Consider the following 144,179-nt stretch of genomic DNA (forward strand, 5'->3'; position numbering starts at 1 on the left):
AAGCATTTTCTAATGCCCCATATATAGTGAGCCTTCTTCGATCATGTCAATGAAAATGCCCATGCTCAGAGCTTGCCTATAGAACATCTCTGATATCAGAGTAAGAAAAGGGAATGAGAGCTGTTTCAGGCAAGAATATTGTAGATTAATTGTTATTACCCAAAGTCAAAAACTTTTTTAAGCACAAATGCTTCTCAAAGTGTTGTATGTCTTCTGTTGAATTCCAGAGCACCAATATAGTGGTTTGTCTATATTGTCCATTTTATTATTGGTTTTTGGAAAGAAGGTTTTCTGAAATTCTGTTTTTAACGGAGGAAAAACCCCAAGTCCTAACTATTATGTCTGTGTTAAACTCTTAGTTGCAAAAAGTTGAAAACCCCATAAAAGCAGAGAAATTGATAATCTTAGATATCCAGGTTGAGAAAAAAGGCACAAACTGATCTAGTACATTAACAAGTAACATGAAAAATTGGGGAAAAGGCTTGATTTGAACCCTTGTTCTTTACACTATAGCAGTATGACCAAAGAACCTCCTACAGGGCCCCCATTTAAAAAGTCTCACCACTCCCCAATAGCACCATCCTAGAGATCAAGCCTCCAAACATGAACCTTTGTGAGGGCACACAATTAAACAATATCCAAACCACAGCAAAGCCGATCAAAAAAATTTAAAAAGACAACCCATGTATGAAAAAGGGTTAAAGAACTTTTATAACCTCAATAATAGTGAAAGAAATGCATATTAAACCAGATACCAATTTTTATTTATATTTTTAGTACCCAGGACTTGGCACATAACTTGGCAAGCATTTCACCACTGAGATACACCCCCATCAAGGTGCAAACATTTAAAGGACAGTGGTCAGTGCCAAAATGTTAGAGCCTGTAAACAAGTCAGGATGGCGCCTGGTATTTTGCCAGGGGGAGTGGTTTATGAGGTGGCGCCAGTGAACCATTAAGTGTGGAGATTTCTTATTGATTGACTGCTGTATCTATTTTATGTTAATTAAGATTAGCTGTGTGGAATGTATAAATACCTCTGTTGTCCTACAATAAACGGCTCCCACTCCTGCTGTATCAATGTACACAAGTTGCTCTTCACGCCCCGGTTAGTTTGCTGCAGCCGGACTGCCGCACCAAGATTATTTTCTTGGAGATATGGGCCATCTTATAACTGGTGGTGGAAACATAATGTAGAACAACTGCTAGAGTTTTGTTTGGTAATATGTCTTAAACCTTGAAAACATTATTGGGCAAAGGGGAGGGAGGGGACAGCATGGGGGCAGGAAAGATGGTGGAATGAGATGGATGTCATTACCCTAGGTACATGTATGACTGCACATATGGTGCGACTCTACATCACGTACAGCCAGAGGAATGAAAAGTTGTGCTGTAATTGTGTACTATGAGCCAAAATGCATTCTGCTGTCATATATACCTAATTAAAATAAATAAATAAATAAACGAATAATTTAAAAAAGATATACCGATTCTGATAAGATTGTATTTTTTATTAATATTTTGCAAGTATTTTAGAACTTCATCTTCTCTTTAAGAATTTTATAGGAATCTATTAACTGGGATGAAAAATGCCACAATAGGACAGAGTATTGCTTATAATATTTTTTTACCATGATACTTGAGGGGGGAAACTGCCTGTTTCCTGGACCTACCTGAGTGACTGGCAGCGATTTTAAATAGGTGAGCTGAATGAAGGTTGCAAATTCATGTTTCAGGTCATGCCCACCCAGGAGAAGCCCTGGACCCTGGAGAAGGATGAATTGTTGGGAGGAAATTCTCTCAGAGCTGGGAGGACCCTGCCCCAAACATTGACTGCTTTGTGCAGCAGGAGTGACCTGCTTAGTTCTTGGCCGGAGGACCCTGGCAGGACCTCTCACCTGACATGTGATTGGTGTAAGTTTCAGCCAAGAATGTGCTCAGCTGGGAAGGGCATGACATCACTTGTGCCATTCTACACCAGCATTTAGGACTTTCTGTGCCAGGCAGGCGAAAATGAGCAGATAAACTACTCACATACCATCCTAACTTAAGTTATAGAAGAGAAGCGCAGCACAAGAAATGAATAAATTTGCTCTAAGTGTTCAGATTACACTAAGGGGTTGGGGATATAGCTCACTTGGTAGAGTGCTTGCCTTGCATGTACAAGGCCCTGGTTTCAATCCTCAGTACCAAAAAAAAAAAAAAAAAAAAAAAAAAAAAAAAAATCACAACGAGTCAGGAACTGATTATATTCCTGTCCCCAGCAAGCCTAAGGTGGCTGTGACTACAGTGGCTCCAATTCATTTGGGAACCCCAAAAAATAATAGTGGGAATTTTGGGGAAGCCCAAAAGGAACTCTCAAGAGTTCTAAGGTACTTAGAAGGACAATACCTCTACAAATAGTTCTTTTCCCTTTTTTATAGGTTTAGGAAAATAGATTACTTAAAACATGTTTTTTTTTTTTTTTTTTTAATACTCCATACTGCTTGACTTGGAATTATACTCAAGTTTTTATGTCTTTACATTTAATCACAAACTCATGTATTTTTTGGTGCAATAGAGGTGCACCAACCTAGGACTTCTTTTTTCTCTTCAACATCTTACTCCTTCCATCTCTCCTTTAATAATCACAGAAAATTCAAAGCAAGTGTCCTGAACTAATTGAACTTAATTTCAAGATCTCTGATTTTCTTCTATCCCTGCTCCCTAAAACCTAAGATTGAAATAAAAATTCCATGGCTGCAAGCTAACAAGATAATAATGAAGCAAATATGGTCAAATCAGTCAGTTATTCTATCAATCACCTATTTATTCTTCTTCTGCTCCATTATTTTTTTGTGAGATGAATTCTAGAGATTGAAGGAGTTAGTTTTTCAACTTGTTTGTGAGAAGGAAAATTAAGTTTCACAGTGAAATACATTCTACTGTCACGTATAACTAAAAAAGAACAAATAAAATATTTTTTAAAAAGTTTCAAGGTTTAGATTAAAGTACTCCCAGGTAACTTGTCTTTCATAGCCATATCACATTCTTCTGTTGCTTTGGGGCATGTGTTCACTTTCAGCTTTGTCCTCTCCTGCTGTGTGTGAAGACGTTTGTTTATTATTTACCATTACTCCTCCTCCTCTCTTTATTCCCATTTTCAAGTTATCTCTCTTTGTCCAAAAGCCCCTGTGAAATGTTCAGCTTTACAGAAAACCAAAAAATACCCATAGTCAGTGATCCTTGGTAACTCGTGCATTCTGTTGCATTGCAAAGGTGTGATCTCAGGAGACAGGTGTTATTTTATTTTATTTTTATTTTTTTTATTAGTTGCTCGTGACAATGCAATGATCTTGACATATCATATATTTGAATCAAATGGGGTATAATTTCTCATTTTTCCAAGTGTATAGGTTGCAGAATCATATTGGTTATACGACCACGTATATACATACAGCAATACTAGTGTTTATTTGACAGGTGTTATTTTAGATTCTTAGCGTTCAATGTCTATCTTCCCGTAAGAAGATAATATTCAGAAACAAATTGATTCTACAGTATATTTATTCGTGTTTAACCATTTTAGATAATTGTTTTTGGTCTGCAAAACAACTTTGCTTTTGAGGATTATAGTGCTCATACCAGAGTGAAAATTTATAGTTATGTCCCTTTCAAAGTCACCCACTTGGAGCTGCTAATTTTAGCTGTCTCTGGGTCTCACAAGAGGTTTCTTTCTAAGCTGTCAGTATTCAGGTGCCATGCATTCAAATACTTTTGTCGTGAGACAAAATAGCTACAGAAGTATACATCTGGATTTTGTTTTTTTTCTTGGAATTAGACAAAATTCAACCATAGAAATGCCCACAATACAAGTTGATTTTGTCAACAGGAAGAGTTTCTGGCAATCTGAAGGAATAGAGCTCATGGTATTTCTTCTGTGACTTTCTTCTGATCTTTGTGCATTCTTTTACTTCTTACTAGTATAGTCAAAATAGGAAGAGGGTGTGGATGTGCATGTGGAGGGGGAGGCGGGGTAGGGAGGGCAGGGGAGAATGGGTCCTGCCTTGTTTCTGTGGCTCAGAGAACTTCCGAGGACGACTATAGTGCCATTTCTAAATTAACAACACATGACTCTTATTTTCACCTCTTCTCTGCCCTCCCTTCAGGTTTCCTATGTACTTCAAGTGCCTGCTCCCTGTGGTACAAAACCCTGGTGTGTGTTACTCCAGCCTCCTGGAGTTTTGCTTTCCTAAGAGAGGAGCCATTAACTCCTGCAGGGTCTGTGCAAGGAGCTGTCGGTGTCCCCACAGCAGCAGTCAGTGACAGCTCATCTGGGTTTCATCAGCTCTCTGGGGCAGCGTTTCACCAGGCCCCTTTGCCAGAGCCTCCCCGGCGTCAACAAGTGTCGCACCTACTGCAGAAACAGCCCTCAAGTTTCATCACAGTGATGCTCAAAAATATTCTCCAGCTTCGGCAATGACCTAGTTCATTCAAGGGCAGGGGAAAAAATGCCCTTCTTCCAGAACTTGCCCGGGCACAGAGTTTTCCTCTTAGGAAGACAGGACTCCCAACTGTGCTTTGATCAGTTTTTGGAAAAGACCTTGAATTTGAATCCCTGTCCCAGAAACCGTGTCACCCGATCAATGTCTCAGATACAGCCTGGGGAGCCCACCACGGAGCCAGCCCTCCAATAACATCTCTTGGACAAACAGTACTGAAAAGTAAGTATGGAGACTGGTTCTTACTGAAGGGATGGCTGTGCTTTAAATACATAATCATTTAGCAGACTGCTTCCTTAAGAACTAAAACAAGATGAAGCAAGGGGTATCTGGGTGGGATGCTGGGACATACCACAGTTTTAATGTGGCCAAATTCTCTTGGTCTGGTAGTTTAAGTCCACTCTGACCTTTCTTTTCTTTTTCTTTTTCTTTCTTTTTTTTTGAAAATTATGATTATTTTAAAATGTTTTTTTATTTTGGCTTGACAATAATTAAAATAGTTTCTTTCAAATTGTGTCTGTCTTAACAACTAGAAAAAACAGAGGATAACTCAAAGGAGTGGTCTGCAGGGGCTTTGCAAAGTAACATGAAAAATTGAGACAGTTATCTGGGTAATTCTGGCCCCAGATACTTCTGCCTAATATAAATGAGTATTTTAGTCAAAAGTTATTCCTCTTCCTTGGATTATCTGAACGATTGAAAATTTGAAAATTTGCCCTATCTGGAGGACACAGCAGTAGTTTTTCTGATAACAGGTAATGCAAGTTACTGAAAAGATCTCTGATTATTTCAAAATAGCTCGATGGCTCATGCAGACATTCATCCAGGTGTTAAGTAGGTTTTTTTTTTTTTTTTTTTTTTTTAATGTAAGGCAAAAAGTCAGTAAAAAAAAAAATGCCTGCTGATAAAAAGGCACCACCATCATGTTACATTTTAATCAACACATCTAAACTTTAGAGCCACTGATTAAGGGTGTCAGTTACAGACATCTGACAATCATTTAAAAATAGATAAAAGCAAGAACAGCATTTAGAATTGCTTCTGCTTGAATTATTTCCTTTCCTCAACCTTCCCCTTGTGCAAAGGTAGCCCTCATTTTTGAAGAACAATTAATCAGGAATGGTAGTCATTCTTACTGCTCTGAAGGCATACGGTTTATTTCACAAAGAATGGGCCTGTCTGCTCTGAGCCTTCTCAGTTGGAACCCAGGATGTTGAGAGCTACCTTCTGAATCAGCAACTCTACAAATCCTGTACTAAAAGGTGCTGATGGCCAATAGACATATTCAGATCTTGGAAACCAGGATTTGAAAGCAACTAAATGTCTTCAGGCTCCCAAATAACATTCCTCTTTTAAAGTTTATATAAAACACTTGATCAAAATTTGAGGATGCTTTTAGGTAGGGCAGAATTCCTGTTTTTATCACCTGATACTCCCACCCCCCAAAAAAAGAAATATTAGTTTTTTACAGCTCCATGCACACTTACATGTAGCTCTCAGCCTATGTGCAAGGGGAGGGCCATTGTGAGTAGTCTCATTTGGATGGAGCTGGGAACGAAGGGAGCCCAGGCATCACAGTCAACTTCTGACTCCAACACAGTTTTTCCAAATGTCTGAACCCCAGTTTTTTTCATCTGTAAAATGAAGAAAATGACATCCACTTTACCAGAATTGATGTGTGATTAGATGAGTAAATATATCTAACATATCCGCCACATCTGAGTTTCTCAACAAAAGTTAGTTCATCACCTTTGTTCATTTAAAGCTTCTTTCTTTCTCTTTCTTGTTGCTAAGACTTCAGGATATGATCATAATATTAACTCTATGAAGTAATAGAAACTATACCCTAGAGATATTGGTATAGGGTGATTAAACAAACAACATGGAAAATTAGACTGAGGAAAATTCTGTATTTGGAAATAGTGCATTTGGAAATAAAATTAATTTTAAAAAAGAACTATGTTTTGGAATGCATCTAATAAATAAAAACATTTTACAGAAAATCATTGGTCATATGTTTACTATCTAAAAAGAGAGGTAGAGATTTATCAACTTCATCTTAGACTAATTTTATCTAGCAATACCATATTTAGATACGAGTGTTTGGGAATGGATAGGAATGGAAGATGGAGTGAATCTATATATAAGGTGATGTCCATGATTATTATGGAAACTATGAAAACTGAGGCCCAAGTCCAGATTTTCCTCAAAGATGATAGTTGAGACCTGCATTGATTAGATGTAGGTGCTGTGGAGTGGAGTGGATAGAAGTGGAGGTGATGACTCTGAAAAGGATTGTCAGTATGTGGGGGGCTGAGCAGAGATAGTACCTGGATGGGCTGTCTCAGGAGCAGTGCAGTTTTCAGTGCTAGGGACCACCCTGCGGGCTGAAATCGCAAGGTCCATGGTGAAAGTTCACAGTGAGCAAGGCGCTCTCTTGTTCTGAAGACAGGGTGAGTCAGGCACAGGAAAGGCAGGCGAGAATCACCAGCAGGACTTGTGAGATAGCTCCAGAGAACTTTACAGATGTCATTCTTATTAGCCATTGTTTTTACCATCTAAGTCAAAAGTATCACTCCACAGCTTTCTCCAGACACATCAGGGTGATTTTGATGGATTTTCTGTTTGAGCTACTGACTGGTTCACATGGAAATGCCAAAAAGAAAAACTGGGATTGGAGAAATGTAAAAAACTTGGGAGAAAATGGTGTCATCTAGGGGCTAGAAAAAATGAGGGCATAAATACCCAGCCTACACAAGAGAAAAGAACATTTAAAAAAGTTTAGAGACTTTATTAGGATTTCTGCAGATGTTTATCCTCCTGGCATGGTCTAAAAGCGCACAACCAATCAGGGCATTGGACCTCAGATTGAAGAGACAGACAGCAGGTTAAAGAGAGGCTCAGTCCTGGAAAGCTCAGGTCTGGACACCCTGCACCTATTTCTCAAGGGCCAAACTCTGCATGGCTCCTAATGACACATCTGGGGTGGCACCAGTCACCTCGATCTTCAGTTGATCCTCACTCAGCTCTTAGATAACCAGGCTCATTTTCCCCCTCATTCCTGGTCTAAGACATTTTCCTGAGTCCAGTTATTCTCACACTTTCAAGTGCATTCATTTAAAGTGAATGTTGTTAAAATTCCAGTTGCTGGGCTCCACCCATCAGAGTCTCTGATTCTGAGGACCCCAAGAATTTGCATTGATACAATGTGCTATTGCTGTAGTGAACACAAAAGAAAAGTCAATTGGTATCCTGCAGGCAAACCCATTACAGTATGGCTGTGTATGAGGGATGCTTGGCCATACACCCTGATAAGCAGTCCATTACTTGAAGGAGGCTACTTTTTCCAACTGAAGATATCAGGGAAATCTTTAAAGGAAGCGAGCATTTGAACTTGGGCATTTATTTGAAAACAGGTGGGATTTGAACAGATGGAGGAGATCCTTTTATGTAAAGGAAACAAGAAAATATAGACAAAAACATGAAGGACAGAAAGATAATGAGTGTGGAGATGGGAGATAAGTTTGGTGGGTCCTGGCCTTTCACAGCTCTCAGCACTTTCTTGGGGGAAGCATTCTTTAATTAAGCCATCTAATCTTAAATCTGTTATTTGTCTGTAACATGTTATAATTGTTTTAATTGGAGATCTGAAACGGAGAGCCAATGGTAGGATTTCAGGGCTCAGGTCAGAGGAGGGAGAGGGCATAGGCCCTTCACTGTGCCCTCCAGAAGTAACCGAAAAATCAACTCTAGCTTAAATAACATGGAGAATTACTGCTCACTCAATGGAAAAGTCCAGGAATTTGGTCAGAACCCCAGTTCTGTTTCCCTGCGTTTTGGGGTCTCGGCCTTTTCCCATTTTGGTTTCAACCTCAAGCCAGCTTTCGCACAGTCTCGAGACTGTCGTCGCTCCAGAGAGGTACCCAGCCTTCTGCTGGCTTTCTTTTTCCTGTCGAGGACCAAGGGAAAGACGTAAGCTTTGCACTAATTGGATCACTGCCACCACTGTCTGAGAGTGCCTCGTGATGATTGGCTTAGACTTTGGTTAGTGAACCAATCAGTGGGCAAGAGTGCTTATCAGTTTAGACCAATCAGAGTCCACGGAGCTGGAAGGGCGCGGTCCCTCCTGCTCTAGTCTCCAGGCGGCCAAGGGATGGAAGACCTTGGAACTGTCAGGAGGATGCTTTAGAGTTTTAGGATTTTTTTTTTTTTTTTGAGAAAGGTCTCCAAAACTCATACCGTCACTTCCTTTAGTCATAAGGTTAGCTATGGGCAGTGGCCATGCTTTAAAGATTTAGATGAACCTGCTTTCAAGTTTAGCCCCGACAAATTAAAATATTCTTCCACAAAATAGGCTTACCTGTCAACGGAATGAACCTTGGTTTCTAAGATGCTGTAACTGGCTGAGTTGAAGGGTGATAGTAAAAGATGTGCAGAGGTGACTGTCACCCACCACTACCATATCCCCACACAGGTGATGTGCTTTGAGTCAGTGTACTGAGAGGTGGTTAGTTCAGCATAATAAATTCAGGCTCAGTACATTACTCCCAGAGTGGATCTTATTCTTGTGTGCAGGCAGGGAGTGGGTTAGATAGAAGAGAACCGAAGATTTCCTAGGTTCTCTTCTATATTGCCTGGTTCCTGAAATTCCACATCATTTCATCTCTTGGACCCATTTAAAATAAATGCTCTCTACCGAGTTGCCCTGGGAGTTCTGTTACAGGGGAAAGGAGCTGGAGGACTCTGGGAGTCTGGGCAAATGTGGAGGATGAGAGGAGGAGCCAGAGGAGGATGTCTTTACTATGTAGTGTTCTTATTGATGGCCCTGCTGGCACATTACCAGATTGCTCACTAGAATCAGCCTGCAACATTTAACCTCAAACCAGAATGATATTAATCAATTAATTCATGAAAGTTGGTCTCATTACACCTCCACAACCTGTGCATTTTTTAGCCTTATAAGCTCTCCTCTCATCCCTGTCTTTACTCTGAGAGAGATCAAGGATGAGATGAGCAGGGGACTGTATCCTTTGAATACAACACACTGAGAATCAGAATCAAGAAACCTAGATTCTGCTACTAACAAGCTGTGTGACCTGGGAAAATTCACTTAACCTGTCTGTGTTTCAGATGTGTTTTCAAACTGTAAAATCAGGGAAGGGACTAAGCTCTTGCACAGGTTTCATTTAATATCTAACAATTTGTTTTAGCCTTCCCTTAAGGAATTGGAAATTGGCACAGGTTTTAAAGAGAGGAGAAGAGAATCAGTGGGAAGACCCTCCATCCACTTAAAAAATTTTAAAAAGAAAATTCAAAACAAATCGAGAGAAAGCAGCAGCTACAGCTCAGCCTTTCTCATGTCTCTGTGAGTGTCTGTATCAGACACACTTGCACATGCAGAGGTGTTCGCTATTAATAATGAAAAATTAAATTTCATTTCTTTATTAGCTAACATATATAAAGTTACTATCTTAAGTAATATTACCTCCCCCCCTCAGACACTGGGGCCCTCTTCCAAGGGCAACCAGATTACAAATTTCTTGTATATTTCTAAAGTCATTATATGTCTAAATAAACATATTAGGATATTCTTTTTGTCTTTTTCCTTTTTTTTTTTTTTTTTTTTTTGGTTTTGGGGATTGAACCCAGGGGTACTTTCTCACTAAGCTACATTCCCAGTGTTTTTTTTATTTTTTGAGACAGGTTCTTGCTCAATTGCTGAGGCTGGCCTTGAACTTGCTATCCTCCTGCCTCAGCCTCTCAAGTCACTGGGATTATAGTCGTGCAACTACCTTGCCTGGCAGGAAATTCTTCTTTTCTAATACACGGATAGCATAGTCTGCACTTCTATACTCCATTTCACTTAACAATAATATATCTTGGAGATTATTCCATGTCCGTGTGTATAGAACTGCCTTGTTCTTTTTAAATGTCCTCTTCTATTAAAAAATTCCATTGTTTAGACATACCATAACCATATTCCTAAGAATGAATATTTAATTTTGTTATTACAGGAAATGCTGCAATGAATATTGTAGGTGCTCATTAAGAACTTGTCTCCTGTGCTAATACAAAATTTAATGTGAGACGTATTTTACGTATCATGTCATTTGCCCTTTCTAACTGTTCATTTCAACAACTTTTTAGTTAATTTACCAAATTACATGACCATTGCTATAGATAACTTTTAGAACAGTTTTGTCCCCTGAAAAAGATACTTATCCTTCATGTGGATTTATTAGTGTTTTCTCCACTGTTCATACCTCCAGCAGTCGCTAACTTACTTTCTGTCTCTGTTGCTTCTTTTGGTTATTTTGTATAAACAGAATCATACCACATGTGATCACTTGGCTCTGGCCCTTTTACTCAGTGTAATAAAAGCATTATCGGAGGTTCATCCATGTCATATCATGTACATTTCCTTTGGCCCTTTTCATCCATCAGTTGTATAGCCATGCCATATTTTGCTTATCTACTCACTAGCTGGAGATTTGAGTTGTTTTCAATTTGGGGCTATTCTGAATAATACTGCAAAGAATGTTTGTGTACAAGTCTTAGTGCAGAAACCTGCTTTTATTTCTCTTGGTAAGATACCTAGGTGTGGAATGGTTGGGTCATGTGGGAAATTTAGGTTTAATTTCTTTAGAAACTTCTGAATTGGTTTTCAAAATGTCTTTACTATTTTTACATCCCCACTATCAATATATGAGGATTCTTCCTGTTTTCCACATTCTCACTGTGACATTTGGTATCTATTAGAGCCATCCTAGTGGGTATGCAGTGGTATCTCATTATGGTTTTAATTTGCAATTCCATAATGACTAATGATGTTGAGCATCTTTTCTTGTGCTTATTTTATTGCCTCTGTTTCTCACATACAACCCTAAAATTATGCCTAAGAAAGAAGCTTAATATCTGTGTTCCAGAAAACCTGGGCTCCTAGCTCAGCTCTGCCACTTGTAGGCCATAAGAAATTAGGCTTGTTATATCAACCCTTTACTTAAGCTTCCAGGTCATTATCTGTGAGGTGGGAAAGAATATCCACATGGGGGTTTCGCTGTGAGGACTCCATGTGGTCAGGTCTATGTGGTGCCCAGCCACGGGACTGACACATGGGAGGCACCAAAATGTGTTAATTGTCTCTTCCTGCATGGTCTGTCTCCACCCCGGCCCCAAATGTCAAGAACCCATCTTTGGGGAGGGTACTTCCCCTAGCTAACATGGGACTGGGTATTAAGTGACAGTGGGTGTGGTGTCCAAATGTTCAGTAATTCAGAAGGCAAATTTAGGAACACCATTGCCATTGGATTAGGCTGGTTAATCAGAACTAATCCCTCCTGTCCCCAGTGGGAAGGCACTCTGACGACTGGCTTTCCTGCCAGCTCCATGGTCTGTGTGTGGGCTGTGGCCTCTTTCCTGATCCCTTCCACTGACAGCAGCCCTCCTGCTGACAGCAGCCATGCCACTGGCTTTCTGTGTGAGGCAGATTAGCCAAAATGAAACCTGGCATCATCTGAGTGTTTCAAGTGTTCCAAGAAATCCTCTAGCCTCTCACTTGCTCTCCACCAATTTGAGAAAAAAAAAAAAAAGCTTTATTTTTGGAATTTTGTTGATGTTAAATCCAAAGCCCCTGATAATAGATGACATTTATACCAGGCTCACTATGCTGTTCAGAAGAGCTTCATTCAGACTGACTCCATTTTCATAGCAGCCAAACTGAGTAGATACCACTGTTATCTTCGTTTCATAGATGAAGAAACTGAGGCAGAAAGAGGTGGCAGAGCTAAGACTTGAACTGAGGGAGCACGGTGCAGGAATCTGCACTCTTCAGCACTATAGCATACTGCCATTCCCCTAAGGGACCTGCTGTTGTGGAAGACCCAATAAAATGCACATGTGAATACTCTTCCACCTGAGGATTCTGTTTCTTGGTATCTATTCTAGAAAACTACATGCACAAGGAAGCATGTGCCAGGATGTTCAATGAGATAGCATTTGTAAATCTGGAAACCTCCAGCCAAACTAGGCATCATTATCAGTACAAAAGCAGAGAGAGAAAGCCAGGTACTGCCATGCAATATCACCTAACAGTTTTTAAGAAAGGATGGAGCCCTTTAGGGATTGGATGGATATTGTAAGATTCCTGAAACTTATTATAAAGTAAAATAAGGCAACTGTAAGGAAAGCATATACAATCAGGCTCCATTTAAGTAAAGGCATTTAACATTTTAAACAAGTAATAAGCCTTCCCTGGACTATACAACTGAAATAAAGAGAGAAAGGGAGGAAGGACGACAGCCCAGTGTTCTTTCCAGTTGACACGCCGTGCCTGTGAGGTCATCGGTGAAGCCCACCACGGCCCCCTCTGCTAATACTAGCAATTCCACGTTGACTTGTCATCTCTAGCAGAGAATGATAAATGTGTCCTCATGCATTCTCACCCTTAGAGAAGCCGCGAAACATGAACTGTGGCCTGACTTAACTGTCCTCTTTCTTTCCAGAGAACAGTCAGTGCCCTTGCTGAGATGCGTGGTAACTAACCTGCCTGTGTGAGTCAGGCGGGGTGTGTGCGTGTCAGTGTTTTCACGTGTGGGGTGCCACTGTCAGGAAGTAGCCACTTAGGGAGGAGTCACGGCTGACGCACAGGGTCCTCACCATGGGCCCAGCACTTGATGCCTGGGCGTGTCCTTCTTCCCTTCCCATCCACAGCAGTGGTCTCAGGAACAGGACCGAAGGAGTCATGCCCTGAAATTACTTTTACAGATAAGGATTACTCTTGGAGACATGTTCACCCACTAATTAGTACATCACTTAAAAAACAAATCATTGCGGTAACCCACAGCAGAAAAGGAAACACATGAAACAAGCCAAGTCTTTCCTTAGAGCCTCCTGATTACCAGTTTGAAAGCAATTATGTAACAGTTTCTTACACTGAAATTGACATACAATATTCTAGTCCTCAGAACATCATCTCCTTTTACAGAGGAGGAAATAAGCTCAATACCTTGCCCAGGTAAATGGATATAGATTTGTCCCTGCTAACTTGGATTGTGTCCCCAGGCCTATGATGCCTCCCAGTTAGGAGAGCATTTTCCAGCTATAAGATCCCCCAAATTGCTGGAAAGTCACTTAAGAATGTGGTGAGACAGGGTAGATATCCTCTTGCCCAATAGTTGCTCCAAAAAAGTGTTGTAGATTGTCCCAAAAAAGGAACTAAGTACTGATACATGCTTCAACATGGATGAGCCTTGAAAACATGCTAAGTGAAAGTTCTATTTATCTAAATGTCCAGAGTAGGCAAATCTATATAGATAGGAAGTAGGTTAGTAGTTACCTAGACCAGTGTGTGTGTTGGTGCTGGGCATAGAAATAGGCAGGAGGTTAAAGCTAAGAGGTATTGGGCTTTTGGGGGCAATGAGAACATTCTAAAGTGATTGTTGTTAGGGTTGCATGAAAGCCACATTTTAAGTGAGTGAATTGTATGGTATATGGATTATCTCATTAAACTTGTCTTTAATTTAATTTATTATTATTTTTGTACTGGGGGATTGAACCCAGGGCCTCGTGCATGCCAGGCAAGTGCTCTATCACTGAGCTACATCTGCAGGCTAAACCTGTCTTTATAAAGGGAGATGTTAAGAGAGACAGCATCATTATGGGTTAACAATTCACAGGAGTTGGGCTTTCTGACTTGAAGCCACAGTTTTATATATTTGTGGACCCCTGTTCCATCCTTGTGCTGTGCTGAGGGCAGAAGATGAGTATATGAACACAATTTGCAGCACTGGTTGTAAAATCACTGGTTGAAAAATAGAAATTTGGGGCCTGAAACCCTGGGTTTGATCACCAGTGCTGCACGTGTGCGCGTGTACGCACATACACACACACACACACACACACACAAAAAAAAAATTGGACTTAGATTCTATTCTGACATATGTTTACATTTAGCTCTAAAATAATTTGCTGTATGATAAGCAATGACAACTTTTTAATCTCAGATCAAATTTACAGTTCTGGGGCTGGGGATATAGCTCAGTCGAGAGGGTGCTTGCCTCACATGCATAAGGCCTTGGGTTCAATCCCCAGCACCTAAAAAAAAAAAAAAAAAAAAAAATCACAGTTCTGGCTTTCATTGACAGTTTGAACCTCTAACATGGGTGAGTAAATGCACTGCTATTGATAGAAAAGCTGTTTCTGCCAATTGTGAGAGGTCCTAATTGCTTTTCTTGGTTTGCTGTGCACTGATGGACCTGCACTCACTCTAGAATATTCATTGTAATAACTTGATCTACCTTCCTTCCTTCCTTCTTTCCTTCCTTCCTTGCTTCCTTCATTCCTTCTTTCTTCAGTGCTGGGGATGGAATCTAGGGCCTTGAGCATGCTGGACAAGAGCTCTACCCTGAACTATATGCCCAGCGTTCATTAAGTTTTCTTGAAACATTTTCATTCTGGTGCAAGATGGCTGCCATAAAAGTTGCCCTTTTGATTTTTTAAATTTTAGATACTTCCTTCAACCTAGTTGGGAATAACTTACCCATTCTAATATCTTCTAAGAGATACTGTCAGCCCTCTGTATCTGGGAGGATTCCACATCTGTGATGCAACCAATGCAGATCAAAAATATTTGGGAAATAATTGTACCTGTACTGATTACGTAGAGACTTTTTTTCTGTTATTACTCCCTTAACAACACTGTACAACAATTATTTACATTGTATGAGGTATAATAAGTACTCTAGAGATGATTTAAAGTGTACAAGAGGATCTGCATAAGTTATATGCAAATTCTACATCATTTTATATAAGGGACTTGAACATCCACGGATTTTGATATCTGAGGTAACCAAGAAATAATCCCCTGAGGATACTGAGGGACAAATATAATAATATGAATTGAAACTAGGATTTTTATACAAGTTGGTTTAAATTTATCAGCCTAAAAGTGTGCTTGTAACCTAATCGGTAATGGAGATATCCATTTGTCATCTTGCAGAGGAATTTTCTTGCAGAAAAATCTTGTGTGCAACTAATTTGCCATCTACATTGTGAAAGGCTTACCTGACTCTTAACTATAACACGGTCACCTTATGTGGTCCAGTTTCTCTTTGCACAATTGCATTGAAAGAAATCCTGTAACCAAAAATAATGGAAGTGCATTTCAAGTCTGTCTTAAAGAATGGAAAAGGATCCAATTCACAATTGCAGAGCAAATATTTTTAAAACCTTCTTTTCCATCCTTCTATCAGGACCTGGCAGCATTCAGCCTTGTAAACTTTCTCTGCTAACTTCTCTCCCAGTCCTCACAGTTCTGCCCCAAGTCTGTTGGAACACCTGCCTTTCTTTTTGCTGTGAACTGTTCCTCTTCAGCTTTACAGTGCTTTCTACCCATCAAGTGAACCAGTTTAACTTCAGGTTCAAGCTTAGAGATGCTTCCTGCACGCTCTCTGAGGAAGGGAAGGCAGCATTATCCTTCTGAGTTAATTGCTTTTTCCTCTAATACTCAGAGAACATGGGTGTTTCATGCAGGGGAAGTTTGGGAATTCTTTTCGTTTTCAGGTATTCACCTTATTTTATTTTGGTGGTGCTGGGGATTGAATTCAGGGCCTTGTGCATGTGAGGCAGGCACTCCACCAACTGAGCTATATATCCCCAGCTCCTTTCTTTCTTCTTCTTCTTTTTTAAAAAAATATTTTTAAAGGACACAATACCTTTATTTATTTATTTATTTTTTAATGTGGTGCTGAGAATTGAACCCAGTGCCTCACCCATGCTAGGCAAGTGCTCTATCACTGAGCCACAACTCCAGCCCCCCTCACCTTATTCTTAAAGGAACATTCAGGGATAAGGTGAACACTGAATTTCAGAAGCAGCAGGTGGTGTCTCAGTCAGGCCTGAGTAGATCCTAGTTTCAGCATTTGTGAGCATCCACCAAGCAGGGCTGGTCTAGGGGCTTGGGTCTATGTTTTTGGCCAGGGATGAGCCAAAGAAGGGCCCTTTCTTTAATACTCTGCTGTTATTCTAAAAACCTAATCCCATTTGAACAAGGAACCCCTCATTTTCATCTTGAATCCTGCTACTGAGGCAAGGTTTCCAAACATCCTTTGACTCCCAGTGGGGCTTCCTCTCCTTGTTCCCATGAGGAGGAGGAGTTTCAGTTGTTAGCAAAACCTTCAACTGTTGTCAGGGAACTTGTCTCTGCCAACCATCTCTCAGGGTAGCAGACAACCTGGAAAACTGGGAGGAGAAGGTGAAGTATGTATCCAACTCTGACTCTATGTAGAAGGGGTTCCCCTTCTGCATTACAACTGTGGCCCATTAGATAGGCTTCTCCCACCACAGCTTGGCTCAGACTTCTGTCTTGAGGTCTCCAGTCTTCCTGGGCTCACTGTTTGCAGTTTCTGTCTTTTCCCTCTTCTTGCTCACCACACTTCACCACATTGTGGTTCCTACTTTTTTCTGAGCTCCGTGGTATATGAGGGATGCTCACCAAGCTAAGAGGAAGTGGGACCCTGCTGTTTGGATAGAGCTCAAAATGATTTCCAAGCTCAAAGCTCCACACAAGATAATCTTGGTTGAGTGGTGCTAATGTGTGTTTGGTTGAGTGGGAAGGAGAGGTCCTCTGGATTCAGACCCACCTGTCTTCTCAAGTCTGCCTCTTATCTGCCAAGTTGTGCCCTGCAGAACTCTGTCTGCCCATTGTGTGCTAAAGGTTCCAGCCTGTACAGCTCCATAGGCAGCCTCAGGTGGCAGCTGCTGGGGCTGTGAGATCTTCAGCAAGTTGGTGAACTTCTCTGAAACTTACGTTTTCATACAAAACAACGTAGGAGGCATTAATAAACAACTTCAGGTAGTTTGAGAGAGATGGAATGATATAACATCTGCTGACTAACCAAGCACTTAATGTCTATTTCTATATCAAGGAATGCACCCTGGCTCAAAAATACAAGCCCAGTACCTGTCCTCCCCTGGGGAATCTGTCTTATGCTCAGAAGGAGGAGTAGCTTCCCAATTTCAAAATATCTCCCATCTGGAGATTTGTCTGAATATATTTCCACTCTTCTTTTGGGAGACAAATATGCATATACACTTTTTTGAATCCAACAGAAAAAGAGAGGCCGCTCTGGCAGTCCTGGGATTGGCCTAGGACTCGAGGGCCAGTGGCTCTCAACCGGGTTGCCCCTGCTCTACCCCAGTCTCATACACGGAGAGCTGGGGAGTGCTGCAGGTGTCTAGTGGCGAGAGGCCGGGGATGCTGCCCAGGATGGCCTGCAGCGCAGTGTGCAGGTGGCACCAAGGCTGCCCGAGGACTTTCTGGATTCTCAGGGAAGCTGCAGGAATCCCAGAAATAGAGTGATGTTGGGCATGTCTGTTTTTCAGATTCCCGTGGCATGAAAGGATGACAGACGCAGGAGGGCCCCAGAAGCGCGCACTGTGTTTTTTATCTACACTCCTATCCCAGAAGGTTCCTGAGAAGACAGACCTTGTGCTCCGCTGCATGATATCCGGTAATCATCCCTAGACTATTTACTCACCCTCTAACTTCTTCCTGCAGATCAGGGGTTTAGGCTCACAATGGCATTATGAAAACATCCGTTGGGAAAATTGATGGGAAGTTTATCCTGAGGAATTAATTAAGCAACTGAATCCTCATGAAGTTTTTCAAGTGACTTCCTGGAGATTGGTTAGTGGTCTTCTGACTTCATGTGGTGGTTCTCAGTTAAGCAGCTCTCCCGCTGGCTAGTTTTTCAGATAATCCACTCTTTACTTCCTGTGGTACACAGGAATGGCATGAATAATCTCACTTCAGAATATCTACCCAACTCTCCAATAACTCTTTAACTGATCTCCCCAAATTGGTTAAATTTGGTTAAATTTTTGCTCGCTTTCCTCAGGCATGCTAGTAAACAGTGAGAAGTTTAAAGCCCGAGACACAGAGTGCCCAACAGAGGAAAAGCCAAGGAAGGAATTGCCCCTAGACTGGAGAATAAATCACTCAGAGTCGATCAGGTATTTGTACCTTCAGTGGCAAAAGGACCAATCCTTAGTACTAGGTCTCTACCCTTGAAAACATGAAGGCACCAGCAGTGTTTCCTGGGGGTAGACAGAAAACTCTTGTCCCTTTGATCCTTTTTCCTAAATGCATAGAGGAGAAGAGCCAGACTTGGAGACTCTGGAGGCTGTTTAGGGCCAGACTTCGCACTTCATCTCAGCAAGCCCAGCGCTTGCTTTCCCCACGCTTACCAGTTATCATTGAGACAAACAGAGAACACAAGTTGACCTTGAATCTCTAGGGAGAGCCCCATGTGTTAGACCCTAAACTTGGCTGCCAGTCCCTGCACACCTTAGCCAAATAATTCTGAAACATTCAGGAGGTGGCTCTCAATATGTGACTTAACAGCGAGTTTCAAAAAACAAGGGGAGGAAGAGCTGGGGGTGTAGCTCAATGATAGAGCCCTTGCCCAGCATGCACAAGACTTGGTCCCATCCCCAGTACCTTGAAAGGAAAAAAAAAAAAATCAAACAAGGGGAGGATTTTCATGTGAGATTTCCAGCAAGTGGAGGGAGAGAAAAGAGAACCGCCCACAAGGTACGAGCTACCACTTCCCTAGGCAAGTCTCATTTCTGGCTTATGGTTCAGATCTATACTGCACGAAGGGAAAAAACCAGTCAGCCATGAAGAAACTGGGGGAAACCAACCAGCCCTGATCAATCTGAATGAGCAACTGGAGTCCAGGAGGTCGGAATGCCATTATTCTGGCCCACCTCATGCTTCTTTTATGTACTTCCTTCATAAAAATTAATGCACGCATACAAAAAGAGCCTTGAAACGCTTCTTAAAAAGGAACCTAAATAAAACTGGGAGACACAGGTTGATAAGAACAGGCAGAAACAAGTGATGATCTGTACCTCACTGATGGGTTTTCAGGGAAGCTCGTTTTGAGTGGTTGAGTCATCTGACCGTAAGAGGCTCAGGCAAACAGTGGCTGGAGAAGGATATGTCCTTGCAGGTGGCTCTCTACGTTCCTAGCCCCAGGACAACTATTCAGGCACTGACTTGAAGAAACAGATAAGGAAGAAAAACTCACGGTTGCTAAAAAGTATATTCATGGCATCAGAACTGAGAGAAGGAGGGAGAGGGACTCGGAGCATTCTAGAGGTTTCACTGTTACCTTCCCCACCTCTTCTAGCTCTCCCCTTTTTCTGACCTTAGAAGAGCAGGGAGATCTTAGTGATCTCTGGGGTTGCTTGCCGTACCATGAATAAGACAAAACACAAGAACATTCCCAGGATGGGTTCAGAACAGTGCATTATTTCCGGATGTTGGACTTTTCTTCCTGTATTTATGGTACATTTTGATAATTTTTTCAGGGACACGGAGGCTAGTGAGAAAGCTCTTTTGGACACATTAGAAACTCTCCTGCCCTATAACAGGAGGGGAAAAAATCCCAAGGGTTGGGTGAAATTCTTGGGGGTTTTACCAGCTTAGCCCACTAGCATCATATCTGGTTAATGATCACAGAGGGAGACAGCATGGGTCCATTCCTGTGATGACATCAGTCACAGATGCTCAGTGCCAGCCTGGGAAATCTGAACTCCTCCTCATGAAGAAAATGACTCTTGTGTTCTAATCTGCTGTTTTCCTTTTTGTATCATAACACACACACTCGACTTTGAGCACTGATGAAGTATCATTTTCAAAAAGGTAAAGGGATTTCCATGAAATGAACATCTCAGAGATTTATTCAACTCATTAATTAACGAGGGAACCAAAAAGTATTAAGGTCTGAGAAGCTAGGTATTTATAGGCAATTTAATAATGTTTGGATACAGTTACTGGGTTAGGTGTGACACTGTTAATGTCTTCTAGGGCAGGAAACAACCTATGGGCTTAATCTTTTCTGTTAGAGATTATTTGCATATTATTGGATAAAAACCTATAAATTAACATACAATTTCACCAAATCTGGGAGTTTTATTCAATAGTAACCATCGAGTAAAACAAAGTACATTTCCCAAGATCATTTCTGGATGAGCCTCTGTCACCCATGTAACTTAAAAAAAATAACATCTACATATTTGCCTATTGGATAATTTTTCTCAACAGATCCTTGATATTAGAGTTGGCATTTTTGTTTTGTTTCCCTGTCCCCCAGCACAGCATCGTCTTAGGCATATAACATGCCCAATAGTGTTTACTGAGTCACACATTTATGTCAGCGGGAGAAAGCTTTTCAGTTCCCCTCTGAAATAATATATCATATGCATTGTTGCTCATTCTTGTTTGTAACTTTATGATTTTTTTCCAAAACATACTTAAAATTATAAGAATATTCTTAATTTTGTCATCAGGTGAGCCCAAACCAGAAGTAACGTGGTATAAGAATGGCCAAGCCATAGATGAGTGTGACATTATTTCCAGTTATGAGTTCTTCAAGCATCAGTATATCCATGTGCTACATCTCTCTTGGTAAGTGGCTTTGGCCCTTTGGACTATTTGTTAACATTCTCTATTCTGATGTGTTCTGGGGACTGTGAGGTAAGATCAAAAGATTGGCTCATGTTTGCTTCTGATGTCCTACTTTGGATGCTACTGGCAGACATCAGCCAAGGCAGCCAATGATGACTACAGTCATCCTTCCGTATCTGCAGGTTCCACATCTGCAGATCAACCAATCTTGTCTTTACTGAATGTGGTCACCAACTACACTTCTCTAGTTTACTGCCTTTGATAGAGTTAAGCTTAATCTAGAATTTTATTTAATGATCTAGCCATTTTTATTAATAAGATGAGATTTTTCACTTAATCTTCTCTTTGGGGAAAGTTAAGAAAGTGAGATAGGATCTCAGCACTGTCATCCAACTGAAGGGACTGACCTGTTTCCCAGCCAACTGATGATGAAATTAAGACTAGAAAACATGTTCTCTGCCTTTATTTTAGAAATTAATGGTGGTCCAGTACAATAGTTCCTAAGTCTTTTTTGTTTTGATGAAATGAGGAAGGTCAATATGTAGAGAAAATGAGAATCACTCACTGAACTGATTACAGTGTCCTTGTGGAGATCCAAGGAGCAGGGAATGAAAATGTCAGGCAGGATAAGCACGTGCCAATGGTCTGAGGATAAGAAAATAAGACAGATTTGAATTCTGGCTCTGCCATATTCTTGCTGCATGATCTTAGCCTATATTTAACCTTTGGATGTCTTCATATACAGATGAAGAACAAAAGGGTGACAGAGAGAATTAAATGAACTTATGCTTATAAAAGTCTTTTTAAATGAACAGTTGTTCAATAAACACCAGCTTTCTTACCCTTCATGCATCTTTTTGTTTAAAGTAAGGTCAGAGATCTTCTTTCCATGTTTGATTCCTGTGATTTGCAACAGAAATACCCCGACACTCAAGGCTCCATTTTTCTATTCTATAACTCTTTAGATAATATTCCATCAAGCACCATATGCCAAGCATTTTGTTTAACACAAACACTGTCCACACCCTCACAGAACTTCCACTTGAGATGGAAGACAGGTGGTGAACACACTAAGCCATTCTTTCCCTCTCCAGGCCAACACACCAAATTGGCACTTGAACATTTAGAGGCTTGAACCCTTCTGCCTCTTCATTCCAATCTTGCCAACGCCTCCCGCTCCTCGTCTTCACCTCATTCAGGTGAGAATCCACCTCTGAGGTTCACGGGAAGCTCCGATTACTAATGAACCTTCCCAGTCTCATTCTCTTCTCCTTCGATTTTATTGCGCAGGTTTCCCTGTGGGTGCTCTCTATTGCATACATCAGGATAGGTGGATAGGTTAGTAGCCTGTGGGCCTCTGAGGAGTCAGGAACCTTTCCCACTTCACAGAGATGGATCCCCTAGAGCCTGATACAATGCCTTACACATAAACATTTGTTGAAAAATTGATGAGGATATGTATGAATATATGTGTGCATTTGGTGTAGCTGTTAGTTAGTTTATATGGATCAGTGTTGGCAAACTGTTTTCATAAAGGGCCAGACAGTAAATATGTTAGGCTTTGCACACCAGATGGAAAAATAGACCACAGTTATTCAACGCTACTACTTGGTGCAAGAGCAACCATAGGTAATATGTGCTTAAAAAATAGCATAGCCATTCAAATCCAACTTTAAAAAAAAAATCAGCAGGAGGGTCACATTTGAGAATATACATATTAAACTTCTATGTCTATTTCCTGTCCTTCTTTTTTTCCACTCTAAGTACTTGCTATATGTTTCTTGGTGGATTAATTTTATTCTCACACTAAAGCACAATACAGTATTCACATTTTGTCCAGGAGAGAAGTTTGATGTGTGTTCTTTCAAGAATTGAGACTTGGTATTAATGTTTTTTTTTCTGTTTATACAGGGTTAGGTGTTAAGAGATGGAGAGGTCATGATGAAGTCCCAAACACAAGTGACCAGGCTAGAGTGAGAGAGAAAAACACGGAGGAGCAACTGAGGAAGGGAGCCTGCACTGTGGAAGGGGAAGGGAGTCACCATTCTTTGCTTTCAGGTCCAGCAGGGCAGCAGATTTTGTAACAAATCAAAGATTTAATGCAACAGAATCACTTTTTCAAGTCCTAGGTCTGCCTTTTTGAAAACTAGCCAAACTACTGGGAGAAGTATTTGGTTTTAATGCAAGAAATGATGATAGAGCGATATGACACCCGATATGGTCACATTTTACTGCTTAGTAGTAAATTTTCTAGGTACTAATGACCTTTAAAAGTTCTGAATTTTGCACCAGTAGTTCTGAATTGGAGTTGCCCATTGGTGTTCTGGGGAGGAATTTCATTAATGTTTGGGCTTCACCAAACATCACCGAACATCATCTGATTAAATCTGAACCCCAAGTGATTCCAGTGTATTGCCCAAGATGAAAATTGTTTTGCATCCTTAATATTCATCTGAAAAGTCAATTTATTTATACCAGTATATTAAAGGCTAGTTAAAACAATGAACAGGGTTTTGTGCAAATGCCTTTTAAAGATTAGAAATTAGTTGTTAGTTGTAATATTAATCTCAAAATTTCCTGCCAATATCAATATACCATAAATCACCAGATTAGCTCATAATCCAAAGAAAAGCACATTTTAAGAAATCTACCCGAGCTTAGACTTTGGGTCATTAAATCTGAGCTCTTAGATATTTGAAAGCTCCTGTGTGTTTGTTTCTCAAGAACTTTTTGGAGTTTAACCAATCTAATCTACAGTTCTACTTTGAGGCTCTGTGGCTGTATTTATCCACCTTTGGCACTTTCTTTTGACCTGGTGGGGCCCCTTCCCCCTCATCCCTTCATTGTCCTCCTCTCACCACTGTGGAAAAGAGGCTTCAGTGCAGCTGTTGTAACCTTTATGGGGCCACAGGTCAAGGGTGCTTGGCAGGAAGGAGAAATGGATAGCCAAGATGACACTCAAAGGGAGAGAAACTTCAACCATAATATTAGGGTCTATACTGTAGCTTGAAAAGGAGCTTTGTTTTTTTATTGAAAAGATGTGGGATTTGAGAGGAAAATGCAAATAAATGTTTCCAACCCCATACTGAAAGCAGGTGGCACCGCTGTGTGTATAAATGGGGAATTGTGGTCTCTTATGAATACAATTTAAAGAAAGGTAGCAAAACAACAGATAAAAATCTGTCCAGGAACCCACACCTAGAAAGACAGGCTCCTTTCCGCAGCAAGGAGGCCCTTTTGAAGGTCACAGTCATGTTCCGTTGTGCTGAAAGAGCACAGATTACAAGTGAGGTGAGAGTGGCAGAGCTCAGCCACTGCCTTGGCCAGTAGGGCAAAGCAGCCCCAGTGATGTGCTGGCAACTCAGCCTGGCATTGGCTGGGCTGGTGCAGGCCCTGCTGAGTATTGACTGGTTGGGGACAATGACCAGATAATGGCAGCCCCCTCAAGCCAATCTGCTTGTGGAGTGTATGGGGCTGGAGAGTATCCCCACCAAGTCCAAATCCACCTGGAACCTCATAATGTGACTTATTTGGAAGAAGGATCTTTGCAGGTGTAATTAGTTAAATTGAATTCATACTGGAGCAGAGTAACCTCTAATCCAGTGAGTTATGTCCTTAGATAAAGAGAAAACAGAGACATAGAGAGATAGACACAAAGGGAAAGTGAGGGCGGACAGGCAGAGATTGGGGTGATGGAGCTCTCAGCCAAGAAATGTCAAAGATTGCAAGCAACCACCAGGAGCTAGGCAAGGAAAGGTTCCCCTTTAGAACTTTGATGACACCTTGACTTTGCACTTCTAGTCTCCAGATCCATGAAAAACAAAGTTCTATTGCTACAGGCCACCCAATTTGTGGTAGTTTGTTACAAAGGCTCTGGGAAATGAACATGTGTATCTTTGCAGTTGAATAAGAAAAAGTGCTGCCCTTTGCCTACCTTGACATAAAGGTTGGTGGTGTCATCTGGCAGTGTAGAGGTGTCTTCAAATACTCCAGCTGAGCTCATCCAGGCCATCTGGTGGTCTACAGGTCAAAGGGCAAACATTTTCCAATTCTGTCTCCAATTGGGTATTGTGTTAGTCAGCTTTATATCACTAATTGAGATAATGAACTTATAGAGAGAATGTTAATTTTGGCTCACAGTTTTGGAGGTTGTAGTCCATGATTGGTTGGCCCTTTGCTTCTGGGCCATCATGGTGGGAGTACATGGTGGACCAATTTACTCATACTATGGCCAGAAAGTAAGAGGGACTGAGAAAGGGGCTGGCCTCCCACAATTCCCTTCAAGGGAATACCTTCAAAAGACAAAGACCTCCATACAGCTCCACTTCTTAAAGTCTCTATCATGTCCCAATGGTGGCCATGGGCTGGGAACCAAACCTTTCTCACATGGACCTTTGGGGACCCTATCCAAACCACAGCAGGCATTGGTTATTAAAGATTTCAAAGGAGAAATCAAGAAGATTTCCTGGGTCGTTTATGTTTTTGGCCTTAGGTAACACTTGGAGATATCTGGAAACATTTTTGATAGTCACAACTGGAGAGGGTAGGGGTGCTACTGGTATCAAGTGGGTAGAGGGCAAGGATGCTGCTAAACCTTGCACAATGCACACAGCAGCCCCCAATGATAAAGAATTATCCAATCTAAAAGGTTAAAAGTTGAAGAACTAACAAAGAACCACGAAATTGAGGGCCTTAAATGACCAGTGGGCTATTTTTCCTGACTCTGCAGGCTGGTTTTGCTTGGCTTACCATGCTCATTCATGCCATCGTGTTGATTTGAAGATTGGTTGGACTTGAAGGTCCAAAATGGCTTGAATGCCACGTCTGGCAGTCAATGCTGCTGTTGGCTAGGTCATCCCAGTTCTCCCTGTGGGCTCTCCTCCTATAGGAGCAGGGAGCTGGCTTCCATACATGGCAGTCTTGGGCAGTGTTCCAATATAATGGAGCCCACCCCAACAACAATCCCCGCAACAGTCTCTTGGCCAAAGTAAGCCACTGGGCCAGTCCAGATTGAAGAGGTAGGAAAATAGACTCCAGCTCTTAAGAGTGGAATGGCAGAGTCACCTTGCAGCAAGGTGTAACCTTTTCTATCATTAGAACACCTAGTTGATCTTTTAAATCACCTATCTGTAAATGTCTTTGTCCTGCTTAAACAAAACATACAAAAAACCCACCATCTGTGGCTACCCCCTGCCTGTTGAATAATTTTCTTCACTTTAATCCATTTGTTTATTAAATGAGTATTAAGAGCACTTAATGTGTTCTATCCACAATGCCATATAAAGGAATGCAAAGTCTCCTATGATCTCACAGTGCAATGGAGGAAACAGGAATGTAAAAAAGGTGGATATTTACTAGGAACACTGTCCCCCAGACATAAGGGTTTAAGCTGGTTCTGTTATACTTGGTGATATTTGTGACCATGCTTGGATGGTGTTTACAAAGTGAAATCTGTGATTGTGGTAACATCTCGGGCTTGCTCAGTTATTCACAGCTGAGTGGGCTGACAGACCCCAGGAGCTGCAGGACATGGTGTTACATTCCTCAGACTGGTCTGGTTTGATTTGGTTGTAAGTGTTTGTCGTGTATGTGAAAGACTTTTTCCAGACTCTGGGAGAACAATTAGCCTCTTTCTATCCATGGTCACTCAAAGAAAACTAAACCTTTTGCCAGACACTGGACCAGCACAAATGGTTAGCTGTGACTGAGACCTGGGTGGGTAAGGATCAGAAATTTAGTTAAAGATGTCCCCATTCCTGGAAGAAAGGTCTCAAAACAAACATCCTCTAATGGTAGAATTGTCACCATGAACCTCTCTTACAATGGACAGGATATTATTTCCCCCATTGAGAGAAGAATCTGAAGCCAAATTGTGTGGACCTAAGTCCTAGATCTGCAAGGTGCATCTTACCTGGCAAGTTATTTAACCTCTCTAGGCCTGAGTTCCTCATGTGTAAAATGGGGATATTAATAGTGTCCACTTTATTGAGTTGTTGTGGAGATTAAATCAACCTAGGCAAAAAGTTTAAAATACTTAATAAATATTATTTCATGTGCGTTAAACATGTCCTCTACACAGAACTATAATTTTGGAATGGATTAAAATAGGGCAGTTTGGAGATAAGAGAGTTAGCTTAGATTGGCAGAAATTTTCCTCTCTGCTATTTTCTTCTCAGAGATAAAATGTAATTAACATTCTTGATCAAGGAATCATTGGGTAGAAATAAAGATGACTAAATCTCACCATGTCTTGGCTAAGAGAGCAATGTCTTTCATCCAAGTCTGGAAGGCATTTTGTGAACTTTGTGTTCTGTAGAGCTTAAGTAGGTGTAACAAATCTTAAGGATGACTGATAGAATTTTCCAGCACCTGGGAGACCTCTGTGTTCCCAGCACGGGGCTGAGGGGGCTCCCATGGCATTCTTCTTGAATGAATGAAGCAGGTGTGCATCATGGTCATTGCTCACACCATGCCTAGAGCCTTGCTTGAATGATTCTGAGAGTCTGACGAGAAACTCCCATTTAGTCCCTGGGGTAATAGGTCTGTTCCGAGAATCTTCTGTCCATCATCACATTCCAATTGTGTCTTAAGTAAGTGAGTGTCTCAGAGGAGAATGTCATAGACCAGGCCATGGAGCACTTGCTCACCTTTGCCTGGAGTCAGAAATTTGGTGACTGTTTCCATCTAAAGATGGGACACATGCTGCACGACCCTTGAAATGTCCCTTCATCTACCCATTCTGAAGACGGAGTCAACCTCCCCTTAGGGACATTCTTGGTGCTGCTTTATAGTTAGAGTCATGATTTGATGCTTCTGAAAACTGAAAAGATGTTTGACTTGTCCCGTCTGTCCCCTGCTGTAGCTCTAGCACCTAGCACATCACCTATCTCCTAGTCTACATTCAGTTAAGATTTCTGGAATGAGTTAACAGTGCATCTGGTGGTTTGTCTCTGTTCTTCAGAGCCTGGGGAAGGAAGCATTCCATGCACAGTCACTTGCACCTGGGCACATGTTTTGACTTACTGTGGCTTTTTGGTGGTGGGCCTACTAGTTTAAGGGCATTGGGAAGACATAATGATTTTTTAAAAGGCCTCTTGCAGTAGCCGTAGGAGGTCTCTGTGTTGCTTGCTCTTGTTATCATTTGAGCTGTTGGGCATCAAGCTTCTGTTTGTTCTGTGCTGCCCTTTTCTGTCCTTGTCACCCACCAATCCCTGGGCTGCTGCTCCAGCATGTGGAGGTTCTTCTTCCAGTTAGAGTGACTTCCTGGCCTCCTTAACCAGCCTTCTCCAATGAGGGGCTGCATCCCCCAGGCTCCGGGCAGCTTTCCCCTTTGCCTGCCAGTTGCCATTTAACCCACACTTGCCCAGGGGGCACCAGAGCTGGTGGGGGAGGCAGAGACAGGATGAGATGGTTGGATAAGAAGACAAAAAAGGTCACAGCAGGCATTGAGGCCCTGACAAAGAACAGCAGGCAAAGAAAAGCAATTAAATGGCAGTGAGTTTCCTGCAGGCTGAAGGTCTCTGAGCCTGGTGCATGCTTGGTGAGCCAGCTTTTGAGAGAGAAAAATTTTCTGCTCTGGTTTTGCTCATTCCCCTCTCTGTGCCCAGCAATTCATTAAAAAAAAAAAAAAAAAAAAAAAAAAAAAAAGAACAACTTTTGAGAGTCACAGAGTTTCATGGGGCTGATGGGGGGGTGGGGCAGACAACTTGACAGGCAATGAATAGGGAACTCAGCCCAAATTGAGCAGTGAGTCAAGTAACAGCTGGTGTTTTTCTGAGAATTTAATAAATAAGGAGACTTTTGTCCTTTGTAGGACTTTGGCATCACAGAGCTGGAAGTGACTCTAAGACCTTGCAGCTTGAGTTTGGACAATCAGCATCAGCATCTTCTGGGAGCTTGTTACACAGAAATCCATCTCCAACTCCAGACCTAGCCAATTGGACATTGTACTTTACCAAGATCTCCAGGGACTTATGTACATGATGAAGAATGAGAAGCCCTGCTCTAAGGGTTATCCCTGTCCTCGTCATATATGACACCTGGGGAACTCAAGAAAATACCACATCTAGATTCCCTCCCTTGAGGAATTCTGCTTTAGTTGGTCAAATATAGTTGGTCTAGTTCACTCTTTGGACTTTATAGGTCACCGAAGGCCCAGAGGAATAATGGAACCCACCCAAAGTAACATGGTTGATTGGAAACAAAGCTAGGCTTGGAACTCAAAGAATTCCACTAGATGGTTCACAGCCTACTGGTACCATCCTCCAAACAAAATTTACTAATGAACATGCTGGTCTATAACTCAAAAGCACTTATCATAAGGACTTCCTTTAACATGAGGATTAGTTGAGGGTCTGCCGTATTTCAGTGACCATTCTAGACCCTGCAGATACAGCAGTAAATGTGAGAGTCCCTCGCCTCTTCAGAGATAACACAAGAAGTCAGACTTTTAACAAACCAGCAGCTATGCAATGTGTCAGGTGACAAAGAATAAAGGAGGGTGAAGGAGGAGAAGAGTCTTAGGGAAGGAGATCTCTCTGAAGGGGAAGGGCAGGGTGGGAGGGTGATGAGGTCATTGCCTGGAGAAAGAATGACGTCAGAAGGTAGAACAAGGATAGAAGCCAGAGGCTGGGAACATGCCAGGCCACTGGGACTGAGTTCATAATGCAAAGGAGGGATTGGAGGGTCAATGTGGATCTGATCCTGTGTGACTTGAAGGTTATTTTGACTGCAATGAGACATGTTGTACGGTTTCTAAACAAAGAAATGATATTTTCTGGTTTAGTTTTTTTTAAATAATTTTTTAGTAGTAGATGAACAGAATATCTTTATCTTGTTTATTTAGTTTATTTATGTGGTGCTGGGGATCAAACCCAGTGCCTCACACATGCTAGGCAAGCACTCTACTGTTGAGCCACAACCCCCATCCCTTCTGGTTTTGTTTTAAAATACTGACTCTGATTGCCAGGCCATGAATGTTTACAGAGGATTCAGGGGACAGCTGGGCCCCACTCCCACAAGCAGCCATTGAAGGAATTGAGATGGTGGCTCAAGCCAGGAGGGTCCTAGGAAAGGTGGCAGAAAGCAGCCAGGTTCTGGCTATATCTGATAGGAGTTGCTGTTGGACTGGATGCAGGAGGGGAGTGAAAGATGGATTCGGGGTTGTCATTTTGCCTGAGCAGTTGGTAGAAGGGAATGGTAGGGTTTTTGAGACCAGAAACAGGTTTGGGCTAGATCAGGCAAAGGCTGGTTTTGAGTGTGCTGGGCTCTTGATGAATTAGCAATAATGGTTCTTCAGAATTCTATGCTATCTGGCTGTTCTAAAGCATGCTGGGACCTCTGGCAAGTGACACTTATGAAATGGGGCCCTGTGACCACCTGCTGTGGCCTAATGGTACATTCTCCTTTTGTACCCATAATGCTGGGCTTTAAATCAAACTGATTTACAATTTAATTTAGGATTTTAAAATACTGTCCCAGTGGCTTAGAGATTTCTGGTACATTATGCTAGCTAGGCAGGTGATCTGTTAGGTGCTGAAAGTGAGGGTATTTCTAGTTGCTTTTTTTCTGGAAGGGTGGGTATTGGGGATTAAACTCAGGAGCACTTGACCACTGAGTCACATCCCCAGCCCTATTTTGTATTTTATTTAGAGACAGGGTCTCACTGAGTTTTTGAGCACCTTGCTATTGCTGAGGCTGGCTTTGAACTTGTGATCCTCCTTCCTCAGCCTCTCCAGTGGCTGGGATTACAGACATGTGCCACTGCACCCGGCCTAAATTCTCTTTTGATAAGAAGAGTCAGTCCTCTGTTAACTAAGCGTGGTGGTAGTAGTTATGCCACAGGATTTTCTTCCTTTCTAAATTCACTTTGCTCGTTTTGTGTTCAAAGTATCTGTGGTGTCTCTGCAATGCTCCCAGGAGCTCAGAGAACTGTCAAAATGAAGTGCTTTTTCTGCCCAAGGAAAGCCAAGAAGCCACTCCCCATACAGCCCCAGGAAAAGATCTGATTCCCTGAGCTCAGACTTTAAGGCACAAGATCTGATATTCATTTAGCTCAGTGCTTCTGAGCTATATGTGTGTGTGTGTGTGTGTGTGTGTGTGTGTGTGTGTGTGTGTGTGTGTGTATTTGGGAGGGGCTTGGCACTGGTATTATTAAGTAGATTTTATTTTTTAGAGCAGTTTTAGGTTCACCTGCTCTAAAACTGGGCAGTAGGTCCAGAGATGACCTATATATTGCCCTTCCTCACACAGGCACAGCCTCCCTCATAAACTGCATCAAGCATCATGGTGGTACCTTTGCTAAAATTCTCAGACCTTACATTACGACACGTGTCTACCATGACAATAATGGGTAGAGTGATTTCACTACCTTGAAACTCCTTTGGCACTGGTATTTTTAAAAAGTGCGCCAAAAAATTCTAACATTCAGCCAGGGTTGAGAACTGCTGATTTCATACTTACTGTGTGCCAGCCCCTGCTTTAAGAACTTTATAGGAATCAACTCTCTTAATCCTTATGTCATTTCCCATTGGTGTAGGTACAGCTACCGTCCAGAGCTGTTAAGTAGCTCGTCCAAGGTCACACAGTCTATGGGCTGGTGTGTATTCCCAGGCTTGCTTGTTGCTAAGTCTGTCCCTTAAACACGACACCTTACTGACTTTATGATCTGCTCAGAGTTGCACTTGAGCAAGAGGAAACGGAAATCTGTCCTGCAGATTTCTCCCTCAGCCTTTCTCTGTGCCTTCTGCTCAGAAGCTTCTTCCAACATGACTCCTGTCCTCGGGGCCCTCTCCCGCTCCAGCTCTTCCTTCTGTCCCTGCCATGCCAGCTCATTGCTTTGCTGACCCCCATACCTGACCTGCTCATATGAGCTCTGGTACATCTGCCTGGAATGCCCTCCCCTCTTGGCCACCAGGCCAAAGTTTAATCCCTACCCACTGGGTTCAAGTTCCATGTGCTGGCTCTGTTCCCTGGAGATCCAGGCCACCCTGACCTCTCCCCTTCTAACCACCAGAAGCAGTTGCTGCCTCAACTGTGCCTTTGGAATTCAATGACACTAGGGTTTGCAAATCACGTAGTGCTCCCTGTTTAGCACCCAAAGCCTTCCCTCTCAGCAACGTTGACAGCTTGCCCAGGGAAGGAGTCAAGTCAGACCAATTTCGGTCCCATGGGGTGTGCCAGGCATATAGAGCTGGACATATGGGAGAATGGGGTGTTCCTGCTCAATCAGGGCCATAGGCTATATCAGATGTGGAGAGCAAGTGTTCTCTCCTCACTTGGCTCTGCACGCAGAACACATGAGGACCTTATAGAATCACCTTTCATCTTTCCCTGAATGGTTATTTGATCTGCTTCCCAGTGAACTGGAGCCTGAGTTCCAAAGCCCTTAGAATGGGTTAAAAAACCTTCTCCTGTCTGGGCTCTGCTGCTTCTCCTGATTCACCTGGATCACCCTCAGCTTCCCCGGCAAGGCCCCAGTCTCTGCCTGTTGTTTTGGTAAAGTAAGAGTATCTCTTTTCACTGTTTCAAGTTCCTGTTTAAACAGTACATAGCTCTACCTGTCTGCCTATTTTGCCCTCACTTTCCAAATAAAAACTGGTTGTTTCCTGAAGGGCCTGGAGATTTCCTACTTTCTCCCACCTACAGGCTGTTCCTTCTGCCCGGGATGACTAGCTCCCTCCCCAACACAGGGCACAAGCCATCTTTCCTGCCACTATCATGCCATGTTTCTTAGACCTGCCTCAGCTGCTAAGTTCCCCCAGGAAACCTTCCCTCACTCTCTTGCCCTCTGCCCTGAGTCCCTATAATTGGCGTGATTTTCAGTGGCACTTAGCACACACTGTCCTGTATTATAGCTATTTGTATGGACACTTCATTTCCTTTATTAGAAGGGAAGCTCCTGAGGAAACGATCCAGGAACTAAGCATCTTTATCTTCTATAGAGTGGTTAACACGAGGTCTTACACCTGGTAGATATTTCCTATCATTTTTTTTTTAAGCTGGGAAGACAAATCACATCTCTGGTCTCAGGTTCAAATCTATTTCTGTATCTGTTAGGGTCAAACAGAAAGACAAAAACAAACAACACCCTGCACATTCAAGCAGGGTTATGTAGTAGCCAAGCAAAGAACAGTGAGGTCACCCTGAGATGGGCGTCAGCAGGAAGCCATCACTTTCTGAGATAAGAGACCAAGGGAGGAGCAAGACTAGAAGTTCAGGGTCACAGACCATGAGCCAGAAGCTAGACCCCAGGTGGGCTGTTCTGTGGGACCTGGAGCCACCATGGAGGTGCAGCCACATGTGGGAATGCTACCTGAAGCTCACTTCTCCCTTCTTTCCACCCCACAATCTCCTGTCTCTCCTACTTCAAGCACCATAGGACGCTGGAGGCCATGGCAGCCTGGGAGTGGTGGTCACTCAAGTGACCACCACAAGGGGTCAGCCCTAGTGGTAGAGAGCAGAATAGTGAAGGACCCAAGTGGGAGAGGGAAAAACAGGTCCAGGCACAGCTCAGAGGTCCCTTTTAGGTGGGTCCAACCCATCTGTTGGATAAATTACTGGATAAATTGGTAAATGATTGAGGAATCTCCTCATTTATTTCAAAAGACATCTAATAGATTGTAGAAAATATGATCCAGAAATTCTGTGTGTTTCGAGATTATAATCCCTCCATGTCTATTATAGAACTTTGGGGCTTGGGAAAAAAACAACAACAAAGTCTTGGGCTGTGGGTGTGGTTCAGTGGTATAGCTCACGTTTAGCATGGAGGATGCCCAGGACAAATCAAAACAAAGCAAAATGGATAAATACCAACAAAAAAAACTCCATCAAAGCCTTCTTATTTCTTCAGTTATCTGAATAATTTGATTAAGATCATTGACAACATCAGTTAGGCAAGTAATAAAATAGAGTAACATTGCCTAAGAAAACATTATGACCTTAACATGGTGCTATGACCAACCAAAGGACACAGATGTCATCGTGCAAGCATTACTCAGCTAAGACCTCTTTCCCTTCCCTGTGGCATGGGTGTGCAAGGCTTATACAGAGGACATCCAGATGGGAAGCTTCAGCTGCCTCTCTACCCCCACAGTCCTGGCTGGTTGGGTGAAGACCCTGCAGATGTGTCTCTCTTAGATCTTGTTTTCTTTCACAGAAAAGTGGGATGCATGATAAAATGGAATGCTGGTGGCTGTGTAATACCTACAATCCAGAGGGGATTCCAAATCTTACTTCTAGCTCATAGTTCCAGCTTCTCCCATGAACCCCATCTTCAGGACACCTGGTCAAGTGGCAATTTGAACTTTAGCAATTTTAGGATTGCTGGTAGTGGGGTTTGGGAGTGGGAAGATGGCCTTGGGACAGACAAAGGGCAAGGAGGCAGCAGCGATAGCCAGGATAACCCCCAGTTCAAATGGGAAAACTTGTCCTGATTTTATTTTTATTTGTGTCAGTGCGGTCACCCACCTTAATGGCCAATGAGATGTGTGAATAATGCAAGGAAAATACAGAACCCTTAGGGCTGTGCGATGACGACCACTGAAATGCAAGGATTTAAAGATATCAGTTTTGAGAAGCACATTTCTCTTTCTCACCAGAGAACATATATTTCTACTCTGTGTTTTCCTTTTGCATTCATTACATCTATTTCCCAGCCCATTGTTTTTATATTTTCACTTGACAAGGTTACTAGACTTGTGGATTCTTGTCCCTTTTAGTTTGTACATTTTTACCCCTTATTCCCAAAGCACAAAAATCCTGCTTAGTTGGTTGGGTCCTGAGGAACTTCCAGGATTAGCTCTTCTAGAATTGATGGAAGCAGCCTCCTCTGCCCCCAATAAATCACATAGACCCATGCATTAAGCACTGAGTCAGAATCTCTAGAGGGGGAGCCCAGACGTATGTCTTCTTTCCCCTTGGCAAATAAGGAAAAACAGATTAAGTCATCTGCCCAAGAGGGCCCATCAATGGTCATACCAAATAAAATAGCCAACCGTCCAAGTGAATGTCCATCTTCCAGGTTCCACCATTGGGTGTTATCCCATGAGATGACTGTGCATGACAGCTTCCCTTCGGAATAGCTCTCTCCAATAGAGTTTCTCAAAGTGTGTTCCATGGACCTCTGGTGGTTCCTAAAAATCTTGGTGGGCATTCATGAGGTCACAAAACACTCAGGCAGCATTGCATTATTTGCCTTTTTCACTGTGTTGACCTGTGCACTGATGATAGAAAAGCAGTGGAGGGTAAGTAGGTTGGTGACTTTGTGCTGAATCAAGGCAACACCCTGACTGCATTAGGGGTCATAGGTTCCTTTACCACCAGATGGCTACAGTTAAAAACAGAAAAGTGTTTTACTTAATAGTGTCCTTGATGCATCAGTAAAAATGGCTATTAAATCTTGAAAACTCAACAAAAGCCCTTCTAATTCGCATGTGATCAAGTGGGTAACATGCAGAGGTGCCTCTGCTGGACACAGCTGTGAGGCAGAGCACCCGTGTCGCTGCTTAAGTTGCAAGCTGAACTAGCCAATTTTCTCATGGATAACAAGTCTTTCCCTGAAAGAACAATGGACAAATGATGGTTATTCAAACGTGGATATTTAGCTGATGTTCCCCCAAATGAACAAAGTGAGCCTAGCTCTTCAAAGAAAACCAAAAATATCATCCAGTCCCTTCTCTGAACTAGTGATTTGCAGTTTCCTCAAATATTCTTTCTTCCTCTTTCTCTATTTCCTCTTTCTGACATTCTTGTAACAGTGGTCCACTTCATGCTTTGAATGTAGCCCTTGTTGCTCTGCCGCTCTGACTTATTTTTAAAATGGACATATTTCCTTTTCTTCTTCTCTTCCACACCCCCTCCCTAATCTCAGGGAAATTAGGATTACCTTTCTTCCCCATTTATCCAGAGTTTTCTGTCCCTTCGCACACACCCTCCACAAGAACAAAGTAAGTCACACTGCAGACTTCAGGGATGGTGCCAGAAGATCTAAGAAATGACTCTCTCTCCAATTAGCAAGTGAATTACAACTCTGGACAGGGAAACACCTGGACTATAGCCTTTGAATCATCTTTTTAAAAACTCACTGTTTCCTCTGACGGGAGAATTATAGACTCTGGGACAGGAGTCCCCTGTGTTTCTCCTTTTTCCATTTTCTCAAAACCTTATTCTTTATTATTGGATTGTCATGGGGAGAAGGACCAAGCTTTCGGTAACATTCTCATTAATGTATGGGCCGGATATTCTTCATATTCTTCAACCCAAACACTGTATTTCATCACACTGAATGCATAAAAAGATTTTGAAAAATACAGCTACCTTTGATTAAGCCTCATATTAAAAATATATGAAAAAATTAAAACAATGCTCCTTTAATAAAATTTTTCTTTGTTTTGGAAAAAATAGTTTTCATAAGATTATTATTTATGCTGGTGTGTAATGCATTTATTTTTATTTTAATTGAATTAATAAATAGTTAAATTTTTAAAAATTTTAATCTTTGATTGATAAAATGTTGATAGATAAAAGCCACACAAACTGAGGTTCTTTAGAGTCCTCAGTTATTTTGAAGGGTACAAAAGAGACTTGATACCAAAATGCTTTCAGACTTTCTAGTTCAGACTGATTCTGGGGGTTCTGCTCAGAAGAAGCCCCACCCAATACAGTAACATGAATGTCTTTTACTTTACCAGGAAATGATTAATTTAGAAAGAACCTAGAGTACTTGAGGCAGGCTTTCTGAACATGGTGGAGAAATGATATTACGTCCTTTAACCAAGAGAAAAGATAGGCATGGGCTGGGGATGTGGCTCAAGCGGTAGCGTGCTCGCCTGGCATGTGTGCGTCCCAGGTTCGATCCTCAGCACCACATACAAACAAAGATGTTGTGTCCGCCAAAAACTAAAATATAAATATTAAAATTCTCTCTCTCCCTCTCCCTCTCCCTCTCACTGTCTTAAAAAAAAAAAAAAAAGAAAAGAAAAGAAAAGATAGGCAAAGAGGGAACTCACTAGTTGAAGGAATTTCTTCCAGGGTGGCTTTGCATTCCTGTGAAATCACTGTGGGGCACACAGGTCTCTCTGCCAGCATCTTGCAAAGATTCTATATTCCCCCTTATCCCCTATCGTCTTAGCCATTCCCACTGAAGTCTCTTCTGTGAGTTATCTTCTCCTTCCAGTGTGGACTGTACAGCTGAGCACAGAAGTGACCCACAATACTCTCTGAGAATTTCTCACACACCTCCTTGGCTTCTCCTTAGCACATCCCCTGCTCATGTTGGCCAATCCATCAAGACAAAGACTTGAGACAGAGACTCTTCCTTTGCACAGTGACCTCTGCATCCCACCGTTTCCTTCTCTGAACGTAGTTGTCCAACAGCACACACGGTGCCAGGCATTGGAATCCGAAGTCTGCTTTTTTATTCCAGTTTTACCACTCCTCAGCTTTGTCATTTGGGGGAAGTTGCTTCACTCCTTTGAGCCTCTGTTTTGCCCACAGGGAGTAGCTAGACACTGTGTCACGGTTTAAATATGAGGTGTCCCCCAAAAACTTGTGTGTGAGACAATGCAAGGATTTTCAGAGGTGGAAAGATTAGATTGAGAGTCCTAACTCAGTCAGTGGATTAATCCACTGATATAGATTAAGTCGGTGGTGGTTATAGGCAGGTGGGGTGTGGTTGGAGGAGGTAGGTCACTGGGGATGTGCCTTTGGGATTTATATCTCTGGTTGAGTAGAGCTCTTTCTCTCTCTGCTTCTTGTGGACATGTCCTGAGCTGCTCCCCCATCCCACCCACTATACTCTTTGCCATGATACTGCTTCAACTCAGACCTAGAGCTATGGCATTGGCCGTCTGAAACCATGAGACAAAATAAACTTTTCCTCCTCTATGTTGTTCTGGTCAGGTCTTTTGGCCACAGTGACAAAAAAGCTGACTAAAACACATTGAAGTTTAACATAGAAGGTGCTCAGTAGACACTGGGATCCTTTCCCAATTTTCTCCTCCTCTTTTGTAAGCTACTTAGTGATAATTATCAAGGATGTGTCAACTGCAAAGCATAACTCAAAGGCCTTCATTTACCAGCAAGAAGTTAATTATGCTTAATCCAGTTCCTTTTCCTCTTTACTTAGTATACTTAGGATGGATTATAAATCCTATGTCAACTAAAACACATGGGTCATAAAATTATTAATGACTAAGTCATGATAACCTCTTGTTAGTCATTAAGTTGAATATACTTAATTATTTTCTCCACATTTTTCTAAAACTCTTTTTATTGTCTCTCCTTAAGTTTTGGGAATCATCTCTCTTCCTCTTGTTTCTTAATTGGCCCTTTGAGCCTCTTAGTCTTACTTTCTTTTTTTCCTTTTCTTTCCACCCAAGTCATGAGTAGGTAGCCTCAGGGTAGGTGGTTTCTGTGGCAGAGGTTGCATGGGCTAAATGGGTCAGGAAATCTGAATTGTTTGGGATTTTCCGGTATAGTGTTCTTTTATGCTCCCTATAAACTCTTAATTAAGGGCTAAAATCCCAATAATTAATTGACAAAGTCCCTGAAGGGAGTGACGTTTGTAATGTGAAACTGCAGCAAAAGTCCCTCTTCTTCAGCTAAACGTTCGGCTTTCACCAGGAGACCTAAGCCCAGTCAAGGAGGATGAGGATGTGGACAGCTCTGAGCACGGCCGCGGAACATGTCATCTAGAATGGCTCCAGATCTTTAAAAACATGTGCTCAGTTCCTTGACCAGGGATTCTGATCTAAGAATTTCCAGTAGAGTGTTGGGATGATTCTTCCGTATGTTTCTGAAGAGCCAGGGGTTGCCGGGTCCTGGCACTTCCACATTTTTGGAGAACACATTTGGTGTGAAGTTTTGGCTTTATGAAGCTCCTTCACCCTGATTTTCCCATTCAAACCTGAATAAGTTTGCAAAATGGACAGGAACAGGTACTGTTTCCTTCAGAAAGTTGTCTTAAATTTCAGAATTCTTGAGCTGTTGGCCAGGGCAGAGCCAGATATCAGCTCTGGGTCATGGCCAAGCCTGATTCACAGTGGCATGTCTTGTTCACTCCTTTGAGCATTATTGACATTGGAACTGATCTCTGATTTCTCAAAACGAGGCCCATGTGAATAGGTACCTGGTGAATTAAAGCTTATGCGCATGTATGGGTCTGAGAAGGCCAAGGGCTCCCTCCCGTGAAGAACAGAAAGTATGTGGTAGAGTTAAAGTTTCTGTGTCTAACATTGACCACCGCTCCCCATTCTGTGCCTCTTTTACACAGGGAATCATCAATGAAGATCTAAACATTGCTCTAAGTCCAAGTGAGACCTACAGCTCCTAAAATTCTGAAAACGCTTGTTGACTTCTGAGCCAAAAGACACATAGAGGGAAGTCGGCAATATCACAATGATGTCAAATGCAAGAGAAGCAAGAATGCAACGTATACAGATATAATGAGATTTCTTGGGACTGCAAAGCCTGGGAAAAGATCCTGGCAGGAAATGGGGCAGTAAAGCACACCAGGCTCCAACTCACTGTGGCCCTATTCAATAGAGGAGCCACAGGAGCACTGTTCCTCTTGGAACAGGGAGAGCAGGCTCAGTCTGATTCAGGATTCTTTTCTTCCCTGCTGGGCCAAAGCCAAGCACCTGGCTTGATCTATGTTAGTTGGGATGACATGTGGATATAGGTTTCCAGCCAATGGGTGTCAGGCTTTAGTTGTGTTAAATTAAGGAGGAAATGGCATACACAATCCTGTTGTGGTGCTGTCTTTACACTCCTTCAGCGTGGTCTTAAAAGCAGTTACTGTTGACAATATTCCACCACATGAGGTACGATACTTCAGTTACTTGTGTACAATGTCTCCCTCCAGAAAGAAATACTGCTCTTTCAAATTCCTACAGCTCAAAACTGACTTAAAGGGGGAGAAGGAGAAACTAAATAAAACATTTCCTCTATTTATCCAAGTAATGATTGGCATTTTCAATTTAGGGTGAGATTGTGGAAAGCCGTAAGGGGAAATGCTGAACTTCCCAGGATTTCAGCACTTGGGGCAGCTGACCACAATCCCCTTTTCCAGGGATACCACAGATCTCTCTGAGCATGCAGTAAAAGGACAGCTATTTCCTTATGCACCATGACGTGTAAAACATTGGCGTGCGTGTCCACACTTACCTGTGTGTTCTCTTCATCCTAGCTGTACCAAAAGCGATGCTGCCGTTTACCAAATCTCAGCTAAAAGCTCTGCGGGGATGATCTGCTGCTCTGCTACCATTGAGGTCGAGTGTCCATCAGAGAACCCACGACCCCCTCCTGACCTGGGAGATGACAGGGACACAGGGTGGAAATGTGACATACAAGAGACAAATGAGGAGAAAAGCACAAACCAAACTGATGAGAGCAAACACCCTTGTAAGGAAGAAGGAAACATCTCTGCAGGGGCTCCCACACCAGCCGATTGTTCCTCCTTCAAATTCGACCACTTATGCTCACCCCAGTTATTGGCCAATAATGATATTAGTGCATCCAGCTCTGAAAATGCTCCGGATATTAAAGGAACAAGGCAAACTGCAGAGGCTTATGATCCAAAGAGCACAGGAGAAATTTTCCTCAATTCAAATAATACTCCTCAAAAACAAGATGTATGTTGCCACAGAACAGAGTGTTCCTTGGTCTCCCGGCCCACGCATGGAGGTCTAAACAGTGATGGCCCTAATGATGAGATCTTAACCTCTACTCAAAAACACCCCAAAGCACAGAAATACATCAGCTTCAGCCTTCCACTCTCAGAGGCGACTGCATGCGTTTACCCAGGGGACAGTGCCCCTGTCAACAAGCAACCCAGTCCCCAGGTTTCCAGCGAAGACTCCGACAGTGACTATGAACTTTGCCCAGAGATAACCCTAACCTGCACGGAGGAGTTTTCAGATGATGACCTGGAGTATCTGGAATGTTCCGATGTTATGACGGATTACACTAATGCAGTTTGGCAAAGGAGCCTGCAGGGGACTGAGCATGTTTTTTTATTAGAAAGCGATGACGAAGAGACGGAATTCAGTGAGTGTGGCCTGGGTGGGCGTGAGCATTTCCTCAGTGAAATGGGTTGTGGGCCTCGGGTGTCGGGTAACACAGGGCCTATGGATGCCACCGCTGGCTTCTGGGGTTATCACTCACAACTCCAAGAAGTGGAGATCAAGAGCAGCGGAGCCTCCAGGCACAGTCCCTCATCCCTGAGAACAGGGAGAACTCTTGCTTTGGGACCTCACCAGGATAGGACAGCTTTAGTGAGTGAACAGGGGAGATGTCCACTCCCCACACTGCCTGAGGCTGCTGAAAATGATTATCCAGGAATTCAAGGAGAAACCAGAGATAGCCACCAAGCAGGAGAGGAATCTGCCAGTGACAATCTGCTAACCATGGATGAAGCGGTGACAGAGACAGAGGTGAAGCCCTTGTCTCGGGAAAAGTCAGGGATGAAACAGGGTTTGGAGATTGCGGTCGAAGAAAGAGGAGAGGAGAGGGACTTAGGCAGCAGGAAGGGCATCCGGACACCTGCTAGGGTGCAGCGAGCGGGGGCGAAGGGTAAAGCCAAGAAGCTGACCCCCAAAGAAAGTGCAGCAGGAGGCACCCTCGCTTCCCCTCCCAAGGAACCCACCAGGCACCCACCAGTGTGGAGACATCACAGAGAGACTCCCCAGGCCAAAGCAGCAGCTCCTGGTGGGGATTCCCACCTCCACACAGGAGAATGTGCAATTTCACCAGAGGCAGCGCAAGACGCGAGAGCCCTTCCACCTTCAGCAGACTCTCGCCCCGAGGAAGGTTCTACAAACTTGGAAGGAGAAGGGATGCCGGAGAATAACCTATTTACAACAAGCCAGGTCCCAGACCTGAGTGATCATCCTCAGGTAAGACTCCTCTTTTTAAAAACTACAAGGTGTGTGTGTGTGTGTGTGTGTGTGTGCGCGCGCGCGCTTTCCTTCACTTTACAGTCACGATTGCTGTACCATAATGTAAATCAAAAGAAGTCTCCCAGGACCATCAGGGTACTTGTGAATGACAGCTGCTGCTGCTAGGAAGGAAATCTGGTTTTGAAAAAGGCCCAGATAAACCCTGAGCCATCCTAATTATAGCAAAAGACTGATAGAAGTGAGAGGCACTAATGGGATTCTGGACAGCTGGAAAAAGAAATCTGATATTTTGTCTACTGCATGTGTTTTACTAGGCAATGTTCGCTATTCAGAAAGTTTCTCAAGCAATGATTTGGGGCATGGGCTTTATAGGGGGAAAACCACTTCTTTGGGGGGATCTATTTTGAAATTGGTAGGTTTTGATTTTAATCAGAATTCATAGTACAAATGTAAGGATTTCAGTGTGTCTGATAGACTTGCAGGGTTTATTTGGTGATGCTGGAGAAAGGAGACAAAGTTGATTTTGCCTTGCTGGTGGGATGATTTTGATCGGATGTTTGTATTATTCTGATTTTATTAGTCCACAAGGGATAAAAGATGCCAAGAAAACATACTGCCAGGAAGAAAATTCATTCTCTCCCTAATTTTGATTTAGGATGATTTTAACCCTGATTTTTAAAGAGACAAAATTACATTCATAAGAATAATTAATGTACAAAGAATGCTGTGTTGGATAGCCACTCGTATTTTACATATTAAAGACTTCCAAGTGGACTTTGGACTGGTGCTACACTGTGGCCAAAATTTGACTTTTGTAAATAAATACCTTTAAAAAGTCATTTATCAATTATTTTGGCTATTCTTCATGTTTCCTCTCCCCCTAGACTTGTAGTAGGAATCTGTTCTTATATTTGTAGAAGACAAAATATTACCTAATGCAAATTACTGAACTCTCTGTGAAACAACAAGAATTTAAAGAATTTATACACAGCTTTCTAAAGATTCTGTATTAAAACAGCCAGTCTACAAATCTCCAGTTCCAAGGTAGCTTTGACTGAGCCAATCCTTCTGTCTGCTGGTCAAATTAGCCAGATAAAACCCACGTTTCTACTTTTTTTTTTTTTTTCTTTTCATGCAAGCCAGCTTGATCTTATTTAGTTCTTTGAGCATGCCACTTAGCAGCACACACCAGTGACCCCAGATTCATGCCCCAGATAAGTTTACGGAGGTGACTGGTCAAATACTAATACAAAATAAAGCAGCAGCGTTAACTTTTTCATGTCACACAGCATTTCCATTTCTGTTCATAAATTCTCTTTCTTGCTCAGCTAAGTTGCCTTTTTGCGATTGCTTGTCCATTTATAGTGTGCTTCATTGGACAAATCAGTTTTATTACTATAGGTTGGGGCAAAGATAAAGTGGCTCAAAAAGAGATAAACAGAAGAGAAAGGGCTATTGACAAAGGCAGTTTTAGACTCATCGCTAAGGGAGGCAATATCTCCCTCCTCCAACTGTGGAAGGTTTTAAGGAGCAGCAGGAAAGAACCTCTGTTATTATTCTCAGGTTGTGGCTTAAACTGAATTCTGGGGTGAAGAGCACCTTTGACTAGCAGGCTTCTTTACTGGCAATACAGCTAACTAAAATAGGCCATGTATCTGTGGAAGTTCTTATGGAACTCTTGCTCACACTCACACACACACTCACACACACATTTATGACTTCACATCCACCCTACCTTGACCTGTGCTTTGTGGTATGACTAAAGGCAATTATCTCCAAACTGAGAACATTGCTAGTCAGAAAGCCAATCAAAGAGTTTTGCATTTTTCTGCAGGCAATGAGATTGAGTCTCACCTTGTAGTGGTCAGTAGCAGGCTGACCTCTCACTCAAGGGACAGCCAGAAACTTGAATGGAAGCTGGACATTCAAGAGCAGTCCTGCACAGCCTTAAGCTAAAAAGGGATCTTTGTGCCTGTGGCATTATTTTCCCTGGACCGAAGCAGGAAAATTTTGCCAGAGGACTGGCATATTTGAAAATGCAGATTCCTTTACCCATGCAAAAATGTTGAGTATTTGATTATAGGAGATGTCTGTATTTCTTTCACACTACAAAATGTGGCTAAAGTGATAGAACATGGCTAATTATCATTTCAAATGTGACACAAAATGTGGGGTTCACTGGGAACTAAATGAAACTTTTTAGAATACTGTTCAAGAAAAAAAAATATATTGGTGAATCTTCTGTAATTAAATCCAAAAACATTTTATATACTTATTCTCAAGACTTTTGAGGCTTGTGAGCACCTAAAAACTTTAAATGATTAAAAATCCTGGGTTAGGGATAATATTAATAAATCTTTCCACTCTTGAGTCTTGCCTGATTCACTTACCTTGAGTTGTCTTTTTGTAGAAAGTGACCAGCAACTTAGGTTCTTGTATCTTCATCTGCATATTGCTTTTAGCTTTCTGAGGAAAATTCCATGTCTCTAGTATTCTGTTTTATGAACAAGGCTATCTTGCAGAATTTCTCCTGCCTAAACATTGTCTCTAGGTATCTCTTTATGTCCCCCTCTCTTTCTTTCTCTGTTTTACAACACAAGGCCATCTTGTTATGATTAGTCTTGAAATAGTAATTACCCAAGCTAGGATTGGAAAGCCCCCAGTTTTTCTACATTTATGGAAGATTCCAAAGTTAATCCTAGTTTGGGAGTGGAAAACAGAGAGGGTACCCCAGGCTAACTTGAATTCTCTTCAAGGGTCACACCGCCAACTTTTCACCTTGGTTTTGAGCTCACTTTCCTGATTCAACTCAGAGGCAAGGCCTGCCAATCTGCCCATCTTAAGTTTCCTTCTCCAGTCACCCTGGGGTAAGATCATTCTCACTCTTAAATCAGAAGTGCTGTGTCTGTCCTTCTTCCCAGCTTCACCCCAGAGAGCTTTGCTTTTCTGTTTGTGGTCATGAGATGGCAAACGTACAGTGTGGAAATGCATTCTCAGGTTCTGGTAGTTAAGAATCTCTCTGACCAGGAATCAGCCCTAAGTATAGAAGGTGAACCCCATCTGGGAGGTAATTTGCTCAGTGTAGTTTGCCATCAATAAATCCCAACCCCCTGGAATCGTGACTGCCACATAATGGCTTCTCAATCATTGAAGCCATGTAATACAAGGTTAAATGCCTAGTTATTGCAATTCTAATCATCACTGATCTGAACCACCAGACAGCCTTTATTTTCCTGAACACATTCTTTGATGGCCCTCACATACAAATGCTGCTGCCAACCTCTTACTAATAGGATGTACTTCCCTTGGCTCTGGGAAAGGATTGGTTTGTTCTAAACCATGCACACTTTGAATTTCCCTTCTGGTGATTCACTTGGCGTTAGTCCTGCTTTATTATCTCACAAATTGCTAATTGGACCCAGAAAGGTCTTATCACATTCATCCAGCACATAAAACCTTCTACCATTTTCATTTTGTCTATTTCTGGGAAGCAAATCGAGCATACAAGCTGCTCACATTCTGAGCATTGAAAACAGAAATCCATGTAGTACATTTTCTGGTCTGGAATACCTGCCGCCTATTTTTAGCTCAGCCCTCCTGGTGCATCAAGGCCCAAGCCCTTGAAGTTGCTTTCCTTATACATAACTGTGATTTCTTCCTTCAGAGAAACTCAAGGCATTCTTGTTTTCATTCTTCCATCTCTTCTTTACAGTTTTGCTTCCTGGGGTTTTGGAAATAAGCAATTCATAAATTTTAAATTTTGCACCATTTTGAGCAATTTCATGAAATCTTGTACCATCCAGTTTTGTTGTACGTGACTCATGAATCATCCCTTTATCCAGAGTATCCACATTGTATGTGCTACCCACCCAATAGTCACTTGTAGGTATCTTGGTTGTCAGATTGACTGTCACAGTATTGCAATGCTTATGTTCAAGTAACCATTATTTTACTTGAAGTACAATGGTGATACTGGAAATTGAGATAGGCCAAAGAAAAGCTGTAAATTCTTCCTTTAACTGAAAATGTGAAAGTTCTCAATAATGAAAGAAAAACCCCCCCACATGCTGAGGTTGTTTAAATCTATGGTAAGAATGAATATTCTATCTGTTAAATTGTGAAGGAGAAAGAAATTCTGTACTAGTTTTGTTATTGCACATCACGTTGCAAAAGTTATAGCTACAGTGTATTATAAATATTTAGTTATGATAGAAAAGGTACTAAATGATAAGGTTTGGTACTGTCTATGGCTTTAGACATCCACTAAAAGTCCTGGAATGTGTCCCCCATAGATAAGGTGGGAGCACTGTACAGGATAGTGGCTTGAGACCTGAGTTTGTTTATTACTTACCTTCTTAACACCTATCCTTTTTCCTCATTTTAAAGATTTCTGGAGGGCTGGTTGCAAATGGTTTTAAATCTGTTTTTAATTGAAAATTTTATTGAGATAACTGTACATTCATGTGCAGTTGTAAGAAATAATTCTGAGATGGCCCAGTTTCCTCCAAGTTTGCTCAGTTTCCTCCAATGATAAAAATTTCCAAAACTATAGTATAATACCATAACCTGGAAATGGATATGGATACAACCTACTGATCTTATTCAGATTTCTCCAGTTTTACTTGTATTTGTGTGTGTGTGTGTGTGTGTGTGTGTGTGTGTGTATTAAAATATATAGATACAGGGGCTGAGGGTGTAGCTCAGAGGTCATGTGTGTGCTTAGCATGTACAAGCCTTAGGTTCAATCCTCAGCACGCACACACAAAATTGGTAGTATTTATCACATGTAGGTTCCCATGTCTCCCACCATAGGTGAGATAAAGCCCCAACACCATAAAGATTTCTTGTATTACCCTTAATAATCACATACACTTCCCTCCTGCCCACCCTCTTCCCTGGCAGCCACTAATCTGTCCTTCAATTATAAAACTTTATCATTTCAAAAATATTATGCAAATAGAATCAGAAAGTATATAAGCTTTGGAGAAGCTTTTTTCCCCCCACTCAGCACAATTCCTAGAGATTCTTTGTGTGTGTGTGTGTGTGTGTGTGTGTGTGTCACAAGTTCATTCCTTTTATTGCTGATGTGTGTCCTATGGCTCATCTAATTATTCACCACCTGAAGAATATTTGGGCTGATTCCAGTGTTCACTGTTATGAATAAAACATGTGTGTACAGATTTTGTATGAACATAGGTCTTCATTTCTCTGAGACCATTACCCAGGACTGCACCCTCTGTGTTAGATGGTGGCAGCATGTTTACTTTTTAGAGGAATTGCTCACTCTTTTACAAGGGTAATTGTGGCCCTTTACACTCAAAGCAGCAAGGGTCAATGGTCCAATCTCTTCCCGTACTTGCTGGCACTTGGTATTATCATTATTTTTTTCCTGTAGCCATTCTGATATGTGTGTTATAATATCTTAATGTGGTGTAATTTGCATTTCTCCAATTGCTAGTGATGTTCAACATTTTTTTATGTGCTTCTTTGTTAACTACACCTATTCTTTTTTGGTTGCATTCATTTTGTAATTGGACTGTTTGTTCTTCGTGGTTGAGTTTTGAGAGTTCTCTATATATTCTAGATACTAGTCCTTTTGTTGGTTTACAAATATTCCCTCCTAGTCTGAGACTTGTCTTTTTATCCTCTTTCTGTGAGCTTTCACAGAGCTCATGATTGGACCTTTTGATAAGGTCCAATTTATCAGTTTTCTGGCTTGTGCTTTAGTGTTTCTTGGCTGGCCCTAGATCCTAATAATATTCTGTTTTTCCTATAAGTTTCTAAGCTTTATGTTCTAACAATGAGTTCTATAATTCATTTCGAGCTGGGTTTTGTAGAAGGCATGAGGTTTAGATTGAGGTTCTCCTTATGCCTATAGATATTCAATCTTCCAATACCATTTATTGGTAAAGCTTTCACCTTTTTTTTTTTTTTTTTAAAGAACACTTAGCACATCTCCACTCACCTAGTAAGTGCTCAATAAATATGTTAAAGTCTCATCCCCTCTTTTGGTTCAGATAAAAGCTATTGACCACTTTTCTGCCAGAGATTTCTCCCAGTGGCTAGGACAACATCAGCCTCAGAGTCAAGCACTGGGATTCTAATTAGGAAAGAGGGGCCCAGATGGACCTATCAGACTAAATAGATACTCAAGCCAAATTGAACTAGGGGTCAAAGAAACCAAGGGAATTTTCATTTTTAAAGGACCATGGGTGTGATTAGGAATGAAGGGACAAATCTAGGTGGGCTGTTGTTCCTAGATTGCTCACATTCTGAGCATTGAAGAATTTAACAGAAATCCAGAGGTAAAAGAAACAGAGATTCTTTGAAGTCCAAGTCTAGCAGTTCTTAAGGATACGTTCATGCCTTGAGGGTAAACATGGCTCCTAAGGTAGCCAACTGCCACCCTCGACTAGTTCCACTAGTGACTAATTTGCAGCTGTTAAGAAACAACAGAGGATTTACCTCTTTGGGGCTAAACAGATTTGACCTGATGGGGGTACACTTTCTGTTAATCTAATTTCAACCTAGATGCTCTGTAGACAAGAAAGAATAACGACACAGCAATTTAAAAACTGTGTGGCCATCCAGCAACAGGCAGGGGGCATAGCAGGTCTCTAGCGAATATATTTTGGGGGTGTAGGAAAATAAAAGCAGATAATTAAAACCTTCTTGCAATGCAGTTTTCATATCTGGGACAGAATAACTTGAGATTACAAATTTGTTTACATAACAAAACGTGTGGTAACCTCCTCCAAACAGCTACTATTAATCCAATGAATGTTCCAGAGAGGCCCGGTAGCCAGACCTCACTGATGATGGGAAGGGCAGAGGTCACACTGGCTCATCTCTCAGCACATGGCAGTGGAGCCTCTTGTCAGCACCACTCCAGAGCTGACAGAGGGAGTAACACAAACATTTGTTTTGTTTTTAATCACAAATCCTGCTGCACCACTTCTGCCAAATACCAGTAACCATCCTGGGTGGACAAGATGCTTTAGTGTCCAGGCTGTCTGCGGCCACTTTACTCAGTCTATGTAAGTAATCAAAAATGAAAGTTGTTATTAAATATTTGTAGGTCTGAAACTCACTATGTGTCTGGATTATTTGGTTAGAAATGCAGACTCTAGAATCTCCGTCCAGTTCTACTGAATCTGCATCTTAACCAAATTCCTAGGAGATTTCTATGTACACTGAAGTTCCGGAAAGCATGGTCTACTGAGTATAAAATCTTTCTCAGATTGGAAAAGCCCAAGACAGTAGTCGTATCCTTCACTGTACATGGGATCACCTGGGAGCTGCCTGAACATGCCACTCCCTCACCCCCTGCCACCACAATGCAGGGATTCCGATGTGATTAGGTCTGCACTGTGGCTTGCACATCAAGAATTTTAAAAGCTGCTAGGTGACTCTTTATCCATTTAAAGTGGAGGACCTTTTTGAACCAAGCTTGGTAACTTCTAAACACACAAATGCCCAAGCCCTGTCTGGGAGGTCCTGATTCTGATACAGAAGTTCTAGGGTAGGGCTAGGGGATGCACTTTTGGAAATCTCTGCATAAAGGAGCCCAGGAGTGGAATGCAAGGGTTTTCCTGGAGGCTCTGGGTTCTACCCCTGCTGAGTAGGACTTCAGAGATGTAAAGGCCATGCATATCTTGAAAAGCTTTCTCAGGGATTCTGGAGCCCTTCCCCTGACTTCCCACAATTTTAGCCAAGGAACAAAGCATCCAATTAGTCAACACTAAACTTTTCTAACAGTGGCAAACGGTATTCTTTCCATTTAAGATGTTTCTGCCCTGTATATATTCCTGAAAGATCTCACATTCTACAAAATCTCACACTTAACATACTAGGGCTTCTGGGGAAAATCCAAGTCTCTGCAGGTCATTTAGGAAACAGACCATTTTAAAACCATTTAAAACAAAACGTACTGAGGAGCTCACGTGGGCTGCCCAGGGAGATAGCTCAGAGGGCCTAGTGGCTGCCAAGGCAGATATTAAAAATATACAACAGAGAAAAAAATGCTGCCCACGCACTAGTCAGAACAAGCTGGAGGTTCTGAGACCTTGAAAGCAGAAGTGTTTCTCTGGGCTGTCCTCGCTGCTGCTGTTGAGGTGGGCCTGGGAGGCAGTGCAGCCTGCCCTTCGACACCCAGGCCAAGAGTGAGCTGCTTAGGCAAAGGATCCCTGGGGCAGGCTCTACTGTAAATTTTGCTAAAGTTTACATCTTGAAAGGGGCCTTGCTGCAGAGACAAAAGCTAAGTTGAAAGCTTTGTCCTTTCCTTCTCAAGATTCTAGAATGCATTCCAGCTATTTAGGCTCTCTCTGCTCAGGAGATGCTGCACACAGACCAGGGCAGCAACATGACCGCATTAGCACGTTACAGGGACCCTGTGGCAGCAAGGGGGACTGCTTTGAGGAACCACGGTTGCCTTCTGCTCAGGTGGCCCAGGTTTGCTTTGAGTCCTCAGGGCGGTTTCTTAAAGTCAAGGCCTGGATTATTGGCATGGAATCACGTAAGGAGACGAAGACCTCTAAATTCACCCCAGATTTTCTGAACTTGCATTTTTCATAAGCTATCTGGGTAACAAAGCTTGGAAACCATAGGTTTAATCATGCAGACATGGAATGACTACTATAATTGGAGGCATTTATCTACAGAATCACAGGAGTATAGAATCAAGGAAGGTTAGGGCCTGACCAGCATAACTCCTTATCCTAAGAGGAAAAAAACAAAAACAGGAAACGAACAAACAAACAGAAACCCCTCATGATTTGTATTCTTTGCTTTCTGCTTGGCCCGCTATAAACTCAGCTTGTTCTTCACCTGTCCGCACGACTGAAATAAACACAGGCCCTGATTTATTGTAACTAATCCAAAACAGGTGTGCCATTTGCAGCTGAGTTTTATTTTGAGGAGTAGTGTAGTGACAGGAATTTGGGTGACAGCAGGAGAAGCTGGTGGAAGGAGGGTCACTTGGCTGCAAGGGTGGGTTTTTGTGCCTGTAGCAAATCTCTTACCATGGTCTTTGGTTGAAGCAGGGTGCCAGAGACATGCTTTGGGGGTCACTTTTTTTTTTTCCATGAGTGATGATGATCTTGCATCTTTGAAATAAGCTGGAAAAATATTCAACTAACCAACTAAATGATAAAGCTGGGGTAATTCAAACAGTGTGGTAGGACCCCCCCAGTATATGAATAAATAAACTGAGTAGAGAGTACAGAATCAACTCCAGTATTGGAATTTGGTTTATGACAAAGGTAACCTTTCAATTTTTAGGGAAAAAACAACATCTCCAATGCTGCCCCAATTAGCTATCATGAAGAGAAAATGCCAGTATATCCCAGTAGACCCCAAATAACTTTAGATGAATTTCTGGGTTAAACATAAAAAATAAAATTATAAACTCCTGGCCAAACTACTAATATTTTTATGATCTTTAACTCTAGAGAGAATGCCTTCTTGGAAATTTTTAAAAATGAAGAAGAAGGGCTGGGGATGTGGCTCAAGGGGTAGCACGCTCGCCTGGCATGCGCGGGGCACTGGGTTCGATGCTCAGCACCACATAAAAATAAAAATGTTGTGTCCACTGAAAACTAAAAAATAAATATTAAAAAATTCTCTCTCTCTCTCTCTTTAAAAAAAAGAAGAAAAAAAATTGCATGATTTTGATATCTAATTAAATTTTTTAATATAAAAAGGAATATCAAATCAAGAGAAAGTCACATAATGGGAGAAATATGTGACAGTAACAAATGTAACAAAAATTAATTTCCAAAGTATTTTGTAAGCAGATAAGAAAATACCCTGGAAAAAAATATTTAAAGGTAAATAAATATGAAGTTCACAGAAGAAACAAATGGTCAATAAACACAGAAGATGCTCAAGTTCATGAGTAATTAGGAAAATGCAAATTTAAAAAATATAATAGAAAAAATATTAAGAAATATAACAGAAAAAAGAAGGGTGATAATATCAAGTTGAGCTTTTGGGGAAATGGGGACGATGCCAGCAGGAGTGTAATTTAGCAGTATCTTTTAAAAATAAGACCAGTATCACCCATGACAAAATAGTTTCATTTCTCAATATCTATTTCATTTTTTGTACTAGGTATTGAACCCAGGGGTGCTTAACCACTGAGCACATCCCCAGCCCTTTTTTATATTTTATTTAGAGACAGAGTTTCATTAAGTTGCTTAGGGCCTCGCTAAATTGCTGAGATTGGCTTTGAAGCTCCTGCCTCAGCCTCTTGAGCCACTGAGATTGCAGATGTGTGCCACTGTGCCCTGCTGTTCTCAGCATCTATTTTTAAGAGATATTTCTTTCCTCAAAGGAAGATTGTTTTAGTCAGCTTTTTCACTGCTGTGACTGAAAGATCTGACCAGAACAATTGTAGAGGAGAAGAGTTTATTTGAGGGCTCACAGTTTCAGAGGTCTTAGTTCATAGAAGACCAGCTGCATTTTTTCAGGCTCAAGGCAAGGCTAAACATCATGGCGGGAGAGTGTGGCAGAGGGAAGCAGCTCACAACGTGAACAGGAAGCAGGAAGAGAGACTCCGATAGCCAGATATAAAATATGTACCCCATCGCCACACCCCCAAAGAACCACTTCCTCCAGTCACACCTCACCTGCCTTCAGTTACCACTCGGTTAATCCCATCAGGGAAAAATTAATGGTTTAGGTTAAGGCTATAGCCCGATCATTTCTCCTCCAAACCATCTTGCCTTGTGTCACACGTGAGCTTTTGGAGGACACTTTATACCCAAACCATAACAAAGAGGTCAAGCACAAAGATCTCCAAGGCCTGTGAATCCTGAATTTTGTATCAGCTGTCAAAGTGAATATCAATATTAAGTGGAAGAAAATATGGCTCTCAAGACAAGGAAAGACTTTCTAAGCATAAAAGGGGGAAATGGACAAATTTGATGATGTAAGAATTTGCATAACCCCCACCAGAAGCAGAATTGAAAAACTGAAAACTAGGAAAGTGTTTGTGGTGTACAGGCAAAGAAAATGATGTAAGAAAAGGTGGTTCCCTTAACCAAAAGTGTGCAAAGGGATCAAAAGGCAATTCACAAAAGGATGTATAGATACACCATAAGCTTATCAATTCCCATTATCCTTCCTTTTGTCCTTTCCTCTCTTTCTCAATTTTCTGATATTGTTTTGAAAGTATTAATACAACTGATAAGACTGTGAGGAAACAGGTTTTCTCCTACACTGCTGATGGAAGTGCAAATTGCTATAACCTTTCTGGATGGCAATTGACACTGTTTACTAATATCTTCATAATGTAAATTTCAGCCCAGTTATTAACCTAGTGAGATGATCAGAGGTATAAAGAGATTCATCTGAACAATGATATTCTTTTGGGGGGTAGTCCTGGGGATTGAATTCAGGGGCACTTGACAACTAAGCCACATCCTGAATCCTATTTTGTATTTTATTTAGAGACAGAGTCTCACTGAAACAAATCACATATATATAAATTGTCTCTTCCTTTAAGAAAGTTCCATGGTTTTATGGCAGAAAAATTAAGATATTTGCCTGTGATCACATCATTTTGTCATTGGCAGACCCTGGGTCAAATTCCTGTTCATGTTTATCAATTTAATGCCTTTACAACTATTTGTGATTCTAGAATAAGTCAATCAGTCTTGAGGTCATTTCTTTTGTTCTTATTTAGAACAACTGGCAATATATTTATAATATTAAGCAAAAAATAGTTTCTACTTTCCTCTAGTATCTACTTTGCAATCTTCACTCCATTTTACTGAAAAAGATAGTTTATATATTACAACACTATAGCTTTTCTAAATCCTTTAAGGGACTACCCAAAAGCTAGCAAGGGGATGTTTTTCTTTGCTATCTGAGAGGATGGTATGAACATGAACAGAGTGTAAAGTTAGATGCTGGATAGAGCCTCCCTGAGATCCAAGGGCTCTGAATTTGTGTTAATATTACACAGAATAGAACCAATCAATATGGGTAAAATCTCCTTTATTATCATTTTTCTATATTCATATTCCATGAGACTATAGTATATGAGGTACTCAATCCCCACAGGTGGAAAGCAACTCAATTATGGCAAGTAAGGTGGAATGTTTGTGTCCCCTAAAAACTCATGTTGAAGCCCTAACCTTCAAGGTGATGGTAGTAGGAGGAAATACCTTTGGGAGGTGATTATGAGCAGATGAGATTATGAACACAGGGTCCCTGTAATGCAATTAGTGCCCTTATAAGAAGAGGCACTGAGAATTTGCTTCCTCTTTCTTGCTTTGCCATTTGAGGACATGGTGAGAAGGTGGACGTCTGAGAGCCAGGAAGAGGATCCTCACTAAGAACTGATTAATCTAGCAACTTGATCTTAAATTGCTCAGTCTCCAGAACTATGAGAAATCAGTGTCTTTTGCTTAATTAAGCCTCTTTGTCTCTGGCATTTTGTGATAGTAGCCTGAACGAAGATTTAAGGTCACACTCAGAATCCTAAGTAATTATATTCAGAATCCCAAGTCATTTGGGATTCGGTACACAAAGGTAATAAACTATGAAAAGGTCTCCTTGTAGTCTCAAATATCTTTCCTGTGTGCTTCTGTGAACCAGAGGTTTCACTGCACTTGGATGACATTTTAGTGAGGCATCTTTCTGAAATAGAATTGTTGTTTACCAAAACCAAGCAATAAGTCACAAATCCACTCAGTCCATTGTATGTATAGTCAGAAATCCCAAAGATGGAACCATTCTGGGAGGGCCATTTTCAGATCACCATTTCAACTTCTATACCTGGTCAGAAGTTTGCGCTGATGGTGGGGGAAACAAGAGTTGTCATCATCTACCAAGAAATAATAATTCATTGAGTGTTTGTTCCCAGTGCTATATTAAAGCATGACATTGGCTATTTCCTGCAATTCATAGAACACAATTGTGAGCTGGTAATAGGACTCTAAGAGGCAAAATAACTTGCCCAGGGCACATCTATTTTAAGATGCAAAACTGGGATTCAAATTCCATAAGGAATTCAGACCATCACAGAACAAATGAAAGTTGGTAGAGATTATGACACCACTGAATTTTGACTGAGAGTAGAGTCAGAATCATTCAGGCAAAAAAAATCCCATTGGCTAGCTCCAACATCTGGACTATTTTTGAATTTACCTTATTGTTTCTGAGGCAGATGCTAATGATTCCCTATCCCATAGCAACTTGGTCCACCTGAGAGTTTCCAGCACCTGACAACTCCCCAATGCCCGAGAACCTTCTTCATGTCCCGGGAGGTTGCTTGGCCACACTGGACAGTGCATCTGGAGGTCAGGGAAATTCTTAACCTGTGTGTGTGTGTGTGTGTGTTGGGGATGGGCAGTTGGTAGATAATATCTCAGCATGTCCTGCTCATGGAAGGATTCTCATGCCAGTGCCACACAACATATAGGGTCCCCATGTGATCAGACCCCTGTTGTCCTCATAAGCAACATATTCATTCATGCAGAAAACTTGCTATTTTCTCTATCTCACATTCCCCCTCTTTCTCCATGCTTCCCAGGATCATCTCCCAAACAAACTAACTGTGTTCAAGTTCTTGTCTTGGGTTGCTTTTTTGGTGGAAACTCAAATCAAGACAACTTCCTAAGGCTTCCCACGAAGGTTGAATCTCCAAGGCTCCAGAACACTGAGGGTAATTCCTATACAAGTTTGACCTTAAAGGATTCTGGCCCAATCCTGAAAGATTTCACTGCACTTTCAAGACTTAATCTCCTGCATGACCACCCTGTCCTGATTCATGCTGTCCTCTGTAGTCCTGATAAGTAGTAGTCCTCACTAAGAACTGATTAATCTAGCAACTCTTTATTTAACTGAATTTAGAAGCTTTGCTGTAAGTCACTCTGGATTTGATTGACAGTATACTGGTTTGTCCCCCTGCTAGACTATAAATTCTTTGTGGATCAACTTTTAGCTTTATTGAGCATACCTAGTACCTGACAGTGAGAAAAACTCAATAAATGTTGAGTTGAAAATCATCATGGGATCCAGTGGGTTCACATTGTAAAAGGGATTTAAACTCAGCAGTTGGGACATCAATTTTGTTAACACCATAAACAACAAACCACCAAAATAAATATCTAACTGTATTAATTTATTTTAAACTATATAAAGGTATAAATATGGAACAGTAGTTTATAAAAGTCTTAGTGACCATTCTAGGGTGTAGGTCCACCAGAATTAGGATCTGGAAAGTTAGCATATAACCAGCTCAAAACTCAGATTGAATAAAACCCCCAACTCTAGAAAAGCAAAAATGCTAAATTCCTTTTCCTTGTGGAATTCAGGCTGCAAAGTGTGGATAAGAGAGACATCTCAACAGATTTTCCATGCCCACTTAACTGTATCCTAAACAGAATAATGCCCCCCAAAGACATTCTCATCCTGATCTTCAGAACCTGTGAATATGTTACCATACTGAGCAAAAGAAATGGGATTCAGTTATTGATCTTGAGATGGGGAAGAGTTTGGATTATGCAGATGGGTCTGTGTAATCACAAGGGTGAGACAGGTGAAAGAGGAAGATAGAAAGATTTGAAGGACTACTCTGTTGACTTTAAAGATGGAGGATGAGACCATGAGCCAAGGAATGCTGTCCCTCTCTAGATGAGCTGGAAAAAGAAAAGGATTCTTTTCCAAAATGTCTCCAGAAGGGACACAGCCCTGCTCATACCTTTATTTTAGCCCAGGGAGATCAAGTTGGACTTCTGACCTCCAGAATTGTAAGGTAATAAATTCACGCACTTTTAAGCCACTAAGTTAGTGGTAATTGTTATAGCAACCACCAAGAAACTAATACAGACAGAATGGGTGGTTTGAAAACAAAGTAAACCAAAGTAGGATATCCTTCTTCAGCATCATTTCTTCAGCTGTCAGACAAAAGAGCCTGTTTGTGACACAGACTTTGCAAATTTCAGTGGTCTTTGGCTTGGAAAATCTGAGGTGGAAGAGAAAACACAAGAAAAATGGGAATCTACCTGAAACAGGCCAGCTTAAAGTAAGTTCAACATTTTGGAACCCAGGAAGACTCAGAGAGTAAGGCCAGAATCAAGGTCTCTAGTCAGTCCCTGTTGTCTAGGCCACTATTTAAACTGTTCTGTGTCTGTAGAGTTACTGTTGTCTCGAGGACCTCAGGGCCTGAAGATGCCTATTTGTGGGTTCCAGGAGAAAGCCACACCTGGAATCTGACCCTGGGGGAAATGGGAGGAGAAGGAGATGGTGCAAAGGAAGCAGTGATTGGAGAAGGGGACATCTGAGCAGCCGTCCACACGGGTTCCCGACCTCCACACCACCGACCTCCTGGGAGGGAATTCTTGGTTATGGACAGCTGTCCTGTGCATTGTAGGATGCTTGGCACCACTCCCGACCAGTAGAGATCTTTTCCCTCACCCCACCCCAGTGGTGACTATCAAAAATATCTCCAAATATTGCCAAATGTCCCCTGGAGTGGAAAGAAAGTGAAAATCAACCTTTATTGATTAGCTCTGGCTAATTGGGAAAGAAAAATAGCTTTTTCATTAAAATCAACTTTGTCCAACAGAAATTAATACAAGTTACATATGCAAGTACATCTACAAATTGTGCAACCATCACCATAATTTCATTCCAGAACATTTTCATCATTTCCCAAAGGAGCCCATAACTGTTAGGAGGTACTCCCTGCTAATTAGAAGTCACCTCCAGCCCTTGGCAAACCCTGATCTACTTTCTCTGTGGATCTGCTTATTCTGGACATTTCCTATAAATGGAAACATACAGAATGTGACTTTTGTGTGTCTTATTTCTTTTATTCTGCATTATGTCACCAAGGGTCATCATGGAGGAGCATCTAACAATACTTGATTACTTTTTATGGATGAATAATACTATGATGATGGATAGACCACACATGTTTTTAGCTGTGCATAAGTTGATGGACATTTGGATTGGTTTCACTTTGTGGCTCTTAGGTATGGACTTACGTTTTCAGTTTTCTTGGGTAAATACCCAGGAAAAGAATTTCTGGGTAATACTTGTGTCACGTTTGGAGGAACCATCATGTTGGTTTTCAAAGTAGTTGTACTACTTTGCATTCCCAACAACAGTGTATGAGGCTACATATATAATTTTACATTTTTTTGGAAGCTATATTTTTGAAAAGTACAAAAATACAGGTGAAGTAAGTTTTACTAATATATTGGATTAACCCAACTTAACCAAAGTATTATTTCAACATGTAAACAATATATGATCATTAATAAGATACTTACATTGTTATGTCTTCAAGTCTGGTGCTTGTTTTACTCTTGTGATATATCTCAGTTTGGCTGCTAACTACTCCGTGGGAACATCTGATCTGTATTTAGAATTCACAAAATTAACAGTTGAAAGGGTAGATTCATATGCCCAGGTTGTTCCCAACTGATTTAAAATTTTCCCTAACAGAATTACACATTTTAAAGTTTACTGTGCATTGATTAAAATTAAATAAAATTTAAAGTTTAGTTCCTTTGTAGGCACATTTCAGATGCTTGCTAACCACACCTAACTAGGGGCTCCTAGGTTGGTTAGGCCAGCTCTTAGTCATTTTGGTTTTCATTCTGGGTTTTTTTATTGAAGGGGGAGGGTACTGGATTGAACTCAGGGGCACTCAACCACTGAGTCATATCCCCAGCCCTATTATGTATTTTTTGTTTACAGACAGGGTCTCACTGAGTTGCTTAGTGCCTGACTTTTGAACTTGCGATCCTCCTGCCTCAGCCTCCTGCGCCGCTGGGATTACAGGTGTGCACCATCACACTTGGCCTCATTCTGATTTTTTAAAAGTCCAATGCTTTTCTCTCGTGCAGCTTATCCAGTGATGAGCTGAAATTCGCTCTCTCTTTAAAAGTAGACCTTATTTTTCAGAACATATTTTAGTTCACAGCAAAACTGAACAGGAAGTACAGAAAGTTCCTGCACCTCCTGCCCCCACATAGGTACAGGTACCCCCATTGTCACAATCAATCACCTTATATGACATCACCATCACACAAAGTCTATAGTTTACATCAGACTTGGTGTTGTGCATGCTACGGGTCCCCACAAATGTGTTATGACTGTATCCACCACTAGAGTCTGTAATTCTGTTCTAAACGGCTCTTTCCTTTGTGCCTTAGATTCCCAGCCAAGGTCTGCTGGTTTGGAACAAGAGGCAAACAGCAGAAATGATCACCTGGGAGCCCCTCTGTCCTCTCAACCCCTGCAGACCTTATTTCTAATGACCAGCTCTGGCTGAGGCAGCCCCTGCTGCCAGGGCTTAGGTGTCCCAGTTGGCATCCTGGCAGCCCCGCTGCTTGTTGGGCAGGCTCCACTGTGTCTCTTGTATCACTTTAAAAACAACATGCCACTCTGCCCTGGGGTCATCTATCAGGTTACCCACGAGCTATAGGACAAAAGAGGACACATTCCAGTCATCTTTGAGGTCACAGGTTATTGGGCTTGGGAAATCAGATACGGAATAGCCGTGGATGAATGTGGTGGGGAGGGATGTGCGTGTTCTCATGGGTTTTCATCACAAGTCCAAGGGCTCATGCCTGCAGGTGAAGAAAGAGCAGAGATCTACAGCCCCGGCCCCTCAGGCTTTGGGGGATCAGATGCCTGTCCTCCTGGGAGCTTGCCACAGTGAGGATTTTGACTCAGTAGGACTCCGTGGTGGGAAGCCTGAGATCCTGAATTTCTAACAAACACCAGGGATTTCCAGAGACTACACTTTGGGTAACAAGGACTTAGGGCTTTCCCCAGTGTTCAGCATGCCCCATCCTCCCCAACCTTCCTCTGCCACACTCCGTTGCCCAGTGGCTGATCAGAGCCGACACGTTCTGAGTGGAGATGTGTGCCAGGGACTGTGCTAAGCCCTCTGCTTGGGTTAACTCATTTCATTATCTCAGCCACCCTGTGAGATAAACCCTGCTCTTATCCAGGCTCTTCAGCGGGAAGCAGTGACGTCTCGCTTTGAGCAGAGTTCAACCCACTGGAGGCCCTTGTCTCTGTCCACAATGTGGAACAGCTTTCCTAATGCCATTTTAGGCCTGAGCTCTGTAACTTCTTTTGAAACTAAAATAAACTCATGGATAAGTGGGCTTGCCTCGGGTGAAGGGGATGGAGTAACTGGGTGGCTGGGGTGGGAGGGACATATATTTGTCACTATATACTATTATGCTGGATACCTTGTGGATTTTGTACTCTGTGTGTATAAATTAATGAATAGTTTGAAAGACAGTTTGTCAAAAAAAAAAAAATTAGCCTGTAGCCTTCATAGTTAAAACTTATCACCAATAGCTGGGCTTTTCTCGGGCCTCCATGTGGGGCATTCAGAATGAATCACTGTGGAGATACAGGGGAGGGGGGCTCTTTTGGACCCTGGTGGTGCACTTTGCTCCTCTGGGAATATGCAAAACAAGGCTGGCCTGCAACCTCCCACCAGATGATAAATGGTGCAGTTGCTACCTGGTTGACAAGGGCTTTTCTGCAGTAGGTAGATTATAGGAGCAGTTTGCTAAGTGGATAACAATAGTAAAAATGATGGTATTCAAAAGCAGATATGAGAATTCCTTCTTTCAGACAGCTTGGCAGGAGTCTGAAATCCCAGTGTTTCTCTTCTGTGATATTCCACATTAAAAAAAGAGGAGAAAATTGTATTAACCAAAAAATGTTTGGCCTTAGCCATTGTGGGCACCCCAATGTGATTCAAACTTTAATGCCATCTTACTAATTGAAGCTAATGGCTGTGATCATAAAAATGTGAATTTTAACATGAATTCTAAAGCAATGAAGGTTAATTAATTCCAAATCCATCTAGCAAGCAGTGAAGGTAATTGTGAAGAAAAGTTTACAAAAAGAGGTTCTGGCCTAACTGGTTTTTACTGTGTAGATAAGCTTCCAATTTAATGAGTCATAGTGAAGAATGCCCTTATTGGAGTATAAATTGGCTTAGGGGAAGGCCAGGGCCAGTGTGACTGGAACTTACATAGATGATACTAGGAAGCTGGTAGGGCCTATGGAGTGGGGAGAAAAGCCACCAAATGCCAAACAAGTCACGTGTTTCTGCTATATTTGAAATAGCTTTGGACATCTCTACCCAGCCTCCAAAGGAACCACTAGTCCAAATGTCTTAATTTGCTTTACACATGTGGTGAAGCACATATAACCACATAGTCCTGTTCCTCTGATCACGCTTGTCACTCACAGAAATAGTATAGGCACATGTGCACAGTACGTCACACAGAAGTCACTGGAATAAAACCCAGCCCTGCTCTCAGGTGTGAGGATTGCTGCAGCTCTGCCTGAGGGCCATTTTGAGTCCCAGACTGCAGACCGCAGGAATCACACAGGGTATGGCAATACTGTCCTTGTGCTACTGAGGTCACTGCTAGGAGATGGCCATCACCTTGACCCAGGTGACCTCAGGTCTTCTGGCTCCCTGCCTTTGGAACCAGGGGCCTGGTGTGCCATCTTGCAGGACACCATGCAGCCAGGCCCTCCCTTGGCTCTTGCTGCCTCCCCAGCAACAATCCTCCAAGAAGCTGGAAGGAAAGGCAACCCAGAGTTTTCCTTCTCCTTCATCCCCAGACCAGTCATCTCGTTCTTATGGGGAGAAGCCAGACTCCCTTTGTCTCTGATCATCCAACAAGCACTCATTGAACACACACTGAGTATTATGCTCCTTTTTACGCCAGGCATGTGCTGTGGCCTCAGCTAGTGATGAGTGGCAGAAAGACAAAGCAGGAGGGGAAGCAGAGAGGGATGCTACTTCAGGAAGAACAGCGAGCCTCTCTGAATCTTCTAACTGCTCTGAAAAGCCTCTAAGTTCCCCTCGGTTTGACCAGGAACCTGACAGCTTGGAGAGCAGCTGATTCTCCTCCAAACCCCTCCCAGGTAGAGAGGGATAACCTTCTGATTAATAGTGTCAGAGCAAGGAGAGTCAATGGGAAACGCAACCAGAGTGTAACAGCCTTCAACTACAAGGGGATGGGAAGATGGGTGGGCAGGGTCATGTCTGCAGCGGGGCTGACTCCACCAGTTCAGATTTCTGCGTGCTGGTCCCACAGGAGCCATCTTGCCCTCAAGAGGACTCACAGGAATGGCAATGGGCAGCACAAAGATTTACGGAAAGCAAGAACGTTTAGAGCTGCTGGACATAGTAATCCCACATCCGATCCTGGCCTTTTTTAAAAAATTATTATTAGTTGTTCAAAACATTGCAAAGCTCTTGACATATCATATTTCATACATTTGATTCAAGTGGGTTATGAACTCCCATTTTTACCCCGTATACAGATTGCAGAATCACATTGGTTACACATCCACGTTTTTACATATTGCCATCCTAGAGTCTGTTGTATTCTGCTGCCTTTCCTATCCTCTACTATCCCCCCTCCCCTCCCCTCCCATCTTCTCTCTCTACCCCATCTACTGTAATTCATTTCTCTCTCTTGTTTTTTTTTTTAATTTTCCCTTTCCCCTCACTTCCTCTTATATGTAATTTTGTATAACAATGAGGGTTTCCTTCCATTTCCATGCAATTTCCCTTCTCTCTCCCTTTCCCTCCCACCTCTCGTCCCTGTTTAATGGTAATCTTCTTCTCTTGCTCTTCCTCCCTGATCTGTTCTTAGTTGCCCTCCTTATATCAAAGAAGACATTTGGCATTCGTTTTTTAGGGACTGGCTAGCTTCACTTAGCATAATCTGCTCTAATGCCATCCATTTCCCTGCAAATTCCATGATTTGTCATTTTTTAGTGCTGAGTAATAATAATATGAATGTCACATTTTTTTTTTTATCCATTCACCTATTGAAGGGCATCTAGGTTGGTTCCACAGTCTAGCTATTGTGAATTGTGCTGCTTGAACATTGATGTAGCTGTATCCCTATAGTACGCTCTTTTAAGGTCTTTGGGGAATAGTCCGAGAAGGGGAATAGCTGGGTCAAATGGTGGTTCCATACCCAGCTTTCCAGGGAATCTCCATACTGCTTTCCAAATTGGCCGCACCAATTTGCAGTCAGCAATGTATGAGTGTACCCTTTTCCCCACATCCTCGCCAGCACTTTTTGTTGTTTGACTTCATAATGGCTGCCATTCTTACTGGAGTGAGATGGTATCTTAGGGTGGTTTTGATTTGCATTTCTCTGACTGCTAGAGATGGTGAGCATTTTTTCATGTACTTGTTGATTGATTGTATGTCCTCCTCTGAGAAGTGTCTGTTCAGGTCCTTGGCCCATTTGTTGATTGGGTTATTTGTTTTCTATTGTTTAATTTTTTGAGTTCTTTGTATACTCTGGATATTAGGGCTCTATCTGAAGTGTGAGGAGTAAAGATTTGTTCCCAGGATGTAGGCTCCCTTTTTACCTCTTTTAATGCTTCTCTTGCTGAGAAAAAAATTTTTAGTTTGAGTAAGTCCCATTTGTTGATTCTTGTTTTTAACTCTTGTGCTATGGGTGTCCTATTAAGGAATTTGGAGCCCGACCCCACAGTATGTAGATCGTAGCCAACTTTTTCTTCTATCAGACGCCGTGTCTCTGATTTGATATCAAGCTCCTTGATCCATTTTGAGTTAACTTTTGTGCATGGTGAGAGAAAGGGATTCAGATTCATTTTGTTGCATATAGATTTCCAGTTTTCCCAGTACCATTTGTTGAAGATGCTATCCTTCCTCCATTGCATGCTTTTAGCATCTTTGTCTAATATAAGGTAGTTGTAATTTTGTGGATTCGTCTCTGTGTCCTCTATTCTGTACCATTGGTTCACCCGCCTGTTTTGGTACCAGTACCATGCTGTTTTTGTTACTGTTGCTCTGTAGTATAGTTTGAAGTCTGGTATCGTTATACCGCCTGTTTCACTCTTCCAGCTTAGAATTGCTTTTGCTATTCTGGGTCTTTTATTTTTCCAGATGAATTTCATGATTGCTTTCTCTATTTCTACAAGAAATGCTGTTGGGATTTTGATTGGCATTGCATTAAACCTATAGAGAACTTTTGGTAATTTCGCCATTTTGATGATGTTAGTTCTGCCTATCTATGAACAGGGTATATTTTTCCATCTTCTAAGATCTTCTATTTCTCTCTTTAGGGTTCTGTAGTTTTCATTGTATAAATCTTTCACTTCTTTTGTTAGGTTGATTCCCAAGTATTTTATTTTATTTTTTTTGAGGATATTGTGAATGGGGTGGTTGTCGTCATTTCCATTTCAGAAGATTTGTCGCTGATATACAGGAATGCCTTTGATTTATGCCTGTCGATTTTATATCCTGCCACTTTGCTGAATTCATTTATTAGCTCTAGTAGTTTCTTTGTAGACCCTTTTGGGTCTGCTAGGTATAGGATCATGTCATCCGCAAATAGTGATAATTTAAGTTCTTCTTTTCCTATCTTTATGCCTTTAATTTCTTTCGTCTGTCTAATTGCTCTGGCCAATATTTCGAGAACAATATTGAATAGAAGTGGTGAGAGAGGGCATCCCTGTCTTTGAACCTGGTCTTTATCATTGTTTCTGAGCTCCATCTTTCACAGGACCCCAAACCTCAGGTATTGGCTTGCAAAGGCATGAGCAAATTTTAACCTAGGGAAAGTCAAGGTTCAGAGCAGCAGGTGTGGCCTCAAACCTAAGCAAACTGCAGTCAACCCCTCAGCTGCTCCCTGGTGCACCAATTTCTTCTCTCAGTTACCTTCATCTAGAGGGGCAAGGGCTGGGGGAAACTGAGAACAAGAACAGGGAAGATGACATCTGGCTCCCATCTGACATGTGGCTCCTCCTGTGACATCGTCTTGCCTAGATTTTTTTTCAGATCTCCTTGGACCTCTGGTTTTCTGTGATGCTTTAAGTTCCCACCCTCTTGGTGTGTCACATAATAAGACTGCACCCGCGGACTCTGCCACATGCAGGCTGAGCTCGTTCCAGCAAGTCAGTGTGGCCACATCCTTCAAGTCTCTGAGCCTCTGAGAAGAGGGAGCTCAGAAAAGCCTTGCAGATCTATGACTCATCCAAAGGACCAATTGAGACTGCAGAGACACTCATCCTGGCGATCTCAGGCAGGATCCTCAAGAGAAGCAGAGGCTAGGGAGACACGGCAGGCTGCTGGAGAGAGAGCATTGCCTATCCAGTGGTCATTGCCCTCTGAGAGATGTCACTATCCAGGGGATCATGGCAGGAAGAACAAAGTTCAGAATATGGCCTGGGGTGACAGAGTATAAAATGAACTCTGAACGGCAATGGGGTGCCTAATGTCTTCCCCAGGCCCCTGCAAGCTGAGACTGGGGAGAGCAGATTTTCTACTCGATACAAATGACTAAGTTGTACAGGGGTCCCCATACGGCTCCAGAGATGAGCTAATACGTTTACTACACGCCTTACTACTTACTTTGTGCATCAAGTACTGTGGTAAGCAGTCCCAGTCCGTCAAAGAGCTATTTACAGTAAACCTCTGGGGGGACCCTAAGGGGACTCCCTGGTGCACTCCTAGTCTTCCTGGGTCTGACCAGTTGCCAAATCCTGTCATCCTAATTCTACGAGATCTCTTGAATTAGAAATCTCCCCTCTATATTAGGTTCCGGTGGTTGCCATAACATTACCATAAACTGGGGGACTTCAAACAAAAGAAACTTATTGGAATCAAATTGTGGGCAGGGACTGTTCCTCTGAGAGCTCAGAAGGAGAAACCATTCCATGCTCTTAGCTTCTGGTGGTTGCTGGCGGTTCTTGACGTGCCCTGGCTGGTAGCTGAATGGCTCCAATCTCTGCCACCAACATCCCATGGCCTTCTCCCCTCTGTGCCTCTGGGTTCAGATTTCCCTCTTCTTACAAAGATATCAGTCATTGAATCAGGGCCCAGTCTCATCTAGGATGACCTCATCCTAACTGGATTGTACCTGCAAAACCCCCTTTCCAAATAAGGTCACATTCATACATTCACAGGTACCAGGGGTTGTGACTTGAACAGGTCTTTTTAGAAGACACACTTCAACCCACTCTTCATTTCTTGAGCTACCACCGTAGCCCAGCCTTCCTTAGTTTATCTGGACCATTGTGATAGCTTTTCTTCTAGACCACTCATAACTTTCTCTCCTCGGAGAACATCTGCTGACCCTAAGTCTTGACCACTTCCCGGTACAGAATGTAAGTTCCAAGAAGACAGAGCCTTTGGCTGGTAATGTTCTTTCCCCAGAAGCTGGGACAAGACCTGGAACATAGAGGGCTTTTAACAAGTACCTGTCGAATTAAAGAATGGAGTAATTGATAAATGGAAATGTATAGACAGCATTTTTTGAGGGGGCATACTTACCCCATCTCTTCTCCCCAAATTAGAATGATTTCTCCATTGTCATGGTATTTCTATTTCTATGCCAAACTTTACTGTGTAATAGACTCCTTTTGTTTACCCAGCTGGGGTGTTACTCTGTGCGGTACCTGGAAATAGATGCTGGATCTGGTTCGTCTTTGAAGGCCCAGAACAAACACAGTGCCTATCAATATTTGTTGAACTAAATCTAGTTTAAGGGGCAAGACAGAAACATGAAAAGCCATATTCCCCCACCCCCTCCAATTTACTGCCACCAACGCACTTGCAGACCTGGAGAGGGGGTGAGAGGTGGGGCAGGAGGTAAACTTGCAAATTCTGTAAGTTCCCCTTTTTGCTGATGCTTGAAAAAATTATCTTTCTGAGTCAGCACAGGTATTTTGATACTGCCTTGAGATTTGGGACATTTTTTTTTTTTTAAACCGATGGTTTGAAAACAAGTGCTTTCACATTTACCATTAAACTGATGGGGTTGAGTGGGAGAATGACCAATGCAAGAACCATTTACCCCTTCATCCTTTAGAGTTCTGGTTCAGGGTCTAAATCTGACAACAAGCATAAGGAACTCCCCAGTCATTGCCTCTCCAAAGCAGATGGGGACCATCCAGCTCAGGCATGAATTGGTCTTCATAAAAACACTCTGAAGTGGCTAGCACTGATTACATTGTCTGGAGGGCTGTGTTAGTGACAGGTTGGTGACAAGAGGTAGACTCTTGCTCATCTGAATTCTACTCTCAGGACAGGCTTTGCTTACATACAAGCAGGCCTAACCTCCAGAGAAGAGCCAGGCTCCCTGTAATAATTGCTTTGTTGTTAGAATATCATTCTAGACCTTTCTATTCTCAATTCCATACCACCCAATCCAGTAAGAAAGCTTCACTACAGAGTGTGGTTGCCAAAATGGAGATGGTGGGGGTGGGTGGGAAGGCTAGGAAAAGAGAGGTAGTGGGCTAAATAGTGTCCCCTCAAACCGATGTCCACCTAGAACCTTAAAATGTGATCTCATTTAATAATAAAGTCTCAGGCTACAATTAGTCAAGATGAGGTTATGATGGACTAGTATGGGCCCTAAAGCCACTTACAAAAAAAGGAGGGGACCCACAAAGAGATATATGGAAGGGAAATGGCCACATGAAGATGGGGACAGAGTTTGGAGTGAGACATCTACAGGTCAAGGAGTAGCCAACATTGCCGGGAGCTACCAGAAGCTGGAAGGGGCAAGGGAAGACCCTCCCCTAGCACCTCCCGAGGGAGCCAGGCCTTGGGGACACCTTCATTTTAGACTACTAGCCTCCAAACTGAGAATAAATGCGTGGCATTTTAAGTCAACCCAGATTTGCAGTTATTAGTTACTGAGTGAAGTCTGAGAGAACAATAAACAGTTGACAATACAGAGGGAATTATCAGAAAAAAATTTCATTTCTGCTTCCAGGGCCCTCTTTCAAAGCATCTCTAGACACTGACATAACTTCAGGGGTGAGGTGGACGTAGTGATAGGGATGGTATAGGGAGGGAGATGATGCTGGAGTTATACTGAAAAGAAAACAGATGAAAAGAAAGAGGTTTTTTTGTTTTGTTTTGTTTTTGTTTAAGCAAAGTTGGACTTTATTGAGAGGGAAGTTTTCTAGATTTCTTTCTTTTTCTTCATTCCGAGAATCTTATCTCTGCATGATCATAAAGGAAGCGTGAAAGAGTGTGGGCAAGTGGGCTCTCTCTGCCCCCTCAGAGATGTGCAGAGAGGAGGGAGCTGATGGACAGTCAGAGCCACAGAGGTACCTGGGTCCTGACTTCATTTACCTGACAGTACAATGGTATTAGAGCAAGCTAAAGGGAGCCATGGTTCAGGAGTTCGTTTTAGGACACAGGAGCCCGCCACTCCTTGGCTTACCCATGTGGGGTGGCTCAGACATCAGCTTCCAGGAGAGCAGAACAAGGAAAGAGGAACTATAAGCATGAAGTATTCCCTAAGGATCCCCAAGGATTGGATCAAAAGCAGTTTAACCAGAGAGAAAATTGGCTTATTCTCTGCTCAACCCCAAAATCTCCACATGTGATGGACTGGTGAGGCATGAAGGAGAGAAAAACTCAATTCCAGAGACTAAATAAAGGAATTGCATTTACTCAAACCTCTGAGAAATAACCTGTGTGCGTGCGTGTTCAAGGCACCAGGTGCAAATATCAACTCAGTACCTTCTGGCCTTCCGAGCTTGAGCTGCCAAACTGACCCCAGACATTTTTTTCCTCCTCTTTTCAAAGCATTTCCCCACCAACATGAGCTTCCTAGAAACTTCTTTGTGAATCACTTTTCTTTGCATTTTCAAGGGGAAATTTCCTTTTGATGGATCCCTCCAAAGGGATGCCTGAGTTTTTAGTTTCTTCTCCTCTGTGGTTGTCTCCACATCTCATCCTTCATCTTGAAAGAATTAAAATTGTCTTAAACTGAACCCTTCAGGTACACATTGTAATTTTACAACTCTGTGTCCAGGTAAATAGGACACTGCCACCTTGGTGCCCAGTGCCCTGTGAGTGTTGGTGCAGTTGTGCTAATGTCCTCAGGGTGGGATAAGTTAGATATATTGAAACCTCAATTGTTCATGGGACTTCAGAAATTAAGAAAGATGCTTCCGTCTACTCAAGCTTTTGGCTTAGACCTACAAAAACCAGGACAACCGGAAACCAAGCTATTTGTGAGAAAGAGCATTAGTTCTGTAGAAATGATATATTAACCAAAGCCCAGGACCCTGGGGCATTTTATCCAGGTAGAAAAACAATGTCTCAACAGAGAGAAAGAGCAAGAGAAGATTCTGCCTAAAGAGGTCAAGCCTTCCTACATCTGTTTTGGGGGGGGACATTGGACCATCATCAGTTTGGATGGATACTCACTTCACTTGACAAAATTTTGAAGCACCTACTATGTGTTTGGCATCAAGTTGAACAAGACTAACCCTGTCCTTCCTCTCGTGGTTGTCAATAGGCAGGGAATTTTGTGTCTTCTGTTGCAGGAAGCTGCCTCTGAATTCAATCAGGTAACATTCCTGCCTGCTGGGTCCCCTGCCCTTCTGTCACCTACTGTCCAAAGGGATATTTCCTGTTGATAAAAACATCAAACCCATAGCTTTCCTCTAGACCTTCTGTAGGAGATCTGTAGGATACATCAGGCCCCCCAAACCGTGTGCTCTCCTTATCCTTTGGTAACGAACATCTGTGGCTGGCAATCTCCCTGGTATTTATGTTTACATTCAGATTTTCCAAGTCCCGAATGCCACCATTACTGTATGCTTTGAAGCCCACGCTGAATAGGCAAAGCACTTGTGTAGTAACCGTGACAAATATTTCCTGTTTCTAAAGTTTACAAGAACTTGCTTTGTACAAGATATTATTGTCAGCGTGGTACAGTAATTGCTACTACTTTGGTTTTGATTTTGCTCACAAATCTAGAAACTGTAAAGAGAGATATTGATTTGGTAACATTCTCCTAGAACCTGAGTAAGATTTAATTTTTCCCCTTATTATCCAGACTGAAATCTGCAGTGAGGTTTCAGTCTGTGGGAAGTAAACAATCCCTCTCATGCTCCCTCCATGTCTGCAGTTGACAGCAGGGTTCATTCTGAGGCTCAATGGGCCCCGAGGAGAGGATCCATGGGCCTGCGGGGGTCTGAAGTCCCCTGAAACTATATGCAACATACTGTGTGTAAAAGGAGAACTTCTGAGAAGAAACCATACTTTTCCTCAGCTCTTCAAAGTGATCTGCACCTCACAAAGGGTTAGCAAAGTTGGGGGTCCATGGCCCCTGGTCTTCCATTCTGTGGCTATGATGGTTTCCATTGACCCAGACCAGGTCTGTGAACCCCTGGAGTGCTGCAGGATCTCTTTCAGGATCCACATGCCCACAGCACTTACTACCAGCCATGAAGCTCCTAATGTGTATGGCAGGGAGAAGCAAAGAGACCAGGCAGGTGAAGGACCACGGATCCAGAGGAATGCCCTTCCCCCACCCATGTGGCAACTCCCTTCTACAGCCCAGGGTCTTTCCCTGGGGCCTTCAGTGGCTCTATCTTGGATCAGACACAGCTTGCTATATATCCTTTCCCTGAACGACTCTCACAGTTACTAGACGAGATTAGATCTAGAAACCTTTGCAGTCAAAGGTGCCACAGTCTCTGGCTGGGCACAAATCACGAGTCTCCACACAGCTTGTAGATTCAAACAGCAATTCTTTATTCCCGAACTCACACCGGCCGTCTACAAACATGCTCTGGGGGAATCCACGTTCTCTGCCCAAATCCACTCCGCATGGGCTTCTGTCTCCCAAAATATACTGTCTGACCCTAAGCACTCAAGAGGAACTCAGCAGCAGGATACGCCCTATTCTAAAGGGGGAACACCCTAATCTCCTATTATGCTAAACTGCCCTATTCTAAAGGGGGAACACCCTAATCTCCTATTATGCTAAACCGCCCTATTCTAAAGGGGGAACACCCTAAATACGGATCCTGCCCTGGTCCTTGAGCAAGGTCACCTTTCAGAAGTCCTTCCACTAGACAGCATGGGAGTAAGCTGGCAAGGAATTTGTCATACCTACTTGGCTGATGGCTCCCAGCAAAAGGAAAATCTGGTTCCAAATGAAGGGCGAGGCTTAAACCCCATTTCAATGTTTGTATTGTTTACATGACAGCAGGTCATGGAACACCAAAGCTGTGGAAGGCCAAGAGGTCCCCTCCAACCCTCTTAATTTACTGTGGAGGAAATATACTCAGAGATCTCATGACTTCTCCAAAGCCACTTTCCGCATAGCAGCAGATCCAAGACCAAACCCAGGTTTTCCGAGTCTCAATCCTTTTTCCATCACCTTGGTCCACTTTCACCTTGGCATACAAGTCCTGATCTCAAGATGGAGTAACACCAAATAAAACAAAGCCACCACCACCACAACAAAAGCCACCTTAGACTCCAAAGAAAGACTCCTCTGTTTGCAAGTCTCCCGGTTTTACTTTATGGAAATAAGAACTCTCTCTTTCATCTCCTGTTTACAGACAAGTCAAGATGGCGCCTGGCAAAATGCCAGAGGGAGTGGTTTGAAAAGTAACACCATCGAGCCATTAAGTGTGGAGATTCCTTATTGGTTGACTGCTGTATCTATTTTATGTTAATTAAGATAAGCTGTGTGGAATGTATAAATATCGCTCCGGTCCTACAATAAACGGCTTCCACTCCTGCTGTATCAATCTGCACAAGTTGTTCGTCACCCCCTGGTTATTTTGCTGCAGCCGGACTGCGGCAATCTCCCAATGCAAGAAAACCTAGATGCATGCAGGAAAGAGGGAACGACTTTTCTGATCCAATTTGCTTGGGAGTTTGCCACTAACTGGGCATCTCCTGTGTTGGAATCGGTGGCGTATGACTCTCCAACGATTCACAGGGCCCACCAGGTGTTGAGGGCTTCATATTGCTGAGCCGTCAAAACATTAGCTCCTGCTAATGTGAGATGCACAGTGAACACAGGAAGCTCCTGGCTCTTATGCTAGGGCCCTTCCACTCGAACCACATTACACTGCACACGCAGAGCCCCTTAGCCCTCGGGTGTTGGAATTCCGGAAACATGTCCTTGCTCAACACATCAAATGGTATTTCACAAACCCTAAGACTTTCCCTGGAATTCAAGACAGGATTGTAACAACCAGTTGATGGGAGATTTCTTATCTCCCTGAACAGAATGGAATGAAGACGTGCTGTCCAAATGGCAGGAGTGTTGGGAGCCAGTGTGACCACTGGAGACTTTAGATGACTATCAAACCAGACACAGCGCTCCGCTTCATGATGTGTTATTCTAACAAAGTCTTTAAGTGAAGTTTCTTTCTGGGCAATCAGGCAACTTCTAAAAATAAACTCAAGTTCTTGAAATATTCTAGTTTGCCTTTAAGCTCTCTTTGGCGGGGGACCTGGCTGTCTATTTTTGGTTTCGCAGCCCCAGGTGGTATGGATTTGATCTATCGAATGACGGATGACCAAGTGACGCTCAGCCATGAGAGCTCAGCAGATACTTAGGAAAGGTTATCTGTGGGCGAGGCCACAGCAGCCCAGGATGACAGAGGACAGGGGAAATGCTCATTTAAGGATTCCTGGAACCACAGGAGGAAATTGGTGATGTGTAGACAGAGGTCAAAAATACTGCTTTTTGGACCTTGTCCAGGAAAAGAGCACTAAGACAAGGGAGCTGGAGAAAAAACATATGCCATAGAAGGGCAGGTTGGCATAGGAGGCACTGCCAGCTGAAGCTAAGCTCCGAGTGGCTCCACTGCCCTGGCCCTGGGTGGTTGTATTTGGCCGTTAGGACCAAGGCCCTGTACTTTGGTGATCCATCTTCTCATATTTCCCGGTTCCCCCGCCCTGACTCTACTTCAAGTTCACCTTGCCTCAGGCCCTTTTGATCCCTTGGCACCTTCACCAGGCCCCAGAGCTCCCTTCCCAGGAGCCACACCCCTTGCCCGTTATGACACTGTCCTTCCATCTAATTCCTATCAAGGGCTGCCCAGTCCCTCGGGAGGCTCCAGGGTGAATCTCGCATGCCACCTTCTTCAACCCTCAGTGATATAGTTTGTTTTCTCCATTAGGAGGATATTAGTGTGTTAACAAAATGACTAAATCACAGTGGACTAAGACACAGGGCTTTCGCTGCTCACAAGGAGTCTGGGCTAGGAGAGCTTGTGTTAGTCCGGCGCCTGGTGGTACCCACGAAACCCCAACTTCCTTCTCTCTGCCCTGCCAGGAAGTATGTCAGCTTTTCCTTCTTGTGCTTGTTCCCCAGGGCTGGAATAAGCCGGTTGAAGTATCAGGCATTGATTGCACTTTAAGTAAAGGAAAAAGGAGGTGTTAGACCAGGCACCTATAATATCTGCATCTGTTACGGTTTTGAATGTTTCTTCCCAAATTTCATGTGTTGCAAACATAATCCTCAGATTCATTTGTTAGTGACATCTGGTGGTGGCGGTGACCCATTGGGAGGTAATTAGGCTAATGTGAGGTCATGAGGGTAGGGTCCCCTGATGGCATCGATGGCTTTATAAAGGAGGGAGACAGACCTGTGCCATCACATCTTGCCATGTGATGCGCTCTGCTACGTCATGATGTGGCAGTGTCCTATTTACCTGGACACAGAGTTGTAAAACTACAATGTGCGTCTTTCAAGACGAAGGATGAGATATAGAGACAACCATGGAGGAGATGAAACTAAAAACTCAGGCATCCCTTTGAATGGTGGAATCATGTTCTTGGACTTCCTAGACTCCAGAACCATGCACCAAATAAACTTCTATCTTTATAAATTATCTGGTCTCAGATATTCATTATAGCAACAGAAAACAGTATTAATTCCTCAGTTTATTCACTAAGTGATTTGATTCCCTTCTATGAACTAAGTTTGGACACTTTGAAATGAATAACAAGTGTCCCGGCCCTTAGAAATTTGAGGCAGCAGACAAATCAACTGATGACCATGTTATATGCAAGGAGGAGCATTGGAGTCTTATACCCAAAATACCTTGGAGCTCATAAGTTCTGGACATAGGTTCAGGGGATTCCCAGCCTTTGGTGGGTTGGGGATTGTTCTAACTTCTCTGATTAGAAAAGCTGGGTTTGGGGTTAGGGATGTAGTTCATTATTAGAGCACTTGCTTAGCTTGCATAAGGCTTTGGGTTTGATCCCCAAAATTACAAAAGAGGAAAGGAAATGAGAGAGGAGGCTGGGTTGGAAATGTCTTTGTAGATAGCCAGATGTAGATGTGGCTCTGCTGTTGCCTGTGGAACTCCAGGGAGATTTCCAATCCCTGAACATTGGTGACTTCCAATAACACTTCTCAACTCTATATCCATCCTTTGATATGGGTTTCATGGTAAAAGAACTCCTCTTTTCTCTTTTAAAGTGCTGAAAGGACGTTGCAGGAGAAAGAGAATGATTCCTGTCATTTCAGCATTACTGATGTTGATGAGAGGGATGTGTGGTCATCCCTAGAGTCTGCTCCATCCTCCAAGCCCAGAATGTGGTCCGTTCATAACCTTGTAGCCTTAGCTTAGTGAAAACCTTTCTGCAACCCTCTTTATTTGGAAGTTAGAGCCTGGCATGGCCCTCCCACCCTGACAGCCTCCTTCCTGTACCAACACCTGCACTCCCTCCACAGGCCCTCCTGTGGACCACATGCGGCCACCAGAGGTGCTGGCCCACATGGAACTCTTGTTCCCTCCACAAATTCCACCCCCATCACACATGGCCTGAGGACTCAGCCTCTTCCCCCTCGGTGCTCAGATTCCACTGGATGCCACACCACTGGATGGAACCACTTGGTCCCTGCCTGCATTTGGAAGGGTCCTCTGTTGATGGCCCAGCAACTCCAGACAAACTCTGTCTGGATAAACTAGTGAACTCCTTTGCTATCTGGTGACCGAACCATACCTTCTCCAACTAGGACCTAACCATACTTTCTCCAGCCCATCCAAGTCTGTCCTCTGTGACTCTCCCTCATGGAAGGGTACCAGAGAGTATCCTTATATTTTATAGTGCTCTTCCATCACAGTTACCACTTCTTTAGGTTTTACTTCCCTTGTCATACCTCCTGTATTTCTACCTCCTGACTGGAGCCAGGCTCTTCACCTTCTCAGTAAAGAGGCATTCAGCATCTTTATTTCAGATTTATTTTTCAGAACAAATGAGAAAGTCCTCCTAAAGCCCACAGCTCAGGGTTGTACTCATCGGGGCTGCTCAATTTCCTCTTTGCCTTAGCTGTACTTCCTTTTCACAGAGAACAAGGAAACCCATGTCAGTGCGTACCTTCCGGGCACCAGGCACTATACCAGGCACTTGACAGGATGATGCTGACGTGCATGTGGTTAGCCTTACAGGAGGAGACAAAGGGTCAGGGAGGTTAATGAGATTACCTGGGGTCCTTCATGCCATAGTGGACTAACCTGGGCTATAAATCCAGGTTGCCAGTCCTATGCACCACACGGGACAGTAGACTTTCCCTAGAGCCCCCAACACTCCTTTTTACCTAAGTGAGAACAATTTTCCTATATAACAAGCCCTTCTGAGTCTCACTGGGTCTCTCCGCTCACTTCGTGGTGAGAGTAGCTGAGCAGGAGGGCCATTTGCTGGAGCACGTCTATCCGTCATGATTTGACTAAGAGGCCTACTCCTGTAAGAAAGGTCTGACTCACTGGAAAGGTGTGAGCCTGAGGTTTCTCTCTATGAGCTGGCTTCTGAATAAGGTGAGGAGCCTGCTCTCGGAACTGCTGCCATAAGTCTCGGGGAGTAGGAACTGGGCTGTTAAAGGCTCCACTTTGAAAAAATCTCATTGGTTGAAGTCAGATTTATGGGATTTCACATCAACTGTGGATCATCCCATGGTTTGTTGGTTGAACCTACCTCCCAAAGACCAGCCATCTTTGTCAAGTTTACCAATGCTCCCAAGGGCTTAGAACAGTGCCCGGTGTGTTGTAGACACCCAATGTTTGTCGAATGTATGAATTTAGACTGTCAAGGGCTCAACCTGTGTCTGGACCTGTGGGGCTTCACGAGGGTATTTTCAAGTAGGATTTTACCTTAAAAGCAAGAGTAGGAAAGAGTGAATATACCACAAGAGGAATATGACTTTTCTCAATCAAGGTTTGATATTATGATACTATAGTGCCGTCACCAAATTTATCCTAATCAGAACATACTCACCCTGTGTTGCTCTCTAGATGTTAGCCTCTTTTATGAATCAGCCTATTTCTCTGTTAATATACTAATCATTGATAACGAGTAGGTAAGAATAAAGGTACAAACCCAGAAAGTAGTTTTTTAAACAGAGCCCTTTGAAAAAAAAAAATTGCCTGGTGCCTGGCAGAGAATTCTCTACCTGGCAGTGACTCTATGAATATCTATTGGCACTGATGATATTGTGATGATAGCAAGATCCTAAAATAAAGGACTGATGTAGGTGGGGCAGATCCAGAATAAAAAGGCCTGAGAGGAGCAGCAGGGTTTTTGACTGGGTGGTCTCTGTACTCATCTCCATCCTAGGAAGCTTCCCACACGTCGCTGCTTAAAATAAAAATCTACACCAAAATAGCAAAGGGAAAGAACACTCTCTCCATGTGTTATAGGTGATCAGGTATGGAGAGGACCGTTTTGAGGACAAAGGTGGTTCATTGCTACTTTGCAAGTACTATATATATGTCATTTGTCATTAAGCTCTTTGATACTTTAGAAAGGCCTTGTTTCTTATGTCCCCCAAATTATCTTTCTTGTTTTTTCTTTTCCATGTTAATATTGTGAGGAAGAAAAAGAATTTAGAAATAAAATACATGCAATCTTTTTCTTTTTTAGAAACACCAGAATTTGAACCAGTGGTGCTTCTGGTTAGAAGTCTCCTTTAAAATAGGGCTGTCGCAAAGTTAGGAGCAAATGAAAGTTAAAACCTTTTCAAACATAGAGCTTTAATGGGTGACCTGGTACATGCTTTGTTCATTTATTCATTCTTCCAGCAAATACTTATTAAGCACCTACTGTGTGCTAGTCCGTGAAACGGGCCTTGAATGCTACATAAAACGGAACCTTGTGGAGTTCATAATGAACTTCTTCTTGTTCCGTCAGCAATTTTATGCCAACAAAATCTGGAGTTAAGTGAATCTCAGTGTAGCTTAAGAAGAGAAGAGGAAGGATGACCGACTGGCCGGTGGCAAGCAGCGTGGGGAGAGAGTGCTTCCTGTTGGTGGTAGGTGCAGGGATTGCTGGCCAGGCAGGAAGACTCCTGGTGTGGGACTCCCTGCACACTCGGCCTCTCAGTTCTGTCTAACCAGAGGCTGGGAGGGCACCTGCACTCTTGCCCTCTCCCTCTCTAAGGCTAGTCCTCTATTCTCTGCACATTTGCATGGGGCTCTTCAAAGCAGGAGACCTGGGTGGGTGGGGCAAAGATGGAGTCACCTTAATGCCAAGAATTAGCATTAATTCCCTTCTCCATGACTGGACGGAATTTGAAATAGTCAATGGGCCGAATGTTTCAAGAGACAAGAATGTGGTCAGAGTTTGCTGCTTCCTTGAACGGTATCCAAAATCTACAACATTCAGAAGGTACCCAGATGAGTTCAGTCCTCAGACCGGGAGAGTTCTGTCTGCTGCCCACTTCCTCTTTTCCTCCCTTCCCTCCTTTCAACCCTTCCCTTTTCTCAACAAACTAGACAGTCCTGAATCCCCTGGTTTACCAAAGGCCACAGGGCCTCTGTTTTAAAGTCTGGGAGGCACGTCAGGATTTTTATAACCTTTTCAGGGGCAAAAGCTGATTGGCGGTGCTGATAGCCTATTATAACTCCATTTCTTCATTAGAGGTGGGCTCAAAGGACAGGCCTCTCTCTGTTCTTTAGTATCATTATTAACGAGAAAACTGTCATATTTGGGGGACAAAGATTGCTCATTGCTACTTTACAAGTACTGTGTGTTTCCTTTGTAATGGTCAAGTGAAATTCATCTTTCTAGAAAGCGGCACTCAGATCATGTTGTGACTTATTAGAGCAAAATCATTAACATTCAATTTATTTCCACCTATTTTTATCAGAGAAAGAGAAAAATTATTCAGTAAATGGTGACTGTCAGGTAGCTTTTTGCTTACGATGGTCAATTTGGGCAAGGGTTCTGTGGAACATAGAATTACTTAGATTTGTATTTTGCCAGGAAGTCTCTGACAGCTAGGGTGATTTGGGGGATTACTGTGCAGATTTCAGTCACTCCAGCTCTTCTTGTCCATTATTACAATCATTGAGGATTAACACTCAGGACAGCAGTTATGTCCTGCTGAGGCCTCTCCCAGGAACAATTCTATTAATACCACTTTTCATCTTCCCAGGGGCAAATTCAGGAAACAGCCAGGGAGAGACGTTCTCTCAGCCAGAAGCCAGCTTTCCCAGAGTTTGCTGGGAAGGAGTCTCCATTCACCGGGACCACAACGGATTCCTTCTCCAACTTATGGGGGATCCACAAGAAAAATGCATCTTGGACCCAATACCTAGAGGAAGGGGGTCATGCTGAAGGCCCACAGCAGGAGGAAGAACCAGGCAGAGAAGGCCACCCACCTGGTGGTTCTGGGGCAGATGGAGAACATGAACAGAACACCCAAGAAGCCCATGCTGGAAAGATGTCCCTGGCTGGGCCCTCAACACATCTCCCCTGGGATGCTGGTGCTGACTGCAAGGAGCCCGAGGTGCCGGAGCCTCTCTCTGCTGCTTCCCCTGGCTCTGCAGACACCAGCCTCCCCTTGGAGAACGTGTGCAAGGGCTCAAGGAGCAGAGAAGCAGCATGTGTGACAGAGTGTTTTGGAGTCAGTGACCAAGGAATGTGTTGTGATACCATGGATTCTCCTGTTGGGGCACCAGCTGATAAATATTTGCCTCAAGAAATCTGCTGCATGGACTATGAGCTCACAGAAGGTCAAAGCAAAGTATGTGATTTATGTCCTTCTGATGACAAGACACTGGCAGTTCTTTTACAAACACGAGGTCCTGAGCCTTCACAGTCTACGTGTGCAAACAGCAAGGACAAAAACACAGCTGTGTCCCCTCTTTTCATTAGTACTCTCACCTGGAACATGTCACAGGAGGCCAATGCAGGGGGACATCAGACTGAGGTAGAGAATTCCTCCTGCGTCTTGTCCTCCACAGCACAGGATGGCCAGGAGAGCCCAATCCCACTCAGCTTGGGAGAGCGTGGGGAGACGCATCTTCCTTCCTCTGAGGATAACCCTTTCCTGAACTTTAAGGAAGGAGGTGACCAGAGTCCCAGTGTCCAAGTCACCACCGGCTCACCAGCCAATCATGGCTCAATCTTGAAGCTTTGGCAGGAGAAGCCAGCAGCACTGACTGCTCAAGTCGAGGGTCTTCAGGTGGCCAGGGAGACCGAGGACAAATCAATGAGTGCGGTTGCCACCAAAGTCCACCCAGCCAAGTGCCAAGTTGCTTCAGTTTCTGAGAACAGCCTTGCAGATGGTGCCAAGGACAGCTCACCTGAGGCAGCAGACAAAAATGTTGTTCTGTTACCTTCCAACGTACAGTTGGGTCATATTTTTGGTGGTTCCACAACCGAATCTACAAAAGATTCACCTTGCCTGGCCCTCAGTGTTCTGGAAGTTCCTGGTCATGTTCCCCCACCTCTTGAGGGAGAGGGTTTCTGTGACATTTCCCCTCTTCGGATTGATAATCAGTCTAGAGATGTGAGTCAGTCCACAGACAGAGCAGACATCAGGAGCCTTGAACGGGATTTCCAAGAAAAAGGAAGTGAAACAAAGCAGAGAATCCAACCGGACAGCTCATTCTGCCAGGGTTCTCTTTCTGTAGATGATTTCCAAGAAAGTTTGCCCCCGGCTTCGGCTGCTCTAGAGGAAGCCAGCAAGGTGCTCTTGGAGGTCTCTCCAGCAAAGTCCAGGGCAGAAAGAAGGCGCAGCTCAGGCCCAGAGACTAGTGTCTTCATGATGGCGGAAGCGGCTGCGGAAGAAGATAGTCAGGCTCTGAGCGGTGTTCCGTCTGTCTCTGAAACACCCCAGGAGCACTTTGGACTAGGGAGTTGGGAAGTAGGAGCCAAGTTGAAGATTATAACCCTAGAGGCCTCTGTTTCTGAAATTTGGCCTCCAAGACAAGGGACAGACCCTGAGGATAGGAAGGCAGAAGCTGGTTCCATAGCCCCCGACAAGGCCTGGGCTCTACCTGATGCTGCTGTGTCTGAGGCAGACCTGCTGGAAACAGCATGGGCTCATGGTCCTCAGGCTGAGGCAGGTCCAGCTCTAGCCAACAACAAGGAAACCTGTGAAGGTGAAGCGCCAGCCACCAGGGCACATGGGAGCACTGCTCCTTCCCAGGGTTTGCGCCAATCTAGACTCCTGGAGTCGTCTGTGGACCCTGTTGATGAAAAGGAATTACATCTCACAGATTCACTATCAGAGGCCTCTGAGTCTGGCAGGAAGGAAAACGTTAACCAGGAGGAAACCCAGCTCCAGGCGGATCCCCCTGTCTTCTTTAAACAGTTTCTGACCTCCCTTAACATCCTAGAGTCCTCTGTAGACCCTCTTGATGACGAGGCAGGTGTGGTGGTGTGCCCCAGGGCTGAGCAACCGGAACCTTCTGAATCCACACTAGGGGCCATCAGAGAGGGGAATACATCAGCTGATGGAGACTTGGGCCAGGGAGTGGACATTTGTCCTGCCATTCTGCAAGTTCCATGTCCCCAGGACAGTGGGGAAACCATTCCAAGCAAAACCAGAATCAACCAAGACCAAGTAGACAGGGAGAGAGAAGAGGCTGAAGGAAGTCAATATAACCAGGCAGAGGTGCAAGACCAACCTGCCAGGTGGCCAGCGGAAGCAGGTGGGCAAAGAATTCCAAGTGCATGCAGGATAAGCCAAGTGCAAGAGGGCAGGGGCAGAACCTCAGGGGAGGCAGAACAAGGTCAAAAGGACACCCCCAAATTTATTTCCCCCACTTCGCCTCTTTCTGATTGTCTTTCAATAACACATGCACCCGTTGGGGTTGATGCTCACAACTCCACAGTTTATGAAGGACCTGAAAATGATGTTTTTGAACCCAGAAACCATCAATACGTATTTTCTGACTCAAAGGAAAGGGGAACTATGGAGAACGAGTGTGGGAAATGTGTGCCCTTCTCCAGTGATCTTACGCTGTCACCTTGCGATTCATCTCCCGAAGGAACCATCTCTCACTCTTCACTCAGCTCTTGGATTGAGGAACTGAAAACAGAAGAGCCTCAAATTGGGGAAACCAAACCCTCGGGCTCATCTGGCTCCCCCCAGATGACTTTGGCTTTCATTTCTGGAGAATGTGAGTCAGAGAACTCCTCTGAGTTCCTGCAGGACCTGTGGCAGAAGGGCTTCCACTTGGGCAGGGAGGACAAGCCGGGGGTGAAGAAGCCCAGCCGCGTGGCTGCCCAGGCTGGCAAATTACCAGGGACCCATCCAGCAGTGGTCACGTCGGAGGAGGTCAGGAGGCAGCAGGAGACCTCGAGCAGTGGACATTTAGCTGAGGGAGTAAAGAAGAAAATTCTGTCCAGGGTGACAGCCCTGAGACTGAGATTGGAAGAGAAGGAAAATGTCAGAAAGAACTTGAGCCTTCTTAAAAAGATCCCTAAGCTCGAAAAATCCTTATCATGCACAGACGAGAAAAAAGACCCAAGAAAGGTAGCTTGCAAAAGAGAAGGAAAAGGTGAGGTTCTGTAGCTTTCTTTCATTGTTGAAGTTTGGGTTTGTAAGATGAGGTGTGAAGTTCCTGTGTCCTCTTGAGCCCTTAGCAATTCAGGTAAGCATCCAGCAGGTGGCCACGGATGCCATGGTGTGGACAAGTGGCTTGGAACGCAGGCCTGTGGGTCTCAAACTTGAACAGGCATTAGGAACACTGGAGGGCTTGTTACAACCCAGATTTCCTGGTCCCACACCAGAGTTCTGATGCAGTGTTCATGGGGAGGTGGGCTCAAGTATCTGCACTCCTATCAAGTTCCCAGGTGATGGGGGACGGGGTGGCACACCTGAGAAGGGCTGAGAAAGGCTGCTCAAGGTGTGTTTGATTGAGGGAGCATGATTACAATCCCTTTCTATTTAGTTATCCTTTAAAAATTATCTAAAAAGATAAACAATGTGGCTAATTAGTATAATTAAAAAGAACCCAGCAGGATATATGTAGAAAGAAGTATTCCAGTAGCATTTGGGATTCTCCTCTTTAATCACTGATGTTCATTCAAAATGGCTTTAACTTAATCTTGGTTTTCTTCCAAATATGAGTATAAAATTTCTTTCCAACTCACCCTCCCGCTCTCTGAACTTAACCTCCTTTAACCTCTGGTGGCTGAGTTCCAGATTTCAAGCCACTTGAACCTCAAAAGCCCTTGTAATTGCAGTTATAGTATCACTTTAGCCCCCAATTCCATTCCAGACCCTGAAACGGGCCTCTTTTATTTCAGTTCTTCCCTCCCACACACAGTGCAGAAGTCAGGGGGGAAAACAGTACAGGGAGCCAGAGCACAGTGCCTGGGAGCGGAGCTCTGGCCCCGGTGACCTGGAGGAGAAATTTGGTCCTCACTACACCTGGGTCCTCTGACCCCGAGGCCCGAGCTTTCCTTTTCTCAGACCTCATCAGACATGGTTCTGAAAAGATGGCAGAAGAAACTGCCTTCTGAAGAGAGGTGGGGGGGGGGGTCTCCAACAGCTTCTTAGTGCATATTTTGAAACATATGAAAGGGAAAGAAGCAATGCTTTTAAAAAAAAAAAAAAAAAATCTCAGAAGTAGTTTCAGCCTAGAGGGAAAAATTTTATTTGGGATTCTTGACCACAATTATTCAAATGGCCTGTGGAAGGAAGGGTGATGCTGAGAGCCATGCTGTGGGAGAGTTTGAGCCCAGCACTGCCACCCCAAGCACCGAGGGCTGCTGACAGGGCAGGCCACATTCTCAAAGGCACAGTGCTAGCCAAGCTGGGACCTAGGGCAGTGGGCCACAGGCCCAGGGGCCTGAAGAGACCTTGGGATAGACACAAACACTTTTCCAGGCCAGACCAACCCAATGTGGCAGTGAAGGACCATTACCAATGCCCCCCCAGGGCTGTGGGGACCACGAAGAGGCAAATGAGATTTGGGATGTTTGCAGGTGTTTGGGCCCTTGAGGGAGGGAGCTGTGCCGCAGTGGTTTAGGGCCCAGATGAGGAGCTGGGTTGCTTGGGTTCAAGTCTGGCTTCTGCCAGGAACTGGGCAGCCTTGGACAAATGCCTCAGCCTCTGGAAACCTCGCTTTCCTCACCTATCAAATGGGGGTGCTGATAATAGGACTCATCCCCACGTAAAAGTGCAAAGGAACATGAAGGAAATGCCCATGAAATAAATTCAGAACTTCGTTCAGACACAGGGTCATTGAGTCTGAGTTGATACCAACTGAGTATTAGAAGAAAGAGTGCCTCCTAATGCCCAGCCTCTCTTCTCTGAGGATCACCAGGCCTCACGGAAAGGGGAGCCATCTGGTGAGGGAGCATTCAGGGCACCCTCACTTGAATTCTTCTTGAGTCCCAGGAGGGCTCTGCTCACACCCAGGTAGGCCCTGACCCTATTGTCCTTCCCCAGCGGTGGGCGAGATGCCTGTTGGGTGGGTCTTTCCTTCTCAGGGAAAGGTAGGACAGTGCCCGGGGCCTTCCAGCTTCTGGCCCTAACCACAAACAAGCGTGAGGCCATTTCCCTGAAAGAGCCCTTACCTGGCTTGGTCTACAACTGCCTGACCATGCATTGATTAAGGACATGCTGGTTTATACAGTGACCCCAATTACTTGTGATAATTAGTGCAGCGAGTACTTATTCAGTAAGAATCTTCCGCGTGTGCCTTGATCCATACGAAGCAACAAAGCCAAGGACAAGCCACAGGAGAGATGATTCTCTTCTGGCACTTACCACTTGGCATGGCAGATTGTATAGGCTCCCCTTCGACAACGGTCTGCCTCTTCCTTGTAACTTATTACCTTCGAGTTGTCTGTCCATCACGGATTCTGTATATGCCCAGCTTCTTTAAGAACCTACTCCACCAACAAATACTCAAAAGATTCTTAGTTTTGTCTTTCCAGGGTAAGGTACAGCAATTTCATGTTTTTTTTTTTTCTTTCTTTTTTTTTTTTTTCTTTTTAATGTCACCACTAGGAAGACACCAGGCTAAGAAGTTCCCATTCTGCCTGGTGCAGAGTCCTCATCTCTGCCCTTCAGACCTGTGGTGACACCTTGCCTGTGTGCCCACAGTCTGAAGCTCACCCTGCCCTCCCCTGGAGCAACCCAGATTCAGTGCCCGCCCATCAGTGACCTGGTGGGCTAGGAGTTGGAAGTGTGCATGTGGCAGGGGGTGGGGAGGGACTTGGATGATTCTGAAAGAAAGAAAACAAAGGCCAGGTAACCTTTTTGAGGCATCCTCAGGACAGTGGAAGCCTCACGTCCACCAGAGGACTTCTGTGTGGTGTTTGCTCAACACTTGATAAACAGCCACGCTCCTGGGCCTCCTTGCACTTGTTTGACTGAAGTGCTCTTCTCTCACACTAAGGCCCCCAGGCTCCTTGCAGAACCCGTTTCCTGTCTCCCAGATCCCACCCTTCAATTCTACACCCATTTAAGGCCCTTCTCTCCACCCTCCCACTTTTTTCGTCTTCAACACTTAAAACAAGCCTTCAGAACATGTAGGTGTCTGCAGATGGCCCAGGAAGATTGCCACCACGTGGAAGGGACTTCAAGGGAATAGCCCAGGAGGAGGTGAGTTGGTCAAGACCTGGGTCTAGCATCTGCGGCTGTGCCCTGGAACAGCCTCCGCTTGGGCAGGAGCCGCAGAGCCCAAAAGAACCAAATGAGATTTGCCATCAGTAAGGACGTGGTGTGTTTTCTCTCTTGATGATGACGCACTTGGCTCCAGTAATGTTGTTAGTAGTCTCAGCTACTCTCTGGTTGAGGGATTTGTTACCAACCAGCCCGTTGCCGCTTCCTGGGCACATAGTTAGCTTTAAAATATGCGTTCTTATAGCCAAGTGTCTGCGGGGGCCCAGGAAAGATGGAAAGCTCGTTTAACACAACACTGCTTCACTGGAGTGGAACAGGAGTAAACAAAGCCTCCCGAGGGATACTTTTGGCTTCCCTGTGGATCATATAATGTTTGTAACATTTGTTCCTGAAGCTGCAGAGCACGTTTCCAATCATCTCGCACATCTGACTCTGTCCTCCGGGTGTTGTGGCATCTATGCCGCCACCCAGTGGCTTCTCTGACTAACTACACATTTGCAGGTCAGGCTCTGCGCTCCTCACTATAAAAGGTGATATTTAAAGGTACCATTCCAGCCCCTGAAATCATTTCCTTTTGATCCCTGTTTCATTCAAGTAGACACCTCATTTGAGAGTGAGAGGGATGTCCACATCACTCCAGTCCACAAGCCATCTTTAGCAAAGATAATTGTGAGAAATGAGCATTTTTCAACAAACAATTTATTATTGAATTGTCTTTTACTTTATTGTCTTAACTGCAGTCACCTGAGTAGTCCATATTTTATTCTACTTCCTAATCTCTGGATCTAATTTTGACCTGGATCACCTGGTAATTATTTAAAAGCATCTTTATTTAGCCCAAGTCCTATAGACTAGGTTGCTCCGCCCTTAAAAAAAAAAAAAATCTCAAGTTCTGTCCCACAGAGGGCACTATAGACCTCACCCAAGGAGTTTTAAGTAATGAAAAACAGGAGTTTTCCATCAGAGTGGTTTGCTCACTTTCCAACTGTCCAAGCAAGCACATCACCTCTCACTCATATTCCTCATTCACAAGTTGGGGGTGTTATTCCTGTCTCTCGGAATTGTGAGAATTAAACAAGATGCCATGGGAAAGTCTTCTGCCCCTACTGACCTACACCTCTCTTGTTTCTAGCTCCAGTAGTATTGAAAAAGATCCAGGCCGAGATGTTCCCTGACCACCCTGAAAATGTAAACTTAAGCTGCCAGTTTGCAGAAGTTCACGAAGATTCTACCATCTGGTGGACAAAAGATTCAAAGTCAATAGCTCAAGTCCAGAGAAGGTGGGATGTTTGATCCTGGTTGCTTTTCACAGTTGATACACGCTTATTTCTTAGTGTAGCTGTAAAAGAAAATCATAAATTATAGGAAGTAAAAAGGCAAACGGAAGTAAAGATCCCTTGCCCACAGCTCCAAGAAGAGTGGGAGTGGCATTCAGATGCCTGAACAGGGACGTGGTGGACGATTCTCACCTGAGCTCTGCCGCCCGTGAGCTCTGTGTTCTTAGGAAGTCACAGGACCTTTCCTTACAGTTTAAACTCAGGAAACATGTTAGTATTCTTGACTGAGGATCTCTGGTCTTGAGACTAAAGAACTCTCTTCTGTGTGTCTGTGTGTCGCTAATGAGTGTTTTCTGCTGCATAAACTCTTATTAATCTGACAAAGGTGAATAAAAAGAAGAAAAGTTCCATGATTTTACCAAAAAGTAGTAGCTACTCAGGATGACAGGCAGCCGTCTCTGAGGTGGGGAGACCAGTTAGTTTCTGGGTCCCTAGGACAGCCCAGGCGGGGAGCCTGAGGAAGAGATGAGTGAGGATTCTTGCCGGTGTGGGCTGAACCTGCCTCTTGGCAGTTAATGATTGTTCAGCTGAACTGAGGAGCGCAGGCTTCCTCTGCTGCATTCTAGACGCAAATCACCTGCCTCCATGAAACCAGCGAAACAGCCTGCAGGCACCCATTCTTGCTCCAGGAGGCCCCAGGTCAGCCCTTGAGCCACCAGAGGTGTTCACATGCCCTTCAGCTGGTTGTGTATAGATTGAAAAATGGAAGAAAATCCGATAGTTTCTGTGCAGTTAAATCAGATTTGTCTTCTTGGAACATACGTCTGGAAATTCTTTCCCAAATGCAGCTATGGAAGACGAGAGCTGTGGTTTCCTTTCTATCAACATCACCCCAGAAAATCTAATTAGACTGTGGTTGATCCAGTAATCACTTGGCCTAAAAGGTCACCATGACCCTGCCTGTCCTATGTATGGCTTTGAAAGATTATTATAATGGAGAAGAAGTAGACTGACTTTTAAGTCAAGGAGTTCCCCTAGAACTTTATTTAATAAGTACTAAGTATTCATATTAACTTTATTTTTCCCTGAAGCTGCCAGCCAAGAACAATTAACTAACACTTTCAGTGTCTTTCAATTAAACAGGCTTGGTTGGTGCTTGAATTTTCCAGGTTCCTTTTCCATTTGAGGCATATTTACAAAAACCTCACCTCCCTCTAGGGAGCATATGTCAATAGTAAGCACTGAAGTCTTTTAAATTCTTAGTAGTATTTGCTTCATTTCATGTTGGCAATAGCTTAGTTGAACCCATCTGCTCTACACTAACACTTGAGAATGTTTGGAAATGATAATTCCTTTGTATATTGAGAGATCATTTACATTATTTCAGGTGGGTTTTCAAATATTAGGTAAACTCTCTCACCCCTACTTTTAGTTGATTGTTTTCTTTTAAAAGTCCCTCCATGAAATATCTCACTGCCTTATTGTGTTATTCAGCTTTCCATCACTATGACAGAGCATCTGAGATAATTAACTTATGAAGAAAAAGGGTTCATGTTGGTGCATAGTTTTTGAAGTTTCAGTCCAATATTTGGCAGACTTGTTTCTTTTGGCTTCTGGTGGGTATGCTGGGTGGCAATGTCAGAGAGCATGTGGTGGAGCAAACTGCTCACCTCATGGCTAGGAAGCCAAAGAAAAGTAGATGTGGAGGAAACCAAGAAGAAAGTGGTAGCATGCTCTGCTTGTGCATGTAACAGTGAGATGTTTTGGCTGTGTGGAGGCCCTTGGCTTGAATTTCTCAATGTCTCAGGTCCTCATCTGTGAAATGAGAAGAGTAACCATCTTCCCTACGAGGTCATTCTGAGCATGGACCTCTAAGTGCTTTAGCACAATGCCTGATATTCACCGAGCGCTCAGTGTGCACTAGCTGACAGCACCTTCAGCACCAATACCTGCCACCACTCTGTTTTGTATTCAGAGCACGATGTCTGGAACTTAATGATATTGGATAGGTGGGTGGTATTCGCTAGGGGAAGACACTATTTATAAGGACTCCCCCAAATCCAGGCTGGTGGCACACATGTAGTCCCTGCTGCTAGGGGGGATTTGGCAGGAAGATCACTTAAGGAGTTCAAGACCAACCTGGGCAACACAGCAAGACTCTGTCTTTTAAGACATCACCAAAAGGAGGCGGGCCTCAGTGGTGATGTTTTATGTAAAACAAAGGACCCCTGTTGTCTGGGTTTAGGTTAGGGTATGGAGTCACCAGATTTTGTTCAAGTGCATGATTGAGGTGAATTCTGAGCAGATGTGTTGTTGACAACTCCCAGGTGACTGTTGTAATTCTGGGCTCTGCAGCTGAGCCTGGCAGTTGAGCCTCAGGCTTGTTTCTGTGGACTCCTCTTGCCAGTTAGAGTGAGGGGGTTAAACCTAAGGGTCATGGTCCTCCGCCGATAAATGGATGCTCAGATAGCCCGTCGGGGTCTAGTCCTTTCGCTGGACCACTGTGGAGGGGAGGAATCACAAGGGGGAATCATTACCTTGTCTCTCCTTTAGGGCACTAGGAGAAAGCGACTTAGGAATGGCTAGGTCTGTGAATGTTAATGTCCCCCTTTACAGCGCAGGGGACAACTCCGCCGTTTCCTTGACCATCGTTCAAGCCAGTCAGAAGGACCAGGGTCTCTACTGCTGCTGCATCAAGAACAGCTTTGGAAAAGTGGCTTCCGAGTTCCACCTCACCGCCCAAGGTAACCGCGGCTCCTCAGTCTCAGGTGGAAGCCCTGGCCCCGCCCACTTCCGAATGGACACCTGGACTGAAGCCAGTCTCTTCTTTGTCTTCTTCTAGTTCTCAAACAGCTTTCCAGTCATGGGGATATTAAAGGTAAGCCAATGTGAGTTGGCCTGTTAGAGGAAGTGGGCTCCCCATGACAGCTCCCAGCGAGCATGTCCCCACAGACCCTTCCAACCCAGTGGGGAGCTCAGGAATGGCCAGAGAAACAAGGGGCGATTCGGGAGCCATTTCCATGAGATTGTAAGGGCTGTCTTCCTCTTGTCCTGTCACTGGGCTGCAAACACCCTCAGGTGCATCGTTGATGAAAGAGGGTAACCTGTAGTGATGCAGATGCTGGGAACACCGGTTGGGGGAGTTTGGATCTGACCTTTTTCTGTCAATGTCCACACTGGTTGGCGCTCAGCCCTCCTGTGTGGGGTTCTCCAGCCTGTGACATTTACACAGCACATTTTGATTCCTCAATTCCCTTTTTAGGCTGACTAGCTGAGCAGAGAGAGCCGAGGGCTGGAGTATAACCCTGTTCATTCGCATCTTAATGAAAATGAAAAATGGGTTTTTGTGCCTTTTATCTGGTGTCACCACAGCCTAACAGCTGCTGCTCCTGGACGCTTCTGCCACCAGAGGGCCATTCATTGAGTCTCCCACAGTTTGGTGGAATCCACATTTGTCATGTATTCCCTCTTAGGGGAAATCACCCATCTGCCTAGGTCTACCCATGCCCACCCCTACCTGGTCTGTATTTTTCCAGTTTCCATGGAGCAGACACCCTGGGCATGGCTAATTTTACTCTATCCATGTGGTCAAAAATTGTGAAGCTGGTGGAGATGCCCACAATCAGCTCTTGGGACCCAGAGCAAGGTGGCTCCGAATACCCCTCAGTGTCCCGCCCCACCACCGTGTCACTAACTCTTAGCACAGCATAGGACCTTTGTTCGGCTTTAGGGAGGATATGGGTAAAACTTGGATGATTAAATTGGGTTAGCGTCTTAAAGTTGTATTGTTAGTGCTGAGTTTTAAAGCAACCAAAACACCTGAGATGTCTGTAAAAATAGGACAATTGAAGTGATCCAGGTGCACTAAGATCCAGGATGCCAAAAGCAAGAAACTGGATCAAGGCTGGGAATGGTCTAGCAAATATTGTGATATTGATCCAAAACAATAAATTTAAATGCAAGCTCTTCATAACCCCCCCCCATGCTAAATCCATGTCTTCAGTGTGTAGTGTACTTGTGTTTTAATTTAAAATCCTTCCCTCATTTCTGTTTCACATCCCCAAAAGTCAAAATATGCAAAAGAATCCGTTCCCTTCCTCCTTCTGCTCTAGAAAACAAACCGACTTTGATGAGGGCTTTGCTGTTTCAGTCAGCTTCTTAGCACTGATTGGCATTCACATCTGACATTTGCTATGACATTCTTTTTTTTTTTTTTTTAAAGAGAGAGTGAGTGAGAGAGAGGGTTTTTTTTTTTTTAATATTTATTTTTTAGTTCTTGGCGGACACAACATCTTTGTCTGTATGTGGTGCTGAGGATCGAACCTGGGCCGCACGCATGCCGGGCGAGCGTGCTACTGCTTGAGCCACATCCCCAGCCCCTGCTATGACATTCTCAATTTTGGTTGGCATAAACTCGTGTCCCAAGGCTTTTACCAGTCAAGAATGAGACCCTAATGGGGACATGTCACAGACCACCAGATGGAAGTGGTGCCACTGGTAGGGCCTGTTGACTGCAGCCAGAGTCCCTGAAGACATCCCCTGCTCCCAGCTTCTGCCCCTCTGTGACGGGGCGTCCATTTTCAGTGACTCACTAGACTGGGGAGGCCACACCTGGCCTCACTTGATACTGTACCTTTATTTGGATCAGCTGAAAATTGCTTTTAATCACCTTTTTAAAAATTATTATTTAGAGAAATCTTTCACTAAATATTCATTGAATTCTCTGCAGGAGAAACAAATAACATTTTGCAAGTCAGTCTCTAATTAAAAAACTAATAAAGCTAAACTCCCGGGAAAGCCTGAAATGAATGATGGGCCAAATTAAACACAAGTAACCCAACTTAATGATGTCATTACATTTTATGAATATATTCGCGATTTGCTCTTCCCTACCTCTCAGCAGTCTTTGCCACAGGGGCTGCAGGTAGCCACATGGTTTCTCTGTGTGTTTAGAATTTGGATTTTGCAACTTCTGGGTGTAGCAGAGAACCTCAGGGAGTTGTTTTGGTCTCCTGACACTCACCGGCACCTGCTCCAGCCTTTCCTGTCCTCTCAGGGAGTGCCCCCTCAGGCGCTGGTATGGGCAGGTGGGCAGGTGAGCAGGGCAGTGGAGGGCTCGGTCTAGCCTGAGACCTGAACTGCCATACTCTGGTCTTTTCTGAGACCCCCTCAGCTGCTCCGTGTTCCTGTTATCACCCTTCCCAGAGAAGACACTGGCCTAAATAAGGCATGCTTCCTGCCATCTCCCGCTACAGAAGAGGTCTGAGCTCTGAGGTGACGCCCTCAGGAACAGGGACATTTCAGGCACTGCCGCAGCAGACATCCTTGGACAGGACATTCTCTCACCGTTTCTGCCAAGTTGCAGGTGCAAACCTGCTTCCTCTGCAAAGGGAGTCACATTCCAGCTAAAACTCCAGCTCTTTCCCCACGGGGCTTTCCAGAGACAAACAGTACTAATTTTTTTTTTCTTTCATGGTTTATCCTTGTTAAGTAGACATTTCTGTTGGAACTGACAGGATTGTTAACTATACCACATATAATACTGTACCAAAATGTATTTTTCTTCCTATTTCTAAGTATATTGTCTGGAGCAACTTTTATTTTTTAATTAAATTTAATGTGTTTTTTTTTAATTTAATTTTTTTAGGGGGGGCGTTGTTTTAATGGAAGGAGGTTTGCAGCACTGGTATCCAAGCCAGGCCTCAAGCTAGACCAGAGCTCCACCACCGAGCTACATTCGCAGCCCAGAACTGATTCATTCAAAAGCATAAACCTACTTTTTACCTTTGAATTTTCTATCTGAATTTTAGAAATCTGGGGATTTTGAAGGAAAACAGGATGTGGCAAATATGACTCATGTTTATTGGGTTCTGGCATTAAAACATTTTCCATATTCTTTAAGTGGTATTTGAAGCAAATTGTTAAAATGAAATTCATCATGTCACTAGAATTGAGAAGGTTTGGGTTGTATAAAAAGCAGTTCCTATTCATTTTTCACCTATTTTTAAAAATTTAACTGTTATAAATTGAAATTACGCTGTTCATTATAAATTAAAAGTTTTCTTCTGGTTCTGTCACTTAAGATGCAACCTGTTATAACTCTCGCCTAAGAGCTTACCTGAGAAAACAGCCCACTGGAACCCAGGACAGGTTGCTCAGGAGTTGCAGGGGAAGAAAAATATTTTTCTTCAACCTCCTGAGGTCTTAGTTGGAACAGGCCCCTGTAACAAAAGACAGGTAACAGGAGAAAAACAAGGTGAAGTGTACTATCATGCATGTTTTATGTCTACATTGGAGACACCCAGGAAATGAGTCATTCCCTGAAAGGGGATTTTTGAATTCCAGTTTATAGAGCATCTTCAAACAAGAAGCAGGAAATTGTTAGAGAATGGACGAGATAGAGAGAAGGACTTTTGAGTTTCTAAAAGTGGCTTCTTGCAGAAGGCAAATAAATGGTGGATAAGGGCTAGCAAGTGAAGTTGATTAATGTAGATTGCCTGGGGCTATCTCCAGACCCTCAGGGGTCCAGGCTGTCCACAGTGCATACTCTCCCTGGTAGAGAAGGGTAGGTGGGATGTCTTTTGTCTTTGTAGATGTATGTTTTAATTTGGGCAAATAGAGGAAGGCCAAAGGCTTTCCTGCATCTGCTTCTTAATTATCTGCAGTTCACAGTCTTTTTGCTCAAGAGGTGCTTTTGAGGGTGGCCCATTCTGGTCCCCAGCCTTCAGATGGCCTCTTTGAAATCATTTACAGCACTTTTTTTTCTGAAGATCCTCTTCCTTCTGGCAGCCTCCAGCAATTCACCCATGTTTTCTCTCTGAAAATCCCCTCCCTTCCTCTTTCTTTCTGACAATAACTAGGTCTAGACATTAACCGATATTCCTTAAGCATGGGCTCGGTTTCCTTCCAGTTTTAATAGCTAGTACCCCTCACAGGCTACTCTCTTGAAGCACATGATTTGAAAATATTTTGTAAAGAAGAGAAAAACATTTCTCTAAACATACTGTGTAAAAACAAAGTGGGATTTTCACACGACCCCTGACTACTTTTATCTTTTAAAAGTTCAGAAAGATATCAGCTCTGAAAAATAGGTGTTTTTAAAAATCCAAACAATCTTGTTTCATTTCCTCTCTCAGCAAGTCAGAAGTATGATTTGGTCATCTCTAGTTTAAAGTGGAGCATCCTGATTGAATTTTTTCCATTATCATCTGACACATGTATAGAATCAACTCCAAAAAATAGCTGCTTGGAAATTCAGGAAACAATTCTACTTTTTTTTTTTTTTTTTTTTTTTTTTTTACAAATAAATCCAAAATAAGTCTACTCTTTTCAACTTGTCTTCAAAGGATATTCTTTTCATATTTTGTTCTATATTTTTGCCTATTTCATATATATCTCATGTGCTTTCTCAAGTGAGGCAGTATCACTCTCAAGGGAGCAAAAAATCTTCCTCTCTTTGTGTATAAAGTACAGATATACACATGGTACATGAGTGTGTGTGTGTGTAATTTATAGTGTTAAGATTTTTGCAGGGGAATACTTAAAAAATATGCCCAGAAAAGGTGCCAATCATGATAAAAGATTGATACAACACTATTGGATCTGGTCATTTGTCCTTCCTCTCTCTTCTACACCCACCCTTGACCCATCTTTTTGACTTGCTTTCAGTTATTCTGCATGGTTCTGCTTTTAATTTCCAGATCTGTCTACAGTTCTTTTCCTGGTCTCCCCAGTTTCACTCCAACTGGTCTCCTCTTGCATGTGTCCTACGGGGGTCTTCCAGGGACCCTCCTACATCCTCCTTCAGTGACACTTCCTCTCCCCACAACCCCACCGTCTCTCCCTTTAGCTGTGACTCTGTTAGGAGTTAAGTGTGGTTAACCCTCTGGGTTCAACAGGTCAACCCTGTCCTCGCCCTTACATGATGGGAGACGCTGGTTCTCCAAGGATCAGGACTGGGAGATAATCTGTCTAACCAAACTCTGCTATGTTTTAGGGTGTGAAGAGATTGAATTTAGCCAGCTCATCTTCAAAGAGGACTTCCTCAATGACCACTACTTTGGGGACCGCCTGCGTGGTCAGATTGCCACCGAGGCGCTGCACTTCGGGGAGGGGGTCCACCGCAAAGCCTTCCGCAGCACCGTGATGCAGGGCCTCACGCCCGTCTTCCAGCCGGGTCACGCCTGCGTGCTCAAGGTACACAACGCAGTCGCCTATGGGACCAGAAACAACGACGAGCTCATCCAAAGGAACTACAAACTTGCTGCCCAGGTGGGTCTGTCTGCCCAAAGGTGTCCCTTCAGGTAGGAGAGTGACCATGGTAACCAGAGATGAAAATCAGACTCAGAATAAATGAGTCTCCCAAAGGCGTTTCTCTTTGGGGGGCGGGGGGTGTAGAAATCAAAGCTGAATGCTGGGGGGTGCTCAGTTTGGGATGTGGATCCAGGCTGAATGCTGGGGGCCTTTCAGTCTTGGAGTACAGATCAAAGTCAAGTGGTGGGGGGTTGCTTAGTTCTTGGAAGTAATTTCTTGGTCTCTTACCAGATATTTGGGACTTCACCAATGCCTGGAAACCCCTCTCCAGTTCTGATTTGAACTATGGTCATTTCTGTCCCTAGGAGGCCCCAGGAGATCCCTGGGGATTTGAATCTACTTGGACATGGAAGATAGGGCAGGTGGAGGTTGGAAGCAACAGGATTCCCAAGGATCTCAGTGACAGATTAAATCAGCACTAAACTCTTGAGTGTTTTGTTTTGTTTTATGGAGCGGGCAGCAGTGGGGTGTATTCAAAAGGGTTAGCATTTGTCTTATTTCCTGCTTTTCTGAATTTGGTTCCAAATAAGCCTATTAAACTATATAGAGAGATTGGCCCAAGTCTCCAGCTAAGTTCCCATCTCTCTCTGTCACTGAGTTGCAGAACTTGAGGCCAGAGGGGAGGAGAGGGGAGGGCAGGGGAGGAGTAGCTTTGACTTCTCCCCTCCCCAGCTCCCCTTGACCCCTGTGGTTCACTCTCCATACCAGCATTGGTAAGCTGTCAGGAGGGTTGGGTCTAGCTCTTTCACAGACTAAGTGCCCTTTCAACATTTTTACCCATAACCTAGTGGACTGAGCTTCGATGACTCTCCCAGGTCCTGTCAATCATAAGCCATCCACGATTCAGGTGTGGTGATGTCTGTGAGCCACATCAGCCACTCTTCTCCAAGAATGGGGCTTTTCCCATCATGTTCCTTTCTCCTCTGAACCCACGCCTCTTTTTCTTTTCTTTCATTGAGGTTTCCATCTTGAGTATGGCCACTCATAGAAAATCCCCCAGCACACAGACTCCCACTCAGAAAAGAGGGGGAAGCGGAATGCACTTTGCTTTTCCTGAGCCAGAAATCTTGTCAAAGTGTCCTTATTTACTCTGCAAATTACAACTTAGAAAAGGAATTGCAGGGGGAGATCTCACAGCAAAACCAGGAGCCCCCAACCCCAGCATTATCTGTCATCATGACAAGGGGCCAGCCCCAGTAGTTCAGGGGTGAACTTAAGCTGGTTTAGAAGTGTGATAGTTTGGGATACCTTGACCTTGGCCTGGGTAGTCCCTTCATGTCTCAGAGCTCCTCTGTATGTGGCCAACTCTAGGTTATGATAATTACTGCTTCAGGGACTGGAGATGTAGCTCAGTTGAAGTGTTTGACCCCCAGCATGAACAACAACAACAAAATTAATAAATGTGTGCTTTTGATGGGTTCAGGAATCCATTGGTGTGACCTGTACTGGGAAAATTGCCGGAATGATATTACTGGGTGATACTCTGATTCCTTTTAATCACTTGGATTTCCCATGTGTTTGGTGATGCAGGAATGCTATGTTCAAAATACTGCCAGACACTATGCCAAGATCTACGCTGCTGAAGCACAGCCCCTGGAAGGCTTTGGAGAAGTGCCGGAGTAAGTGAGTCTACCCTGCCTTGGTTGTTACCACCCTGACTTGCTGGGGACTCGGAGGGCTGGAGGGGTGAAGGTGAGAGTTATGTCAAGTGATAAGGTTGGTCTCTGTCTGTAAATACCATGAGGATCCCATGCCTGCTGTCCTGTTTGTCTGGACTCCAGGGACACACAGAGAGATACCTGATAAATATCCTTTAAAAATGTATGCATGGGCAGGGTGTTGTGGCACATTCCTATAACCCCAGCAGTTGGAGGGCAAGGCAGTAGGATCAGGAGTTCAAGGCCAGCCTCAGCAAAAGCGAGGCACTAAGCAACTCAGTGAGATCCTATCTCTAAATAAAAATACAAAATAGATCTGGTGATGTGGCTCAATGGTTGAGGTTGAGTGTTCCTGAGTTCAAACCCTGGTACCCTACCCCCCACCCCCAAATATGCATGGGTAAATAAATGACTGGCTAGATTAATTAATTCAATAAATATATCTACCACATTAAATAGGAAAGAAAAGGTATCTATTCTCATGGGTATAACATTGTCTAAACAATGAGCAAACCCAGGACACTGTCCAAATGTAATTAATCCTATGATGAAAATAAGATATGGTGATGTGACAGGGAAGAGTGGACCAGTGATCAGGCTACTGGTAACACAGTAGCCACTTCCTGGAATCCTACAGAGATAAATTACACTGATTGCTTTTATCCAGTCATTGAAGCAATATTTTTTGGCCTCAGCAAATTTGGAGGAGTCTGGAGCTTGTGTTTACTGGCCTGTATGTCTGGGTGTGATCATATTTGCATGCTAAGTGGAAGGAGGAAGCTGCAGGAAATCCCAGCAGAGCAGCCATTTATACAGCAGGCCTGGGAGGGGAGGGGAAAGGAGGAGGGAGCTTGTCCAAGTGCCCCTGTTGAAAGTAACAATACTTTCCCTTAGGTGGTCTGTTGTTGAGCAGAACCAGTAGTGTCTCTAAAGCTTTCCGCTCATTGCCAAAAAATACTTAACATACTTATGTACTACATAAGTATTTGTCAGCAAATGAAAAAATAATAATGTAATGCAAAGAAAAAACACAATTGCTTTTGAAAGTACATGAAAGAGAACACAAAAAGAAAAAGGAAATGGAGGCAGACCTCAATGGACCAGCCGTTCTTTAATAGGCAAAAGAGGGGCACGTTTTTGAGGGGAGAACGGGGGTGGGCTGCAATAAGGGCCTGGGTTTTGTAGGGCTTTATCAGGGCCAGGTCATGGGAGGAGTTTTGGTGACTCATTTGGGTAAGGCAGGAAGGCAGGTAGGGCGACAGCTAGGCAAAGTCCCTAGGGCCTGTCGTCCTTATCCTTCAGCTTCTCTGTTAAATGTACGGAGACCGCAATCTGGGATGAGTTCAGTTCTGTGTCACAAATCTCGCCCTGTCATCCTTCTTGTTTGGTCCCCCCTCTTCCCAGTCTCTGTGTCAGGTTCCTCTTTCAGGAAGGGAGGATTGAATCCACTAATCCTCCCCTGCAGGGGTAGACTCAGGTTTTGTGCAGCTTGCCTCTTCCCATATTAGGGGCCCTCGGGAGAAAAGAACACAAAATTATTAAGATCAGATTGGTATAGGGACTTGGAAAGGGCCCGTGCCGGGGGGAGGGGGGGGGGGCAGGGGAGGTAGGAGCTTAATTGCTCAGCAATCAGCACTGCAGTAAACTAGCCAAGGCCCAAGATAGAGAGAATATCAGTGAGGACATTTTTCTGTGAAAAACTGCTTTCCCTTTCTTGCAATGGGAGGATTTGTGACCACATGAATGATGACAATATAAAGAGGAGTAAGGGTCCTCAGAAGGACATCTGGGAGAGATTCCATGCTCATGGAACCTAAATCAGAGGATTTTAGAGGAAGAACACACACACACACACACACACACTCACCACTCACTCACACACAGAGCCAGCCATGGACATTCTTGCTTTCTCTCGAAGCCCCCATGCTTAACCACAATTGCAGCCTAGAGAGAGGCTCTGGACCCTTGGGGTGACCCCTGTGTTTAATTCCAGACAATGGAGCTTGGTCCTGGAGAAGTTCCCTTTTAGAAGCACATGGGATCTTGAAGAAAAAAACAAAACAAAACAAAACACTCCACACTGGAGCAGCTTGCTTTTGAAATCATGAATATCAATGGCATCACATTGTCTATGCAAATGGGTCCCACTGGGCAGAGACCAGGCTAATAAAGAACCTGAATAATGCCCAACCTTTGTTTCTGTCCCTGTCCCCCCACCCTGCCAGGGCTGCATGATTAATGAGAACCTAGACAAGCCCTGAACCTTTGTGCTTGGTACAGGGTCATTAGCCAGAGGGGTTCCTCAGAGCATCCCCTGAATTCTGCAAAATTGACAAGCACTAGCAGAGGAAGGCTGGGCAGCCAGGCTGATTGCAGTGAGAGGGGGCAGGGCTACTGCCCCAAATGTGCCCGCTTCCACCTGGCCATTCTGTCCTCAGCTGGAACACCTGAAATTTCTTTAACAAGACACACAGAACTTTCATCTTAAAATTAGAACTAATTCTTTCCTTCCCCTGGAATGATCTTGCCTTAGAATTCCTTATGGTTCTCCACTCACTTCCCACAGGTCTCTCCTCAAATGCTCTTTATTTATCAACAAAGACTCCTCTGACCCCCCTTAAATAAAATGTCACTCTTTCCCACCCGTGTGTCTCCTCTCTGCCGCTTCCATTTCCACCTAACAATCAGCTGTGAGCTTTTACTTGTTTCTTGTCTGTCTCTCTCATTCAATGTAAGATCCACAAGAGCAGAGCCTCTGTTTTCTTTACTGCTGCTTGTGAAGTGTCTGGAAGAGTGTCTGACACGGAAGCTCCTGAATGAACATTTGTGGACTGAATGGAAGGAAAGGAGGATGCACAGATGGGTGGGTGGAGGGGAGGAAGGATGGGTGGGGAGGTGGTGGATGGATATAGATGGATTATAATCCTTGACTAACACAACATTAAGGTATTAATATATGAAGACATTCATTTCTACATGAGCAGTTGAAATAAAACCTAAGGAGGAATTTCTAATTCTAGAAATAAATAAAAACAGAAATGCATTTTCTTTATCATTAAGTAATAATTGGGGGATTTTTTTTTTTTAGTCTAAATCTAATGGATAGGGCTCAGTGGTAGAGCCTTTGCCTAGTATGTGCAAGGTCCAGTTTCCATCCCCAGTACCCAAACAACCAAATCTAATGGAACCCAGAACCCAGAGGTTGACTCTGCAGCTCCTACTGCTCCATGTGGGCATAGAATGGCCCAGCAGTTTTTCTTTCCATGTGAAACTGGGTGTGTGTCCATGTTCCGCTGCCTTTGCAGGATCATTCCTATTTTTCTCATCCATCGGCCTGAGAACAACATCCCTTATGCAACAGTGGAAGAGGAGCTGATTGGAGAATTTGTGAAGTATTCCATCAGAGATGGGAAGGAAATAAATTTCTTGAGAAGAGAATCGGAGGCTGGTCAGAAGTGTTGTACCTTCCAGCACTGGGTGTACCAGAAAACCAGCGGCTGCCTCCTGGTCACGGACATGCAGGGTGAGGACGTGAGGACGGTAGCTTGCCTGGCTGCAGGGACCCTGCCGGTCTGGGATGTTCCTAAGGGGGAGGAGTGAGGAAAGGAGGGGAGGGAAGGGGAGAGAGGGTCTGCTGCACCCCCTGAGGCACCTTTACCCAAAGAAGGTGTTCCTAATATCAAAAACACCTTTTGACCCCAGAGCCCAAAATGGCCTGCTGAATGCGATAATAAAGTTCTCTTTAATATTCATGCCAATAATGCTTTCCTACCTCAAAAGAGATTGGCTTCATTGTTATATCCTCAATAGGTGCAAACTCAGAAGTACATATGAAAATCCAGATGCAGGAAAAGATAAATTGAGAGGTGACGTTCCATTCTCAATATGTGAAAGGGCCTTACAATGCTTCAGATCTTATGTCCCCCCTGGTGAATTTAAGGCAGGCTTTCAATGTATACACACATTTTTAGGAATACCATTTCTTGTAAGGAAAGGGGTTGTCATAATTAAGGTTCACCAGGAACAGAGCAAGGCAATTACTGTCATCCCTTGGTAATACAGGGGATTGGTTCTGGGACCCCTAATGGATACCCAAGTCTTGGGATGCTTAAGCCCCTGATTTAAAATGGCGTAGTGTTTGCACATAAGCTACACATATTCTCCTTCATGTTTGAAACCATCTTTAGAATATAGTACCTGATACAATGTAAATGCTATGTAAACAGTAATTCTGTAATGTTTAGGGAATAATGGCAAAACAAACAAACAAACCCCCTTTGTACATATTCAACAGAGGTTCAGTTTTGGAGGAGTATTTTCTGTTGAATTTGAAGATGAGGAAGCTACAGATGCAGAGGAAGGACCCGAAGGCCATTGTATTTGAGTACAAATAGCCAAGGGGGGTGGGGAATGTCCCTGGAAACAACACAGAGGAGTGAGGAAGTGAGACTAAAGAGGGATGGGCAGCTGACAGGGCACATGGATACACAGCCAGTTACTGACGGGAGTCGAGTCTCTCTGCCAGGAGCCTGCGCAGAGTGCACTTCCCAGAACCACCCAGTGTTTATCCTCCAGCTCCCAAGGCACCAGCTGAAGGCTGCCCCTGGTGGGGACCTAGCTGTTTGCACTCCCACCTGACATTTGGGCAAGCCAAGCTGGGCAAAGAGTGGGCAGAGATAGTTCTTGGGCAAAGAAATGCTGGTGGTGGCACTGGCCATGGAGCCATGGTGTTCAGAAGTGGCTAGAGTGAGAACAGGACTGTCTACGCATGTCCTTCCTGCCACTTCCTTGCTGTCAGCCTTTGATCAAATGACTCACCTCTCTGTTTCAGTACTTTCCAGGTGAGGTTGTTGTGAGGACTGAGATACTGAAATGTTTATTGCGGCATGGCCACATAGCCATATATTCCCTATTTTTGAAATAATTATAGATTCACAAAAATTTGCAATATATATATATATATCCCCATGTACCTTTCATCCGGCTTTGTCTAATGACAACATCTAACATGACTACAGCACATTGTCTGTAGAATCAGGAGACTGCCTTTGGCACAGCATAATTAACTAGACTATAGACTTGACTTGGATTTCACTGATTTCTACATACACTTAATCTTTATAATAACCCTACAAAGAAGATACCATGATCCCAATTTTGTAGATGAGAAAACTGAGGCTGGGAAGCAGTGATTTAATTGCTGCCACTCTGCTAGAAAGGCGGTCCAAGATTCCAACCCATATTCTCTGACTCTGAATTGCAAGCTTTCCCACTACACCACACATGAACAAATTTGCAAGAGATTTACTTCCCAATTTTCCAAATGTCCTCTGATGTTAGAAGGTAGCAGCATGTACACTGTCCTTTCTCCCCCTAAGCCCACTTGGAGACTCCTTGCAGATCAACTGGGACTGCAACATTACTGTCCTGCAGATGGGCAGATATGCAAATTTATGGTAAGCCATAACCATTCAGTCTTTGAAGAGCGTTGGCTGCCACACACTCACACACCAGAAACATTGTCTTAACGGTTATTCATGCTAGTTAGACTCTGTTGGTATAGTTGTTGCCTCCCCAACCCCCCACCATCTTTCGTCCTTCAGAGTTTATTTTGCATTAAATAGAGTTTTTCTACTGAAAAACAATGCCCTGGAGCTTCATGCACAACTAGTTTTGCTTCTAGGCACTAGTAAACAACTATAGTGGAATATTACATCTCTCTGTAAATGATGTGTGCAGTTAAATGTGTGGCATGGAATTTCATAATGGTGTCTACTTACTTCGCTGCTGGGAAAAAATGTTTTTATTGTCACTACCAATGTGGCATGAAATAACACATCCATTCTCTAAGTAATATCTCCCCCTTCTTATGATTTTACTGGGACATTGGAACTAGAATTAAAGCAAACCCCAAAATCAATCATCCTCTTCTTGAACTCTTAAAAGCTATTCCATCCCTTGGTGCATTGAGTTGTTTATAGGATTGTGCTGGGGCCTGAAGGTTTGTGGGGTTAAAGTGGGTCTGTGATTTGGAACCAAACCTGGCTCACTGGTAAGATCATTAGGCCTTCTAAGGAGCCAGAAAGACCCAAGAACTCAAATTCTGGATAATAGACTCCTGGGGCTGCCAATTTCCTTCCTTCCAACAGAAACAACCTGTAGGTCACTATTATGCACAGCTCAGTTTAATAGCTGCACACTGGAATTTAATTCATTGTTCTCTAGTGATTGTTAATAACCTTGGTTGAATTGCTGACAAATTATTAAACCCAGAGAGAGAAGTTTCTTTTTAAAGATTATATTCTATTTTTCTAAACCGAAAATGACAGTTGGTAATTATGAGAAGCAAGGGAGAACAATTCTCCAAGTTCAAGGACCTTTTGCCAAATGACTTTAAAAATTAGACTTTTGTGCAACTTAGTGCTGTGATTTTTAAGTATACTTTCCATGAAACAAGATGGCCAAAGAGGGCTTTTGCAATTTGATATCTTAAAAAAAAAAAAAGTTCCCATAATAAAAGCATGTTGAGTATTTTTACATATGTTTAAGTGGTTAGCAGCTTTCAGAGAATGAGATGAATTAGTTACCAACTGTGAAAGAGGCTTTTAAAATGCTCGCTGGCACCCCCAAAGTGCCATGTCTAATTTAGCTCACAGGTGCACTCCAGAAAAGCCCGGCTCATTGCTTCTGTCTGACTAACCAGTCTGAAACGCAGCATGTCCCATGGTTTGACGTGCTTGAAGCAGACACTGCCAAATCAGAGCGTTAACCCTTCTAACTTTCCTTTCCTGGGCCTCTGGGATGGAGAACCCTAGAACTAGATTGTCATCAGATACGATCCTCGTTCCTTCTTGCACATCCCAGACTGGTTTCTAGGCTGCTGGCCTTCTTGTGGCCAGGTCATCAGCTGGTGGTGGGGAGACTGGTCCTTAGAGCCCGGTCCATATAGAACCAGAGTCAGAGGTGAGAGAGGAGAGGAGAAGACCCCCGCCTGTCATCCAGCAGGTCAGATGCTGGTAGGGTGGCATTTTAGATGCTGTGCCCTGGGATAAAACTAGATCACATAGGTGGGGTCCATTGGGTTGGGGCAGGAGCCACCCTGGAAAGACAGGAAAAGAAGGGGTACTTGGTTGGGGGGAAATATGCTAGAAAGGCCCGGTGCTTCCGCACTCTGAGCATCAGAGAGGTGTCCTTTCTTCCTGCTAGAACAGGGAGAGGTAACAGATGCAGGATGAGGTGGGGCAGAGTGAGCAAGGGGGGTCCTTCAGTCAGATATTGAGAGTCAGTGACCAAAAGGCCTGACACAACAACATGGAGGAGGAAAAGTCTCTTTTGGCCCATAGTTTCTAAGGTTCAGTCCAGGGTCCGATGACTCCCCAGCTCTGGGCCCTGAGGGGAGGCAGAATATCCTAGCAGAAGGGCCTGGAAGAGAAAAGCAGCTCAGGACATAACAACCAGGAGGCAGAGAGAGAGAAGCTGGCTCACCAGGGACAAAATATAAACCCCAGAGACAGGCCCTCTGTGACCTACTTCCTCCAGCCACACCCAGTTCATCTATCTCAGTGGATCAATCCACTGATTAGGTCTCATAATCTACTTATTTCACTTCTGAAAATTCTTGCATTGTCTCACAAACGAGCACAAAAGACACCTCATACCTAAACCATAAGTGATTCTTCTGCTGCAGGAAGTCGGGCTCTTGCCCTCCTCACGGTGGAAGGCAATAGATTGTCCATCCTCCTTGCATTACTGGGTACTCTTCCAGCTGCCCCTGTTGTGTGTTTGGGATTCTACCATAAACACCTATGGCTCTCTGCTGAGCTGGTAGCTCAGGTAGCTGTTTTGTTGTTTGGGGTTTGGTACCCTCCCTGCCAACCAACCACAGTTCAATGGATAGAGGTTAGGGCAAGTGCCCAAAGGGCAGACCATGGATCCCAAATGTCAGCATGCCCAGGCCACTATTTAAAAGACTAGAACTCTGGGCCTAAAGCCAATCCAGACAATCTTCAGCTGTGGATGGGAAACCATGTTCTTGGAAATGGGAACATGGTTTGGCTTTGAGCTGAGCAGATGTCACCTTGAACTTTCTCACTATTGACTTTGACCACCACAGCCCATGACTGTTCCTCCTTCCATTGTGTGAGGGTTTCCACTTTCAATGAGGAATTAGGAACCAGACGGAAGCCCAAGTCAGAGTATTTCTGGGGAGGAGGCTTACAGAAAGAGACAGACTTCAGATGCATCAGAGAGCAGCTGAGCCTCCTCCATCCCAGGGGCGAGACGAGCCAGGCAAAACTTGAGTCACAGGCACTGACGCATCAGGGGTCTGCCTTCCCCATTTCACCCCCTGAGGTAGGGCGCATGTCAGAAGGCTGTCAGTCTCTGGGGTGGAAACCAGGGGGAATGTATGCATTTCTGCAGGAAGGGAGGTGACCCTGGAGCTCTCTACTCCTTCCCCAAGTGGATCCCTGATCCTTTCTGAGTATCCCTGAGTAACTCAAACTGTCCTTGCTCTCTCTTCCCATAGGTGTAGGAATGAAGTTAACTGACGTTGGCATAGCAACACTGGCTAAAGGGTGAGTAAGATATAAAATGGAGAGCATGTCATTAACACTAGGCCTCCAAACACCTTCTGGGCAAACACTGTGAGGCTGATGTGGGCAGAGTGGATTTCTGGTCCTCACTGTGGGTGACAAATGTTCTTGGGATGAATTCAATTCACTTCCCTCACTTACATAAAATATTTATGGACTTTGTTCTCGCAGGGAAACACATTTGTTTCCTAACTTTGAAACAAACAAGAACTTTTGCAAACACATTTCTAGATTAATCACTCACAGGGATGTCATGGAGAGATATATGCCAGCATTTTTTTGGGGGGGGATGTCTTTTAACTGTGAATATTCCATTTTTATACATCTAATATCTTCACTTTTAAAAGCTCCTTAAAGGCATATATACATATATGATATGTATATATGTGTATATATATATATTTTTTTTTGCAGTTGAGCATAGTAAATTCAATTTGTATATTTTTAATCAAGTTATTTTTCCAAAAATACTGTAGACACTCACAGACACTAGGATGATTATTGCAGGAGCTAATGGCTGCCAAAGAGCTGTTGTTGATTGTGGTTTTGTTTCCATAATTTATTTATTCATGTATTTTCTTTTTTATTGGTGCATTATAATCATTCATAATAGTGAAATACATCATTATATATTTGTACATGCACACAATATAACATTTTAATTTGGTCAATTTCATTCTCTAGTATCTCTCCTTTCCTTCCTCCTCCTGCCCCCAAACCCGATCTTTTTTCCTCTACTCTACTGGTTTCTCTTCTATTTTTCATGAGTTTCCTTCACTTTTTTCCCCTTTTTTTTCTCTAGCTTCCTCATGAGAGAAAACATGACCTTTGACCTTTTGGGTTTGGCTTTTTTCACTTAACATAATGCTTTCAAGTTCCATCCATTTTCCTGCAAATGACATAATTTTATTCTTTATGGCTGAGTAGAACTCCATTGAGTATATATAGTGTGTTTTCTTTATCCATATGCCACATTATCTATTTATCTATTGAAGATACCTAGGCTGGTTCCATAATGTGACTATTGTGAATTGTGTTGCTGTAAACATGGATAAGCATGTAATGCTGTAGTATAATGACTTTAATTGTTTAGGACAAATACCAAGGACTGCTATAGCTACGTCATTTGGTGGTTTCATTCCTAGTTTTTCGAGGAACTTCCATATTGATTTCCATAGTGGTCGTACTAATTTGCAATCCCACCAACAGTGTAAACATGTTCTTTTTTAACACATCTCCTCCAGCATTTGTTATTGTTTGTATTTTTGATGGCTGCCAATCTAACTGGAGTGAGATGGAGTTTCAGTGTAGTTTTGATTTTTATGTCCCTAATGGCTAGATGTTGAACATCTTTTCATGTATTTGTTGGCCATTTGTATTTCTTCTTTGGAGAAGTGTCTGTTTAGTTCATTTGCCCATTTAACTTAGTGTAGTGTTGCTTTGCTCAGTTGCCTGCACAGATGATACTACAAGAACTTTCTGCCAGCGAATCATTTAAACAACTGTCCCTTCCTTCTGCTTCACTTGACCCTTACTGAGGACCAAGCTGGCTGTTTGTGGTTCTTGGTGAGAATGAAATTCTGTTAGAATGGCCAGTGCCTTTGACTGCTCTTTAAGACCCTCTGCAAGAAGAAGAAGAGACAAATGGCTTTTGGAGGGGATGACCTCTGTTTTAAACATGCAGGTTTATTATTGATTAGGTATGGTGAAGCCAATGGGTAGGATGCAACTGTGGTCGAAAACTAGTTTGTTGCTCACAGTTTCCAGGAGAAGGGTGCATACTACACCATGGAGGGCCACATGTAGAAGCACAGGGGCAGTAAAGATGCAGAAGAAGTAAGGGGAGACATGGCTAAGAACCTTATTATTATTATTTTTTAGATTGGACAAAGTTAGCTAAGCAGGCCTAGCTACTTTGAAAGTTTTCAATGGGCTCGGGGGCACAGGTGTTGTCCCTCATTATCTGGTACCTGTCCTGCGGTGATAAAGGCAGGTGGATGGTGCTCTGAGTGTTAAAGCTGATGGAGGAGGTGGTGGGCTTGGGCTCTGGATCAGTTGGTTTGTATATGAAAGTGCTCTGGAAAAGAGTCACTTACTATCTTCAGGGAGTGGCTAGCCCTAACAGGGGCTGTCTTTCTAGAGCCAGTAAGCATCAGAAATACAAACCAATAAGATGGTGTGATGAATACACATTGACTATGGGTACTCCCATGGTTAGGGATGACAAGAGCTTTCTGCACATTTCAGACCATCAACATCAGCAATGTGCTAACAACTATGTTAATTTTCAGCTTTCATGAAGGATGGAGAAAAGCAGAGGGATTCAAAGAAGTGGAAAGGGACCCTTCTTTCTTTTAACCTCTAGATCAGTAGGTCTGATTCATGAGTGCACAGAGCTTCGGGTTTGGCCTCAGAACCAAGGTGCAGTTTGGATATTTTCCCCTGGTGAGGTTCCTTCTGAAAACCTGCTCAGTGAGGTTTTATGTTAGAATTATGTCCTGTGCTCCCCCAACCCTGGCAGAGCAGACCAGAGTCCTGACTGCCATACCCTTCAGAGAGTGTGGTCGTGGCCTTGGGCTTGTAAATGGAACAAGTCTGGAGGGTTATGATGTAAAGCAGTTCAACTCTGGGCTTGGCCACCTACCTCCATTTCTCCTGGGTAACCTTGCTCTTGGCATGGAAGGTGTTTGTCTAGCCTGCTGGATGAAGAGGAATCCCAGTATCCCCAGGATAGAATCATTGTGTCCGATGTCCTTGCTTTCCATCCACGTTAGTGTTGTTCTGAAAGTGTTCACACTTTAAAGACAAATTCAGTGGTACCCTATTTATGAAAGTCACTGGTCCCAAGGGGGAATTTCCCAAAAGGAGCTTTTATTCAAATCTCCATGTTCTCTGCGGGACATGGCAAATACCCTCATTGGCCAGACCTGGTTTGAGCCCTGGCTTCCCATCATTCCAGCTGTGTGGAATGTGACATTACCTTCTGGAAGGCACTCCTCTGCAGAATGGGGACACTGGGGCTTGCCCTCAGGGCTCTCCAGCTAATCTACTTCTAGACCCTGAAGCTCAGTGTAATCTAGATAAATACTAATTTTCTCTCCCCTCTAATTCCTCAGCCTGACACCAGTGCAGGCAAATGAATACCACTATTTAGAACAACTTCCTACCAAAACAAAGCAGAGGACTGTCCCAGAGTTCCCCAGACTCGGATGAACCTAAGAGCGTGATGATTTCAGACATCTTTCCAAAGCACATCAGCAGTTTCCAGGAACCCAGACCATTTGAGAGCTTCAAGTGGAACATTTTCCCCGCTCCTCATTTAAAAAGAAACCCAAGCCTTTGGTTTTGTTCTCAGCTTTAATGTGACTTATCTGGCCTGGGACAGCTGCCCAAGACCCATTAGAAGCAGGATGACTGGAGCCCAGGGAGAAATACTGCCTGTAAAGTGTTACTTACTGTCTGCCCACCCACGGAGAGGTCCGAGGGACTGGCAGAGATGGGGGAGAAGGGACTGCTGAAGTGTTTGAGAGCTTTGAAAGGAATATTAGATCATCCTGTCTGTTTTTTTTTTTTTTTAAAAAAACTTTTTAAACGTTTCAAGAAAAAGTTACAATTTTTTTTTAATGTCACAGATTTCTTTCTCCCCACAAAACTATCTTAGAAGCCTGTTTTTTAAAAAACTGATAAAAGCAGGGTACTCCTCTAGGATTCGTTGAGAGGCCCCTTGACAAGTTCCTCAGAGCCCCTGTGCTTGCAATGAAATCCGGTGACCACGCCCACTGCCAGCACTTCCCCGGTGAAGAGGGGTAGGGCAGGTGCCCCTTATAGGGAAGAGGTAAGCAAGGAGCATCTGAGGTGAAGGGGCAGATTCCCAGTGCTGGGAGGCAAGATTTGAAGCAATTCTCCAAAGAAAGCCAAATCCACAAAATGGTCCAAAAACAATGTCTACAGATTTGGAAAGGGTTTAAGTTCAAAGGCACTTTGAAGACAGGATGGGAAATGTCCCAGTGGGATGCCAGTGCACAGGGGAAAGACAGAGAAGAGAATGGCAGACTGCAGAGGGCTTCCAGAGAGTGCAGGAGAGGAGATGGGTGAATAAGGACCGGGCAAGCATGTTCTAGTGAGCTTAGTTTAGAAAGGGGGAGCTGCTAGTTCTATGAGTTCTATGAAAGGTTGGTGTGTGGCCTCTGCTGCATGGACCCATCACGAGTAGCAGAGCTCTGTGTCAAAGAAAATATTCCCTATGTCTCAATCTGCACCACATCTCTGGCAACCTGCCTTGTTCTCTTGTTTAATGAAGTCCAAGGTTGTGATGCTATTTGGAGACTAAATAAGCTACTTATCATCTCAAAAAGAAAACAGGGAACTGCCATGACTTACTCATTTTAATTCAACTTTACTTGCTAGTATGATCCTTAAGACAGACACATGTCATATTTCTCCTGGGAGCGGGAGATAATGTTTGTGTCCAGAGGCACATCACCTATATCTGACACCCTTCATCTTTTGGCAGTGTTGAGTACAAAAGTTTCAATTAACAGAGTGTGACTGTTTTGACACACAGCTATCCTTTTTCCACCTACACCTATGATACTAACTGGACTTTTTAAAGTGCTTCTGATTTGAAATTGTTCAGTTCTTTAAAGGAATAAAGGGAAGTTCCTGGTAACTTGAAAACCTACCCTAACCAACCCCAAACCATTTTAAAGCAACGAGGAGGAGAGCAAACACACAGGTCAGAGGGGACTTTGCAAAAACCCAGTGCTTGAGATCTGGGGAGAAGGTGGGAGAGGGATTCAGCCACCAGAGGGCAGCAGAGCCAATATTTTGCCCTCCATAGTCTCTAAACGAAACAATAACAAACAAAAACAAAAAGTGAAAAAAACCAGCCAGTTTCATATTGCTGGGTTGAGTAAAACAAAGAGTACCACTCTAAGCAGAATTCTTCCCAGTCAGTAAGCAATGACGAAAAGAAGATGGACATGAATAGCCACCAAGGACGCCCCTCTGTGTGGCCACCAGCCAGTGCTTGGGACTTTCTAGCCTTGGAAGAAAAACTGGATGAAGCTCAAGGATGTGTGGCGAGTGTCAGGCGTCCCTGACATGGAAAGCACATTCAGGAGGCCTGGACAGAATCGTGAAAGGCACAGGGGAGGTGACAGAGGCCCACATATCAAGGCAGACACACCTGGGGGACAGTTGTTCTGAGAAGGCAGCCTCTATTCGCCTCTGCCTGCCGGGTTCTGTCCTCCATTCACAGGCCAGAGTTCCACCCAGGGCCAGGCAGCCTGCTGTGAGCCCTTGAGCAGCGACTGCAAATGGCGGGGATAAAAGCCCCCCAGCTGCTTCACCCAGTCCAAGTCACCGGAGAGGAAGGGTGAGAGGAAGGGCCTACACTGACTTGGAGAGGGGAAGACAAGGAGTGTCATTTTCAAGGTCACACCCTTACCAAGTCTCTGGTGAGAGGGGGGTGGTGCTGGGCAGACTAGTGAAAGCACTACATGAAGGTGCCAGTTGAGGTTGCAAGAGACTCACAGATGGCTTCTTGTCATTTGACATATGGTTTCAGAGACAAAGCTGAACAGAAAGAACATCTAGAGGGAAGATGAGGTCGAGTTTGCCCCTTGCAAACAGGCTGGGTGACAGTAGGAGGGAACTGAGAGGAGGGCACAGGGGCGGCTGAGCAGGTAGGACTGGGTAAAGACCAGAGATGTTAAAAAACAAAACAAAACATTAGAGTGCCTTTGGAACAGTCAAAGCCAAGTGCAATGGGGCAGGGGCAGGGAGCCAAGCCAGGTGACAGGGATCAAAGAGGAAGTTGCTTCTAGGAGGGGTGGACTCAATAGATCTGTCACTAGAGGAAAGGGCTGGAAAAGGAGGTGGTGTGTGTGTGTGTGTGTGTGTGTGTGTGTGTGTGTAAGGGAGTCAGACACTTGCTGGAAGCAAAAGGGAGGAGCTATGGAGGAAAGAAGGGGACAAATGGAGTGGTCAGGGAGACTGGAGTGGTCAGTCTCACTGAGGACTTTGGATCTTGTCGGTAAGGAAGGCTGGGCATCAGCGCTGTCCAGCCAGCCACACTCTGGAAATGTGGCCTTGTCCCCCACCCTTACCCTGTGCAGGCATCAGCCAGGTGCTCTCCTGAGGGGTGCCATCTCCAGCAGTCTGTGCCTGAGGGACTCCAGCACCCTCCTCCCTGGCCCTCCCTGGCCCTCGCTGCCTGTGGCCCTAGAGGCTCCCTGCTGCTGGTGGAAGGAGGGTGGCCTTGGGAACCAGCACCCTGGGCTTGGAACAATGGATGACCCTCAGACTGCTTATTTGAGGGTTGTCTTCCCTCCATTGTCCCTTCCTTGGCTCTTTGCCCTCAGTTCCAGGTTCAGCTTCAGACAAGGAGTGGACTCTATGCTTCTTGCATATTCACAGGGACAGAACACGTGCCACCTCAGGAATGGGCGGATGACTGCCTTTCCCCTCCTTGGGGCCCTCTCTGCTCTTCTTCCTCAGGGCTCCCATCATAGAGCTCCCCTCGGGTTGGGGGTGCTTCCGCAGCAACAAGAACAGGAGCCTGCGGTGTGCTAGGATATTCTAGGATGTTCTCGCCAGCGGGCAGGGTGCCCTTTCCTCCTTTCTCTCATGTTTCTGCAAAAGGAGGAAACTCACAGCGTTCTGCTTTTTTTCCAGCTGGGTGGCTGAGGGAAGAAAGGACCAGCGATGGTTTCCATGGAGGCAGCCCAGGCTGTTGCTTAGACTGAGGCCAAGGGAGGAGCCATGGGGCTGGATGATGAGGGCAGAGAGTGGGCAGGAGCTAGCGACAGGGAGCCTGTGAGCCCAGGTTTTGTACTAAGGAAGATGGAACATTCCAGCACTTGCTTGACCTTGATCTGATTCACACTCTGGGTGACCATGGGAGAACCCACTGTCTGGATGAGGCAGGAAGCCAGGGCCAAACACTAAGAGGCTGCTTGGACAGGCCAGGGAGGGATGGTGGGGCCAGAACTGGTATCTGTCTTAGCTTTTTTCACCACTGTGATTAAAACACTGGCAAGAACAACGTAAAGAGGCAGAGTTTATCTTGGCTCATGGTTCCAGAAGTTCAGTCTAACCAGGTGTGGCAGTGCACACCTTATATACCCAGAAGCTCAGGAAGCTGAGGGAGGAGGATGACAAGTTCAAAGCCAGCCTCAGCCACTTAGCAACTTGGTGAGACCCTGTCTCAAAATAAAAAATAAAAAGGGCTGGGAATGTGGCTCAGTAGTTAAGTACCCCTGGGTTCAATAACTGATACAAAAAAAAAAAAAGAGTTCAGTCTACGGTCGACTGACCCTACAGCTCTAGGCTGGAGGTGGTGAGGCAGAACATCATGGTGGAAGGGTGTGGCGGAGGAAGGCAGCTCAAGACACAGCAGTCAGGAAGCAAAGAACTCTGCTCACCAGGGACAAAATATCAACCTAAAAGGCAAACCCCCATGGACCTGCTTCCCCCAGCCAGACATTTCCTGCCTACCATTACTACCCAGTTAATCCACATCAGTGGATTAATCCATTAATTAGGTCAAGGCACTTATTACTGAATCTTTTATCTATAAAAATTCTTGCATTATCTCATACATGAGCTTTTGGGGACACTTCAGATCTAAATTGTTAAAGTCCCCATGGAGTTTGTGGAGATTAGTTGCTGAAGGTCATCCGTCCAAAGAGACTCTTATAACACAACTTCTCTAGAAAACACAGATGTGGTTACATTACAATGCATTTCTCACAGAATTTACATCACAGAATATTTTTTTTCAAAGCATCTGGTGGGATTCTTGCTTCTTAGAACATATATTTTTAGGAAGAACCAATTCACAGGGGGAAAAAAATGGCTGATTCACAAGGGTCCTCCAACCTCAGCCCCCCTCAGAACGGCCGCTCTTGCTGAGGGCATGCTGTGAACTGATGGTGCTGAGCCAGATGAGCCCCAAGCCATGGTTCTGCTGTGAAACCTTCTCAGAATCCATGCGGAAGTGTGAAAACTTGTATCTTCTGGGGTCCTACAGCAGTTTATCACAGAATACTAACAATACTAGTTGGTGTGTCTGTCTGCCTTGCAAGATGGCAGTGTCTGGTAAAGAGCCACATAGCTCAATGAGCCCCTCTAGTTTCCCTATAGTGTCTGACATATAGTTGGTGCCTGTTGAATGAAGGAGTGAATCAATATACATGAAGAAATGAAAGGTATTGATGAATTTCAGGAATTACTAGATGTTTCCATAGTGGGAGACCTCTCTCATCTTTCTCCTTACATTATAAGTGACAGTCTGTCCTACAATGCACAAATTCAGCCTTGGCTTTATCCTACACATACACACAATGTTATACACACACTCACACTCACACACACACACACACACACACACACACACACCCCAAAGTTGGGCTTTGTTTTACCTAACCTGCTCCCTCAAATGGAATTCCTTGCCCTTGTAGCCATTTCCTATATATTAATTTTTTTCAGAAAGGATATGAACTAAAACTGTTATAAACAGCTTTCCAGCTTGCTTCTAAAAGGGTTATTGACTTATGGGGGGCGGTCCTTCTATATAGATTTTTCTTGCCTTATTTAATTTTCTTAAAGTAAGCCCTTTATGAATCCATTCAGGAACATTGCTTTCTTCATCATGGCCAGAATCGAGCAGCTCTGCAGCCGGCTCTCGCCTCTCCCACTCTGGCTGTGTGTGAAGGGAATCCCTTGCACCAGGAAGCCTGGAGCAAACCAACGGGGGTGGGGTGGGGGGAGCCAGTTGCTGTCCAGTGGTGCTGTTTGTGAGTTTGCAAGTCTGAGCCATCCTTTATCAGGGTGAGAAGAGAGAAAACTCATTTTCCAGCAAGAAATGGTCTCACACAGCGTCTAACACAAAGCAAGTGTCAACACTTGGTCGAGTGAGCACAGGACTGTGGAAACAGGCACCTACCTACCTCTTCCTCAAGTGGAACATCAGTGTGACTTGATTATGTTGTCTGATGCCGGCTGCAAGTTGTGCCTGTGTCCTGCTTTAAATGTAAAGACCTTTCCAAGGTCAAATGGGAATGATTTGAGATCCCTCAAGACTTTGAGTAGTTTTTGTCCTTGTGACTCAAAGTGAGGCCCTGGGTCACTCTGAGCTTGTTAGCAATGCAAAACTTCAAACCGCACCCCAGACCTACTGGATCCAGACCAGCATTTTAACAAGATCTCCGGGTAATCGGCACCACTCTCAGCTGGGAATACATTTATTGTTCTACTGCAGGGGTTCTGAGAGGATGGCTTGGTAAACAAACAAATAGAGGTGGGTTAGAAAATTATGCTAATAAGATAGTTAAACTTAGTCCAATTCAGCAGAGCTAAGGTTTCTAAAAATGGCAATATATGGGGAAAAAAAAATCTCAAAATCCACACTCTTCAATCCATTGTATTAGGTTCTTAGGGTTGCCGTAATTATTCACCACCATTTAAAGGCTTAACTTGTTAGGAATTTATGGTCTTGTAGTTCTGGAGGGTAGAGTCTAATGGAGTGGTCAGGGAGACTGGAGTGGTCAGGGCTGGTTCCTTCTGGAGGGGCCGAGGAAGAGCTGTTCCTTCCTGTTCCCAGCCTCTGATGGGTGCCCAGTCCTCAGTGTTCCTTGGCTTGTAGGCACATCCCCCCAATCTCTGCCTCACACTTCATGTGGCCTTCTCCTCATGTGCCTCTAGCTTTTCTTGTACAGATGCCAGTCTTACGGAATAAGGGACCTGCCTATTCTTAGATGACTTCATTCTAAGTAATGATATCTGCAACATTATTTCTAGGTAAGAGCACACTCTGAGCTTCTGGAAAGTATGTGACTTGGGGGATGCCATTCAACCCCGTCATCTATCCAGCAAGAAAAACAGTGTGCATTTCTGCAGTGATGGCCATGTAACAGAGCTGTCATGACTGTCCAGATTTGTGGTCACCTCCAATCCCGAGGGCAGCAGATGGCATGTGTGGCGTGCAAAGTGGGCTCCAGGCAGGAGAACTGTGTTTCCCATTGCTTGGGTAGATGAGAGCTTGCTGAACTTGAACTCGTGTCCTTTGAATAAATCCGGGGTTAACTGGCCTAGAAACATGAGAACCTCACTCTGTTTTTCTCCCAGGCAAGCATGGTAATGGCTGCTGGTTTGAGAGAACAATAGGTCAAAGCAGAGGCCCAACCTCTTGGCTGAGGCAGAGATGAAGTGAAGGAGAAAGAGTCTTAATTTTGTAGATTCTGGGAAGCAAAAACCAAAACCTAAAACAAACAAATCCACAAAAGCTGTGAGACAGAAGTTTGCTGTTACCCGAGAGGCCAAATGGAAAGTCCAACATTACAAGGGGAATACACTGACTTGGATGTAGTTTGAGTGTATCCCCCAAAGTTCACCTTTTTAAAAAGTGGTCTCTAGTGTGGTGGTGTTGAGAAGGAGGGATCCTTAAGAGACAGGGTCTAGGGAAAGTGATTAGGTTGTGGACATATGGCCCTATTAATGCTGGTCTCATGGAATAAGTTAGTTCTCATGATAGTGGGTTGTTATATAGGAAGGCCACCCCACATACTTGGCCCCTTCAAAACTCAACCATTTCTCCTTCAACTTCCCTATATTATAATATAATGCAGCCGGGAGATCCTTATCACAATGCCAATGCCATGTATGAACCCTCTGGCCACCAGAATCATCAACCAAATCAATCTCTTTCCTTTATAAAGTATCCAGCCTTAGGTTTTTGTTATATCAACAGAAAACAGACTCATATAGAAAAAGAAAGAAATGTACTGAAATGGATATAAAAACCCACCCTGGGCAAGATTAAGTATCCGAGAATGAAGCTGGGATCCATTCATTTGTGTCTTGAATATTAATAGAAAAAGCCTGCCCTGGACAGGAGTCCTGGGCGTATAACACAATGTCCTGGGAAAGGTCATGGTCGGTGGAGGCACCACTAATTCCGTGGAAAATCTAGGAAGATGCAGGGACAAGATTGGAGGGATTCCTTCTTGTGGCATGGAGCCCAGGGGGCTCCAGAGAGATTATACACCATTTGGGACTCACAGGGAGTTGGAGGCTGGGAGAGGGAAGGGCTGCCTTGGCCCTTGGGCCTTACTGTGCCCATACAGAGTCATCTCAGTCAACCCTGAGTTGAGACTCTGCTGTCTGCTATTAGCATTCTCTGAAGATCTAAAGTAAAAGGTTAAGCAAAGGGAAAGGAAAGAGCTGGATTCCTGGAAGAGATCTGTGCTTCTCTGGGCTACCCAGAAGTCATGCTCCTCTGAGCAAACTCTGCTCTTTCCATTCCAGAGCTGGAACCATTAGATAAGGGCTCGCTTGTTACCCAGCATTAGCACCTAGTCACAAGGCAGTGCTTAAGGAGGAAGCCGTGACCTTTCTGGGAGGCCACAGCATAAAGTAGTTGCTTTGCTTTTTTGCAGAGATGAGATGTTTGAAGGTTTAAAAGCCCCAAGCAGTCCTGACATGAATGACCAGGACTTATTTTTGATGTGCTTGAACCAGGAGGCTGTCGCTGTCCATAACATTCCCAGCTTGTCTGAGATGTTTGGGAATTGGTGAGAAGCAATTAGGCCTCTGCAGAAGGGAAGAGGCTACCATGGTGTCTGATAAGCAGGCTCAGCTGGCCTCATGTGTCCCCAGGGTGTGCTCAGGAAGAGCAGAAGGGCTGGCATTTCGACCTTTTCTGGGATCTCCTACAGAGAAAGATAGAGATGTAAAAATGACATGCTTAGCAGGAGAATTTTCCCTACTCTGCTAGATTCAACTCCTGTCTTTGTTTGACTTTTTTTTCCCCCAACAAATGAACTTGACTTATAGAGGCCACGTCATTTTTCAGAAAGAAATGGACTGTGGACTCCCCAGGGCAGAGCACGCCCTAGCAGGGAGGAGGAGAGGGCAGGCAGGATTCGTAGCACGTCAGGATGGAGCTGTAGCTCCAGAAAGGAAAGAGCTTTCATACCTAAAGGGCACAAACCCAGCTTGGATGGTAGGAGAGGAGCCCAGTTCCACCCCCCTTCATTCCAGCTGTGCGGACACCGACTTCTTCATACAGCCATTGCATCTACATCATGCCAGGGTGGCAGACTTCTTCTTACCAGTTTGTGTCTGGTTCTGGTAGTTAGAAATGGCCTGAACTCTCACCCCAGCAGAGCTAGCCTTATGGTTCTGCCAGCTATGTGCTAGCACGAGGCCCCCCATGCAGAAGGGTTCTGCATTTGGATTAATGCTCTGTTGTTTTTCTCCTGGAATTTTTAATAATTTTTGAACAGGAAATTCATCTTTTCATTTTGCCCTGGGTCCTGAAAATTATGTCAATGGCCCTGTACAAATTATGTCAATGGCCAGGCCCACACTGTTTCTCTCCTTTCCTCTGAAAATCCCTCATTCTCCAGTCTCAACTTCAACATCCCTTCACAGGAAGATCCCAGCAGCTGCACTGCTTATAATAGTGATGATTATAAGAAGGTCAACAGCAACTGAATCTTCTCTATGTGTCATGTCCTTAGCTAGGTGGGTTTTTTTTCTTTTTGTGTGTGTATTATAATTATACGTAACAGTGGGATTTATGGTTATATATTTGTACATGCACACAATATAACAACACAATTTGGGTCAATATTGTTCCTCAGTATTTCCCCCACCCTCCCTTTTCCCCTTCCCTTGGTTGTTCCTCCTCCTCCCCCTCTTTCTCCTCCTCCCCCTCCCCCTCCTCCTCCTCCTCCTCTTGTTCCTCTTCCCCCTCCCCCTCCTCCTCTTCTTCCTCCTCCCCCTCCCCCTCCCCTCCCCTCCCCTCCCCTCCCCTCCCCCTCCCCTCCCCCTCCCCCTCCCCCTCCCCCTCCCCCTCTCATAAGATTCCCCCACCTTTTTTTAATTATTATTTTTTCTCTCTCGTTTCCACATAGAAGAGAAAACACATGACTTCTGAGTTCGGCTTATTTAGCTTAACATAATACTCTCAAATTCCATCCATTTTCCTGCAAGTGACTTCTGTATGGCTAAATAAAACTCCATAGGTATACATGTTTCTTTATCTGTTCCACCACCTAGACTGGTTCCATAGTTTGGCTCTGTGAATTGTGCTGCTGGAAACACGGGTATGTATATACCACTATAATTTAATGACTTTAATTCTTCAGGATAAATACAAGGAGTGGTGTAGATGGGTCATATGGTGGTTCCATTCTTAGTCTTTGGAGAAGCCTCTTTGTTGATTTCCATAGTGGTTGTACTAATTTTCAATCCCACCAACAGTGTAAAGGTGTCCCTTTTTATCTACATCCTCTCCAGCATTTATTATTGTCTGTGTTCTTGATGGCTGCCCTTCTAAATGGAGTGAGATGAAATCTCAGTGTAGGTTTGACTTTCATTTCCCTAATTGTTGAACATGTTTTCATATATCTGTTGGCCATTTGGGTGTCTTCTTTTGAGAAGTGCCTGTTGAGTTCCCATTTAATTGCTTATTTGCTTTTTTGTTAAGTTCTTTATATATTCTTGATATTAATTACCTGTCAGAAGAGTAGCTAGCAAAGATTTTTCTCCCATTCTGTAGGCTCCCTCTTCACATTCTTAATTGTTTCCTCTGCTGTGTAGAAGCCTTTTCATTTGATGCCATTTCATGTTCATTCTTGGCGTTGTTCCCTGAGCTTTGGGGTCCTGTTGAGGCAGTCGTTGAGCTGGGTGGTTTGTATGGATTCTCTCACTTCATCCTCTATAACCCTATGGGCTAGGTGTTACTATTTTTTTCCATTTTAGAGATGATAAAATTAAGAGCAGATCAGAGAGGCTTAACGTCTTACTAAGCCAGCAATAAGTGCTTCACCTGCATTGCATGTCACCATAATGATGTGACATCTGTCTCCTTCCCTAGACAACAAGTGACATGGGGTCAATAGCTTTCTTGTCCTCTGTTGTACGTCCCCTCTAGCACAGAGCTTGGCTAGGTACTATATAGAAGCTGGGGGAGGAAAGCAACTGTCCCTTTCTCATATATGTCTGCATTTTCAAGGACATAGCCCAGACACATGACAACAGGAGAACATTGAAAAAACTCTTTGAACAGCCACCCCGGAGTTTGTTTTTAGACCATCCTCTGTGTGTGGAGTTTCCCTGGATTGGGTGTTGGGGGCATACCAGGGAGGAGAGGGTGCTGGCCTCTGTTCTGCCCTCGTGGGTTTGCAGGGTGGGGAGGGAGAGACATCAAGCAACTCCTCCTCTGACAAGGTCAGATTGTGCATGTCAGCGTGCTGTGAGGTGGAGGTTGCTCCCTTTGGAGATCCTGCAACTGGGAATGTGACTTGGTTTTGAGGTCAGGAAGGCTTGCTAGAGGAAGCAGAATAAGTGGAGGACTGAAGACGGGAAGGACAAGAGAAGGGAGCAGGGCCATCCCTTGCAGAGGCAATGGTCTGGGCAGAGACTCTTGGGAGATACCAGCGTGGTTACTTCCAAGACTGAGAGGAGGTCAGGGGTGGGGTGGCCAGCCAGGGGCACTGCAGACAGGGTTGGAACTTTGACTTCATCTTAACAGAAGTGGAGTTTTAAGCAGGGGAACGGCATGACTCATGTGTTGTTGAGGTCACTCTGGTGGCCGAGTGCAGAATGCATCAATGGGCAGGGGCCAAGTGAATGCAAGAGGGGCCATGCAGGTGTATGAACAGATTTCTTCTAAGTGTTTATTTAAGGGTGATGCACATTGAAGTACAATTTCCTTTGGCATTCAAGGGCGCTCATCTGTGGTGAGAGGAAAGACCATTTCAGGAAGGTGCCAGTCTTGGGCGAGTGTATGACTGGTGTGCACATTCACTCTGTTCAGCCATGTTCTTCTCTAAGGGAGTGTTCCTGGAGTCAGTGCATGTGGAACACAGGGATTTTCTGGTGGCTGGCAGAGAGACATTCATGGTCACTTTCCAGCTACAAAACAAGCAGCGATACTCTGCTACCCTTAGAAATTCTGTCAAGAGCCCTGGAGGTCTAAGCTTTCAACCAGCTTTCCTGATGGATCTTGTGAATCTCCAGGTGGAGAGGGAGACTTGGGGACCTGGGAACTTGTCCAGAATTTCCTTTCTAAACTGGTGAAGTGTCCTGTTTTAAAATCCATTTCCTTTCCCTGCAAACTTACAGGTACAAAGGATTTAAAGGCAACTGTTCCATGACCTTCATCGATCAGTTTAAAGCACTACACCAGTGTAACAAGTATTGTAAAATGCTGGGGCTGAAATCCCTTCAAAACAACACCCAGAAACCCAAGAGGCCAAGCATCGGGAAAAGCAAAGTTCAGACAGCGGTGAAGAAGCCAGAGCCCGGGACCCCAGCAGAAAAGAAAACCTAGCACCCCTCAGGAGCTGGGGCCTCCAGCCAGCAGCACAAGGGCTTGGGAGTGAAAATCACCCACACAGGAGACTCCTTGCAGAGTGTGTGGCTGTCCTTACTCCCACCAGACTCTGCCCCAAGATGCTTCTATACCAGTCACCTGCCGTCTGCTGAAGTGATTTAGGGACAGATTTGTGACCAGACTCGTGGAGAGACTACGTCAGTCGTCAGCGTCAAAGGCAGTCCGCTCTCCGCGCACACAGCGTTGGCACCAACTCGGTGTCACGTACCTCTTTGTCTATTTGCACGTGGTTTTGTTGTCAAAGACTTGGTGCTGAGCAGGGTCCGTTCCTAGCCCCAATGCCTCCCGTCCCTGCCCTAATCGGGGTTTCCAGACATATCTAGCTGTGATGGGAACAGAATCATGAATGTCAAGTTGCTGCACCAGTGTCCACGATGCTGCTGCTGCTGTGGGTGGTGGATTCCGGAACACAGGGCCACTTCCCACCCTTGTTCACACAGCCAGTGACAATTTTCTGTTTTGACAAATTCATGTTTAAACAAAAAGCGTAAGCTGCATATGTCATCATAGACACTTGTTCTTTGGAATTTGTGCCGGATTTCACATTCCCCCAGGACTTAGTCATTTAGTCATTTCCTAATAGATTTGCTGGAGCACAAAATATTCGTGTCTGTGTTTTCCCTTGTTCTTAAATTGCAATTTAGGTTCCGTCACTTTCTACTCGCTCCTTAACCCTGGTCTCCCTAAACCCGTGTTGCAGGGGAAGGCAGGTGCTGATGCTGGCCTGAGCTCACAGGGATCCTGCCCTCCGCGACTGCACGCGGTCTCCTTCCCTATGTATTCCTATATAACATTCTGGGAAAAGCAAAAACTGGAGGGGAACATGTGTGCAGTCCTCTTACAGGGGCAGTTGGCCTTCACTAGAAGACTCCTGACTTCTTTAGCTTTCAAATACTTTCCCCAAGCTAGGGATTTTGATAAAAAAGAGAGCATAGTTGATATTTTTGTTTAAAGAGGAATTTGAGCCAGTGCAGTGGTGCATGCTTGTAATCCCAGTGGCTGGGAAGGCTGAGACAGGAGGATCATGAGTTCAAAGCCAGCCTCAGCAAAAGCGAGGCACTTAGCAACTCAGTGAGACCTTATCTCTAAATAAAATATAAAATAGGGCTGGGGATGTGGCTCAATGGTTGAGTGCCCCTGAGTTTAATCCCCGGTAAAAAAAAAAAAAAAAAAAAAAAAAAAAGAGGAATTGGAAGAAGAAACACTTGTCAGTTCTAGTTCATTTTTCAGAAAATTTACCCATTTCCAGCCTTTCTATGAGGTGACCTTTTGACTGCTATGCCCATAAAGATCGTATGGATGCATTTAACAGTAGAGTTCTAGAAAGTTCCTTAATAGTAAACAAAAATAGCACGTTTTGGTTCTCTTATCTATCCATCCATCCATCCATTTATCCACCTGCCTATCATCTATCTATATATGTACAACCAGAGCCTTCTTGACAGACCAGACAGTTTTTGGTAATAATTTGTAGTTCTATGTTTAAAAAAAAATCAGCACAAGTGTCTTTTGAAAGTATGGGAAGGTATAAATTGAAGAACAAAGTCACCCTGGCACCCTCCTCCCCTAGCTGGCTTTGAATCCTGACTTGGAGAGGACAGTTGGAGGGAAAGGATTTTCTGCTCCCAGATTTTGTGCCTTTGCAGTCAGTGCACGGTGTGCTTCTCCTGGATCTGGATGTCCCTACTCCTTTCACAGATGCATAGATTTTTTTTTAAAAGTGCCTGTATTGTTGACCATAATCTGATTTCATCTGTTTACAGACATTTGGAGGCCCAGAGACAGAAGGGGCTCTGCAGTGGGATTCGTCCCAGCCAAGGCTCTTGGGGATGGTCCTGTGTAGCTGTGTGACCATCTGTCTGTCACCCAAGCCCTTATGTCCTGAAACAAAGTTCTGTTTCCTTACACAGTGAACAGGGTGAGCATGGAACGGGCTCTCCTACACTAAAGATGGGGTTCAAGGGCCTCATAAATGTCCATCTCCCACTGTGGTGGTTTTGGTTCAGTTCTGGTTTCAGTGGATTTTCCCACTGGTCTCCAAAAGTGTGCAGCGTTAGAAAGACTCCAAGTACAATGCATCCTCAGCCCCCAGCCCTGAGCTAGGAAGGCACAGTGGGTCCAGCTGGGGATTTTGTACCTTCTGGTGCCTGCAGGGTGGTCACATATGTACATGTCTCAGTTTCCTGATGGGGTCGACAATGCAGCTCTGTGATGGGCAGATCACAAAAACGAATGAAAGATTCATGAAAATGGGCCTGTGTTTTCAATGGCAGGTTTGTCACTAATTAGAATGACAGGCACACGATGACTTCTTGCCAGTAGGCATGGTGTTCTGGAGAGGTCTAGCATTGGTGGTGTGCAGGGCTGGCTTGTATTAATATTTCATGGTATCTCATTGTCCCAGCCCTTCCCAGCCATGCTTCTGACAAGCCTCATAAAAGCAAAGGGTTTCAACAGAGTCGTATTAAAAAGAATGCCAAAATAAGTAACCATTATTTTCTAATTACAAAGCACTCTCCTTTCTAAATATACATCCTGCTTTGTGTGTGTTGGGCTTGTGTTCAACTGGAGGCAGATGGGAGGGGCTTGCACCAGCCCGGTGCCCGCTTGTTTTCTCTGTGTACGTTCTGCTCTGCTGGACCATGTGTGCCAAATGGAACAGAGCAGCCTTTCTCTGCCATTTAGATCTGCAGATGCCACTTGGGCTTAACTAGTTTTTTTTAAAAAAATTTTTAAAGAGGCATAAAACCCTTTTCTGTCTCCCAGTACACGATTTAGTTTCCACCTGTTTGCCAAAAAACAGGCAGATCTGAAATCACTGAGAGTCTCCTTGTTCTGAGGTGATTTTTAAAAGCTGAAAACCAAGACAGAAGCCAATTTCATCCATAGGATTGTGTGGGCCCAGCCTTCAATTTTATGATGTGATATGCAAATATTTATAGGAATTAATTATGTCAATTGATCAAGTTTTTTTTTTTTTTAAATTTTGCTTTTCATGAGAGGCCCAAATAGTCTTGGATAGATTAATCATCTCAGAGACTTTTTTTTTCCACATCAAGAAAAGCCAGTGTTTGGGGCTGGGGTTGTGGCTCAGTGGTAGAGCGCTTGCCTGGCATGTGTAAGACACTGGGTTCAATTCTCAGCACCACATGTAAATAAATGAATAAAGGTTCATTGGCAACTAAAAAAAAATTATTTTAAAAAAAGAAAAGTCAGTGTTTCAACTTTTTTTTTTTTGGTACTGTGCATTGAACCTAGGGGCACTTAACTCTGAGCCACATCTCCAGCCCTTTTTTATATTTTATTTAGAGTCAGGGTCTTGCTGAGTTGCTTAAGGCCTTGCTAAGTTGCTGAGGCTGACCTTGAACTCACAGACTCCTGCCTCGGCCTCCCAAGCTACTGGGAGTACAGGCGTGCACCACCACACCCAGCAGTCTTTTGGCTTTCTGTTTCATGGCCCAGAAGTATCAGAAGCAACTCTGCTAGGGAGATCCCTCCTCCATCCCCCGCCATCCCATTATCTCCCCTCTGATGATACCTGCATGGAATGGCAGGTAGTGGCTTGTGGTTTTGCTGTTGTGCGCCATCTCCAGGACTGTTTCCAGGCAGGAACAAAGTGCCACAACTCTTAGGAGACTTAGCAACTGAAATTTATGGTCTCAGCTGGGGGCTGAAGTCCTGGATAGAGGTGTGAGAGGCTCTTCTCTAGGCCTGTCTCCTGGTCTCTGGTAGTCTTGTGACCCACTGTGGTAGCTTAACTTGTCCTCACATGTATTCTCCCTGCATCTGTCCCCATCTCCCATTCTATGTGGACCCCAGCCATATTGGATTAGGGTCCACCTTAATGACCTCAGCCTAACTTGGCAAAAGAGCATCTCTTCAAATAATGTTGTATTCTGAGGTACTCTGGGGGAGGCAATTCAATCCTCATCTTTCACCTCTACATGCACTTCTGGCCAGTCTGTTCCGGCTCAGGTGCGGGTGGGAGTAAGTAGAGATGGTGTCTGCCAATCCCTTCATTGACCCTCTTTCTGGCCTCGTGATGGTCCTGAGGTTCCTGTTGTAGAGTTTTAGGGAAACCTCTCCCCTCTGTGCATTGCTGTAGCACACCTGCCCCACATGCCAGCGCCTGGGCCAACACCCAGGCTGCCTTCTCCCTGTCCAGCCCTCCTGCAGAGTGACCTCAACGGTCTCATGGAAAAATCTGTCCCAAGAGCTCTCTGACAATAAAATTGTACCACGATCTTGCAGTCAATTCCGTGTCAGTAATAAGGGGCTGCTTTTGTTCTTAGAGCCTCCAGTGGCTTTCTGTCTCCCTCAGAGCGAAAGCCATGCTCCTCACACAGGTCAATGGGACCCTCCACGATCTCCCAGATACCTCCCACCTCATCTCACTGATGCTCAGCGCCAGCAACACTGGTCTTCACGCTCTCTTTTGAGCTTCCCAGCCTTGGAGGGGGGCGGGTTGCGTTTTCTGTTCTCTCTGGAATGTGCCTCTCAAGTATCTGCTCATAGGTCACTTTCTCAGACAGTTCTTCCCTGACCATCCTAATTAAGATTGCAAGCCCCTCCCCCAACTCCTCTTCTCTGTTTTGAGCCCTGTCATCGCCATGGGACATAACAGACATTTTTTTTTTTTTTTTTTTGAGTTGTCTATCTCCTCCATACCACAATGGCATTTCTCTATGAGCAAGAATTTTTTTCTTCCTGTTTTATTCACTACTGCATCTCAATATTTAGAAGATGCCCGGCACATAGAAGACCCTTTGATATCCATGTTTTTTCACCCATCTGTGCATGTTACCCCACCCATGCTGGTGTTCTCAGATGGAGAAGTTTGGCCTCCTCCCTTAGGAAAATGTGATGAAAATCTAGCTTCCCTGGATCCTTGGCAAAGGATTATTAGACCGAAAACCTTCCTAAAGCAGAAGGGCAGCCTGAGCAATGAGACTCCATGCCCTTCTAACACTAAATTGCTATGTGAGTTTAGAGAGTAACAATCTCTCTGAATCCTAATTGCCCCATCTGAAAAATGGGTATGTCATGATACCTATCTTGTAGGAATGTGAAAATTAATTCATGTACAGAAAAAACACTGACTTAGGGTGGCATTCCATAAATATGAATTATTATTATAACTACAAAACTTTGTATTTTTAAAATGTTTTTAAAATATTTTTTTAGTTATAAATGGACACGATACCTTTATTTTATTGATTTATTTTTAAATCAAACCCAGGGCCTCGAGCATGTAAGGCAAGTGCTTTACCACTGAGCTACAACCCCCAGACCTTGTGTTTTTTAGAGAAGACCTACATGTAGAAATATCTATACTTCATTCATAATAGAGAAATGAGTTTCATAAATCATTTTACTATTCACTGGAGGAAACAGAACAATAAAACATTACTGAAAAATGACAACTGTAAATTAACTGTATTTTTCACTATTGTTGTTATTTAAGAAAATGAGAAGAAATTATGCAATGTATGATTTATGTAATAATTTTTGTTTAAGGTTCAGTTTTCAAAAGTTCTCAGCCCACCCTGTAGAGGCACTCTGTCAGCCCACCCCAGGGTTCTTGGCATTTGAGTTTTTTTTTTTTTTTCACTGCCAACATATTTAAGTTTTATTTTTTATTCGTAGTTATTTTATATTGGCAAATCAAATCAACAGTGTATCAAAAGAATATTATTAGTCTGGAAATTTTAGGCTAATCAATCATTAGTAAACACATTAGCATGATTGTAGTAAAAGTTTGAGTTTTGATTGTTGTGCCACACATCTTTCAAAAACTTACTTTGAAGCATCAAGTCTCTTGTTGCCTAAAACTGGTCCAGGAATTGCTGGTTTCGGGCAGGTGCCATTCTGATCTGTAGGCTTTCCCACTTCCTATTCCTCGGTCATCTTCCATCTTTCTGAAAGTGATGAATTTTGAATAGAGCATCAGCAGAGGTGATGGACCAGCAAAGAGAAGAAAGAAAGGGGGCCCATATGGGGAGACTCTCAGGAGATCCCTCAGGAAGGAATTCTCAAAAGCAAGGACACAAGGAGGTGTTCCACCAGGAAGGAAGGAGGAGTAGGCTAGGGTTGGCTCCAGGTAGCCTTTGCTGGTTGGCCAGGGATCTTGGCCTGTTTATGTGGGCTTCATGGGTGCTGGGGCCTTAGCTGTGGACATGGGCTGAGCTGCTGGAACCTGGAGATGGCGGTGCTTGCCTCTTGGCAATCGGAGGGAGGAGCAGAGACTGGGGCCCCTTATCACCTGAGGCATCTCTGAGCCAGCAAGGCACCATCTCCAGGGGGGGCTCAGAAGCACGTCAGGGGAGCTAGAGTGACCCAATGCCATGGACTGAAGTTTGAGTTTACCCAAGTTCATTTGCTGAGATCCTAACCCCCATGATCATGGTATTAGGAGGTGGAGCCTTTGGGAGATGATTAGGACCAAAGGTTGGAGCCCTCGTGCATGGCATTAGGGCCTCATAAAAGAGGATCCAGAGATTTCCCTTGTATTTTCCACCATGTGAGTTTAAACGTTGAGAAGACACCATCTACAAATCAGGAAGTGGGTCACTGCTGCCTCCATCTCCGACTTCCAGCCATAGACTTTTGTTTATAAGCCACCTAGTCCAGGATGTTTTGTTATAGCAGCCTGAGTGAACTGAGACACCCAGAGACAGAGGGAAGAAGAACAACGTGGAAAGCAAACTAGGAGGATCCATTCCAGCATCCAGAAACTTCTTTTTTGAGGCAGTTCCTACATTGACTGAGGGTGCAATGGGGAGGGGGGTGGCTGATGGTAGGAAAGCCCTGGCAATTCCGGTCAGTCAGATGGATTTCAAGAGTAGGAACCAATGTTTGCAAGTAGCCCCAGACATTTCTCAGAATCAACAGACATCAGAAAATTTGTCCCTCAGTAATTAGTTCACTTGGTACTGCCATGGCTTCCCCAGAGGCAGTCTTGTTTTATCACGGTTTATGTATTTATATATCCTTCTAACGGTGCCTCATGATATGGTCTTGAAGATCAATACAGCTTTTACTGTTGTCTCCATGTCTGTGTTACATGAAACCAATAAATCAAACCCATCCCTCACTGCCCCAGATGGAGGATTTAAATTAGATGTGGTCCTGGGCCCATAAATCATCTTCTCCCCCTCTGCCTTCCAGGGACAGGATTGAGATGAGGGAGAAGGATTCCCTGGGCCCCTTGCCCACATAGGAAGATACAGATGATCCCACTTAGCCCTGCCTTCCTGTCCCCTGGCTTGGCTGCTCCACCTCCTACAGTCCAAATTCCCCGTATACTCATTTATGTAGCAGAGGGAGCCACAAAGCCTGATGGAGCAAAAGACTCTGCTGTCAAGTCCTGTTTTAAATATCTTGGGGGAAGCAGAGGGCTGCCTGCCTAGAAAGATCCTCCCGGTGGGTGAGAATTTTGAGGTTCCACTTGCCCTCCTATCTGGGGACTCTAGGCATTATCTTTGATTCTTAGGTCAGTATTTCCTGGAGAACAATTTCTTAAAAGCAAATATGACATTTTCCTTTGAATACTGGACGAATCCCCTTAGTTTTTGCCATTTATTTATCTATATCTAGAAATGCCTTCTCTGGGCTCTCTCTAGATCTCTACCGGATTCCTCAGCCCACTAAGCCAGACTTCTTCAATCTTGGCTGGGCACTGGAATACTGGGGGCTTCAGAAAATACCCCTGTGAGGTCGCACCCCAGGGCTTCGGACTGAAGTGGTCTGGGGGGAACTTGAGCATTGGGGTTTTGAGCTGACTTTGGTGATAGGACATGATGCAGCAGCAACCAGGGGACTGGCCCAGGTAGAGTGCTGGCTTATGTTTGAGTGGCATGTGGCTATGGACAAAGCACACAGGAGTACCGTCCCAATTGCCACCAGCTTTTTACTGAGGTATGGTGGCATCAGTGGCCAGTATCACACACCCAAGGACATGTCTGAATGCTTATCTTTGGCCAAGTCACCAAAGAAGCACACCCTGAATCCTGGGAGAAAAAAACCAAGCACGGATTTGCGAAATGGTCCAGGGAAGAAGCCCATACTCCAGCTTATTTTCCTTTTCAGATTCCAAGGGTGAAGCAGACCACTGGGCTTTTTTCCCACCCAGGAGGAGGGCAGGATGGCCAGGATGGGCCTGTGAACAGGGGTCTCACTGGGGAACTTCTCTTTGATTCTGAAGACCTATGCTTCAGCCACAACTCAGACTCCCTTGCTGCTAAGAGTAGTCAGATACCACAGTTCTCTACGGTGATATCTAATCAGAGGGGTCTGGGTGGGGCCTCCCGAGGGAGAGGATAGGGCTAGGCAGAGCCATCCTTTTGTTTACTTTTTTGGTTTTCCTTTAAGTGTTTCCTTTTTGGGAGATGAGTGTGTTGTGGCCACCAGGAGCAGATTAGATGGACATCCAGGAGACTTCATTGCTGAGGACACTGTGTATCTGCTGTCTAAAGCTCTCTACCTCCATTTTTTTTTTTTTTAAATCATAGGTCGGGGGTGGGGCGGGAAGAAAGATCCATTTTTCCAGGCACGGTCAAGCAGACCTGTAATCCAGCGGCTGGGGAGGCTGAGGCAGGAGGAGTGCAAATTCAAAACCAGCCTCAACAACTTAGCAAACCTCTAAGTAACTTAGTGAGACCCTGCGCCCCAGAGATCAATCCCTGGTACCAAGGGGAAAAAAGATCCATTTATCTAAATCACTTGTTACTTGGTACGCACCTTTACCTCTGATATACATGTTTAAGAACAAAGTTCTCCAAGCCATTCAAAGCACAGCACCTTACCTCCTTTTAATGCAGTGCTCCACCCTTGCACCAGCATCCGGGCGTTGTTAGTGTGCTTTAGCACTAACGTCTGGGTCCCTCGCAGGGTCTTGGGGGGCGTGGCCGGGGCGTGGCCTTTCTAGCTCGGGGCGGGTCTAACGATGCAGCCAGCGCTGAGGACACGCACACTTTTCCCTTCCAAAGCGGAGTAATTGGTCGATTGATCGCCACAGTAAACTCTCAATAAACACTGAAGAGAACCACAGTAAACCAGGCTTCCACCCCGGAGGTTTCAAATCTGAGCCTGCATCCGAATCCCGGAAGGTTGTTCAAACGCAGGTGCTGCCCTAGCAGAGTTTCTGATTTCAGGGGTCTGTGGTTTGCCAGATGATTTGCATTCCTAACGAGCTCCCAGGTGATGCTGGTGATGCTGGTACTGCTGGTCAGCAGCGCAGCGGTTGCGGGTGAAGTGTGTTTTCTTTGTCCCCAGCCTCCTTCTCTGTGCCTGTTGCCTGCCCTCCCCACCCCTGGGGCCCCAGTAGATCTTGGATTTGCTTTACTCTTCCCCACTATGGAAAGGCGAACACAAAGATTGTTACTTCTAAGGGAATTTCAGGCAGTGGCACCCAGAAGCTCATGCAGGGCTTTTCCCTCCTCTTCCATAGGAATAACCTCCCCCTGGTCTTCCAAGCCTGCACTCAGATGTCACCTCTCCAGGACGTCCTCCTTTGAGTCCCCAAGTGTATGTCCTTAGAGAGCTCCCTCTTTGCATTTGGGTACAATCTTCTAGTTTCCTGAAGACAGGGATAGATTTTATTTCTGTGTGCCAGGGAGGGAGCCTATCATGAGCACTCAGTAGGAATTTTCCTGCATGAAGGAAAGAAGGTGGCTTCAGGCAGGTTGGGCCTCTGCTCAAGGCAGAGTGAACCTGAGCGGGTCCAGCTGAAGTCAGTGCAGGCAGAGTGCCTGGTGTGTCGCTTCTTTGCTAGGTTGCCTTGGGACCTAATGACTTCCCGCCAAGGTCAACCTGCCTGCCGCCTGTTACCCCTCTTCCTGAAGACCCTTCCTGCCACATGCTTAGGTCTCTTCCCTCTTCATATTCACCAACTTGAATCCATGGTTTCAGAAATTGACAGAAAGGAGGCACCAATGAGAGTAGAAAGAACGCAGACAAGGCAAGGTACAGAGAGCAGAAAGCACCCCACAGACTAGATGCTGTGGACACAGGACTGTTGTCATTTAAATTCAGAACTCCTTGGCCTTCTGAGGCTTGAGGACTCTTGTGGATTAGCTGACAGCTCTGGATCCTCACCCCAGAAAAATGCGTCTATGCATAAAATGTTATTGACAGTTTCAGGGGGTTGAAGAAATCACCTTGAGTCCACCTCTGGATGGACTGCATCCAGAGAGAGAAGGGGCAGCATTTCAGGCCGGTATGTGGTATGGGATACACAGGGTAGATTTCAGAAGATCAAAGACTAGGTGTTTGGTAGGAAACAAGGCCAGTGGGTGACCGAGACAGCCAGCTCCATAATTGTAACAGGATGAATATTGGTAAAACGAAATACTGATTAGCAATAATACAAGCCATTGAATAGGTACATAATCCTGGAGACATAAAAAAATCCTTGACTTCACCAGCCATTGATTTATTCAGTAAATATTTGATGCCAACCCATCACACAATTATCTCTGTTCTTTGAACTGGAAATACAGTCAGGTCTCTGTCCCCCTAGGTCTGACCTTCTAGCATGGACACAGAATATAAACATACTGACAAGCGATAGGTGGCACAGAGTTCTGTGATGATGGGGAAGCCTCTAAAAAGGCCACTTGGAGCCCCCAGGCATGGTGGCACATACTTGTAATCCCAGCAGCTTGAGAGGCTGAGGCAGGAGGATTGCAAGTTCAAAGCCAGCCTCAGCAATTTATAGAGGTTCTAAGCAACTTAGTGAGATCCTGTCTCAAAATAAAAAAGTAAAAAAGAGGGTATGGCTCGGTGGTTGAATGCCCCTGAGTTCAATCGCTGGTCCAGAAAAAAAAAAAAAAAGATAACTTTGAATTGATACATAAATGAAGAAGTATAGCATATATTTATCTAGGGACAATTGTCCAGATAAAAGGAACAGCAATTGCAAAGGTCCCGAGGTAAGAGGGCACTTAGCATGACTGGCAATAAGGAGATGGGTGTGGTGGAGCAAGTAAGGTGCAGATGAAAGGAGGGGAGGTCTTGGATCTTAATTCCAATGGGATGGGAAGCCATAGAAGGATTTTGAGCAGGAGAGTGACACAATCTTGTTTAAGTTTTAAAATGAATCAACTTCCACCAGGAAAATAAAGGAGCTCCATCCACGTGCTCCTGAAGTTGAATTGTATAGTTGTGTTGTCTTGCCTTATCTGATGCCCTGTCTATTATTATATATCGCTTGTCAGTATGTTTATTTAGATACCTAAAACCTTCTTGGTTTTCTTTTTCCATGTTTTTAGTTGTAGAGGGACACACAATATCTTTGTTTATTAACTTGTTTTTTCTGTGGCGCTGAGGATCAAACCAGTGCCTCACATATGCTAGGCAAGCACTCCACCACTGAGCCACAACCCAGCCCCTTCTTGATCTTCTTGATCAGGTATCAGCAACCTTTTTCTGTCAAGGACCAGAGAACAAATGTTTTAAACTTCACTGGACCATGTGGTCTTCGTCATAACTACTCAACCACCCAGATGACAAATCTTCCTAGTCTGCCTGAGACTGACAAGTTTTCCAAGACCTAAGACTGTCAATGCTAAACTCAAATAATCTGGGCAGACAGAGACCATTGGTAACTTCCAATAAAACATTATTTATTGATATTCCAGTTGCAGCTGGATACAAAGACTTGGAGATTATCTCCCACTTACTGAATGTATCAGCTACTGCATTTCCAGTCCCTCTCACTGAGCACTAATCTGGTGGAATGAGATTTCATATTTGACTTAGAAAATATTCTTGAATTTTCACACAAATCTCCCTTGCAATTGAATTTCATACAAATTTCTCATATCATGAAGTATTCTTTTATTATTTTTCAACTTTGTAAAAGTGTAATGACAATGCTTAGTTCATACAAGATCAGATAGCAGGTCAGATTGGCCTGCAGGCTCTCAGTCCCCAGTCCCCAGTCTCAGTGATCCCATCAGTAAAAGGCATGACCACTGGGGATGATGTCCACCATGCCTGCTCTCCTGTGCGTTCTTTCTCTGTCCTGACGCCAGGAACTTGCAGCAGTCTCTGTCCATTCTCCATCTTTCCCTTGCCTGTCATGTTCCTGCCACACCAATGTGCTTCCAGTTCCTTGGCTGGTCAAAGTCTATCCTGTTCAAAAACTCCCATGTGCTATTTCCTTTGCCTGAGACTTCTTCCCCTGCCTTTCCACCTGGAGAAATACAGTGCCTTGCATATAATAGATCCTTAAAAATACTGCCCTAAGAATGAATTACTTGAGATAACCAAAGGAAAAAAATTGCTTCTTGCAAATAAAATATCTTACACTTTGGGATGGTGATGTGGTGTGTCCTAAAGGACACATAGCTGTCCTTTTCTGTCTCTCCCAATCCAGCATTCTAATTGCTGAGCAAAAGACCTACTCTGAGATATATAGTTGGCTCCTGCAGAGACACAGGAGAGACTAGAAAAATCTCAGACACAGTTGTCAGTGAGAGAGACTAGAAATACAGTAGCTGGCGCCTCCAAGTATGTGGGAGACAATCTCTGACGTCTTCGTACCCAGCTGCAATGTGAAGCCAAGCAGAGAAGCAGGGCAAGATGTGCTACAGGGAAGGCAAGCAACCCTAAGAAATGGGAAGGACTTTAATTAGCTCTTTACTGGGCTAAATGTGCCAGGAAAGTGAAAAGGAAGAAACTAGTCATGTAGGTAGAACAAAATTAGTTCTTGTCTGTTGTATTTAATGGGTCAACAGATATTCAATAGAACAGTCACTTCCATTCTCTTCCCTCTCTCCCCCAAGCCTTTGAAAATGTACTTTACAAAAATTAAAGCTGGATTTCGTGATCAGGGGAAGGCCTAATGCAATCGCTGTGGAATACTTAGGAGCAAACCTGAAATCCTTTAGACCCACGGCTGCTGTGACCGGCAGAGGCATAGCCTACCAATAGGGGGCAGTGTCCCAAGCGAAGTGCGGCCTAGGTTCAGCCCATGTCAGAGCTCTAGCACTGGTTTTCCTGGTTCAAAAAAAAAAAAAAAAAAAAAAGATCAAAAGTCCTAGTTGAATAAGACTTTAAAGGCATTTTACCTTGGTCTTTTCAGAAATTGAAATTCTCCATGTGCAGTAACACACACACACACTTGTTAAGTAGAGCAATGTGCTTCTTTTAATTAAAGCTGATCTCTTTTTTGTGGGTGTTTGGCTGCATTTTGAGAGGGGAAAATCCCCTTCAAATAAATTTCAGGTTCACAGTTCAATTGTTCTCTGGAGAGAAATAGCGGGCAATGCCTTGGGAACTTGAAGGTAACCCAGCCTCTTGCCAAGGTGGAAACTTCTCTGCTTGACTTGCTGAGATCACAATGTTGACTTTTACTCGGTGGCTGCCAGAAGTACCGGAAGCACTGGAGCACTTGGCTCTTTTGCTCATTCACACCTTGGTCACCCACTACAGACGGTGTTTCCTTCCTTAAGCCCCGAGATGCCTCTGCCTATTTTAACTCCACGAAGCCATTACTCATGGCCTGTCTGTGTCCTTTGCTAGATTGGGTGATCATCTCATCTTTGAATTCTCAGTGACCAGTGACTCTGTAAGGTCTGGCACCTTGTGGGAACATGTGGTTGAACTTGGTTGAATGAATGAGTGAGTCAGTCAGTGCCAGAGTTTGTGTCCGTGTCCTTGCCTCCTGTGCACTGTGATTAAATACTCTAAGTGTATAAATTTGTGTCACATAAATCTTTTTTCAGATCACATGTGATACTGTTTTCTAAATTAAGATGTCATGTGCCCAGGTCCTTCAGAATCTCCAGAATCACATTTCTGTGAGCTTTTTTTGTGTGTACTATGGACCCTTTTCTTTTCCTTTGGAAACTTGGAAAGAAATTTGGATATTAAAGAGAGGACGGTGGATACCCCATCCCTCCACTCCCACACAGGCCCTGAGAGCGCTCTCGTGGCTCTGGACCAGCAGCTTCATTGAGCCTGTCCTAAGGGAGAAGCAGCTGAGGGGCAGCAGTGTTCATTGGGATCTTGGAGTAGGCCCTTTGTGACTATGGATGAGGCAGCACTGGGAGGGAACAGCCCCGGGGCCTGGCCTGGTTCCTACATTATCAGCCCCATTTGCAATATGAACAGCCAGCTCACATCCTCGCCAGCTCCTGTGGGAAATTAAAGTTCTTCACACACATAACTGAAAAGCATCCGGAGCCATCCTCTAACCTCCAGCAGATTCTGGGCTCCTCATTAGGTTGTCAAGGGGCAGAATAAAAGCAGCAAGACCATGTCACAGCACTGTCACCCCAAATAAAGGCATGCCCTTCCCTGTGATCTGGTGGCATTGAATCCACCAAAATAAACAATAGTAACAAAAGAGATCATGACATTCAAGGATCAGGGTTTCCTCATCTGGAAGGAAATGAAGGGACTAATCCAAGTGTCTCAGCTTTCTGTGTCTCTGTGCCAGCACCTTGGGACCAGTGAAGCACAGGTGTGTTCAGGAATTTATTCAACTCCCAGATGGAGAGCAGCTCAGTAAAGGACCCAGTCCCATTCCTTTTTGCACCCTGAAGCCCTGCACAATACCAGGCTCAGAGCAGCCACCCAACAGGTCTACTTAGTGAATGGATTATGATGGATTATGGATTATTATAATTATGGATTATTAATGGATTATGATGCCAGAGACAGAGATCATAAACATGGACCCAAGTCAGTGAATTCTAGAATATCCTATTTTCAATTTCCTCATTAGAACAAAAAGTAAACTGGTTTCCAGTTCTAGAATACTATTATCTTCTCTGAAAAGTATATAAGTGGAATCATGCTAAGCAAAATAAGCCAATCCCCCAAAACCAAAGGCTGAATGTTCTCTCTGATATGCAGATGCTGACTCACAATGGGCGGGTTGAGGGGAGTAGAAGTTCACCAGATTGGACAGGAGGGAGTGGTGGGGGGAGGCAAGGGGTTGGAATGGGAAAGACTGTAACTTCCCTGTGTTCATATATGAATACATGACCAGCATAACTCCACATCATGTACAACCACAAGAATGGGACGTTACACTCCATGTCATGTACAACTAAAAAGAACAACAACATAAAAAAGATAAAACTCCCATTTTTTTCCATTCTATCAAGTTACTAATACTGCAAACTATTGAAACCATTTTTTTAAAAACTGGGTTCATTTTTTTTAAAACTGAAAATATTTCTGATACTTAAATAAAGATAATACTGTGAAAAAAAATTATGCAAGTGGAGAATTTTATAGGTTAAAAAAAAAAGAGTTGAGAAATATGTGTGGATGAACCACTGACATATGGTAACTGCCACGTAATTTCACAGAACCTCCCCTGGCGCTGGATGAAAAGTAGGGCAGGCCCTAAGTGGAAATTGTCATGTTCAAGGAACACATTGTGCTAAGATGAAAGGACTCTTAGGGCCTTACCAGCGTGATCCACAAAGCAAAGGCAGACTCAAGTGGTCTGTCTCCTGGAGAGGAAAACAAGTCACTAGGCTGCCTGTGCTCCGCCGCCCACTTTCCGGTGTGAATGTAAGGCATGCCCAAGTACGTGGACTTTTTCATCTGACAAATTTGGAGTCAATAAGTGACCCCAGGAATACTTAATTGGAAATGATTGGCTGGAAATTTCTGGGGCAGGGGAGAAGATGAAAGCTGGTCTGGGGCAGGATGCTCTATCCTCAAAGATTTGGAGCAGCAGGATTTTTGTAAAATGTGTCTTTAAAGTGTGGATGTGGAACTTTGGCCTTCTATGTATGTTCCTTAGGGATCTACAGAAAGAACAGGCCTCCAAACGTGAAGGCAGAACTAACCCAGGCAGTCATTGTAATAAGACAACAAATGAGCCAAGCTAGTAGAAAAGAAAGTTTGCCCTTCTCTTCTTCCCAGTTCATATCCATCAGAGCAAAGTCTCAGGATGAATGGAGGGAAGAGGAGTCAATAGGGCCAAATGCTCACATTGTCCTCAAACCTGGGAACAATTTGGAGACTGAAAAGTCAGAAGCCTTCAGGGGTGTCTCAGTTGGCCAAGTCACTGAGATGTCTGCTCCTTCCTGACCTCAAAACCACCGCATAGATGTTCCTTCTCTTTCCTCTCGTTTTTCCATGACAGTGTTGGGCTTTCCCTGAATTGGGAACCCTCGCATGACACAATCCTCTCTTATTTAGGGTTTTCCCTCAGAGTCCGTTGACCAAGCAGGTGGGAGGTGGAGGATATCGATCCAACAGTGGTGTGATTGACCTGGTTTCTACACAGACTCAGCCATGGAGCTTGAGGTTTTGTGGAATAACCAGGCCAAGGCAGGCTACACATAAAGCACCTAACTTTAGATGTAAGAGCCCCATGTTGAGTTGTGGTTGCATGACCAGATGGTTCCGGAGCATCCAGAGTCTCTGTTTGCCCTCTGTGGGAGGGGACCACAACTTGCCTTCTTTTCCCTGTGTTGTATAGATCAAATCAAACAGTGTGCATGAGAGTGACTTTCCTGCAATAGTAAAGCCCTCTAGCAATGCTCACTCAATTAGTAATCTCTCCAGAAAACACACACATACAAAGGAAAGTGTGTTAATTATTTCATGGGGGAGAGGGTCTGGGTCTCTTTTTGACAGTGTGGGCTGCATTTCTGTGGTGCTTTCTAGCAAGGAACTTGGAATCAACCTGCTCATTAGGTTTCACAGTAAATGCAATTGTAATCATTAGAAGATCCCAAACAGAATGTGTGCCAGTGAATGTCTATCTCTGGAAATAATGTCAGGCATATTTAATTCAAAAGTTTCTCCAGGGTCTAGGAAAGTGCTGGGCATGTGGGAGTCACTCTATATATATTTATTTGATAAATAAATGGTTGATTGAGTGAATGAATTTGTTTCTGATGGTTGATTCAACCCTGCAAATTTGATTAAACAGACTAGTTCATGTAGCCAAGTCACAGGAGGGAGGCCTTAGCCACATAGAGAAACTGCTCCTTACCCCGGATGCCTCTCAGAAAGAGAATGTGTTCCCAACCAGACCACCCAGTTGGGCCAACTCTTTCAGAAGCTGAAGCGCTTTAACATGTTCAGGTTTTCCGTGGCCACTAACATTACTGTTTATATGTAATTTTCTGATGGTAATTCATCAAAACTTAAAGAAGGACCCTGCATACAAATTCGCAATCAGCCTGGTAATTGGTTAAAATCAGTAGAAATCAAATATATTCTAGAATTTCTGAAAGGCTATTTAAGCCATGTACAAATTTATTATAAGGGTTTTTTTTTTATGATGAAAAGGAGTCATTTCCTTTAACACCTCTGGGCCTATGGTTTGCATAACCGGATTTAACACAATTTCAGTTTTGTGCACCTCATACTTCCCAAACTATTCATTCAACTCAACAAGCATGGGTTGAATGATTACCAGGTACCTAACTTGGTGGTGCGTACACTGGGGGACTCTAATCTTTTCATTAACCCAGGAAAATAAGAAAATTCATCACTATGGTGATATTATGATATTTTGGGGGTTTTGCCCTCAGTTCTTGGCTCATAATTTTGACCTACCTTGTCTCATGGCAGGTCATTAAAACCTCTTCATTCCAGGGCATCCTGCTCCATGCTCACAGGAGGAGTTCTGCACACAGAGGCCAAGAAGAATTGGAACAGACAACCTTGATAGGTTTCCCACCCAGTCTTAGCAAAAGAGCATCCCCTTTTTATCCAATCACCTTTTGACACGTTTGCCCATGCTTCACTCATACCTATGCAATAAAGTCTCTATAAAAACTCCAAAAGGTCCGGCCAGTCGTGCATGCCTGTAATCCTGGCGGCTTGAGAAGCCAAGGCAGGAGGATTGGGAGTTCAAACCCAGCCTCAGCAACTTAGTGAGACCCTAAGCAACTTACTGAGACCCTGTCTCTGAAAAAAAAAAGGGGGGGGGTGGTCAGGGGATGAAGCTTGGTGTTTAAGTGCCCCTGGATTCAATCCTTAGTACCAAAACGAACAAATAAAAAATAGCGTTTGGAGAGTTTCCAGGTAGCTGAGCACGAGGAGGTTCCTGGAGGATGACACTCTTTGGAGAGGGTATAGGGGCTCACTCATTCATATCTTGCGTTGTGCATCTTTCCCTCTATGTCCTTTATAGTCCCCTTTGCCACAACTTAACAAATGTAAGTAAGCATTTCCCTGAGTCTGTGAGCCACTCTAGCAAATTATTTGAACCCAAGGAGATGTTGTTAGGACCTCTAATTTAAGCCAGCAGCTCAGAAGCACAAGGGAAAATGACCTAGGGCTTGCGATTGGCATCTGAAGTGGAGGGAAGGGGCTGTCTTGGGGACTGAGCCCCCACTCTGTGGAATCTGGTGCTGTCTTCAGGTAGTCAGTGTCAGAACTGCAGTGGATTAGAGGACACCCAGTTGGTGTCACCTGCAGAATTAATTGCTTACTTGCTAGTGTGAAGAAATCCCCACACATCTGGTGCCAGAAGCCATCTGTATTGTGAGAAGACAGAGGAGAAACCAAGTTTGAGCTGGTTTTTCTTCCTCCATCATAGAATCACCATCTATTTAACAATGGCAGGGGAGAGGCAGCGTTCAGACAGACACATAAGCCCAAGAGCACCAGACTTTATTCAGAAATTGAGAGCACTGGTATACGACAAACCTTCTTTCCCAGACTGAACAGATGCCAAGATACTTATTGAGCGGAAGGATTGCCTAACAGTAGCTATTTAGTGTGATAATGGCGTTTGATAGTTTGGACACAAACACCATTGTCACACTCCACAGCTCTGCTAAGGAGAATCTGTCGCTGGGAAGAAGTCAACTTCGTCCCCACATTCCACCACAGTCACTGCCGGCCATCAGGAATCCTCGCCAGCTCCATATAGGTGACCTGAGCAGAGGAAAGAGGCATCGTGGGTGTCCGGCAAGTTCAGCGACAGGGAGAGAGAAGGACTCGCGGAGGGAAGGGTTGTGTTCTGTGAGAGGAGAGGTAATAAAAGGTTCCTCTGCCGGGTGTGCGTTCCTACCACCCAGAAAAGGCCTCCCACAGACAGGAGCAAAGACCCCCCCCCCTTTGGAAATGGATGGCAAATCTATTTTCATCAGTTTTCTAAAAGGACTGAGAGAAAGAATCCCCAGAGGGAGCAGATTTTAGAACACAAATACTTAGCAGAAGACCACATTATAAATGGGACTAACACAGGATTAATGGGACCTCCCCAAAGCTCATCTGACCATATCTCCCAGTCCATCATCAGTAAATGGGATCAAAGCTGCAGTCTAAGAAAATTAGAATGGCTTTTTTGGATGGTGATATAGCATTTTGCTCCTCTCTGCTTCTGTTGGCTGGGGAGGCAGCCTGCTGGGCTCAGACTTTAAACCTTATTCACCACCATCGTTTTCCACTACGGTGGTGGGTGGCAGCTGGGGGCCGCTAAACAAGGGGAAAAGATGGAGGAAGAGGGCATGAGTCAAGTTTTGGTTAATAATACTCATTTTGTAGCAAGGGAGCTCTGTGAGTAAATCCCTTCTGGATTCACTCAGATTTCCTGTTAAAAATGGTTTCCAACTATTATGTGAACCCTTGCCCACACTAGAGAATGAAAGGAAATATACACATTATACCTAATCTTTCATTTTCCCCAAATGCTGGGAAAAGGGACAGCTGGGGGTGGGCTATTTCCCCCCCTTCCCCAGGATAACTGAGTGGTTAACATTTGACCAGAGCCTTTCATTTAACCAGGAAACTGGCCTGGACTGAGCAACTGGGAATGAGCTTTTCTGTATTTTTTGGTAAAAATGATCCCCAGGCAGACTGTGAAATCACCCTCTTCAAGCACACCATGATTGCCACCCAGCTTCCATGGGGTTGGAGTGCTGAGCCCACCTATTTTTCCCCCTTTCCTCTCTCATTTTTGTAGATTTTCTTATGTTCCACTACATGATTGACTTCCTTCAGTTCCTGTCTGTGGCCCCAGCTTGACTTCCCAGGACACTGTCACTTGTGAGGCGGCAGGAAAGTGCCAGCTGACCCACCTGTCTTTCAGGTGGCACTCCCCATGCGGTCGGCTCCACTTGACTCAGACAATGGATGCAAACCCTGGAGTTCTAACTGGCCCCGGTCCCTGCCACAGACCTTAGCACTTCATGTGATGGACTGGGTGTCCTTCCCTTTCCTTGCTACTCTTCCTACAAGTCCACCGGCTCTTCTGCTTTGTCAGCTGGAGGAATTTAGAACAGAAATCTCCACCTCCAGGTCACACCAGGGATGTTGCTGCCATCACAATGCGGCGCTAGGAATCTCAGCTCAATTGGGAAGAGGCGAGGAGAAGCCAAGTGTTCATTAGTGGAAAGGGTCCTGCCAGGATATCCCCAGAGAAGGCCACACTGGGTCAGGGCTCGGCCCACTCCTCAGGGCCTTGGTGCATTGCCTGAGCTCACTGCTCCATGAGAGCTCTGTTTGCTCTGGGCTTTGGATAATCTGCAAATGGAAAAGGAAGGAAAAATAAACAAGGAAGGAAGAAAAAAGAGGAGGAAGTTAATGTATTACAGTTAAAGTCTCAGCCAAATTCCTCCACTCTATTTCTATGGTCCATAAATCCATGTCAAGGAAAAAGTAAAAAAATTGTAGAAAAATTTACCCCCAAAGTTGTCCATAGTGATTTTGTTTATAGCAGTAAAAACTGGAAACAACCTAAATGTCTAACTATAGGAGAAGGGCTATGTATTTCTGATACATCATGGTTATTTAATTGATGTTGTAGAAAAATGGTTGTTGACTTGGAAAGAAATTCAAGATTTGTTATCGAATAAAGAAGTAATTTACAAAGCAACATACACAGCATGAACCCCTTGCTGTGAAAAGCGTATATACCCTGAAGCAAAAACATCAAATGTTAATCGCAGCTACCTTCGGGGAGAAGAATTATGGTTACACGTCTCTGCATTTATTAATTTTTGCAATTTATGTAATACTTTTGTAATGAGAAAAATAATTATAATTTTAAATTTGTTCTGGGAGAAGAATTGAACCCAGGGGTGCTCTACCACTGGCTACATCCCCAGCCCCTTTTATTTTTCATTTTGAGTCAGAGTCTTGCTATGTTGCCCAGGCTGGCCTAGCACTTTCTATCCTCCTGCCTCAGCCTCCCAAGTACCTGGGATTATAGATGTGTTCCACGGTACCTGCTTAGATTTTTCAAAATGTTAAGTCTTTTTTTTTTCCCTTCTGGATTCCCTAATAAAAATTTCTTCTTGTCAAATTCTTTTCTGGTATTTAGAAGCTGTGATACACCTTACTTAAATACCCTAGTCTGCCACAAACATGAAATGTTGTTGCTGCTGAGAGAGGGTCCTCAGGTTAATGCCAGGGGCTACTCTTGTTCATTTATATGTATATGCATATATATGCACATATATACATATATATATATATATTCACACAGTCTCTTATTCTGCAGATTAAGTAGTTATATTTAATAGTTATATTTCAAATTTAACAATTGAACTTAAAGTATACTGGGTAATATCCAATAGAGGGGCTAGGAAATAGCTCAGTGGTGGAATGCTTGCCTAGCATTGCACAAAGCCTTGGGTTCAAGTCCCAACACACACACACACACACACACACACACACACACACACACCCTTCATAAGATGGTTGGGAAATAATAACACCTGTTTTTTCCTGTGGGGGAAAATAATGCTTAAGGAAAAGATGTTGGATATCAACCAGGGTGACTTATTCAAATGCCAACAGAGTTGTCCACAGCTTAGCTAAGGTCCTGCAGGATCTCAGCATCTCAAGGCCTCTGATCTCATCCTATGAATTGCCCACTGTCTCTCTGAGTGCCTTACTTCCTGAGATCTCCTTCAGGGGGGTTGAGTGTGAGGCATTCCTCAATGGCTATTGAAACTAACGCTGTTCCTAATGGCTATCTAGGAAACTAAGTGGGACTGACTCTGTAGGCATTTCTAGCTGCTGTGGTCAATTCTCAACGCAGTTTTCCCTTTGAACTGTGAGTATGAGAAACAAGCAGGACTTGGTTTCAGCAAAATTGTTACCTGTAAGTATCTGTGCATAACAAACCTCCCAGCAAGACACATTAGACTCATAAGTGCCAGGAATGCTGCAGAGCTTCTATTCTTTCTCAGGTCAGATTTCCGCTTATCTATGCTTCAGTATTTTATTCCTGGGAGCTAAGACTATTCAAAGGCCAACCCCACAGGGCCAAGAAGAGAGTGCTTTAGGGACTGTGAATTGACTCCTTCCTGCAAAACCTATTAGTATCACCAAAAAAAAAAAAAAAAAGATTTCTTTAAAAAAAAATACGTGGAGATGCACTTTTATTCCAAACCCACATTTACTGTCATATGAAATAGATGTGTTAAATGCATTGATTTGATTTTTTTTTTAGGCTGTTATAGTCTAGGTGAAGACAAAGGAAGTCAGTATCATATTTCTGAGTCATGTCATTTTAAAAGCACGTGGAACTTTTAAAATAGAAGGTTCTTGACAACAGGGGGCAAAGCAGCATCTTCTCTTAGAAACTCAGGCAGAAGGGAAAAAACCCAGGAAAATCTGGGAAGTTCCTTCTTCATGCATCTATTATTTGTGTTTACCCAACCAAGGCTGGAGAGCAAATTGCTAGGTAAATTCTCCACCAAGTTGTGGACTCTTTTAAAAAACAGTGGCTGAGGCTTGGGGACCAGTTTTATTTCTGTACAGGTGGCCAGCTATTTTTAAAGCCATTGAGGAAACAACACAAGTTAGACACAAAAGAAGCAGCTCCAATACCCGTACTTTAGATGTACAAGAACAATGCACAGTGGATTTTGCCTGTGTGCTTGCCCTAAAGTACAGGAAAGGAAAGGATTCCTGGTCAAATAAACCTAAGTCACTGACACGGGTGGAATTCTGATTGAAGCCCTTGGTGTTATCGATAAATCAGATTCTTGTAATATGGGAATTACCTTAGTGCTGTCACTCCAGGGCAGAAATGGAAGCTCACATTGCCTCTGGCCCTCCACTTATCCCTAGCCTCACCCTTCCTCTCCACAGAACTGAGAAGAATCTTCCAAAAAGTCTCCAGTTTCCCCCAGGTTTTCTGAAGAAAGTGAAGAAGAGTCATGCAGAAAATTTAAACATAGTGTGTTCGACACTTGGGGATGCTCAGGTGATGTGTGGGTCTTTAAACACCTGAGTTAGCAGCTCACTCTCATTCCACTGAGCCCCTGGAGAGAGGCACTTACCTCATTTTGTGCTGGTCTTCTCAAGCCTGGGGCTGCTCCTCTGGCCAACAGGATGGTTGGGTCCATGTTCCCTATACCTGCCGGCTGTGCAGGAGGGAGTTGTGGGCGAGAGCCCTGAGCTTCTGTGGCTTTTGGGCCTTTCCCCTCTCCCTTTATGGGATTCAGGGCTTAAAAGTAAACAGTTCTTTCTCTTTCTGATAAGTCACATTAAATGATCGATTGTGGGGGAAGGGAGGGCATGACCTTAGTCCACTAAGTCAGCATCACCTTTGGTCAAACACTGCCAGCAGGCAGGCAGGCTTGGAGGCCCAAGGGTTAGAGCAGGCAGCTGCACCGGCAGAGCTCATGTCCCCCTTAGAAACTTTTCCTAACCTTATTTGGTTCTCTCCTCCCAGGACGACCCCAGTGCATTACCTTGTCTTCCCCCTCAGGCTTCTAGAAGCAGAAAAGCCACCCAGGCATAGGAACCCATTAAATTAACTCTATCCTTGGCACATCCTAACTTAGAGCTCTTGACCAATATTTGGAAACCAATCTCATGCTCCTCTCGAGCTGGCCGTTCCTGGCGGACCTGTGATCTGTTCACTTGTTCACACCAGCCATTATTTATGAAGCTCCTCCTACTATCTCTAAGCTTGGGGCCACAAGGGGAGTGAGGCCAACTGAGCTCACAACCTGGAGTCAGGAGGGACACAAAACAACAGCCACCGCCTGTGCAGGCTGCCTTGGTCCTAAATGAATCCTCTTGCCAGCTGTGACTTTTGACGTCCCACCATTTCTTTTCCTCTTCAGGCCATGTAGGCAGTTTGCTTTCTGAAGCTTTAAAAGGAAACAGTTTCATTCCTCTTTCTAAAAAGAATAACTAAAGAGAGTGACTCGACCTGAAGCGGGTCTGGCTTTTCTGGTGAAAGCTGGTGATGAGCCAGGAGATAGGCAGCCTTGACCAGCTGGTACCATCACCCCGTCCCACACTTCCTCTTAGTCGCCCTATTTCTTTCCAGGTAAAATATGCTCTGCCCTTTCTTGCTCCTGCCTGAGAGGCCATCTCGAGAAGTGAGCCCAAGGAGTGGCTGCTGCCTGTCAGCCCTGGTCCTGCTCCTGCTCCTGAACCTTCCTTGGGGGACCAAGATCCTTCCCTGGGGTCGTCTGACCAACTGAGGTGGTGCTGCCCCTCAGCCCTAGAAAAGACAGG

The 144,179-nt window shown here is 44.0% G+C and overlaps 1 protein-coding gene and 1 long non-coding RNA gene across 2 annotated transcripts; one reads left to right on the forward strand and one right to left on the reverse strand.

The window, feature by feature from the left end:
* The first annotated feature begins 4,153 nt into the window (after window positions 1–4,153).
* Alpk2 (alpha kinase 2) lies at window positions 4,154–120,303 on the forward strand. Its single transcript, XM_076837029.2, has 13 exons — window positions 4,154–4,703; window positions 17,862–17,989; window positions 20,835–20,952; window positions 40,139–41,846; window positions 78,068–81,425; window positions 85,638–85,785; window positions 88,399–88,526; window positions 88,625–88,660; window positions 93,779–94,053; window positions 95,626–95,714; window positions 99,059–99,276; window positions 104,281–104,329; window positions 119,486–120,303. The coding sequence occupies exons 2-13, from the start codon at window positions 17,881–17,883 to the stop codon at window positions 119,691–119,693; spliced, it is 6,444 nt and encodes a 2,147-aa protein (XP_076693144.2). The 5' UTR covers window positions 4,154–4,703; window positions 17,862–17,880; the 3' UTR covers window positions 119,694–120,303.
* On the reverse strand, window positions 21,419–44,428 carry LOC143382784 (uncharacterized). The gene is made up of 4 exons (XR_013089038.1): window positions 44,240–44,428; window positions 40,117–40,259; window positions 24,887–24,972; window positions 21,419–21,597 (listed from the first exon to the last, which is right to left on the reverse strand). It is a non-coding gene; the product is annotated as an uncharacterized LOC143382784 (long non-coding RNA).
* Window positions 120,304–144,179: the final 23,876 nt, after the last annotated feature.

Source organism: Callospermophilus lateralis, chromosome 17 (genome assembly GCF_048772815.1).
Source record: "Callospermophilus lateralis isolate mCalLat2 chromosome 17, mCalLat2.hap1, whole genome shotgun sequence".
NCBI classification, from domain to species: Eukaryota; Metazoa; Chordata; class Mammalia; order Rodentia; family Sciuridae; genus Callospermophilus; species Callospermophilus lateralis.

Bases quoted from the DNA above. Each gene is read 5' to 3' on its own strand.
- Alpk2 (XM_076837029.2), top strand. From the start codon at position 17,881: ATGACAGACGCAGGAGGGCCCCAGAAGCGCGCACTGTGTTTTTTATCT. The intron at 85,786-88,398 runs GTGGGATGTTTG...CCCCCTTTACAG, and splicing joins ATAGCTCAAGTCCAGAGAAG to CGCAGGGGACAACTCCGCCG. The intron at 95,715-99,058 runs GTAAGTGAGTCT...CTGCCTTTGCAG, and splicing joins GGCTTTGGAGAAGTGCCGGA to GATCATTCCTATTTTTCTCA.